Raw genomic sequence first — 144,179 nt, forward strand, 5'->3', positions numbered from 1 at the left:
GTCCCATCTTCGCCTGAGCTTTTCAGGTAATCCTTTGATCATACCCTTTAGGGTCTTGTTGAATCTCTCAACAAGCCCATTGCATTGTGGGTGATAAGGAGTGGTGAACTTGTAGTTGACACCACATTCCTTCCACATAGCTGTCAAGTATCCTGACATGAAGTTGGTACCTCTGTCAGAAACTACCTCCTTAGGAAACCCCACTCTGGAGAATACTCCCAGCAGGGCCCTGGCTACAACAGGAGCTGTAGTGGTCCTAAGGGGAATTGCCTCTGGATACCTGGTGGCATGATCCACTACCACCAGTATAAATCTGTGCCCAGATGCAGTGGGAGGATCCATGGGACCCACTATATCTATTCCCACTCTTTCAAAGGGGACCCCCACCACAGGTAGTGGTATTAGGGGGGCCTTTGTTGTGCCACCTGATTTGCCACTGGCTTGGCAGGTCACACAGGAGCGACAAAACTCCTTGGTATCTTCATTCATGTGAGGCCAGTGAAAGTGAGGGACAAGCCTGTCCCAAGTCTTGTTCTGGCCTAAGTGTCCTGCTAAAGGAATATCATGGGCCAAGGTAAGAAGGAAGCCCCTAAATTGCAGAGGTATAACCAACCTCCTGGTTGCACCAGGCTTGGGGTCTCTAGCCTCTGAATAAAGGAGCCCTTCATCCCAATACACTTTATGGGTACCTTGAGCATTCCCAGCAGCCTCAGCAAAATCCAGCTGTCTGAGGGGTTCAAGAGAGGGACAGGATAACTGAGCCTGCCTCAAGTCAGCCCTTGAAGGTCCCCCTGTCCCCAGAAACTCAACCTGATCAGGTTCAAGCTCTTCAGGGACAGTTCTTTCAGGGTCCTCTAGATCAGCTTCCTGGGAAGGTTGATCATCACTCTGAGGCAGGGGGGAAGGCACAGCCTTTACCCTCCTGTTCTTCTTCTTGGTAGGTGCTTGGTCCATTGTTCCAGGATCCAAGACCTGAGGTTCAGTAAGGCACTTTTTGGCCTGTGGCCTGGTCACAGCAAGGACATGTGGTGATATACCTAACATCTCTGCATGTGTCCTGTACTCCACTTCAGACCATAGAGAACTCTCTAGGTCATTGCCCAACAAACATTCTACTGGGAGGTCTGCACTAACCACAACCCTTTTGAGGCCAGTTACCCCTCCCCATGAGGAGTTAACAACTGCCACACTGTGTGAAGTAGTGGCATTGCTGGCATTGGTCACCAGGTAATTCTCACCTGGTATGTACTGTCCAGGGTCCACAAAGCCTGGTGTCACCATAGTGACACTGGCACATGTGTCCCTGTAGGCTCGAGCACCTTTTTCATTAATTAAAGGAGTCTGTCTGTACTTGCCCAGGTTACTGGGGCTCACAGTCAGGGACAAATCAATGTCCCCATCACAGATCAAGACTGCCTGTGTCAGGGTTCTGTCTAAGTCAGAATCTCCTTCAGTTCCCATAGTGATTCCCACTACCCCCTTTGTCTGGGGACCAACACTGCTAACAGTAGTACTGGGAGCAGGTGCCTTAGGGGCAACAGTGTTGGGGGCTCCACCCTTCTTACAATCACTAGTCCAGTGAGTTGTATTCTTGCAATGATTGCACCAGGGTTACTTTTGACCTTCTTTCCTCTTTCCCTTGGATTGTTGTTGGGACCCACCCTCCTTAGCAGTAGTTTGGGGCCCTGTTGAAGACTTCTGGTCTTTAGATTTCTGATCTCCACCCTTTTGGTCTGTTTTCTTCTGATCACCCCCTTGGCCCTGGTTCTGGTTCTTTTGCTTAACCCTGGTTCTGACCCATTTGTCTGCCTTCTTTCCCAATTCTTGGGGAGAGGTCAGATCAGAGTCAACCAAGTGTTGATGCAGTTGCTGGTTTTGACAGTTATTTAAAATCTGTTCTCTCATCATCAAATTGTACAATCCTGTATAATCAGATACCTTACTTCCCAGCAACCAACCCTCCAAAGCCTTAGTGGCACATTCAATGTATTCAGACCAGTCCTGAGTCTGTGTCTTCTGGGTGTCTCTGAACAGTAACCTGTACTGTTCAGTGGTTAAGCCTAACCCATCAACTAGGACACTCTTCAGGACTCTGTAATTTCTGACATCCTCCTCCCTAACAGTGAGGAGTCTGTCTCTGCCTCTTCCTTTAAAGGAGAGCCAGAGGATTGCTGCCCACTGGTCTTCAGGAACCTGCTGCACTTTGCAGGCTCTCTCAAGAGCAGTCATCCATTTGTGGATGTCATCCCCACTTTTGTAGGGGGGCACAACCTTAGACAGGTTCCTATTATCAAAGACCCTATCTTTGTCCCTAGGGACAATGCTGCCACTAGTGGGTATAGACCCACTCTCTTTAGGTCGCCTAGCCTTACTCAGTTTCTCTTCCATCAGGGCTACTTCTAGCTCCTGCTTCCTGATCCTCAGCTGGGCTTCCTGCATTCTGGCCACATGCTCCCTCCTCTGAGGGGTGGTCATCCTTCTCCTGGAGTGACCTTGAGAGCCTCTAGAGGCATGAGAAGCATTAGAGTCACTTGAGTGATTCCTTTGCCTCCCAAGCCCCTGGTTAAGTCCACTGGGGAGATCCAATGGGGTGTTCCCATTGTCAGTCCCCAATAGCCTTAGTTTAGCTGGGCCAAGTATAACACTTGGCACTGGGCTAGTTCTCCCTTCATCCTCACTACTTTCTGTATCCTCACCACTTTCCTCCTCTGTAGTATGATTCTCATCTAAGGGATGGCTATTGGAAAGGGGTACTTCAGTAGCATCTTCAGAAGGGGGGCCTCCTGTTCCTGTCCCTAAGGGGCCTAACTGGGAGGCTTTCCTGAGAGCTTTCTGATCTTCATCAGCCTGTAAAAGCTCTCTGAGTTCAGCAGAAGTAGGATTCTTGGGCTGTTTAAGGCCCCTGATATTTGCCAACTGCCTGAGCTCATTTTGATTAAGGGTAGCAAAGATGGATGGTGCCCTCTGGGGGTCACTCTCAACAGAGATGGGTACAGTGGACCCCTCTGCCCCAGCCATTGCTCTTAAGTGTGGGTGGATGTGTTGCAATCTACCTACACTTGGGTTTACCTACTAAACCTATCTAGTAGTTGTAGTCAGGGTGTGCTACTCCCTTTGCTCTACAACAACTAAGTTCAGTAGAACTTAAGTATATCTAATCTTGTTTTATATGTACCTACAGGTACCTATGTGATCTTTCAATTGGTAACCAAGAGATTACAATGGTAAAACACAGCAAGCTCAAATCCAACCGCTGCTCACCAATGTGAGAAGTTGGCCTGGTATATGATGTTCACTAGTTAAAGTGACCACCTTGTACCATGCCAAGCAACCCTTATGGTGTGGTTGTAAGTCAACCTTTTCGGACTAGCTGCCCTAGTGGTAGCGTAGGCTAAGCAGTCTTTGAGGCTAAACTCGTGAAGCGTGTTAAGCCAGCTGTTTTACCAAATGCAACCCCCTTTTATACCAATGAAAGGACACCACACAGATATATATTGAAAATATATATGTATTTATTTCTCAAAGTAACCCCTAGTCTCTTTATGAGCACAGGAGCACAAATCGTCAAACAAGATTACAGTAGAATACACAGAAGTTGCACTTTATATGGATAGGCCCTGGTGGCCGCTCAAACCATATACTAAAATAGTGGTATAAGTACCACGAACAGAAAAGGGAAAAGGCCTAGGGCCTCTAGGATCGCTGGGCCTACAAGGAGCTAACTTCAGTTAGTGACCAGGAGGTCCACGGGTTGCGTGTGCAGAGCAAATAGTCACACGCGTGCTCCCATAGGTTTTCAATGGGTGCGTAAAAAGTACAAAGTTACTGCAAAAGGATCTTCTGGATGGACTATGAACTCAAGATTGGAAACACAGACACTAGAGATGATACTCTACACTTGGGCACCGGAGTGCCAGCTTTACCTCACCCACAGGAAGCGGGTGCATAGGCCTCGAAGTGCGTTGGGTTTCTTCTATCTGTTCAGTGGAGCCTGTGGACAAAGATGCTGCAGGCGGTCGGTCCGGAAGAGATGCGGTGGATCCAAGGGTGGATCGGAGTTGTAGAAGATCTGTAAGCAGAGGGGACAGTGTTCACAGTCACTAGCCAGTGACCAGCGTGGCACCAGGTGGGTACCAGGCGATGTCGGGTGCAAACAGGAAGAAAGGTGCAGCTTGTCTCCGCAGCCACGTGGTCCCTGAAGGTCAACGACGTCCAGGAGTCGGTTCACGAGCTGTCCCACGCAGGCTCTCGCTGTCGGCGGTGTCGGCGACTTGATCGAAGCAAACAAGCCTTGGCAAAAGCAATTGTTGTGGAAAACAAAATAAGCTGATGGTTCTGACCAGCAAGGTCAGAGGGATTGCTCCTTTGGAGAGGAGCAAGGGCCAGTCTGGAGCAACCAGACCAGCGGTGTATTTCTTGAAGTTCTTCGCCAAGATGGCCACTAGCCAGCGGGCCAGCAACCGGTTAGGCACGTCGAGTGGCAAAATGCAGAAGGGCCCCACGCAGATCGTGGAGATGCTGGAGGGCTCACCTTTGGTGCAGATGCTGCTCGAGGGTTGGGCTTCTCAGATCCCAAAGCACAACTTGGAGGGAGCCTCGGTTGTTGCGCTTGCAGCTTGTCGTGGTCGTTTCAAGATGGCTGGCTCCACGTGTCTCGGTGCCTCCACGGGTCTCTTCTTTTCAGGGACTGTGGATCGGGCGGTGAGAGGTCTGGAGGTCCAGGTCTTGTCAGTCTCTGGGCTCGGGCTCCGGCGGGAGGCGGCGGCAAAGCAGACGTTGATTCGCTGGATGGTGCTTGCGTTAGCAAGGTGGTCACTCCCTGACCACAGGGGAGATTTCCTTCAGTCTTCTGTGCAGCAGAATGTCGAAGTTCCCGTCTTCTTCTTAGTTTCAAGTTGATTCCAGGATGTTTGAAGTCTTAGGACACAGCTCCTACCTTTAAGCGGATTCTAGGGGCCGGACTACCTGCTAGGTCCCTCCCTAAGGGTGGGACCAGGAAGGGGGGTGGTTACACCCCCAATCCTTTGTCCAGCTCGCCCCAGGCCCGGGACTGGTGTGCCCCAGGACCGGTTTGAACTGGCATATGCACCGAGGCTCCTTGTGAGCCTCAGGCATGTCTGGTTTCTTTCAAGCCCTACCTGACCAATACACAAAATCCTGTCTGGGGTGGTGCATGCACCTCCCCTGGCAGGAAACCCTTTGTCCACACCTCCCAAGCTGGAAGGACTCCCAGCAGCAGGAGGGCAGACTTGTGTCTGTGGTGGCAGCATCCATTTTGTGGAGCTGAGGCGATGTCTGATTTTACCCGGGTTTCAGGTACTGTACATGTCGTGTCCCTCTAGAAGGGTGGAATGCTAACCCCGTCGCCAGAATTGGCGAGGGGTTAGTATTCCAATTCGTATGACACCTTACTCGACATGTTTTGATAAAGCCAAACCAAAGATAGCATTTAACCGCGAGGTTCATAATGCACTTAAGAGTATATGGTATGACGATATCTGGAAACAGTAGAAGGAAGTGGTTCCGACCACTGCAGACAGGCTCAGCGCATGCCAGAGCACCATCTCACATGGAACCAAGCACTCTGCCTTCAGGTTTGTTAAGGCCTGCCATAGGAGTGACTTATAGGTTAACATGTGTCCCATTTAAGGTTAGGTATAGGTATACTACACCTAAGTAAGAGGTGGTTACACCAACTTACCCCAGCTGAGTGATCAGCCAGTTGTGTCAAATTTGTTAGGCCAAGCCTGGGGTGGCATAATACATGCTTCAGCCCCTGGCAGGCCTTGGATACACCAATGCCCTGGGTACCTAGTGTACACTGGTACAGGGGCTCACAGGGTGATCCACTTCCAATTGGTTATGCACCTAGGGTGCATAGTGTAAATTTGGTAGAGAGAACAGCAGGCTGGGGGTCTGATTGGCAGGCCCACAGCCTCAATATGTCAAAAACCAGTGAAGCAAAAAGCAAAAATTTGGGGTGACCATAGGATAGCAGACCCTACTCTCCTACAGCTGCATTGAAAAAAAGCTCATGGAATTAGATCAAGATATAAGGGGCTTTTTGTTCAAAACTAATTGCAATACTCTCGACCAGGGAAATATTGTAACCACTTCTAGATCTTATGGGCTACCTGCATATAAACCCCCTTCTACTGTTGTAGATGATACTGATGATAACAATATACCGCCACAGAGAACTCAGGACTCCTGTGAAACCCCTCTTGCCAGCTTGATCGAGCAAACACCGTTTGGCCCAGGAAAACCGAATGAGAGTGGCCAAATCTCGCCCGTTGCAGTTGCACGGGTGCTTCTGAGACCTGATTTACCGCCGGAAACTAGTCCGTACGTGGTGGTTTTAACTGGTATTCCCGTATTAAGTAAAACAGATCGGGAATCGTACAGGTCCTTAAGAAACAAGGTGACGCACTGGCTAAATTTTAATAGACCATTACCCCCATACATTACAAGTGAAATATTGATGGTACGAAGGATTCCTTGGGTGGGTCCCTCCCCAAAAACTATTGCAGGGTGGGTCCCTCCACAAAAACTATTGCAGGTGACTGCGTTTTGGTAAATTTTAGGGACCCTCGTACTGTTGAGTACATTTGCAATTGGAATCAAAATAGCACTGGGTCAACTATTGGGTCATACCCCTATCTTTCTTTTATCCTCCAGGTAACCTGAGTGAGCGAAATGGTGAGTGGACTTTAGTACCACACCGTCGCAGGCCTAGGTCAGAGAGGGGTATGCATGGTTAGTTACCCGTGCACACTTACCCAATCTTACAGAACAGGTTCAGCACCCTGGATGCGATAGATTGACTGCACTGTACCAAGACGAATGCAGGTACAAGAATTCCATCGGGCCATAAAATCAGTCGAGGTGGAGAGGTAGAGATGCGCAAGTGGGATTCCCCAGGCCTCCAGACAGACTCACATATATTAACAGGGGTACTCACACTGGAAATAGGCAATGTGAACTTGGATAGTTCAGTATTGCCCAATGAAATGTTATTTCCCCAGATGAATTCTATGGAAGGGGTTAATCGGGGAAGCCCGCTCCTTCCAAGGACAAAGAAAATGACTATATTGTCTTGGAATGTTGCGAGCTTGCTAAATAAGTTAAATTGCACAGAGTGGGGATCCTTAGTAGACCATAAGGATATTTGTCTTTTCCAGGAGACTTGGGCCAGGGAGGAACATTCCAGAGAGGGTTTTGCAACATTTTATGTCCCTGCTAGGTGGGCTGGGAGAGGGCGGCCGTCAGGTGGTCTTGCAATCTGGGTAGCTGTCCACCTGGGCTGTACAGCAGAGATTATGTTTACGCACTCTGCAGACCTTCAGTGTATACTCCTCAAATGGCCGAATGCTTATAAACTCGCCATTGTGGATGTGTATTCTCGCCCAGTCGGTTTGAATCTGGATTCGCCCACTATAACTGATTTGTCACACTTTATCGGCTCACATCCTGGCAATTGTCGCCTTCTTGTGGCGGGAGACTTCAATTGCCAGTTTGAGCCGCTATTGGGGGCGAGTGAGGGTGCTCTCTTGGGCGAGGACGACTATTGGGGGATCCCACCATGCCAATCAGCATCTTTAAAATCGTGGTCTCCTCTAGCGATTCAGATCATGTCCCTCACACTAAATAAATCCTTGAGGGCCTGTAATGGCCGTACCCAGTCTAATAGCCCTCCAGTGTTTACCTTTAACAGAAAGGGGCAGGAATCACGGATAGACTACATGTTAGTGGAGGCGAGCATGTGGTCTAAGGTTCTTGATTTTAGAGTAATTTCAAGGGCTGATAGCGACCACAATGGTCTCTGTATGGATATTGTGTTCCCGGGCCCCAAGTCAATTCTTACTCCAGGAATGGAGGATTTGGGGGAAGGAACATTAGTGCTATCAAATAACAGGCGTAGGGTAAAATGGGGCAAAATAGTAGATTCACCACAGAAAATAGCAAAAATGTACGATTTGGTCCACTCACGATTTATAGAGGTAGACCACTTGATTAACCAACCCAAGTCTATAGAATATAATGAGAAATTAGGCTTTATCCACGCAAATTTAGTTACTATGCTAGGAGATGTCTTCAATCCTTTGGCACCCACAAGAAAGAATAAGTCTCCGGTATCGGCTTGGTACAACTCTGCATGTAGAAAAGCCAAGACTGAGCTGATCCTCGCAGTTAAGTCTGATACCGAGAAGAATAAAATACATTATCTTAGACGGCGCTACAAGGATGTGATGACACATGCAAAGAGAGAATGGGACTGGGATAGGTGGCAAAATTTAACATGTGCCCTGGACTCAAGAGACACACGCAGCTTTTGGTCCTTAGTTAATACAGGGTCAGGGGAACCCAAAGCTGCGGTTGACCCAAATATTGATGCCTTAATCTGGGAGTCCCATTTTAAGGCCCTCTATTGTGAAGAATCTTGTACACAAATTTTTGTTGGTTCAATGGATTTAAATGCACAACACGACCCCCTAGAGTTCACGCTGGGTGAAGTGTACAAAGCAATAGGGAGACTTGCGAGGGGTAAGGCCCCAGGTTTAGATAGACTTCCTGGTGATCTATTTAAGCATGAACCTGAGATCTAGGCCCCCTACCTACTTATTCTTTTTGATGCAATCGCAAGGGGCATGGAGATTCCTAGTACTTGGCTGGGACCAGAGATAGTTTCAATCTTCAAAAAGGGTTCTCCTCTGCTCCCAGCCAATTACAGGCCAATAAGCCTGATCGATGTCCCTCAAAAACTTTTCGCACGCCTGGTATTGGACCATCTTTTGGACTGGATGGAGGAACATAAGGTCCTAAGTCCACTGCAAGCAGGGTTTATGAGGAACGCATCTACCATGGACCAGGTCTTTCGCCTTGTTCTCCTGTATTGGAAAACGGCAAAGATAGAGGGTGGCAGCCTCTACATGGTATTTGTGGACCTCAGGTCCGCATTTGACTTGGTACCAATGAAGAAATTGTGGTGGGTTTTACAGGAGTTGGGTGTCCCACCACAAATCTTGCACATATTGATAAGGCTCCATGACGGGAACTTTGCCCAGGTTAGATGCGGAAGGAACGGGGCATTGTCATCTAGGTTCCCAATTGGTAGGGGGGTGAGACAGGGTTGTGTCTTAGCACCGACCCTGTTTTGCCTCTATATCAATAGTGTCATTTCGCATCTTGATAGTGTCCCCAACAACGACGCACCAAGGCTGGCGGGCAGGAGGGTACCAGCAATTATGTTTGCTGATGATACCCTCCTGCTCTCCAAATCCCCTATGGGGATACAGCGGATACTGGATGGGTTTGGAGACTTTTGCAGATCCAGGGGCCTTGAGATAAATGCCGATAAAACAAAGTTTATGATATTCAATCCTACGGCTTCTACACGCTCAAACCCGACCCTGGGGTCTGTGAGGTTGGAAAGGGTTAATACGTTCCAGTATCTTGGGGTAACATTACATGAAAATCTCTCCTGGGGACCACAACAAGCAAAATCCCGTTTAAAGCTGTCCCAATTGGTGGGTGGTATACTGAAGGTCTCAAATTCTTCTACATTCAAGCCAGTAAGCCCAGCTCTGGAGATTTATAAAACTCAAGCCAGGGCTGCAGCACTATATGGTGGAGAGTTGTGGGGTCATTCTGCTTGTCCTAAAATTTCCAAATTAGAATTCAATTATGTCAGACGGCTGTTGTCACTCCCACAAAGTACCCCACTCCTCCCGCTAAGACTAGATTTGGGACTCCTACCTATAGGAGATGAATTAGCACTTAAACCACTAAGGTTCTGGCATAGGCTATGGACCACTGCGGAATTGTCATACTATAGACAGGAGCTGAAGCAGGTATTGAGCCTTTGCAATTCAGATAAAATACCTTGGCTGGCTTTTGTAAAACGAGAATTTCAACGCTTGGGTTTGTGTGATATGTGGAGCGACCCAGAGAGGGGGTGTTCAGAGCTACCCCGTAGGACCATGGTAGGGATCTTCAAAGAGAAGAGCTTGAATTCAGCACTATGCACTTCTAATGCTGGCACCCTTACTGTATCATTTTTGGCCTCCAAAAGTTCTTACAAATTTGAGGATTTTATGGATATTGTTTATCCAATTTTAGCTAGAAAACTTTTTATTCAATGGAGATATGGTACTCTCCCTCTCAAAGTGTTCACAAGCAAATGGTCAGCTCCATTAGATAAGACCTGCCCAGGTTGTAACTATAGCATGGAAGACGAAATGCATGTGCTTTTCTTTTGTCCTGCCTACAGTAAACACAGGAAGTACTGGCTGATCCCGTTATGTAGAAACTTAGGTTTTAAAAACTGCCTACAATCATTCAGAATTCTAAAGACCAGCACCCTAAATTCTGTGGTGTTTGCAGTAAGTAAGTTCTTGACAGCCATGTGGACGACTAGGCGTAAATTAACGTCCAGCTAATACAGACCTGGGAATACTGTGTGTTCAGTATCTGTTCTAAATATAAATATGGACACTACTTGTATTTGTAATTTGTAATTCAATGGATTTTACTGCTGTGATTTTATATTTACTTGTACATAATGTGAATGCTTTTTACTCCTGTATCTTTTATGGCCTAATATGGCCGAAATAAAGAATTTTTGGATTGGATTGGAATGGATGTTCAAGCTTTTTCACCCACATGCTGCTTCCCTTTCAAATTTCTACCCCATGACCCTTTCCTTGTACCCCTAACCCAAGTTAGTCAGTTGCTCCCTGCCCCCTGTCCTGCTCACCATTTTTTTTATATTTAATCCCCCTACCAAGCTTCCCCATTGCAGCCTTTCCCCTTGCTCTCTGTTTCTCTTGCCACTTGGCAGCGTTTACTGTCTCCCGCCTGCTCTTCCTCTGCTCCCCTGCCCTTCCCATTGCATCCTTATTCAAAAAAATATATTTTTAAAAGCGTTGTGGCTGCAGTGTGCTGCTGGGACAACCGTTTCTTGAAAAGTAGTTTCACTCACATTTCATTTCTTTTTTTTACTGCTCCTAGATCCTGGTTCATCATAGAAAGGTAAATTAAGTAAAACAAAATGGCACCTGCCTAATGATGTATGCACACCTATATGTCATTACACTTTACCTCTATATCGTCATAACACCTATGTGCACTTGCATGCTGATTCGTGTATGCGTACTCATCATCACGACCAGGCTTTTTGTCTTTTTTTCCCAGTACTGTTTAGCATCAGCAATAACCTTTTTGCAGTAGCAAAAGGGCCCTGGCAAAGACATTGGTTCTGCAGTGGCAAAGCCAAAAGGTGAGGCCTATTGGCTTTGCCAATGCTTGTTTTGAGTGTAATTAGAGAGAGAAATGTAGCTCCAGGAATAGAACTGTGCTCTCAGTTCCTGCTCAAATTTCTAGCCAGCCAAACAGAATTGCTTTGTCAAGAGAGTCATATGCCCCCTACAGTTCTAGGTGTTTGAGGGCTGTTTTTTTAACTTCATTCATCGAGAGGTGTCCCTCCTTTTGTCTGGTATGATGTGAGTCTAGGCCCATACTCGCCATGTGGGATATTGTTTAGTTCTGTATGCTATTGGAGGTGCATCGTCGCACCTATTACAGGATCTTTTTTAGGAAAGGGAGGTTAGATATGACCCTATAGCTAATCTAGATGTCCCAGTTTGCAGCTTTTTGTTTAAACCTGGGTTGATAATAGTGTGGGAGAGGAACCCCAATATATCACTGTACTGCCAATATTTTGATCACCCCAAAATTTACCTCTGGTGGTTTAGCTACGGCACCCTTGATCATGCAATAAGTGCCACCGCCCTCCTCGACATCAGGCCCAACAAAGTAGCAGAGTAATAAAAAATAATGACTGGGACCACTCAATAACTGAGTTCTAGATCAATGAAAAGTAAAGAGTTTTATTACAAAATCGGCAATACAGAGAATTGCAGATGCCATGAAGTCTCAAATACAGAGTACCTAGTCAGAAAATAAAATTCTTTTAAGTCCCAATAAGAAGCAGAATTCATAAAGACAATATCTCTAATAGAAAAAGGAAATTCTAAATAAATGAGCAGGGTCCTTATTAGGAAAGAGAAGTCATCACAATAATTGAACAGAGGCATGTGAGGTAAACGAAAAGTCTCTGGCTCACTCTCAAAACCAAGAGTTTTATCCACATTTTATTAATCAGTAATAAACAAAAACTACAAATTAAGCATGACATGACTAGTGATAACACATATTGAGCAAATCAGAATTGAGATTGTCACAATAAAATCATAGCACTAACCCATTTCTAAGGAATTGGAAAAACTTCCATCAGTTTTCCCAGCAAAAACACAATCCATAGATGTACAACACAGTATGAAACATTTTCAAACATAGGTTCATACACCAGCAAGCCTACTTTGGAACTTGCAGCAGAAGTGTCCTTCAGAAAGTCATATTAGGTACACTAAGAAAATTTCATTCACAGTACATGCTCTAAGGAAAATAATCAATTGCGTCACGGTGTCCTGTTCTCTGTGAAGTCTGTGAGGAGAGAAACACACTGGAGGATGTTGATTGGGAGGGGTAATGAGCAGAAGAAAGATCAGCAGAACACCAAATCAGCGTCCATTTTAATTAAAGGGTCTTCTGCAAAAATGTAAAATGAACAATTCAAGGACTGAATTCTGAACAATGTCAAACATTTTTTTTGCCCACCACGCCATTCCAGTTTGGACACAGCCATAAGCAAATCGGCTGACCTTGCTCCACATGGAAACAGTCCAGCCCCAACTGCCATGCCAGGTCCTCCCTGGACCATAAACAAGTAAGAAACGTGGCATAACTAAACTACATTAATAAACACACTTCTAAACCTCTAAATACAATCTTTTCAAGTGAAACGTTAATAATTAATCTGTTGCGACTCTGTCCATCATAAAAATCCTTAGTATTCAAAAATATTTTGTCACTCAAAATAGCACTTTTAGAAAAAGCTTTAACAATAGCATGATTTAGAGGGCTCGGTATGCAGGACACATTTATCAAAGGATGCCACTAAGCAAGGGGTTCCTATGTTAGTTGGGCACTTTTGTGTAGCATCTCATCAGTGTCTATGGGTTGGAAGGATGTAGATTCAGGTAGCAGTAAAAGCAGCTAGCTTGAAGGGGTGGTGATGTGTCTGCTGTGCTGAAGGTGAATCACATATTTTAAAGATGTTTGATTTGAATAGCTTAAGTTATGCTTGCTGTGTAGTTTTGATGTACATGGAAAGCACTCTTCAATTCAGTGCAGAAACTTTATATGACTAAAAAATAGATATTACGGTGAAACATCTCAAAATATACAGATAGCCATAAAAATACAAAACCTTTTTATAAAACATCTTTAAAATTCAATACTATTTAAAATAATAAAACAAAGCATTAACACATTATTTTCTTAAGCGTTTGGTTCCTGTAACCGGGTATCGGCCCCTATATGATTTTCTATTTTTTAGGGCACAACAAATAAACATTAGAACTGCAATTCAAGTCAGTTCTGTGGTAAGCTGTTGTAAAAAAGCATGGCAATTTATGCTATTTTATATATAATAGGACCACATTTTTTTCCCTAGAGCACTATACAATGTGCAAAAGAACATGAGATTTTTGTGCTGAAACATTATTGTTTGGACAATTCGGCAGATTTGTGAACCCTGAACTGCATGTGGGAAATGCTAAAAAAAAAGTGCAAAATGTTCAATTTTAAGGGCAACAGATTGATTCTGTACTGTGAATGCATCATAAATGTCCAGAAGGGCTCCTAGCCTGAAGTTGTCAGTATAACTACATGACTCATTGCTTCTGACTTTAGCAACTTCTATCTTAATATGGGATCTCTCATGATGGTTAAAAAACAGGCACTTCACTCTGTCTTTGGACATTGCTTCTATACTCTGGGGATTATCAAACAGCTCAGGGACAAGCGCCTGTTTAATATAGGAGAGCCAACGAATAGAACTCATATTTTCTAACACTAAACAGTCTTTAATTACTGTTCTTGAAAAGCCTATTTTCATTTTAGCAGAATGACACACTTAAAGAGTCTTTGTAAAAAAATTGTTCTCTGCATTCTGAAGAATATTTGGGTTTAAATACCCCTACATCCTGGCACCATAAAGGGCTACTGAGATGCATTTGTTTTTTTAGATTTCCAAAATACTTTTAATTGGATTATGCCCCAACTCGGAGACAAATCTAAACACAGGCTCAGCAGACTTCAAAAATTGTTGAGATCTAATGTTAAGTAGGTGTCTCCGAGTCAAGCCAAAGTCAAAGAAATGCCTAGATATGTCAAGTGTGTTATCCTTCCCAGATTGTTGTTCCCAGTTGATGAGAGCTGGTGACTGTGGTTTTGAATCACAGGTCATAATGAAGGACTTAGTTAAATTTGTGGTCAGATCTGAGGACTTCATGAAGTACATAAATTAATCTTATAGGATTTGGAGCCCATTTGCAGTCCTTGGCAAAATGACGGCATCCTCCGTGTAAAGCAGAACTGAGATGGGACATTTCCCCAATTGAGGCGTATCTTTTGCTTAATTAATAAAGTGTTTTTCCAAGTCATTGATATAGACTGTAAATGAGAAGGGTGCCATAATGCATTTCTGCTAGATCCCACGTGTGGAACAAATTTTCTCTGGGCACTCCCTGATATAGCCATAGCTGACCCTCTTTGTTGTGTGGTGTTGTTGGTGTAACACAGATATTAATAGTTTTTTGACCCCCATGGTTTTTGTGATTGTCCACAACTTGGATTGATTCATGGTGTTAAAGCCACAAGTTAAATCCATGAAAGCTTTGTGAATCATGCCCCAAGGTTGATCAATTATCCCCAGTACTGGACGAAGGCCATATTGAATTTCTGAGAAAACAGAATTTTCCTCCACCCATGTCTCCATTCTTGATAATACCCCACCCAACATTATTACAGTGAAATCAAGCAGTGATATAGCATGAGATCAACTTGATTGATTCCTGTTCCCCCTTTTTTTAAATTGGCTCTATAATAGCTCCGTACCATGATTGAGGATTGATATTATCGATGGCTTCCTTGATTACATTTGTTATAAGTGAGGCCCATTGAGGTATGGTATCCTTAACACATCTATTGCCTCTCCATCATGGCCTGGGGATTTGTCAGATGAGCTTTTCATAATTGGCATATTAACTTCATTCACCTCTAATGAATGGCTAAGCTATGTCTATAAGAAAAGCCTCAAGGGTGTGTAAATCAAGTGCTACATTAGTAGAATTGACAACTTTTTCAAAATGTTCAACCCACTTATTGGCAGGAAATAGGTTTGCCACCTTGGGAAAGTCAGGGTTATTAAAATACGGAGAATTCACCACCCTCTAAAAAGCAACACTATCTATACCTCGCCCTTTAACTTCCAAATCCTCGCAAGCTTTTTAACTAATTTCATTCTTCCTCAAAGCTAATTCTCCTTGTATGATTTCCAACACGCCTAGATATCAACTTTCAAGCATGATCATTTTCTGAGGGCTAAATAAAGCTATTTTAAGAGCAACAGAACAAGTTACAAGGCTTTACTCCCCTTGGAGATTTTTTGTGGTTAACAGGGGCTTTGCAGTGTAACAAATTGAACGGAAAGAACATAATGCACTAAATTGGACAGGATGGGGTGAATTTTAAAGATCTTTGATATGATTGGTGCCTCACTCATATGTTTAGTGATGTAGGCTTTATTTTTTAGCCTTTCTGATTGCTCTGTGGTAACCTTTCTTATGTATCTTGTAAGTTTTGTCCTCTTTGGACTTCTAGTTTCACCACTGGCTTTTAAGGTTATGGTGGGTGCGTTTCAGTTCTGCATGTTGGTAGTTGAGCTTCGTGTTGAGTACTGTGGTACCTTCATTTGGCTTGTGGGATTCGACAGGAGCAAAAATATCAAGGGCATAAGAAATGTTGAACCTGAAGATGGCCGCCGAAGGGGAGGAGCTCTCCTGAGATGCTTCAGACTTGGGTTAAAATTTGGTTTTAAATCACCACCTAGCCTAGCCATCCGCCACCATCGACTGTCATTCAAACTCACTGACGAGGCTGGCTCTCAGATTGCGTGCTGAAGGTCGGTCGGGAGACCTTTATGGCCGCGACGCGTTGCTGAGCATTCATCGGGAGCCATCAAGGTCCTGTGGTCAGTTGGGACCGGTTGGTGCAGAGGGATCATTTCAGCCAAACCAGATCACAGGTTAGACCTGCTACTTCCACACAACGTGATCTCCAGTCTCGGCCTGGCCACCCTAGCTGCTGTGCAGCTGATCCTGGACAAGCTGCCTCGCAGCTGCTAAGCTTGAGTGCTACGTGGACATTTGTAGAGTTCGTGTCTATGGTCCGGGGTAGCGGGTCCTATAGCCCGGCGGCTGCTTGTTGCTTGCTGCGGTCTGCGTGGAGTGATCAGACCTGATGTTGAAGCTACTACCGGCTTCAGGTGGGATCAGACATCGGGCAGGGCCCAACCAGGCCCCGGCCAAGACCCTGAGCTGCCTGCAGGAAGAGAGGCAGCCAGCCCCTGGTCGTGAGGACGAGCAAAGCATTGTCGTGCTTCAATTAGGACTGAATCCTGTAGGATTGGCCGCGCTGCTGCTGCTGCTGGTGACCTGCTGGGGCTCTCTGTGGAATTTATTGGTTGGCCCACGGTCACGGTCACGGGTCCTACGGTCAGGCGGCTGTTTTGTTCTGGTGTTCTAATCTGCATGGGTGAATGGTCCAGCTTTTGGGGCTGCTGCGCGCTTACAGCTGGGTAGGGCATCGGGCGTGACCCCACCATGCCTCTGCCATTTGTCACTGAGGCCGCCTGCGGGGTGAGAAGCAGCCGGCCTCTGCTTGTGTTTGAGATTGGAGCACCGCCGTGCTGCTGTGAGGCAAACTGGGTGTGGTCTGGCAGCTCCACGGCTGATCGGACCGAGGAACCGATTATTGGGGAGACACGTGCCTGTCGACTATAGAGATCAGCAGGGAGGGGGCGCGAGGGCCTTCCTGGAACTACCAAGCCCAAGGTGAGGCCCCCCCTCACCCTGCTGGATGTTAAGCACTATTGATCTGGTTCAGTCTGCTCAGTCATTTTGTGCATACAGCTCCTCAAAAACTCCCCCCCATTGCAGCCATCTTCCCATCCTCTCTGCCACCCCTCACTTCGTTTTTTCCTACACCCTAGTCAGGTGACTCTTTCTGCTGTTTAAGCCTAGAGCGCCACCTTGTAGCTACAATATGAACTGAATGCTATCTAGTTATGCTGGCTTTTTCTAAAGGTAGGAAACAGAACACCTTGTCCTAACTGAAATCAGTTAAACAGCAGAATATTTTCAAAACCTATCATGAAATTAAACACGAAAAAATGGCTTTACAAATTGCCTGTTCTTCAAAATACTTTTTGTTTATTTCACATTATTTTTTGTGTGATTAGCAAAGTTAATTAACAAAAAAACAGAACAACTGTACATTACTCATACATATATATACAACACGAATGACAATATACTAAACAGCACCCTGACGGATTTATACATTCAATCATCAAACATTCTTGGCCAATACATTCATCCCGGAAACAGACATATATTGAAACTAAACGGTCCTTTTACCACTACTCTCTTTTGGGCACAAATTGTTGTCCGAATTTTATGCGTATTATGACTTTTTGTTCATTAATATACACTTAAAGACCCACATCTACATTTAGGGCAGAGCTTTTATATGGAGTGTGTGGAGGACCGACTGGTCGACGCGTTTCGAACCTCTATCTTTGTGAGGTTCTCTTCAGGACCAGCTAAAGCCGGAGCCTGCGAATTGTAGTCCGCTTCATACAAAGGAGTCCCTGATGCGGCTGCACGGGCTCACGGCACGCCGGCAATTGAGAAGAAATCAGTCCCTGTTGGAAGCGAATGATAAGGGATACGACTAAATACAAAATCACACCAACTCCTTTGTATGAAGCGGACTACAATTCGCAGGCTCCGGCTTTAGCTGGTTGAATCGTTTGCAGACGAATGCAGGTCAAGGTTCCATTCTGACGCTTATTCATAAGAATTTATTGGTCCTGAAGAGAACCTCACAAAGATAGAGGTTCGAAACGCGTCGACCAGTCGGTCCTCCACACACTCCATATAAAAGCTCTGCCCTAAATGTAGATGTGGGTCTTTAAGTGTATATTAATGAACAAAAAGTCATAATACGCATAAAATTCGGACAACAATTTGTGCCCAAAAGAGAGTAGTGGTAAAAGGACCGTTTGGTTTCAATATATGTCTGTTTCCGGGATGAATGTATTGGCCAAGAATGTTTGATGATTGAATGTATAAATCCGTCAGGGTGCTGTTTAGTATATTGTCATTCGTGTTGTATATATATGTATGAGTAATGTACAGTTGTTCTGTTTTTTTGTTAATTAACTTTGCTAATCACACAAAAAATAATGTGAAATAAACAAAAAGTATTTTGAAGAACAGGCAATTTGTAAAGCCATTTTTTCGTGTTTAATTTCATGATAGGTTTTGAAAATATTCTGCTGTTTAACTGATTTCAGTTATGACAAGGTGTTCTGTTTCCTAGTTTATTCGGCTCAGTCCTGCTGGCTATTTGAGCCAAAGCCCAGTTTTGGTTTATAGGCTTTTTCTAAAGGAGCTTGGAGCTACACTGCCTGTTTGTTCATGGTTGTAATGTGAATACTACAGCATTTATTTCTCCTTGCTATGGAATCATACTGTCTTTGCTTCTATCCTATGTATTGGATGAACAGAGTTTTGGGTCTTAGCTGAGCACCCTAGCTTTTGAATCCTCTTTGAATTATTTTCTGTGCACCACCCCTACTGGTTAATTATTCCGGTTTCTGACTAAGGGCCTATTACTGGCCTACACTTCTCGTAGTTGAGGTTCAGTTTGGTGCCTCTCTCAAATAACCCAACTTACGCTTCAAACTGACTGCCTTGCTCACTAGTTCTATCTCCGCTCCTTCAAAATGGCCCGTACAGCAGTCTTTTACGTCCTACCCTTACCATTTCAAATTGCTCTCCACTCTTCGTTACTCCATCACCTAACCGGTTTCTAACTTTTGATGCACTCCCGTATGAAGCACTGTCAACTGTAAACCAGCCACAAATATGATGATTACAATGCTTCCCCACAAACCTCTCGATACGGCACTGGTCAAATATGGTCCTAACTCGTGGACTATTGATTATCCTATTAATGTTTCAAAGAATGCAAAAAGAATCTCAAATATAGTCTTCTGAAACAGCACCTGGAAATTCTAATTGCTGATACCTACCACAATTTGACCAATGGCACCAAGAAAACCAATTTTGTCTTCTATTCCAAATGCCCGGCATAATGGAAAAACATCAAGACACCCTATGGAAGAAATCTGACAACGTCCCTGTGAGAAGTTGGCCTGGTATATGCTGTCCACTAATTAAAGTGGGCACCTTGCACCAGTCCAAACGACCCTTACGATGTATGAGGTCAAAGATAACCTATAGAAAGCCATCCTAGTGGTAACTGTGGAGAGCAGCCTTCAGGCTTAATCTTGAAGGAATGTAAAGTAGCTTTTTTTTTTACCAGAATATCACCTTTAGTATTAACTAAATAGGAGAACTACACAGTAGTTATAAAAATATGTATGTATTTATATAACACTCTCTAGTATCCTCTACATGAGGATCCAACACAAAGCACACAATACTTTAGCAAAGAAACAGTTGTAAGTAGCACAATACACAGTGGGCTCCAGTGGGAGACCAAACCATATACTAAACTAGTAGTATAAGAACTACGACTGGAGTTGAAACAGTGGCTTGAACATGTAGAATCACTGGGACCCCAAGGAACCACCCAAGATGAGTGGAAAGGGACCCCACGGAGGACGGGTGCAGTGTGTTAACACGACCGTGGGCTCCATACAATTCTATGTGCAAGTCGCGGTTACAATTTTAAAGTTTAAGGACCCTTCTCGGTGGGCTTCGAGGAAACCCTTTGAAACTTAGGAGGTTGGAGAGCCACCCCACCCGTGGATACCATAGTACCCGAGTTACCTATCCCAGTGGAGCCGGGTGTATAGGCCTGGAGTGGTGTTGGAAACCACAGTCGTTCTCAATGGAGGGCTGCGAAGAAGAGCTGCTGCCGGGAAGGAAGAAAGTGTCCGTAGGAATCCAAGGGTGGATTCATGATGGAAGGAACCTGAAAGCAGAGGGGACAGAGTCTGGGTCTCTTCAGGGTGGCCAGGGGCTCGGTAGACGAATGCCCACCGATGTCGGGTGTTTCAGGTGCGAAGAGGGGATGCTTGACTCTGCAACCACGATGTCGAGGACAACCAGGAGCCGGATGCGAGCTGTCCCACAAAGAATGTCTAGTGCTGAGGGGGTCAGTGTCCGGCTGGAGCACCAACAAACCTTGGCAACAGCAACCCACACTGAAAGGTCAAGCAGGTTACGGTGTGGACCAGCAAGGTCCAGGGGACTCACCAAGCAATGGGGAGTCAGGGCACGTCTGTAGCATCCAGAAAAACCCAATAGATATCAAGATGACCCTCAAGAGGACCCACAGGCCGAATGACCAGGAGTCGCGAGGGGACCTCGAGCAAGATCAGAAAGTGCCAGCCCACGGAGCACTCGGTGTGAGGAGGCCGGAGTTCTTTTGTGGAAATACTGCTCGGGGTCAGGACTACACAGAGTCCAATGCACAAGCTTAGGAATTGCCAACAAGCATATGCACTTGCGGTGCACAGAGTTTCGGGTTATGCGGTCCCCACGAGGGATACTGACCTCAAACTCAGTGAGAGGGCAGATCAACCTAAAAGGAACTTCCGAACCCACTTACTGTGTTGCTTGAGCCTTTGGAGTCAGCAGGAGCTTAGGATCAGCAGATCGGTCAGTTGCGTTACGGTGCCTGCGAATGCAGGAGAGTGACTCCTTCACCCCAAGGGAGATTCTTCAGTTGTCCTTAGTGCTCAACAGGTCCTGCACAGAGCCTGTATGGTGCAAGGGCACAGACGATTCTTTAGACGAAGAGGGAGACAAAGTCGGGCCCAGTCGAAGTCCAGCAAAGTCCAGAGTGTCTAGACGGTCGAAGGTCAGTGGTTTCTTGTTGCAGAATCTTGTCCACGTAAAATCTAGAGTCTTACAGTTAGGTAAGCCCTTATGTACCCACAGGAGAGGGTTGGACAGATTCAGGGGACCCTCCTAGGGGAAGGTCAGGACAGAGAGGAGGTTACTCCCATGTCCTTTGTCCAGTTTAGTGCCAGAGCAGGAGCCAACGGCTCCCAGAACTGGTTTGAGCTGGACTATGCACAGGGGCACCAAATGTGCTCCAGGTGCAGACTTTCAGGCAATTTGGAAGTGCACCCACCAAGCCCCAATACACTAAATCCTGTCTGGGAGGTGGTTACACCTACCTGTGACAGGATGCCTATTGTGCTGCCTTCCTCTGCTCGAGCTTGGCTCAGCAGCAGGAGGGCAGAAATGTGTCTCTGGTCGACAGCATCCATTTTGTGCTGACCGGGTCGAGAAGGCTGACACAGGAAAGTCCAGTGACCCCACGAAGCTCGCTTCAGAAGTGTGGAATCATACCTCCCACATCGGTTACCGGTGTGGAGGTAGTATTCCAAGGTGTTTGATACCAAACATGACATGTTTTGTTTCAGCCGTTTTCAAGATAGCATTTACTGCGAGGTTATAATGCACCTCTACCTATATGTCTGGCTGAGTCACAGACAACCTAGGAGAATGGTCTTCGAAGGCTGCAGAGGGGCTCTGCTCATGCAGGGGCACCCTCTCACGTAAAACCCAGGACCCTGCCTTCAGGATTGTTAAGGCCTTTTATAGGGATGACTTACAAGTTTTAAGTGTAGTGACCTATAGATATAATGAACCTATATCTAAAGTAAGAGATGCAAGCACCAGCTTACACCGGCTGCAATGGCAGACCTGTAGTTCTATTTTGCATGGCCTCTCATGGGTGGCATAATACATGCTTCAGCCCAAGGGAGGCCTCTGGGGTACCTATGCCCTGGGTACATGTGTACCATATACTAGGGACTTATAAGGGTGCCCCAGTATCTAATCTGGGGTGTACCTAAGTACATATCAATACATTTTAGGGAGAAAGCAGATAGACGGGGGTCCTGATTAGCAGGATCCCAGTCAGACTAGCCAAAAACAGTGTAACATCAAGCAAAAAGTGGGGGTAACCATAAGAAGCAGATCCTACTTTCCTACAGTTTGTCTCAGCAAGATTTGATGTTTATATATACCCAAAGGTCTCCCCGGGGGTTCTACCTTGCTTTGCCACTTGTCCGACTTAGTATGACGTCGGGAATGAACTTTATACATAGTTAATGCAGGAGATGGTAGTCCTGCTAAGTTTCCAAGAATCCTCATGCATGATGTATGAGGGTTTTACCAGGGGAAATCCCGCGTTCTAGCAAAGGCCGCCACCAAAGGGGGCATCGAGGGCCGGCGCCATAACCGACGCCGACCCCCGGACAAAAAATGTTTTTTTCGCGCCAAGAAGCAGGGAAGCTCCCCCCCCCGTTGTGGCCGCCAGAGAGGCGCAGCCCCCCCGGCCAATGGGGGCACAGGCGCGATACGAACCCCCCCAATTGGGGGAGACCAGGTACAAGGTGGCCAGGCGCATGGGGGGGATATAAGCACTGCTCCCCAAGGTAAGCTCCATCCTTTGGGAGCGGGGGAGCAGCACCAGCGGAAATCTTTGTGCGGAATCATCGACGAGGCGAAGCTCTGCCGGTCAGTGGGAGGTGATCGGGTGCCGGGCTGCGGAAAGGAGTGCGGACATGGCTGAACGAGGCACGGAGGGCTGGGCGCCTACATCGACTCCTAGAAGGACTGCAGCGTCGACGGAAGGAGGCCGGGTGCCTACCCCGACTCCCCAGAGGCAGCATCTACGGTAGGAAGCCAGGCGCCCACCCCGACTCCCTCTGAGATCCATATACAGGGAGAAGCCGGGTGCCTACCCCGACTTCCCTGAGGTCTGCGGTGGCTACAGGAGGCGGCTGGGTGCCTACCCCGACTACCTTGGGGTCATCTCTTTGGTGGACTGCGGGGAAAGCGGCTCAGCGCAACAAGGCGGACGACCGGGAGCCCACCCCAGCCTCCGTGGGGTGCCCACAAAGATCAACACGCAGCCTCAAAAACTAACCTGGCAGGCGGCCTCCTCCTCCGTCCTCGAGGCAGACCGGAGTAGCGTGAGCCGGGTCTCGACCCCTTAAGACAACGGCGGGACGAGCCTTCTGACTCGGGGAAGTTGCACGCCCAGGCACATGAATCCGACTCCGGAGCGGGAGCACACGCCTTCAGAGCACGGGGGCGAGCGTGAGGCCTCGATCTTAAAGGCACAAGCGGTGGTTTTAAGACTCGGCAAAAAGGTCCTAGCTGGAATGAGGGAACAAGCGGAGGACACAGTCACAGTCCCTCCCCTCCCAGGGCACCGGAGAAAGACAAATCTTGGTGCATTTAGCAGCGGCAGCACCCCACATCAACAGCTGATTGCTAAGGATCTTTGTTCAGGGAGTACAGCGCCCTTAACATTAACTAACCGATTTAGAGCATCGATCAGCTGAGCACACTTGACCACTGGACAAGGGTTAGGTGGCGGCGGCGCCCCGGGATACCAGGGGAGACAAAAAATCTTGGTGCATTAAGCAGCGGCAGCACCCCGCATCAGCAACACAGCCCACCTGACCGCACAGCAAGGACTAAGCACCCACAAGGGCACAGCTGCTGCGGCACCAAAAGAGATGGCACAGAAGGTGAACAAGAAGGGGACGGACGATCTCAACGACCTACTGTGGCAGATTCGGATGGCGTCAGAGGTGCACGGGAGCGATTGGCTGCTCCCCCATCGGCAGGAGGACGCCGGGGAAGGACCAAGTCACCAGCATCAGAGCATACCCAGCGCACCGGCAGCCAAGCGCCAGAGAAGGGCACCAGCCAAGCTCACGGAAGCAGCAGCTCCCAAGAAGGCCCCCCGGAAGAGGGCCCAGCCTCCTGTAGCTAGCACGGCGGCGGCGGGACTGAACAGGGGGACGACGGACACAGCAGCGAGCGGTGAGCATATCAGTGCAATTGTGCAAGAATGCTTCAAGATTATGGCGCCACTTTTTATGCAGGGGTTAGGCGTACAGACTGGGGGGCCAAGCATGCAGACAGGGGGATGGCAAGGGAACATGGGTGGACTGGGGGTGATGGGTGCCGAAGCAGATGAGGAGACCTCGGCGTTACCATGGCACCTGATAGACCCAGGCCTGGCGCGCCGGCAACGTTTAGGTGATCAGATTACCCCAGGGGTTGGAGTCGAGGCAAGAGCACCCACAGTGGCATGGGGGTACGGTCCCGGCAGCCACCCCACCCACTACACCAGTGACACCCGAAACATATACACGTCCCTCACCAGGTCCTGTGTCCTTAACGACCAGGGCTACAGGGCTAGCTAGCCTCATACCACAGGCGGTCAAGGAAAGAGTTTAGCGAAAGGAGTTCATAGACATTTTTTTATTGCTGGAAATACAGTTAGAGGGGCTTGACTTGACCACATGTGATAAGAGGGATGAGGACAAAAGGGAAAGGAGAAAAGAGCGCAAAGAAAGAAATTTTGATAATTGGCTAGACATGTTCCGTATAATGGCCTGCATTATAGTAGAAAAATTCCCGTGCTGCGCAGCTGACCTATGGCTATATGAGTGCAACATCCACAATGCACAGAGACAGTTCCCAGGTGATGCATGGCTGGAATATGATAAAGGGTTCAGGTTAAAAATGCAGACACACCCAGAAATGGAGTGGAACGAGGAGGACGTATCTGGTTTAATTCACAAGATGATGGTGGCGAGGGAGGCCAGGTCATGGAGGGGTAGGAATGAGCAGTCCTTCCGAGGATCCTCGCACAAGGGGAAGGGGAGGCCATTTCAGAAGCCCAAGCAATTCAGCTCATGAAAGGCACCACACAGCAGCGGGACACCTGCTATCTGCTGGAAATTCTAAGCAAACGGATGCACATACGGGGCTGCTTGCAAATTCCATCACATCTGCTCCTCCTGCGGGGTGGTCACCCAGCAGCAGGGTGCAAATGCAAAAAAGACCACAAGGGGGACAGAAAAGAGAAAAAGAAGCAGTGAACCGGGCAAAGGGGGCACAGGGGGGACAACGAGTTTACAAAATTACAGGCTGGCACGGTCCCCCATCAACACGCACTTGTTGCGCAAGCTAGCCAATGACTACCACAACAGGACTGACGCCGTGACCTTAGTCCACGGCTTTGAAAAAGGTTACCCCATCCCATTTTCAGGACACCTCCCGCCAGGCAGTGTCAGAAACCTAAAATCAGCAATGCACCCCCCGGTAGTAGTAACAAAGAAACTTGAGAAAGAAAGAGCCCTGGGTAGGATAGAGGGCCCCCTGCCCCATCACATGAGCAAGGAACTGCTGATCTCCCCACTTGGAGTGGTCCCCAAGAAGGAGCAAGGGCAATACTGGCTAATTCATCACCTGTCATTTCCCGACGGGGCTTCCGTAAACGATGGGATCAGCGCGGAGGTATGTGCAGTGACCTACTCCACAATAGATGACGTCATCAACCTAGTTGGGGCAGCGGGCCCAGGGGCTCTCATGGCAAAAGCGGACATTGAGTCCGCCTTTTGCTTACTCCCAGTCCACCCCTATAGTTTCCATCTACTAGGTTTCCAGTGGGAGGGCAAACTCTACTTTGACAAAGCCATGCCTATGGGGTGCTCGGTATCGTGTGCCTATTTCGAATTATTTAGCACCTTTATGGAATGGGCACTACACGTAAGACACCCGGCGGGGGGGAAACTCCATTACTTGGACGATTTCCTGTTTACTGGCCCGCAGGGTCCGCCGAATGCAGCGACACCCTGTCAGCATTCGTAGCGTTGACTGGGGAGCTAGGGGTCCCACTTTCAGCAGAAAAGACCGTAGGCCCGGCTACAAAAATCACATTTCGGGGAATAGAGCTCGATTCCGTCGCCGGGACATCCAGGTTCCCCCTGGAGAAGGTGGAAGATTTCAGGGAGGAAATCAGAAACCTTCGCGGGTGGGAGAAAGCAACACTGAGGGACCTCCAGAGGCTCATAGGCAAACTGAACTTTGCGGCTAGGGTAATACCAACTGGCAGGGCATTCGCCAGGCGTTTGACCTAATTGACATTTGGGCTCACCCATAAACACCACCATGTCAGGCTAGGGGCGGAGGTCAAGAAAGACCTAGCAATGTGGGACACGTTCTTGGCAGACTATAACGGTTTACTGATTTGGAGGGAAGGCTGGCAAACTAGTAAACAGATCGCGCTATACACAGATGCGTCAGGCAGCACAGGTTTTGGGGCAATCCTGGGCAAAAAGTGGTGTGCGCGGCAGTGGCCTGACAGCTGGCACAAGGTGGGCATGACCAGCAATATTACCTTTCTGGAACTATTCCCCATCATAGTCACTCTCACTGTCTGGAAGCGCGAGTTGCAGAGCATGAAGCTTACACACTGGTTCAACAACAAGGGGGTAGTGCAAGCAATTAATAAAGGGACAGCCAGATGCCCGGATACACTTTGACTAATGCGCAGATTGGTTAAGTTACAGCTGGAGGGCAACATAGACCTGAGAGCGCGCCATGTACCAGGGGTGGACAACGAAGTTGCAGACGCTCTGTCCAGGGCACGGATTGAAAAGTTCAGGGAACTGTCGCCCGGCGCAGAGCAGGATATGACGCCTTTCCCGGGCCAGCTGTGGGACCTGGCGGGGTAGATTTATCAGAACTGGTCAGCCAAGCCCTCACCGTCGAAGCTGCCAGGAGATACAAAACATACATTAATACTGTGATGCGAGTGGTGGGCATCCATTCGCTGGGCGATATGAGAGCCACCCACAGAGCGGCAGAACAATTCATACAGTGGGCATTTAATGCCCAGAAGTCTAGGTCATGGACGTAAGCCCACCTGTCCGCCATGGCATACTACGCAAAGCTAGAAACCGGGTTGGACCCCGTGGCCACGCACTACATCAAGGCAGCAATGAGGGGGTGGAGACACACAGAAGGCGCAAGGAGGGACACCAGACGCCCAATACACTACACAAAGCTGAGGGCCACTACAGGGCACCACAAAGAACAATTTCATGCACCTATTACTCAGGGCAGCTTTCTCCACCGCTTTCTATGGGGCATTCTGCATTAGCAAGCTAGTAGCGCCAGCATGGAGAGGACCAGTAGCTTACTGCATACAAGCAGGTGGTGTCACACTAAAAACAGGTGAAATAGAACTACTGCTAAGGCGCTCAAAGACAGACCAATCCGGTAGAGGGGCGGTGGTGAAATTACGGTGCATTGAAGATAAAAACTGCTGCGTGGTGTGCTGTTTGCGCGCCTTCATGACAATTCGTCCAGCCGGCGAGAGTCCCCTATTCAAGCACAGCGACGGTACACACCTCAGCAGATTCCAGTTCACCTCGATCATGCACCTCACACTCAGCAAGGCAGGGCTGCCACCATCAGGATTCGGGTCCCATTCATTCAGAATAGGGGCAGCCACGACGGCCGCACAGCATTGGATGTCCGAGGCTGGGATACAGGCCGTGGGCAGATGGTGGTCACGAGCATACCGGACGTACGTGAGGCCACAGTTGATAAAAAAAAATTAAAAACGCAGCGCCTGCCCAGCCGTACATTAGAGTGACATGTTAGCATTCCCCCGGCAGGACGCTTGGTGTGGGTGGTGGGCCACTCCTTCATAACTCGGATGCAATCCTGGTGGCGGCAGAAGGGGTACAAGCAAGAAGGACGGCCAGTGGACACCTGCATAAGGTGGTTTGGCCAACCGGGAATGAAATGGGAGCAGCTTCCGGCAAAACTCGCGGAACTACATGCAGAGGCAGCTTGGCATCCGGACATTTTAATCATACACTTGGGGGGAACGATTTGGCCAAACGAGGGAGGCGAGACCTGCTTCAGGACATACAGAAGAATTTGACGGAAGCAGGCAGGACATTCGGGGGCACCACCATCATCTGGTCGGAACTGATCAGCAGGCACGAATAGCGTGGGGCTCAATCACAGAGCGCGGTCGAGAACTCACGGAAAAAGCTGAACCTCACCGTGAGCAAGTTCTGCAGAACCAATGGTTTTGTAACAATTAGGCACGGGCTCATCCACACAGGCCACCCAGAGTTCTATGCGAAAGATGGGGTGCACTTGTCTGAGGAAGGCATGAGGGTCATTTGGAGCAACCTGTGGGGTGCAATGGCATTAGCAGGCTGCAGATAGGAGAGCCGGCAAAAGGGGGGAAAGAGGGGGACTCAGGAAGACGGAAGCCTCCCTGGCAGCGTGGCAAGAAACTAATGGGATAATGGTTGGTACGGAGGCACATCAGAGTGCGGTGTGCCGGAATAGGACCACTCACCTTGGGATGCCTCATGGCTGGGTGAGTTGGCCTAAGGCCGATGTGTAGGACTACTCACTCTGGGATGTCTTACAGCTGGTTGAGCTGGCCTACCACAAAGGGGGTAGCTAACGGAGACGGCGCTCGCTGCCCAGCCCCCGCCGGATGGCAGGGCACAACAAGAAGCGGCAAGGTAACGAGTTGTGGCCTAACTCCGGGACGAAAGCTACACCCCCTGCGAGGGCAAAACTAACCGAACTAAGCAACGACCCAGTAGGGCCAAGAGACAATGCAAGCCTGCAAATGACCTGTACAAATGAACTGTCAGTCTAATCTGCTATTGTGCAATGCACATATAATTTACGCAAAATGCCATGTATAATGAGATGCAAACAAGGCACAACGCAAAGATGACAGCTCGCCAATAACGATTTATGGCATGATGCATAGGCAGTATATATATGCATGTATTCCTAATAAAACTGCGGCCAACAAATGACCACCACAAGACAAAAGTGTACGTTGGCTTATTTATGACAAGGAATACAGAGAGAGAGAGAGGGGAAGTTGGGAGTGGGCAAAGTGCGAGGGTTATGTGTGCAGTGTCGTATCTAGGTAAAAGGTCAGTCCCCAAGAACCGTTATGTGTGTAATGTAGGGGAGAGTATAGGTGAAAGGTTACGATGTTACATGAGCCTATATTGGGGTGCCAATATGGAATATAAAACAGGTTTGTTGCACCAAGGGATCCACTGGGAGGAGGCAATTCGATTCGTGCCTCGAACGAAAGGTGCATAATTCTCATTCCTGAACTATGTTCATTCCACTGTTGGACGGTAAGGCCAACAAATAGGGACTAGATTAACCCCAATACCAGGTTTGATTTATTAGAGGATAGGAATTGTACTAATTTAAAGCATCTGTTTTTTATGTTGGATTGAAGCTGTAATAATTTTAAATGCTTGCTTTTATTATGGAGGAGGGCTGGTTGGTTAGTTGCCAGTCATTGCAGGTGCATCTTGGAACTGGATTGCATTGGATGTTTTTGGAATCTATGTTGCACACAGCATTCTATGTTAATCCAAACTACCATTTTGCATGAACGTCAAATCATCAAAATGCCAGGGGTAGCGGAAGTGACATCACATGTCATTTAATCTTAACTTTCAATCACACACGCATGCTTACACATGCTCACACTTTGCCTACACATGCACACACATTCGGACATACACACACACACTCGCTTTCACATAAACACTCTCTCACCTGCAAGCACGCACACAACATGCATTTAAAGCATGCTTTACTCACTTTTACTGTCATTTTCCAGTTAATTGCAATCAATTCTTTATTACACTAATAGTGAATAAAACAATATTATTCCTATTAGTGTAATAAAGACTTGACAGAAAACAAGGGAAGTGGAGCCCCAACCTACTGCTACATAGGGGGGCAGGGGAACGGAGCAGTGGGTGTAGTGGCAGGAGGGTTTGGGAGGGGACTGACTGAAACAGTGAGTCAGATGCGGCCAGGCCTGTACCCCTGCATAGGCCTGGCACAGAACTCTCTTGAGGAGCTCTTACTTTATTAGGTCTGGCGTTAGCCAAGACCATTTCAATTTACTATAATATGTACAATATACGATATGGGGGCTTTCAGCCACCTCTTTTCGTCCATTGGTCTGTTGCTGTGTCATTCACATTTTGCTTCCGCCCACTACATCATATAGGATGGGGCAGTGTGTCAACTTACTTAAGCCACTGTTTAACTTCACTGTGAGTGACTGCATTCTGCTCTCTCACAAGCAGTGCATCCGGACCCAGCTAGTTCCCTTCATTGCCAGTGTTTTTTGCTTTTACTTTATAATTACCTTAGTATAGGGTTCATGTTTAAAGCCTAATGTGATAGCAGGACACTTCTGATGCACTTTCCATCTTCATAAGATTTCATCTCCTGCTAATGCTGTTGTAAATTCCTTTTGGAGGGTTTTTCATTTCTGGCTGCTGCTATTTCACAGCATACCATATCAGACTGTGTCCATTTGAAACCGTTCTGTATTAAGTTATCCTCTTTTCACTTTTTTCTTTCTCTTCTTCTTTTTTTCTTTCCTTCTTTTTCTTTCTTTCTTTCTCTTTCCTTCTTTCTTGCCTTCTTTCATTCTTGCATTATTTCTCTCTTTCCTTCTCTCTTTCTTTATTTTTCTTGCCTTTCTTTTTTCATTCATTCATTCTTTCCTTCTCATTTCCATTATTCTTTCTCTTTCCTGCCTTCTTTCTGTCTTTTTTCCTCCCTTCATTCTTTGTTTCTTTTGTCTTCTTTTATTATTGCCTTCTTTCACTCCTTCTTCCCCTACTTACCTTCCCTCTGTTCTTGAATTTCTCTTCTTTTTCCTTCTCTATTTCCTTCTTTCTATTTCCTTCTCTTTCTTTCTTATTCTCTCTTTCTTTCCTTCGGTTTCCTTCTTTCTTTTTCTTTCCTTCTTTCCTTTATTCCTTCTCTCTTTCCTTCTCCTTTTCATTCCTTTTCATTTCTTCTTCCTTTCTTTCCCTTTCCTTCCCTCTTTTTCTTTCACTCTTTCTCTCTCTCTTGTGTTCATTCTTTTTCCTTCTCTCTTTCTGCCTTTCTCTTTCCTGCTCTCTTTCTTTCTCTTTTCTCTTTATATTCTTCTCTTTCTTTCTCTCTTTTTTCCTTTCCTTTCCACTTCCTCTCATTTTCTTTTTTTCTTCCTTCCTTTCTTTTATAAAGGTAAGAGGCTTGCAGCCATACCAGACTGATTGACTATTTTGAGTCGTGTTGGCCAAGAACTTTTGGGCCACATGCATCAAACTGTGCATTTGTGATTCCTAAAGTGCAATTTTTAAGATATCGCAATTTAGGAATGGTAAATACTTATGCATGTAGGAATCACAAAAAAATTTGGGATTCATACACATTCCTTATTTGCGACTCGCAAATTGTGATTCGCAAATAAGGAATTGCTTCCCATTCATTCCTATGGGGCCCATAGGAATCAATGGGAATTGCATGCGCAATTTGAGAGTACCAAATAGGTACTTGCAAATTGTGCATGCAATTTTAAGGGTGCCAAAAGGACACCCTGATGCACCCCTGAAATTGCAATTTCAACACATGTTGCACACACACATGCCCCAAGGAAATGTATGTGTGCAACATAGAACTTTGAAAAATGCACTTTTGTGCATTTTTCAAAGTTCTCGCAAATTACCATCAATTTTGAATTGATGGTAATTTGCATTTGTCAATTGTGAAATTGCAATTTTTTGGGGGTTGTTGCATTGCATTTAGGTAATTGCAATTTGCGATTCCCTAAATGCTATCGCAATTTAAGTAATCGCAATTTTAGTGATTACTTAAATAGCGATTTTTACATTTGGGATGATGCATCCAAAATGCAAAAATTGCGATCGCAAAGTGGCAGATTCTGTTTGGGAATATGCTATGCCCTCGTCAATCTAAAACCGCAATTTACAATGATGCATGGGGCCCTTTGATTTTACTTAAATTAAGTGTATAACATAGTTACTTATAAGGATTTCAGCCAGACTTCGTCCATTAGTCTGTAATTGTTGTCATTCACACTTAAATTCCACCCTCTTCAGCATGCATTAAGGGGCCATGTATCAACCCACTTCAGTCACTGGCTCACTTCACTACAAGTTATGGCATGCAGCCCTTTCAAAAGGAAAACACCCACACACAAAGTAGTTCCTTTTTAGTGCCAGTGGGTACGATGGTAATGTGTGTTTATTTACACTAAAAAGTTTTTTTTTTGTCTGTATCACATTATTATTTTAGATTGACGAGTGCCTGGCATATTCCCAAATAATAAAGTTTAGTAAAAACTATGACAAAAATATAACAATAATTGACAGAAGGCTGGCGGCCAACACCAGACCGATTGGCTTGGTCAATGCTTGTTTTTGTTTCATCCATGTACTGAGGTCTGATTTGCCAGGCAGCACAGCAGTCAGATTTTGAACGTCTTCATCATGATCTCTTCTTGCCAACTGGGGCACTATGAGGGGTTGCTCCGGCTGTCTAACCTATGTGCTCCAAGGTACAGTGTCTCTCATAAGTAGCCTGCTTGACTGGTGTCAACATGCACGAGGACTGCACTGGCAAGCTGTGGACAGTGCACTTGGCCACAGACTCAGGTTTACCCAATCAATACTGTAGAAGTCTCCAGAGGAGCCAACCAAACCCACTGCAGTCTGGCCAACCAGTGAGAGAAGCGCCTCGATGTGTATGGTATCCAGAGGAGATGACCTCGAATAACCTGGAAATGAGGCTGAACAGAAGTATATTTAACTGTATGGACCAACAGCTCAGGAAAGTAGCCAGACCCTCAAATTGCTAGGCACTGTGCGATAGAGCAAACTGACTGCTAGCTGTGTTAGCGTGACAATGTCAAGTTTTCACGGTGGTGCAGAAACACATGTTGAATGATGAACATGGGCTAGGAATCACTGGGTGGTCAGGCTTTGCTTAGGGAGTGCTTTCACCTTAGTGTGAGAAGTACGAGGTTGGTGGCCTGAGCTGAAGTGATGGTGTTGGGTATATTTTAGGTGGTGTCATGATAGTGTTGTGGAGTAGGTTTGGGGTTTTGTTGTGGTTAATTTAAACTTTTTTGGGAGCTGCAAATGGTACTGAAAAATCTACTAAATGCTCAAAATTCCTGCTGATCTGAACCAATATGGTTTAATTAATTTAAATGTTGATAGTGAGCTTTTTGGAGTACCTCAGGAAATGCCAGTAACATGCTACCTGTACTTGTGTCATGTGTGACTCTTTCTGGCATTCTCCGATTTTTAGCCAGCAGCACTAAACAAGCTGGGTCATTAAGACCTACACTTACAACATAGAGGGAAAGGTTAAATTATAAGTACAAGAATGCACTTCTTGGTTGGCTAGAAATACTGAACTGCCTGAAAGTGCTACAAATGCTATGAAGGCACTTTTGGGCAACGGTATTCATACCTCCTTTAGAATTGTGCTACTTCCAGGAGTTGTAATACTAGTGAGAAAAGATTTTCAAACCAGGATTTCACCCTATCATGATGCTCCACACTTCTCCATAACAGTGTTGACTCAGTTCTCTCCACTGCAACTTCTGAAATACGAATTTTCATGGTCCGTGTCTCTGCCTTACGTATTTTTACATATCCTATATCAAGAAGAGGCCTTCTTTGCAGTTTCTTTTCTGAAAGTACTTAGATCGCTCTATGTTATGTCGCATACTATCAGATTTTTTAAAAACTTTATTTTCCATTTTCTTCATTACAAAAAAAGTACACATGTATGTTCGCACATCATTCCGTAGTCGTAGATTGTCTCACCATTCTAAATCAGCGTCTTATGCATTACACAAATATATTTGAACAGTCACCAGGTAGTAAGACCAATGGCATTAATAATCGCTTGTCACATTAGGGTCTTTTTGAACCAACCCCTCTCTCAATTGTAAAAAAAAGTTCAGCAAATACACTCCGTCTTCCCAAAAAGCCAACATGCATCTCGGTTTGGCGTACTTACAGTTATACATAGAAAATCATTCCAAATGGTAAGACGGAATCACCCCACTCCCTACGGGAAAATGCCACGTTCCAGCTGGGTCTCGGATACCTGTCTAAGGACCTCGACGTATGACTTGTAGGTAGCATACTAACAGATTTGATCTGTGAAAACCGTTTTATCGCACCTTTCTACTTGGTTTTACTAATCTGCTTCTATATTTGCGTCTTGCAGTCAAAGATCTTGGATATGGGAACTGGTAATTTTTGGAGGGTAAGCATTAGTGGAGAAAAAACAGTTTTTTAACTTGTGGTAACATTTTTTTCATCTCCTCAGCGTGGGTCTTCCATACCATCCTTGACCTATTACGAGGTTCACTGTTCCATGGTTGTGACAAGTTGCCAGCCCACAAAATTAAGTCTGAGGTCAATCCTCTGCAGGCAATGGAACAAATGATAAGTAAGTTCCAAGTGATTTTTAAGTCCCGCATCAAGAGGGCTCTTTCTTATTAGAAAAACGTAATCAGGTGATTAACCCTTCTAGTACATCTAGAGGACTAGGAACTAATCCTGTTACTCCTCCTAGTACCACTACCATCTCTGATGCAGGAGTGAGTAATTCTGTAATGAATAATCCTTTGATGTGACCTTATGTCGCCTCCATTTTGGTGCCACCTAAACAGTTTTCGGGAGACCCTCATAATTTCCAAGCTTTTATGGCTCAATACAATCTATACTTCTTAGCAAAAGTTCAACAGTTCATGATTGATCAAGCCAAACTAACTTTCATGTTGTCCTATCATAGTAAGGATGCATTTGCATGGATGACGTCATTAATATTAATCAAAAGCCTGTGGTTGGCAAATTATCTGAATTTTGTGCAACGATTTGCAGCTATTTTTGGTAAAAGGCAGTTGTGAACTGCTGACATGTGGCTATATTTACCCTTAATTAAGGGAAGGAAGACCTGGTGCTCTAAATTAGCTATTAAGGATTGAAAGAGGCAAGATATTGGAGAACAGACCAAATACCACTACTGCGTCTATTGATATCTCTCAAACAAATTGAAGCCCAACAAAGTCAAAGGCAGCTGAAAAACTGTTGTAATCCTGTAATGATATGGGTTCCAATCCCTGCTGACATGACCAAATAAGACGGGAGTCTTACAGATGAGCCCATGCATTTAGGGAACATTTGCTTGACGTTAACTACAGAAAAGAAACTCATCAGAGAAAAGAAGGTATGTGCAACTACTGAGGAATGACTGGGCATTTTGTCAATGAATGCCCACATCTGGCAATCCCCAGTTCCATCCCCGATCCATTCAGAGGTTTATCTCCACAAGTTTGGCAAAGAGCATTTCCACCTTCTGGGACATATCATAACTGCCTTGGCCCTCTCACCAGTTTAGCCCTCATTAACCATGGTGGTCTAGAGACTTCAAGAACAACAACCTAAGCCACCCAAAGAAAAGCCTGAAGCCATGTGTGGCGATAGATGAAAAACCATTAGTGTCAGGAGACGTCTGCTAGGAAACCCTTTACCTAGGAATGCTTTTAATATAAGACATTGTGAAACAATTCAATTTGGTCTTTGTTAGGCCTGGAATCTTTGGCATGGTTTTCCCTGTCTTTTTGTCTCTACCACCTGTATTTTTGATTGTGTGCTGGACTTTGTTTTTGCTGGTTTGTGTACTCTGGGCACTTGACCACCGCTGATCAGTGCTAAAGTGCAAGTGCTCACTGTGTAAATTGTGATTATGATTGGTTATTCATGATTGGCATATTAGATTTACTGGTATGTCCCTAGTAAAGTGCACTATGTATGCCAAGGGCCTGTATATCAAATTCTACTAGTGAACCTGCAGCACTGACTGTGACACCCACATGAGTAGTCTGTAAATTTGTCTTTGTCCTGCCAGTGCAGTGTCTGTGAGTGCAGTTTTAAACTGCCATGTCAACATGGTAAGTGCACCCACTTGCCAGGTCTCAAACTTCCCTTTCACTACAGGTAAGGCCCCCCTAAGGTAGGCCCAAGGTAGCCCCAAGGGCAGGGTGCAGTGTATTTGAAAGTTAGGACATGCGCTGGTGTGTTTTACATGTCCTGATAGTGAAATACTGCCAATTTTGTTTTTCACTATTGTAAGGGCTATATCTCTCATAGGTTATCATTGCGGCTTGCTTGTAACGTCTTGCAAGTGTAACTTTCAAAGGGGAAAAAGAAAGAGATTTGGAGTTTGGGTTCCGTGCACTCATGATTTAAAAATACATAATTTATTAAAATGGGCATTTTCTTCCTTTACCCTCCTGTGTCTCTGCCTGCCTGTGGAATCAACGTCTGATTTAGATTGACAGCTGGGTTGTTTGTGCATTTACTCTAGACAGTCACACAAAGGAAGCTGGGATGTGCCCTGCATATCCTGTTGGCCCATCACCAGTCTGTTGGGCCTTCCAGAGCTTGAGTGGTGGGAGGAGTTGTCACTGACACCTGAATAGGTCTGTGCCTGCCCTCTCACAATTATGTCCCTCCCGTAGTGTGTCTGGAGCCAAGGCAGAATCTTGTGGACAACAAAGACTTCAAAGGCCAAAAGGGGTATGAGTATTTGACCTATAACCCCAAAATTTTAGAACACTTTTGGATCAAGAGGAGACCCTGCCAAGCTGGAGTGTTGTCAGGAGGAGTACTGCTCCTTTGCTGTGTTGCTTTGCTGGGCTGGCCTTCAGTGGCTGCTTCTGTCTTAGAGAGGACAAAGACTGGACTTTGCTTTGGTATCCTGCTTAACAAGATTCTCCAAGGGGTTGTGTGTGCTTGCCTCCTATTAAGAAGTCTCAGGGACATCAAAGACTTCCCCTGAAGCATTCCTGAACTCCACTGCTGGGACTTCTGACCTGCCAAGTGGTGCTAATTCTAGTTCTGAGCTCTTGGAGGCAGTTCTACCGCTTCTGGACTTAAAAAGCCACACATCGCCCTTTCAGTGCCATTTGTCCACCCACAAGCTTGCTGTGCAGCTGAAAAGCTCAACGTAGCACCTGTTCGCAGCCTGAAGAACTGCTGCAGCCCAAGTCCAGAGCACTGAGTCTCCGACGTTGGAGACCCTGCTCCAACTTTGACCCAGGCCCTGTTGTGCGGCTAAACTAGGAATCGACCCATCATCTATCTGCGGAAGTGGAAATCAATGCAGCACTTGTTTAGCCACCGCATTGACCAGCAGTGCCTGTATTTACTTACGCATCGCACCTGTGCGCCACGTTTCCAATACATCGCCCTGCCGAAAGGAGTCACCTCTGGAAATTGACGCATTGCCTCTCCTTGCATTCCGAAAACCAACGCAGCACTTCTCCTGCGTGCAGCAGAACTGGCGCATCCATTCCCTAAGGATTCAAGAACTGATGCATTGCTGTCTTTTCTGACGCTTTCCTCCTTTGCAGCTGATTTTTGTCTTGGATTTCTACGGATCAAAGGTAATTTGGGCTAAAATCAATGCATCCACGAAGTTCTATGGACAGAATTGCTTAAACCTTTTAAAAGTGATATTTTGAGTTATGTTTGTTGGATTTTTGTTGTTTTTGTCTTGTTTGGTTTAGATTGGTTATTTTTCTAAACTGGTGTAGTGTCCATTTTTAGTGTAGTGTAGAGATAAGCCTGACTGCTTGTGCCAAGCTACCAAGGGGGGAGCTGGGGTTATCTTGAGTGTGTAACTTTCTTACCTTGATGAGAAGTAAGGGTCCCTCCTTGGACAGGGTGCATACCACTGCCAACTAGATACCCCAATTTCTAACTGTCTTATTAAAATTCAAGCTTCTGCCATTGTTCTTGGTACTCCTCTCAGGAAACAGAATGCGGTTATTGTGTAAGAGGAGCAGACAGTCACTTTTTATCTCAAAATTGCAATCTTAACCCGTTTCCAGACAAAAGATTAGATTGTATACTTCCCTGAATGTGTTGTACTACACTGCAAGAAAAGCAACAGTCAAAGACCCCTGTAGCCTGCAAGGAATTTCATGATGTGTTTAGCAAAAGAAAGGAGCTGTTCAATTGCCACCTCATCATCCTTATAATCGTCAGACAGTATGTTATTGAAATGCCGACTGGAATGCAATGCTTTGTTGAAAATAAACTCAATAAAGATGTTGAAAAAATCGTATATAAGATTCTTCAGGAATACTTAACAGAGGATTCACAGAAGGGATTCATGCGGCATTCATTACAGATGTAGGTTCATGTGTGGGGTTTGAGGTGTGACACCAACCCAAATAAATCCAATCTTGGCTTAGTAGTTGGGTCTAGGGGGCCTGAGTTGGGACTACTATGTCTGTGTTGGCTTTTCTCGTTGTCTCGATTTCGCTAAACGGTTTTATCTTGTTCATTTTTGGGATCAGGGCTTAAATATGTAGAGGGACCAGTTTACCAAAAAGTAGCAAATCTGCAACCATAACATTTCTCCTTGAATTGATGCAAATGTACTACTTTTTAAATTTCACAAACATTGGCAGCAGTAGGCATGGAAAGCTGCGCCAGTCTAAGGTTTCCAAATAGATGAGACAATGATCCCCAATAATCAGTAATACAACGTTACATGACCAAATGGTATTTTAATCAAAAAGACAATGAAAATCTATCCGAAAAGCAACAGCACAGTGGGTGGCTGTGCAGAAACGTGCTCGGTGCATTCTTAGAAGTGATATACACAAGTGATAAAGCAGGATCAACAAGTGTATCAGAACAACAAGAAACACACAGCCCATCTAAATAATACACAAAGTATTGAGAGTCTGTGTTAAAGCTGATGGCATTTCGATCCCTTCGAGAATACCAAGATCATCCTCAGGACTCAAGATTAAAGGGAGCCCAATAAAGATGTAGAACAGTAGAGAAAATAAACACTAGAGAGGAGCCAAGACCATTATGACTGGAGAAACTAGGCACATTACAATGTTGACATTGATAGCTTAGGTCTATGACTTGCAGTCAAGGGTGTGCAAGTCACACTGAAATGAGAAAATACAGAAAAGAATAGGGGTTAAAAATAATAAAGTAAAATGACCCTATGGACACAAAAGGAAATTGGGGGCAGGAAGGGGCCAAGGAGTACTGAGAGGCTCATCTTTATTGAAAAAGACATATGAGGGGTGATGGGAGGAATTCCACAAAAAATAACCACATGGGCAGGCCAGGACACTGCTTGAATAAAGGTTATAGTAAAAGACAGGTCAGTAAATTGTCACAAACAGAAATTGAGATATTGACACTGGTGCAGCAAACATCCACTAATTACCAGTTGAAAACTGTGATGGCGAAATAGCATGATGTAGTAGCAAGGACAATTGGCTGCCAATGGGTAAGGGAACCGCGAGAGATCCAAGTGGTCAGCCTCAGAATCATGTGCTCCCGGATCTAAATCAAGTGAATTTGAAGGGTCGGTGCTGCAAAAATAAAGGAAATAAAGGCAGGGTAGAGGACAAAGAGAAGGTCGGCCATGTTGGGAGAAGCACGACTGATGGAGGAGGGCCATCAAAATAAGGCACTGAGGACATGAGTCATGGCGACCATGTTGTGAGTAACAGTGCTATAGGTGAAATTATTATAAAGAAGGTGGCCAACTTGGAAATAACAATAAGGGAGGGGCCCACAAAAGGATAAAAGTAGGTAAACTAGAATACACATGAATAGAAGAAAGGAGGGCATAAAGAAAAATGGGATACCTAATAGTCACCAATTCAAAACATTAGTCAATAACATGTTCAGATACCCAGCAATATAGAGGGTAACAAAGTTTCAAGACAAAATTGCTAATACAGAAAACATAAATAGTGGACACCATTTGAAGAGTAAGGGTTATGGTACAGTTAATGCCTGGTTCAGACAAAAACAACTAGAAAACTACATCAAAACAGAGGAAGCGGTTTTCTGAGGAAACACTTGTGCTGTATATTATTCAAGTGATGTCCAATCTTCTTGACAGTTCAGTCCTGAGTTCAAAGTGCCCATCTTTATTATCCATCTAGTTCCTCTTTGTTCAATAAATGTTCCAGGTTGCCGCCTCTTTGGGGAGTTGTGATGGTTTGGGTGACCTGCCAGCTTATGTGATCTTCAGAATGACCATTTTCCAAAAAGTGTGCCACAAGTGGGGCAGTGAGGACATTGAATTTGAACCTGCTCCTCTGCTGGCAAATTCTAATTTTGACTTTTTGGGTTGTCTGGCCAACGTACAGTAAATTGCATGTGCAAAAGATGGCATTAATAACGTTGCTAGTTCTGCAGTTGGAGAATGTTTTCAGAGCTACAGGAGTATGCAAATGATTAAATTCCTTGATTTCAATAGAACATTGAAAAGCGCTACACTGACCACATTTGCAATGTCCTATCAAGGGGAAATGCCCCAGTGGTCTGTGAGGATACATAGTGGCTTCTGTATGGAGGAGAGATTTGAAAAAGATGGTCTTTTAAATTCCTGCCTCGTTTACAAGTAAACATAGGTGATTTGAATGCAAGGTCCTCGGCAATTAGTACCAGCCAATTAAAAGGTTGTCACACAACCAAGCCTTCCTGATTGAGTTTTGTTTTGTGGTGTCAACAATGTTTCAAGTGAGCAGTACTGTGTCCTTTTGGCTGAATGTCTGATCAGGTGTTGAGGGTAGCCGGGATGTAGCAGAACTTCCACCTCTCTGAAGAAATCATACTAAAACAATCCCTAATAGAACTAAAACCAACAATATCCAAACAAACTGAAAGAATGCATGAAATGTAAGGTGCAAAGTGTGACTATTTACTAACAACTAAGGCCTACTCTACCAGTAAAAAAATTAAACAAACATAACCTACACAAATATATAAATAATAATTTACAAAATTATTTTTGTGACACTGAATGGATTTGTAAAATAAATAAAAACATTATTTTGAAATGATAAAAAAAGATAATTATTATTTATAAAAATACTTGCTCCTAATAAGACAACTAACATACAATAACGTAAAGCACACCTAGATTAAAAATAGTATATAATGGCAAAATACTGAAAGATGAACGAACACATTGCAATAAAATTTCCAACTCAACTAATAAATTATATAAAAAATAGAATTACTGACGATTTTGTGGCAGGTGTCTTCTGTAGATCATATGACTTTAGATAATCTATAGAAAATGTGTACAAATTATAGCCCACCAAAAATGTGCAAAATACAAATAAAATATATTATTCATCCAAAATGACTATATAAAAATACAGGGAAGCCATCCAAAACCAGGTGCACATTAAAACGACAAACAACACTCCAGGAAAAATGCAAAAAGCATGAAAAAATGAAACAGTTGGTTAAAAAAATCCCAACTATTATCCTTGTAAAGAAATTAATAAAAAAGATTCCACCATCTAAAACTAGAAGCTTAGAGGTTCGCCTTCAATAAAAAGCACCTGTAAGATAAAACAGGCATATAAATACTAACCTTACTAACAATCTGTCTCTTCCCGCCCCCAAAGATAGTAACTATAAAAAATAGAGTAAAATTAAAATTACCTTTACGGGAGAAAAGGAATATGAAACCGCTAACCTTGCAGAGTTAAAGGTGTTCAAAATGATGAGAACGGTCTAAAAAATAATTCAGGTGGTAAGCAATGGCAGAATAATAGAAATTGATAAAAGTTGTTATTACTATGCAAACCAATGCAATAAGTAAATCACAACAATTAATACATTTTCTAATATACAATTTACAAAATGCATACAAATTTGGATATGTGTAAAATCCGCTTTAATAGTGCCCTATAAAATGCAAATGTATATTAAAATACAATAACAAAATCAAATAATTTAATTATAGTATTGTTATAGAAATACAAAAATAATATACAATGAAAAATGTAAACCAATCTACATGTAAATGTGTATGAAACACAAATGTATATTCAAATAAATATTTTTTATGACTACAAACTAAAATGTTGTCTGAAGTACGTCTAACCACTGGCAATCGCTCTGGGTAGCATTCTAATACATCGCTGAGTTGCAAACCAGACCACCTCAGTAAACCAAGACCTAGCGATTGCCAGTTGTTTTGACTTCTTGAAAATATTTCTCCCATCACCTTTTGTGTATTTGATGTAACACCCTAGGTGGCCAAGTGTATGCCTAGACGTGGGTCCCAATGTGCCACTGTTTCAATTATATCTATTTGACCACATAGTTATTTAAAACCTTTGCACTAAAAATAGAATAATAAAAAAAAATCCTTAGTTTAAAAACATTAAAGTGCTGGAGGAATCTGATTATGCAAAGTAAAGATGTCTTAAATATGCAATGCACTGTGTATAAAACAAAAAATACAAAAATATTAAAAGTTACTAATTCAGTACTAACATTTTAGAACATAATGCTCCACACCTATGGCCCCATTACGATGGCGGTGGGACTCCCACCGTAAGGCTGATAGTGGCAACCCTGCATGACTGCCCGCCACATTATGATGGCGGGCGGACGGAGGGCAGGCGGAGGGATCAGCCACCACACATCCAACGGGCTCCTTGAGTCTGTCGATGCATCTGTTGGGACTGCAATTCCTACAACAGTGCCGTAGGGATTGCAATGTGAGGCTGAAAAAGACTTGGGGGCCCATAGTGGGCCCCCCTTGCCCCATAGCCCTCCGATATGGGCCCTGGGGGGCCCCGCATGGTACCTGGCACATTGTGCAGGGATATGTGCAATATATTTATTTTGGACTGCGGCGTGTGCACTCCGAAATACAAAATATACAGTTTGCGGCTGCCTTGAAGGCAGTCGCATCCTAATGCCAATGAACGTCTCGTTCCTGACCGGATGACGGTCAGACGCTCCCCGATCACCATCATAATCAGGCCCATAGTTACTATTCGGGCCGGCTGATAGACCATAGGAAAACTGCCCCCTCGACCATACAAAGTGAATAATCTATTAAAGTAAGTAATGTGCCAGTACTCAACTGTGCTTGAGTTCACAATAAAGTGGCAGTGCAGTCAGAGTCTTGTGCAAAACGGGTGTCAGGATGCTGGATCCAACCCGGATGCGTGACAGCCTGCTGGATGGTTGATTTTTAGTTCGAGTCTTGTTCACAATAAAGTGGCAGTGCAAGCAGAAAATTGTACGGAAGGGGGTGGGTCGCGACATGAAGCCCCAAGCCCGGTTACTATTTTGGCATGCCAATAGCCTGTGGAAAAGCGGCCCACTCAAACATTCAAAAGCGATTAATCCACTTAGAGTATGCAATGAGCTAGTGCTTGGCTGTGCTAGAGTTCACAATAAAGTAGCAGGTTATTCAAAATCTTGTGCAGAGGGGTGTGGGTGCAGAATGCAGGCGAATCCACTGTGCCACTGGAGGCAAGCGACAGCCAACCGAAGAGGCCCAATCTGGTCTTCACAGGTCTCGGGTTGCTAATGATCCAGTCGGAGAGGACCTGGCTGGGAGGTTTAGGCTGGTCCATTTGGAGCAGGACCATGACTGCTTTTGATATTGGCTGGGTCTAATCTGAGGTGGTATAGTGGGCAAAAGAATTATAGCTCGGAATACTATCCCGGGCAATTGCCAGTGGTTAGGCGTATTGCAAGCATTCCTCCCATCACTTTTTGATTTTTCGATATTGCAGGCTGTGCCTCGCCCACCATACCAATAAACAAGGATCTGCTTCAATCTACACTAACTGTGACTTACCTTGAATTTGCACTATGCACTTTCCATGCGCACCTTTGTTAGTAAGGACATTCAGAAACTGATTCAGGCCTAAAGACGGATGGCTGTTGAAAGCTTGGATCCAGCGTGGGTGCCTGAGACTGCCGCTTTAAGTGCTGCCCCAGCCACCATGTCTAGGTTAAGCTTGGGTGCAATGCATAGAGTAAGCGCAGCCACAGCACAGTGCCAAGTTACGCTTACTGTGACAAGTGGCTGAAGACGCCGTCAGGTTGTTTGTCCAGGGGGCCGGGGGCTGTAAGTTCCTATTTAAACATTCACTTTTCGCTGATTTTGACGCGTGTAAAATTTATTTTTCACAATGCATATTAAATGAGCCAAACAAAGTAGTATTAGATTATAACTCTAGAACGGATTTGCAAAACCAGACATTAATGCATAAAAAACATTCGATTTCACTAGTTTTTCTAGCACAGAAACAAATGACACACAGACATCTGTTTTGCAAACTGCAGCAGTGTCTTTAATTAACCTTTTTGGGGTGGATGAGTTTACTTATCTCATCAACGCCCACTGAGCCCAATTTAGAGTCAATAATAATTCAGTTTGGAGTGTTTGAGTCACCCAAATCAAGAAGAGTGTACAACTATCAACTTTCAAAAAGCCTGCTATGTTCAGACAGTGGACCAATCTAGAGAAATAGATTTGCAACTAATTACCAGTTTGAGTCCTTCTGCAATAAATGATGCTTTCAAAAGAATGATAACTCAATTTACTATTCATGGGAACACAAACACTTCAGAAGATGATAACTCTAATTCAATATTTCCATTTTTAATTACTGCACTGACATGGCAGTCCTCTAAGATGAAAGTGCAAATATCCCTTTTGGAGTATATTACCAACTCCGTAATTAGTTTTAACGATAATAGTACTGCTGGTTCCAATTTGATTCAAAATAATGAACCCAGATTCATGACCTGATTGATCAAAGCGCACCTGATGTAATTTTTTTAACCGAAACCTGGACGGATAATTCGTCTGGTCCAGACTGGAATACTGCATTACCTAGTGGGTATGTTGTTACTTCCCAGGACAGAATAGGCAAAAGGGGGGGAGGGATAGCTATTGCATATGCAACACATCTAAAAATTCGTACGGAGACACACCTAGACCTTCCCGCGGAAGCTCTCTCTTTTACCATATATGCAGGGAACTCCTACAAATGTCAAGGAGTACTAGTCTATCATCCACCTGGGCCCAAGGCCACTTTTCCCGTAAAGCTCATGCAAAGCATAGAACCTAGGATGGATTACCATCCTTTCATGATCCTGGGTGATTTCAACTACCATCTAGAGCTTACGGATCAGTCAGAAGTGGCCATACTAATTGAAAATTTAGCAGCACTGGATTTTAATCAAGTAGTTAAGAGCTCGATTCACAGCCTGGGCCACACCTTAGATGGAATTTTCACCAACAATATGAACCTGGAAATAACTAATACTATAATTCTTCCTTGGCCCGACCACAGGGCCTTTCATTTTAATATTGTGAATGGAGCACCAGCTTGTCCTCAGGGCCCCAGACTAGGCAAGCAGAAGATTAGACCGTGGTCTCAGGTGACCACGGACAATCTCCGCTCTGCTCTGGGAAGTGTGTGTCTCACCCATAGCACAGACTCTTTGGAGGCTGCTTTGTTCTTCAACGGATGGCTGGCGGCTGCGGTGGATAGGGTAGCACCTGAGAAGCTGCTCGGCGCCGGGAGAACTGAACCATCCGCGCCATGGTACAATAAAGAGCTTAAGGCCCAGAAGGGCTTCTGTAGGAGGGCAGAGCGTCTGTGGAGAAGGGACTATAGTGCTGAGGGTAAAGAACATTACAATCGTGCTCTTTCAGCCTATAGGTTAGCAATAATCGCAGCTAAAAGCACTTTTTTTGCCATCAAGATCAGGGAAGCCGGTAATTCGGCTAAGGAGCTCTTCAAGACCATTTCTGCTCTCTCTAAGCCCCCGCAAGATAACACATATCGGCCTGACTTAGCAACATGCCAAAAATTGGCTGTGTACTTTCAGGATAAGACAATTTACAATGACCTCAGGAGCTCTTCTACCAGCTCGGAGTGCTGTGGCCAGGAGCGGGAAGCTAGTCCTAAGGACGACACTTGCCTCAGTAACTTTCCCCCCATCTCGGTGGAGGAAACGTGTAGGCTGATTACCTTATTAAAATCAGGATCACCTTTGGATCCATGTCCTCCATCAGTATTTCATCATGCGGCAGAGGTTATTGCAGGAGAGCTGTCCACGTTAATTAATCAAATAATCGAGTCTGGTAGTTATCCTTTAAGTTGGAAGAGGGCAATAATTAGACCATTGTTAAAAAAACCTACTTTGGATCCTCATATCTTAAAGAACTACCGTCCGATTGCTGCACTTCCTATGGCGGCCAAGGTCATGGAGAGGGAGTTAAACCGGGTTTTAACAGAATATCTGGTTTCCCGTGATCTGCTTGACCCCTCTCAGCACGGTTTCCGCGCTCAGCACTCCACGGAGTCAGCACTCCTGGTGGCAGCGGAGAAAATTCGTGGTATAGTGGACGGGGGTGGCAGGGCAGTTCTGGTGATGCTAGATTTGTCAGCTGCCTTCAATACTGTTAACCACACGGTGCTGAGGCGGAGGCTTCAGGAGATGGGTGTGCGGGGAACCGCTATGTCCCTCCTTTCCTCTTTTTTGGAAGGTAGAGAGCAGAGTTTGCTATGAGATGGTTTGCAGTCTAACACTTTTCATCTACCTTGCGGGGTACCGCAGGGTTCTGTCTTATCTCCAATGCTTTTTAACATATATGTAGCCCCCCTGGCCAAGCTTATCAGGAAATATGGTTTTACCATAATCTCCTATGCCGACGATTCCCAGCTCATAGTCTTGACTGCGGAACAATCGAGCAATGTGGCTTCCAATTTTCACAGCTGCCTGTCTGAGATTATGCGCCGGATGCAGGAGAATTTCCTGAAAATCAACACGGAAAAGACGGAGATTATGGAGTTTGGCCAGGGCAGCTCCGTGTGGAATGGATCCTGGTGGCCGGTGGAGGCGGGGGAGTGCCCTTGTACTGTGTATAAAGTCAGGAACCTGGGTGTGCTCTTCGAAAGTCAGCTCAATTTCTCAGCACACGTCAGCAACCTTGCCTCATCATGTTCCTTTTTAATAAGTACTCTGCGGAAGATCTTTCCTTTCATCGAACCTGACCTTCGCAAGACGGTGGTGGTGGCCCTCGTATTATCGAGACTTGACTACTGCAACGCCTTGCTGTTAGGCATAAATAAGTCCCAGATGAAGAGGCTGCAGACTTTGCAAAATGCTGCTGCAAGACTTCTGATAGCTGTCCCCAGAGACCATTCTATCTCTGGTGGAATTAAAACACTACACTGGCTCCCGATCCAGCAGTGTATAGAATTTAAGGCTATATGCTTAGTACACAAGGCTATATTTGGAGGAGGAGCCAAGGATGTTCAGAAGCTTTTTATTCCTTACTCACCCGGCCGGGTCTTAAGGTCCACTACACAAAGTCTCATCAAGATAAATCGTATACGTAAAGTCAGATGGGGTGGCAGAGCCTTTTCTTTCCGTGCCGCTGGTCTTTGGAATAAGCTTCCCTGCTCTATGAAATCAATTGGCAACCATCCAGCTTTCAGAAAACGGTTAAAAACATGGCTCTTTAATGAGACTTGCTGATGAAGATGACGCCTGTTCCCTCTCTCCCTACCAGCGCCAAGACGCTCCGGCATTCATTGCACTCTACAAATGATTATCCTATCCTATCCTAGGTTGGCTCCAGTTGCAATGAAGAAAAATGTTGAGTAAGGTAAATAACAACTCAACTGGTGAGCCTATTTCGTACTTAACTATTCAGGTATTGTATATCCAGGGCCATACAATAGAATAGTAAGAAAAGACTAGAGATGTTATTAATAAACTTGATACTCAGAATGTATCATCTAAAATGGTACAGGTGAAAGCACAAGCCCTGTCGGCATAGCAGAATTGTGGAAATTAGTGGTATCTATAAAGGAGAAAAAATGCAAGCAAATTGAAGACGGAAAAACTTCCTCATCAATTAGGAATGCAAATGGACAACCTTGTACACAAATTAAAAGTTGAAAATTAAGGACCAAATCTAAAGAAAAAACAGACAATCGGGAGGGACATTGACTAATAATGTTTTTTTAAAGCAAAATGGTTAGAATACAATCTTTTATAAATCTGCTTTTAACAGGTAACGAACACTTATTGCAGTCTAATGAGGGTGTAACTGCTCAGATCACAATGCTAGAAATAACAAGGAGACAGAAAGTAAATAAACACATAAACATCAGTAAACCCTTAGGGAAAGAAAAACTGCAAGTGATGCGATATTCAGAATATTAAATTAGAACAATTAATTTGTTCCAATGGACAGAATTAAGACTGACTATGCTAACTCCTCTCCAACATTTAATCCTTCAACACTGTCCTTTATTTTATCCAGTGTCAAATAATGTTGGTTGATACCTTTAGCACAAAATATAACTAAAACATCCAGAGCATTGTTGTTTATACCCTTATATAAACTTGAAGGGAGACACAATATGCCAAACTGGGGCAACATTTTAACAATTTTAAAGTAATTTACCAATTTCGATCATTACAGTCCAGTGACCTATTAGCAATAGGACTTGTGCATTCAATTATACAACCTAGTGACAATCTGTTTTTTGTGAATGTTAGGTCGGAGAACATTGTGAGAGTATATTGGTGTTAAGCGCCAATTTATTATCTGTGGGAATTAAGGTTGAAGAGTGCTTACCCAAACCATTTCCATCCATTCTGCATAAGGTTCCTAGAGATACCCCATTTAATTTAATTGCTTTACATGAGAAGTTCACTCGATATAACATCTCTAAAAGTAATACTTTTATCATGGGAGACAAAGATTACAAATATAAATATAGAAGGATTATTACAATTTCCAGAATAGTCACTAAGTCATTGGTTTACTAAGGTATAGTGTGGATTAGGGAGCCAAATGTCAAGTGACTAACTAACTTCCTAGAGCAAAGGAGCTTTCAACTCCAGGAAGACTCCTCTCTCTCCGCAACCTACACATTAAAATTTGGAGTACCTCAAGGATCTTTTTTAAGTCCTACACTTTTCAACCTGTAAATACACCCGCTGGCAGAAATAGTACAAATCTATGGGTTCGCTCTGGTCTCCGACACTCTCACTGTCCATGGACACCAAGAACACCTCCTATCAACTAAATGTATGCCTCAAGCATGTCACAAACTGGATGTCGGACAGCTGTCTAAAATTGAATGGAGACAAAACAGAAGTCCTGGTCGTAGGAAATAATCCACCCCTATAGAGGAAACACAACTCGCCGGTCTGTCTGGGACCACTCCCCACACCTGCCTCATCAGTCAAGAGCTTAGAGTTTTTCATAAATTACAGGCTATCCATGGAAGTCAAGACCAAGAAGCTGGGTGCATGCTGCTTCAGACTTTTTTGCACCCTAAGAAAATTACTAAACTGGCTCCCAGTTCATCTCAGTAGAGTGGTAGTACTGGGTCTAATTAATTCTTGCCTGGACTATGGTAACTCCCTCTACCTAGGCAGTCCCAAATATGTAACTAACTGCCTACAGGTAATTCAGAATGCAGCAGCATGCACACTTTTTAAAATCCCCAACTGTACTTCGGCAGCACCTGATTTGGCAGCACTTCATTGGCTGACAATCCAGAAGAGAATACAGTTTAAATCCCTCTGTTTTGTTGATCATGTCGTGCACGAAAAAGACCCCAACTATTCCAATGACTGGTAACGCCCTATACGCCAAAACAAGCTCTACGATCCGAGGGTCACAACTTACTTGTTGTCCAAAGGGTCAAGAAAGTGAGACGTGTCGGAATCTCCTTTACATTCTTCGCATCCAAACTTTGGACCACGCTCCCCATTCACATTAGACAAGAGAGATCGGAACCAGCTTTCGGAAACGACTGAAAACCCATCTATTCTAGTTTTCCGCAGCCACTCATCATCTTAGAGCAGAGGTTACTACAAGCGCTGGGAAGCCTGTTGGGTAGCCATGAGCTATATAAATTCCAAAGAATGGAATACTGAAAACAATAATTGGAAATGGCTCGCTCCCTATTCAGTAACATCAAATCAAACTAACATTATTATCTCAAGCAACATTGATTGAGTTCAAAATCCAACAACTTTAGGGATGACAGCACATAGTAGACAGTTTGGTAACATAATTGAAAATGTTGGAATATAGCTGGAATAAAAACGTTAGAAAACATCTCACTTTACAATAGGGTATTAGATACTTATTGTTAGAAACTGGGTTACTGGTTGGCTGGGGAGTGAGCCCTCGTCAAGCAGCAACCACAATACCAGTCAGGGTAAGGCACAAGCAAACTTCAAATTGACCTGTGCTCATCCCCCTGGTAGCTTGGCCCAGAGCAGTCAGGCTTAATTTAGAGGCAATGTGAAAAGTATTTGTGCAACACTTCAAACCGTAAAGCAGTGAAAACAGCACACAAACAGATCCCACGCCAGGTTAGAAAAATAGAGCAAAATGTTATAAATAAAACAAGACCAAAATGACGAAAATCCAATCAGTAGAACCGGAGATTCTTTTAAATGAATAAACTGTAAAATAGCATCTAAAAGCATAAAGCTCCAACCACGGCTATCTGGTCGTGCTAAACCGGGTCAAAGTAAAATGTTCAGGCCGACCTTGATGAAGCATGGGTTGGATACAGTCCCAGATTAGTCCGGCTGAGGTTTTACCTTCTCAAGTTTTGTGCCAAGAGTCCCGTTCATGTTGGAGAGCAAGGTGAGCGTCGCTGACAGTGAGTGGCATGGCGTGAAGATGAGGCTGGGAGTAGTGGATGGGCAGCCTGGTACTTTAGGCTGGCAGTCCTCCACAGGCGGTCGATGCTTGCTGTATGAATAGACGGGCTGGCATTGGCTTGCACAGATTTTCAGTGCAAGCGGCGTGGTTCTGGTGCGAATAGACCTGTTCACAGTCACGAAAAGCCCAAAGGTTTGATTTCAAGAGCCCATGATCCACACCAAGGATCCAGGACCTGAGAATGACCACTTGGGGGTCAGTAACTCGCTCCACCTGGGTCCAGGAGCTGGTTGGGGAGCCTTTAATGTCCTTAGGTTCAGATCAGGAGGCCAGCAGACTAGCCCTTTGAGTCACTTTGGGATACTGGGTTCAAGATGAAGTTGTCGGTCCAGTTCTTCTTTTCCAGACTAGAGGGCAGCTAGCAGCAGGTCAGTAGAGCAGGGCAACAGTTCCTTTACAGCAGCAGACCTGCAGACTGGCAGTCCTTGTAGCAGCACAGCAGTCCTTCTTCCTGGCTAGTATCCATAGGTCCAGAAATGTACTGAAGATTTGGTGTCTGACGTCCTACTTTTATACCCTAGTGCCCTGGTTCTGGATGGATCTAGACAGTATCTTTGAAGTGCATGGAATTCCCTGCTTCCCCTGCTCTGGCTCCAAGTTGGCTGAAGTGACAATGCAGGGTTGTTAGGCTCTTTGTGTGACGGCAGAGCACCCCTCAGGCACAGATAGCCCACTCAGGCACATCTATCACTCTATTGTATGACTTTCTGGGAGGAATTCACAAAGTCTGTCAGCTACACTCAGTCATGTGATTCAGGACAGGCTACAGGCACAAAAGGGCTAAGGACAGAAACATGCTAAATTTCTAATAGTGGCATTTTCAAAATTGTAATGAAAAATCTGACTTTACCATTAAAGAGGGTTTATAATTACAATTTCATAGACACCAAACATGTAATCACCACCAGCTCCAAACTGGAAATTAGAGCTTAATATATGTAATAAGGAATCCCCAATGTTATCCTATGGGAGGGGTAAGTATCACAGAAGTGAAAAACGAATTTAGGAGTTTTTCACTACCAAGACACGCAACACTTAAAAGTGCACTTCCAACCTTTTAATAAGACATCACCCTGCCCTATGGGCGTCCTAGGGCCTTCCTTAGGGGTGACTTATATGTGATAAAAGGGGAGTTTAAGGCTTGGAAAGGGGGCTTTAATGCCAAGCTGACATGGCAGTTGAAAGCTGCATTCAGGCTGCAGTAGCAGGCCTGGGACATGTTTTAGGGGCTACTTAAGTGGGCGGCACAATAAGTGCTTTAAGCCCACTAGTACCATTTAATTTACAGGCCCTGGGTATCTGGTATACCACTCTACAAGGGACTTACAAGTAAATTAAATATGTAAATTGGGTATAAATCAATGTTACACTTTTTTCAGTAGAGAGCACAAGCACTTTAGCACTGGCTAAGAGTGTGTTGCAAAGACTCCTAAGGCCAACGAAAACAAATTCAGAAAAAATAGGAGGAGGAAGGAAAAAAAGTTTGGGGGTTACCCTACAGAGAGGGCCAGGTCCAACACTTAATAAGCAATTTATTTACTGGAGACCTGCTTGACGAACTCCATCTTGTGAAATGGCTATACAGTACAAAAGAAATTAAGGTAAGTATGGATGACTGAAAAGGTGTTTTGATGATCACACTTTCAATAGACTTTGGCAATTAATACTTTATAGCTATTTTAGCAAAATGGGTTTGATAGCCATTTTTTGCGTGGAGGCAGACTGTCCCTAGCAATTTGTAATATTTATCTACTATCAATCCTTTTATACAGCAAAAATATAATTAAGACATTTGCAGGTGATGTATAGGTACTGAAAGATAAGTATGTAGACTCAATGTTTATGATAGTGGGATTTCAATGCTCAGATGCTGGATTCTGGGCCTAATGACTCAGGTGCTTTTTTCTTATAGACCGATGTCAAAACAGATTTCCGATATTTTCTCAGCATTTAAAAACTGGTAATTGAGGCCCTTTTATTTTAAATGATTTACAGTATTTATTATGTCTGAGTTTGAAAGGGCACACAATATGTGCCACCCATCCTCATTATATGCACCTGTCAAATCTTGGTCAAAATAGTACTCTCAAATACTCTTTTGTAGACTTTTTAAACCTTTCTTTGATTTTTGATTATTATATAATAGTGGATCTGGTAAGGGATCATTATGCCCAGGTGATCAGCATACAAACATTACATCGGAGAAATATCAATTTAACAGGGTTAGGAAAATTAAATGAGTTTAGGCATGGTAGAAAGATTTTTTAGCCCTTACATATAGGTCATACACTACAATCCTCTTATAATTCTATGATTAATATGTCTACTAGTGATTATTGTAACTAATCAAAGTGGGAGACTATTCTGTTGTTAGTTTGGAATCAGTTTATGATCAAACTATGGAAATTGCTGGTTATTATTGCTCTAGCTGTCTCGCAAAGTTAAAGCTCACCTCAATTATGACATGCTACTTTAACTGTTAGATGTCAAGCACATGAAAATAGGTTACATAAAATCGCAAAACTTAAATATCAACAACTTCGAAGAAAATATCATCTTTCCTTAGTATAAGCCTAGAAACAACACAGAGAGGCAATATGTGGAAAATGTTTTGCTGAAATAAATAAAAAGAAAGATTGTTATAAAAAGTCCTAGGGAATAAGTTTGTGCTTTATTACTGTAACTTGATTCCATCATTCACGAGTTCTTGTCATTTTATTATTGGGCATGAAATAATAACCATGTATTTGGAAGATGCAAACTAATCACCCCTAAGGGTCTCAAGACGCTGGGTGCCATTGGGAAGATTAAGCAAGCTATTGCCCAGAGTCACATGGTGCTAGACTGACCTGGCACCGGGGATCGAACCATGTGCCCCATGTTCTGGAACCAGCCACCCTGGCCTCTGCGCCACACCTCTTCTCCTGTAATAGCCCAGTTATTGTGTATAAGGGTATATGAATGGAAACAAAATAGCTGCAGATTGTACAAAAACAAGTTATGAATAGAAATATCATGTTTAAAAAGGCATATGGTTTAAACTCAAACAGTCATAAAGTCCAGCCTAATATATCCATACATTATGCTCCCCTACCTTTGAATTTTCTAGCAAGGAAATGTGAGAAGACTCTGAGTCTATGAAGGGCTCTAGAGCTTCCGGTTCAGTGCTTAATTTGTTAAAAGAAATAAGGGCCAGGGCTCTTGTCAGGAGTCCACTGCAGATTTCACTACACATTGTCACTGCCAGCGCTGGCAATGATAGTAACAAAACAACTACTAATGATCACACTCATACAAGTGTGACAGTTGGGACTATTTCAGGCCCCCATGACTATAAGAATAGCTTGGACGGCATAGTAATTTTTAATGTATAGTGAATTAATAATTAACTGTTCTTTGTGGTCATCCCTAAATTAGCCAGGCAGTGCCACCTTGTGGTAGACTGTCTCAAGCGCCGGTGTTGACAATTAAGTGCTGGTGCCAAGCACCGGAAACCACCGGCTCAAATTAAGCACTGTTCCAGTCAAAATTGAATAGAATGGAATTCGGATTGCATTCTTGAAGTTAAGTTCTGACTTCTATATTAATCAACTTTGGCCGACTATTAAACTGTTTTATCAAAAGTGATGTATCCCGACTCTTGCAATGTCAATAGACTTGTTCCGCAATATGAAAAAGGTATAATCCATCTAACTTCCTAATGATTGCCCTTCTGGACTGTGATGGTAAACGTTTCACTAAATTCAGTTTTATAACATTTAATAATTCGAATCAAAGAGATAAGAATGTTACTTTCAGAACTGACTACATTTTGCTTTAAATCTTCCTTTATTGACAATATCGTGGCCTTAAGTTGTCTGTCAACAGAAGGTATTCACTGTGGAAAAACCTTAAATTGTTGCATGGTGGATTAATCATGGGATTTGATAAAGTAAGTCTCAATCTCGTTTGATCCAAACTTAATAAATATGCTATTGATCCTTGCCTCTTTTCTCGTGTTCAAAGGTTTCATAGGGCCACTTGGGGTATAGTACATATGGGTTTAGGAGCCAGCACCAGATATCTTAGGACTAATAATTGTTTTACACGGGTTGCATGCTGGCTTCAAAAATGTTGAATTTATATTTGCCCTGACATTCTAATAATATAGCTACTTCCTGCAAACCTGGGGTGACTGTTCAACCTTTTTAACTTTTGTAAGCTGATAATTTTTAATTAATCAGACCATGATAAGGTAGCAAAACCTCATAAACAGCTTTAATGGTTATAAAGACACAGATTATCTCACAATCAGTTTATTGAAAAGTCACATTGTCAGGCTTGGTCGAAATATGTGTAGATTTGATTTGGCATCATTTAGGTGTAAGGATTGAACAAGGCAAGTCATACACCCGCCTGTAAATATTATTAATATCCTCCCTAAATTGGGGTAAGAATAAATGGTTACTCAGTGCAATCCACAGTTAGTTTCAGGGGTACGCCTTTTAAGTAATCAACGAGGAGGACATACATTAACTTCTTTGTTACGTGCCTTAGACGCCAAAATTAATACCATAGTGTTATATGGTATTTCAGTATATCTAGCTTCTATTTTTGTGAACCGAAATCATGTTGAGTGTAATGCCTTGAGATGTGTTTTAAATTTGCTGAGAGGCATTTTCCAACAGCTCTTGAGCTGGAAATTGGTCGAAAAGCTTTGAATTTGGTAGCAGAACAATTTGCAGTACAATACTGGTTTAGGGTTAAAAGAGCAGAACCACCGTCAGGTCCAGGTATGATTTGGTTAGAAGTCGAAAGGACTCGGGTTCCTTTTAAATGACGCAGTTTAGCTCATACTTTAATATCAGGAAGTTTATTTCAAATAGATCTTTTGAGTGATTATCAGAATTTGACAAAGGATGCACAAAGGAATGATCTTAAATTGCCTCTATCAGTTTAAGTTTTTTTTAATTGATATTCAGTTAATTTCCAATCTGAAAATATTTACCCTGGCATGCTGCTACAGGAGCTTAAGACCTCAGAGGTATAAATGTCCAAGTGTTCTAGAAGCGTTTAGGTGTGTGCTTCATTTTCAACAGTTGCCAATGTTAACATTGTCACCATGGCTCAGAGTGACCAGTTCACCTGAATACTGCAGATTATGTGAGCATGATAAAGAGACACTAGTTTGTATTCAGTTCAAATGCCCATAGCTGTGGCCATTTAACTGAAATAGCTGCAAGCACTACATGGGGCTTAACAGTCTCGAACAGGGTGTGATGGCAAAAACCATGTTCAAAATGCAATAGAGAAATCCGATGTAGTCCAGAATTTAATTCTTTGTTTTCCACTGCTGAAACACTTCCACCCACATTGATAAAGTGGAGCAGGGCAAGGCGAGGCGTATAAAAGTGTCCGGGCAGAGTTTTTGGACATGGACTGAAAGTAGAAAAAATTAGTCCTCACAAAAGAAGATTTTGTAAGACATTGGTTCATCTCCTCGGTGGCGGGGGGGGGGGAAGGGGGGGTTTATAACAATAGTCCTAGAATTGTATGTGACCGACAGTTCCATTGAAACCAGCTGGAAAATGGCACCTTTAAGACATCCATTTCTAACCATTTAGTTGAGTGGGCTAGAGAGAACATAAGGGTGCTGAGAAAAGCAAATGTTTATAGTTCTCAGCAGGCTGGAGCTGCGTAGTAAAACAGCTAGACCTGAAAATCCCTTTTTATGATTGACTGTTGGGACCAAAGCCAGCAATAAAACTAAAAAATATAATTAAAATGCAATCTATGCCGTAGACATGCGTTGATGGGCTTTGCACTGGAAAAGTGCTGAGTATCAGAATTCCTGGGTATATTTAACACTTTTGTACTCAGCCTCTGTGTTCAACATGACTCTCTGGCCATCTTGTGCAGATCCAGTTTGTGAAAATTTGAGGTATTGGGTGAGCGGGTGAGCACCCAACTCGAATAAAACCCACAATCCTTGACTGGGTGAACCCTCAAAGTCACTAAATTAACCTCAGCTCAACCCTGTGGTGGTTGTGGCACAGCAGACAGGCTTAACTTACAGGACATTTGTAAAGTATTTATGCTTATGCAGTACCAAAACATTAATAAAAATCAAAATAAAACAAAATATATATCTCAATGCACTTTAGAAAACTAGAGTACATTTTAATAACGAAAATAATACTAAGACAACAAAACATCCAGTAAGAGAAACCGGAGTTATGAATTTCAAAATTTTAAATATCAGAATAGCTCCAAAAAACATTAAGGGTCAACCACTGTCATGTAGTTGCATTTGAACGGTACCTAGGCGCAAGTTAAGGCCAACCGCGATGGAGCATGGGTTGGATACAGAGAGCAAATTTGACCCTTGAATAGAAGATTTTAGCTTCCGACATAGTCTCCGAGATTAAAGTAAAAAATCCTCAGCAGGGCAAGGTACCAGGCTGTGGCTAAAGAGGGCTTCTTGTCTTTTGATAGCTACTGGATGAGGTCTAGGTAAAGCCATTGACTTTTGGTGGAAAAGCTCTGAGTGGGAGAAATTCTAATTTCATGACCAATGAGCGTACCTCACTGGTCAGATACTTTTCAGACTTTCGCCCGGTGAAGATTTTTACCATTGGACTTAGTCACTTTTTTGGAGCTAGGATTCTTTCAGTGGGGCGAGGCTGTAGCTGAAGATTTCTGCTACAGAAAAGCTCTCAGTTGGAGCAACCTGAATTTTTGGCACATCAGCAATGTACTTTCATCAAAACCGCTTGACAGGTTGGTCAGGAATCTTTGGAGCCAAAACGTTTCTGTGTCCCAGGTTTCAGGAAACATTAGCAGTACACTATGACACCAGCCAAGGGTTTAGGACCCTTAGGGACAGCAATCAGGAGTCAAGACTCCAGCAGAGGCCAGCAGCTGTGTCCAGGGCAAGTCTAGTTGGAATTGGTTAGTTGGGTAGTTGCAGAAAATGCATCTGTAGCTTGTTTTGTCCCTGTAGCATGAACAGAAAGTCAGCCATATGGCCATTGAAGTTCGCCTATCTGTCCTTGGTACAGGAGGGAGAAAAAGTCCAGTCTTCGGTGCTTTCTCTTCTCCCACTGGTCTAGAAAATGTTCTGCGTAGGGTATTGTGGGTACCACATTTATGCCTGTTACCAGTGTGTGGTTTGGGGTGACTCCTGGTCTCTACCTAACGAATACAGTAAAAGTTCCCAGGGCAGCTCTACCCACAAATTCAGCTTGTCCTGTGTGTTCTACTGCAAATAATCTCACAGGGTCCCTCTCTGCCCCTAATCCAAGATGGTGAATCCCTTCTACCCTTGTGGAAACAAAGAAGGACCCTGGCTAGGTGTCAGCTAACACTTGCTTCTGATGGAGTGGGCCTCTTTGAAGGTAATGAAGTTCATGGGCACTGCCCGAGTGGTCATCCTGCCAGAATAATAGAACACCTCCCCACACACACTCAAAGCCTTTGTCTCAGCCCTGGGTGAAAGCTCACACCTCATTAAAGGGGCTATTCAGGTGTCAGTTGCAGTTTATGCAAATAAGCCTTTAAGAGCCAAATGTATGAAAAATCAGTTTTGCGAGTCCTTAACAGCGATTTTTAATGAATCGCTATTAAGGACTCGCAAAATGGAATGTATGTAGGAATTGCAATAGTAATTGCGATTCCTTGATATTCCTTAATTGCGAATCACAATTTGCGATTCGCAATCAAGGAATACCTTCCCATTCATTCCTATGGGTCTAGAGGCCCATGGGAATGAATGGGAAGACATTCGCAATTTGTGAGTACCCATTAGGTACTCGCAAATTGCAAATGCAATTTCAAGGGTGCAAGGGTGTCAAAAAAGGACACCCTGTTGCACCCCTGAAATATGTATGTGTACACATGTGGCGAACATACATGCCCTAAGGGCATGTATGTGTGCCACATGGCACTTTGAAAAATGCAAAAAAGTGAATTTTTCAAAGAAATCGCAAATTACCACCAACTTGAAGTTGGTGGTAATTTGCGATTTCTTAGTGCAAATTCGCACAACTTGGGGGCCTCCTGCATTGCATTTAAGGAATCGCAATTCGCGATTCCTCAAATGCATTCGCAAAATAGGGAATCACAAAGTTTGCGATTCCCTATATTGCGTGAGCCTTTTGGGATGGTACATCCCGAAAGGCTTTTTCCCATTCGTAAACCGGCGGATTCTGAGAATCGGCCCGTTTGCGAACGGGAAAACCATTGATACATCTGGTCCTAAGGCTTTAGGCAGTGAAAATGTAACTTTCTAAAAGTACCTTTTCCCAAATATTTATTACATATCCAACTTCATCAGTGAATTGGGCTTGTAATAAATATTTCACAAAATCCCAAAATGAATTTTGTAGCTGCTTGCTAGCTAGAGATATTATTACATTTAGTATTGTAGCCCTGTGCTTTCCCATTAAACAGCGAACCCTGCTGCAGTGGAAGTAGCTGTTGGAGCTGTTCACTACAAGGACATATTTAACACTGAACGTTTACATGCCCTACTTTGAAATACAATGCACCCTGGCTTGCAGTCAGTAAGGCCTACTTAGGGGTGACACGTTTAATTTGGGGTTTAAAACTGCACATCTAGGCTGCATAGGGTAGGTCTGCAGTCAGACTTACACTGTCACTGTAGTGGATTGCACAATGGGTGCTGCAGTTGACTTGCGACATTTAACTTACAGACCCTGGGTACACTTTTGTACCATACCCTAGAGACTTATAGGTAAGTTAAAAAGACCAATCCAGGGTATGCCAATTTCATCATGTTGAAGGGGGAAGTACAAGCACTTTTCCACAGGTTATCAGGGGTAAGGTGCGCATAGTTCTACAGCCAGCAAAAACAGTCAAAGCAAAACTCTGGGAGTGCACCACACCAAAGATGTTCCACAACTCATTCTCTTTGTACGTTTTCTCAATTTTGCCAGTGAGCCCTCTATTAAATAAACCACTGACACAGCATCCATGTCTTCTAGTCTTGGACTTGTTTGAAGCCAAAGTTTGAGACTAGAATTATGCTGTTTTGGCTCAGTCGTCATACGATGACTGTGAAGCATGTCTATCACATTCTTCGCTTGCTTGCCCCACAATATAATATATAGTAAGTACAGCTTAGATGAGCAACTACATTAACTGTACTATTGGTAGTTAATAATTGCACAAGGTAACTGCTTTTCCCTTCCTCAATACTTCTCTTTTCCTTGCTTCTTCTTTGTGTAAGCTAAACGTACTGCACAGAAGGCTTGATTGAGGTCAGAAAGTGGGCATGATGGGCATTTGGTAATTGAGGGCGGATCTGTCTACACTACTAAGTCTTATTTACATGGTTTTCTTTTACCCTAATGTAAGATAAACAGATCCCGTTTGTATCTAAATTCTGGAAGGCCTTACGCTCCAGGGTAGAGACCATCGGGCATTTATCATCTAGATATCATCCTCAGATCTATGGGCAAGTAGAACGGGTATACAACAAATTGAAAAGTATCTATGATGTTTCTTGTTGGGCAAGGCAAATTAGATGTACTGTGTTGTCTGAAATAGCTGGTCATGATCTAACATGATTCTACTTAGATAACCATATTCTAATGCATTCAGAGATCTTTCTTCCAGATTTACGCCTAGAGGTAGGTCCCTGGTGATTGTGCGCATAACAAGTGCCCAATAAATACATATAATCACTGCATCTACAATGAATCTAAATTAGATGTTAAAATACATAAAGAAGTCAGGCACTCAAACTAACATATAATGCAATTGCAGAAACGAGAAGTAAACAGACTCCAAAATGTATAATCTAGTACAAAGTACTGTTATCTATAAAACATTTAAACTGACCAGGGAACAGACATGATTATTCAAATATTATAGGCCTGTATGTGAAAAGTAGTATAATAACCTGAGCAGTAGTTCACCCCTGTTTACAGCCATCCTTTAGTCTTTTATGTGCCTTTCATAAAATCAGTGTATTAGAACACTTGGCTGCTTATTCTACATCCTCCATTAATTGTAGGGACATATAAAGAGTATACGGTCAGATGTAACCAAATTCATGTTTGTTGGATAGGACTGGGTATGCTTCAATGGTCAGGATATGGAAACTAGAAAACAATAAACCATACACTTATTGACAACATTTTCCAATAGCTATCCAAACATACCATTGAAAGGGGCAGGGCCATGTCAAGCCCACATGACGCATTAACACTGAGTGACTAATTACCAGGAACTGTACCTGACAGTTATGTTTCAGGACATTCAGGTGGATATCTAGGTTGTGGCTTAAAACTGACTTAGCAGAGAACCTCTATAGTAGTGTATCCCAATCTGTGGGTCGGAAACCAATTTTTGGTGAGTCGCGAAAGTCCAAGCGATAAATAAAGATGTCCTTAAACTCTGTATTCATCTTGTCACATTTGCTGGTCTTAAAAGACAGAGGGCACATGTCAGGCTATGTCTTCTTCTATCAACTTGCTGCATATGTTTTATTAACATAGGGATTGGTGTTTACAAACTTCTCTCACTTTGCAGTCAGAGAAAGAAAAGTGAAGTGAATTTTGTGACAATTTTGCTAGGGGGAGTAGAAAGGAAAGGCTATAGGAGGTCACTTTTTTGTCACACAACAAAAGACCTGTAAATGAATTGTACATATTCAGCAGCTAGGAAAGCAAATATGTAGCACATTTTATTTTGTAATCCTTAAGTGTGACGGAAACAAAGATCAGACCAAAACAAAGCAAGACACTTTACTTGGTGATGCACAAATGATAAATATTCACTGAAACCTGATTACCACACATTATCATTTGTGTGCAATATAGTTTTATCAGTAAAACTGTATGTTGTGCACATTTAGTGCCCATTTAAATAGAAAATGTGCAGGATGCTACCACAAGATGCTTTAGTTACATTCAGAAATCGCCCGCCTCATGTCCATCAAAGTAAGGTAGGACGCAAAAGTTTGCACTTCTAAGTATTTGGGTCGTGGTTCCAAAGAATTTAGGACGCACTGCTCTATACGTTTATTTGCATTCCTTATGGTTATTGTATAGACATTTACTCTTCAGACCTAAACAAATATTCCCTGTTTGATTATATGATTTCCATTTGAATTTGAACATAAGGAGTGACGTTGGTCAGTCACATGAATAGGATTCAGTCAAGCTATGCACACAAAAGATGTCCAAATATCAAGTGGCTCAGATTCTGAAGACTTACACAAAAATAATAATGCTAATTTGAAATTACAGGTTAATGAAATCACAGCCATTCTCTGTTCCATGTCTTTTATTATGCTCCTTTGCTTTAGACGATTTGTAGTCTCTAAAATAATACCAGCAGTTGTAGTCTCAGCGCTTGCAGGAGAATCAGTCAGTCAGCATGCCAGGAACATATACATACCATGGTGAGAAGAAACTTTTTAGAGAGACAAGCATTGGCAAAGCCAATAGGTCTCACATATGCAAGAGCTATTGGCTTTGCCTATGTATTTTAGTCATGTTGTACACAAGTGCGGCTGCTGTTCAGCATGGATAAAGGTTAGTGGCATTGAGGATAGCGATGTGGAGTGGAGTGTTGTAGAGTGGAGTGGCATAGAGTGGGGTGGAATTGAGTGTCTCTGAGTGGTGTAGAGTGGATTGGAGGGTTTTGGAGTGGCGTAGAGTGGAGTGAAGTATCCTGGAGTGTTTTAGAGTGGAGTGTCGTAGAGTGTAGAGGAGTGCAGTGGTGTAAATTAAGTGTTGTGGAGTAGATTGTAGAGTGGTGTGGAGTGACTTAGAGTGTTGAAGGGTGGAGTGCTGTAGAGTGGAGTGGAGGGTCATAGAGGGCAGGGTCATAGAGTGGGTTTAAGTGGCCTAAAGTGGAGTGGAGTAGAGTAGAATGGTGTAGAGTCACCTAGAGTGGAGTAGGCATGGTGTGATAGTACACTGCCATTACAGACAATCCATTTTCAATTGAAATGACTATTATATTTGCACAGACATAAAGTTTTACCTCTTTCAGCTCAAGAAGATTGATGTGAGACACTGCCTCGTGAGTGGTCCATTTACCATGGCTTTTCAGACCCTGCATGTGGGCACCCCATCATTCCAGGGAGGCATCAATCATCATCACTATATGCAGTCGCATAGGGATGAATGAGAGACCCTGTGAGATGTTGCCCGCATTCAACCACCAGAACATTGCCAACCTAATCTCTGGCATGATTGAAATTGTATGCTTGATGGTGCCATGGCATTGAAGCTATTGCTCTCCCAGCTGTTCTTGCAATGGGCATATATGAAGACAACAGTTTGGTACCAATGGGATGCAGGATGACATCCGCCCCAACATTTACTTGTACTTTCATACAGAAGTGAGCCTTTTTGCTGATAGAGATGCTGTTATTGCCTTGAGTCGATGAATCCTTTCCATTGTCGGGAAAGCCTTTGCAACCTTTGTATCTAGAACCTGCACCAGAAATACGTCTGACATTGATGGAAATAGAAAGGATTTCTCTTTGTTCAACTTGAGGCTTAGACTTTTGAATGGTTTTGGATAGGCATGAGCCAAGTTTCTGGCCGAATAAGAGATGGTTTCTTTGATGAGCCTGTCATAATACTATAAATCCTGGTGCCCTGATTTCGTCATTAAAGCCACCACCAGAGCAATGCATTTCATGAAGGCCCTGGAAGCTGATTGTAGCCCAAAAGTAAGCACTTTGAACTGATAATGGCACCCTGCCACCTCCAACCACAGGATCTTTCGATGCTTGATGTGAATGAGAATATGGAAATACGCATCCAGCAGGTTCAAAGATTTCATGAAATCTGCTGGATCCATGAGCTGCAGAATTTCCTTTACAGACAAAATCCTGAAGGACTATTTCTTGACGAATTTGTTTAAGAGCCTTAAATCCCTTACCTGCCTCCATTTGCCTGACTTCTTTTTGATGAGTAAGAAGTTGGAATAAAGTCTGTGTTTTGCTGGGCTAATGGGACTTCCACTATGGTGTTTTTTGGAAAGAAGCAAATTGATTTCCTGCTTCAGCAAAACTAGATGTGGATGCGATGTTCTGCACGGAGGAAAATTTGGAGGCTTTTGAACAAATTCTAGGGAGTGACCGTGCTGGATTATGTCTAACACCTATTTTTTGGAAGAGATGTTTTTCCAACGACTGTAAAATTTGGGGAGGGAATTGCCGATTTGTTGATGGTAGACCGAGGTGACAGGTGACTGGAACTCATCATTGTCTCCTGGAAGAATCCTGTGACTTTCCTCCTGCCGAAAGACATATCCAGGCTGGCTGCCTAGGGTAGTTGGCAGTCAAAGTAGCTTTGTATGGTGCTTGAGAAGATTATGCAGATCAGCTGTTACCTGTTCTGCTGGTAAAGTGGTTGAGATGTAAATTGACCTCTGCCACTACCTCCCTGAAAGGACTTTAAACATCTCTGCTGGAGTGTGCCCAGTGAATACGTGGTTTCCATGTCTGATTTTATGGACTGCAGTGTGTTATCTACATGCTTTCCGAAGAGGCTTTCCCAGTCAAGTGGCATGTCCAGGATCTTTGCTTGGACTTCCGGGTGGAAAAATATTGCCTTCAACCAGCCCTGACGCATAAGACCACCACTCCAGCCCTTTGACGGAAAGCAGTAGAAGAGATGTCCATTGCCATATCAATAATCGCTGAAGAGACCTTTTCTCCCTCCAGCAGTATCTCCTTTGCCTCTTTTCTTTTATTCTCTGGGAGATATTCCAGAAACACTGCCATGTTTGACCACATCTGACAATAGTAAAATTCAAAGATATCCAGTGCATTAACGGCTCTTACAGATGTAGCCACCATGGCCCACAACCTCTTCCCTTTGTTATCAAGCCTGCACTCTCTTTGTCTGGTGGGCGGAGCACGGAGAATAGGGATTGGATTTTTTGCCTGTCGTTGTGCTGCCTGCATTAACACTGAATCAGGTTGAGGCACAGCTATAAGGCATGCTGGTACATTTTCTGGGGCTCTATATTTTTTATCCAGTTTTGGAATCACTACCACTACTGAGGTCTTAGTTTTCACCAATTTTAACCCCTCTTTCAATGTGTAGTCCAGAACGGGTATATATTCACTGTGTGCTGGGCTACATCTTTGAATTGAAAGAAAAAACTCTGCTTGGCTGGGAGGGGTAGATTAAAGCGCTTGGATGAACGTTCCAAGAGTTTATGAAAGCCACCTATATTCGCTGGTGGTGAGTCTACTGGAGGTGTGGGGGATGATGCAGACTGAGGAGCCTTGTAGTCATCCCATTCTGTGCCATTCCCCACTTATTCAAAAGGAATTTCTCCTTCCTCCGGTTGTTGTCGCTATCTGCCAAGGTATCCCTGATAGGGATGGGCTGAGGTACAAGTATGTTTTTTTGTATAGTTCCGATAGGACTTTTAGGAAAGAAACTGTCTCTGGGACCTGTGGTCACATTGGAGTCTGTGGGGATGACGGATTGACATCAGGAAACCTAATCCAGATTCTGGCACCATACCGTCACAGAGGACAGTACAGCCGAACCCCACTGTTTCACGATGTCACTTCTTGCCACCATTAAAGTGGTATTGCAGAATAGTAGCAGGTATTTTGGCATTGTTTGTTGGCCCCAGACCCCCAGTATTACCATCTGAGTGTCCAGTTTAATATCTGTGTACAATAGCCTCCAGATTTTACTGTATAGTGTCCCAGAATTTGATGATACGTAGGCATGCCCACAGGGTATGAAGCTAGGTTCTTGGAAGATTGTAACCCCGCAAGCATCTGTCACTCCCGGTTCTACTAATTTTTAACAGTCTAGTATTGGTGTAGTATGTCCTGTGGATGACCTTAAATTGCACCAGATGAAATCCAGATCTAATGGCCACTTGGATATTAACATGCATCTTCCTAGTTGGTGTCATCTAGATGTCCCAAATACTACTCCCTTTCATTGTGTGTTCTGTAGCATGTAGAGAAGCATCAGGTGAGTGATCATTTTATATAAATAAATCCAGCATTTGTAAAGCGCGAACAGCTACTCGAAGGCATCCCGGCGCTGGGGGCCGTCGGGAAGATTAAGAAAGCTATTGCTCAGAGTCACATGGTGCTGGGCTGACCTGTCGCCTGTGCCAGGGATCAAACTGTGAGCCCCAGATTCCAGCGTCAGTCACCCAGGCCGCGGCGCCACACCTCTTCCCAATATATATATAGGGCAGCCCGCTCCAAGACAGAGTTTTCTCCAATGATCAGATTTATCAGATATTCATCAAGGAGTCTACCCAGGCTCTGTTGCACGAATTCAGTTACATTAGATGTGGCATGGAGACTAAGGTATTGAAACCCGATACGCATCTACTGTATAGGACACTCCCAGGAATTGAGTGGTCTACAATCTGTGAGGGGAAATCTCACAGATTTTTGCAAGTTATATGCACCCCCAAGTATATCCCAAATTTGTGTAGGATGTCTAGTATTCTAGGAATGGACCACGTGGGGTCTGCCAAATGGAGGAGAATTCATTCACTGAAGAGGTATGTAACGTAAACCCAATCTAGGCCCCATCTCAGTCCCTGTGCATTGCATCAGATCTAGAAAGCCAGCTGCTCGATTGCTAGCTGACAGGTCCACAATATTGCCTCATTTACCCTGAATCTAACAAGAAGGCCTTTGTACAATAATTGGACCAATGATGTGACTTCTGTTCCAAATCCCACCTTGCTAAGAATCGCCATTAGGTATGGCCGTTCAAGAGCATTGAAGGCCTTTTCGGCATCCAGGGAAAGCTATCACTGCATGTTCCCCTATAGCTTAGCATTTATGTAGGACACCATGAAGGTGTTACAGATTGAGCTGCGTTGACCCATGGGGGACGAATCCCGATTAATCAGAGACTATTAAGTTTATCTACCACCTCATAGCGGCAGGGAGGCAGTATCTTGGACAGAATGTTTGTCTCTTTATTAAGAAGAGAGATGGCCCAATAGGAGATGCACTCAAACACCTCTTTCCTTGCTTAATGGATTAAGACAAAATTTGCATTGCAGAGATCTTCTGGGAGGGAGCCTTCTCCATGAGCCTCATCGAACATCCACGTGAGAGGTTCACACAACTGTCGACTAAGGCATTTGAAAAATTCAGACACTAGGCCTTTAGGACCAGGAGTCCTACCTCTTTTAAGCAGTTTGATGGCTTCCGCCACCTTAAGCAGGTTTTGTGTTTTTTCTCAAGCATGACCCTGCCATCTGGCGAGATCGTAGTGATTCGCAAGTCCTCCATAAATTGTAACAGTTGCCCAGTGGTTTCCTCTCCCTTGTCATGGTATATATTTTCCCAGATATTCTGCAAAAGTCTCTGCGATATCAGTGGCAGTATGGACTGCATTTCCCTGAACTTTTTGCATGCCCTTCTTCCATCTCTTTCCTGCCTCCCTCTATGCCAGCCACACTAGGAGCTTATCCACCTTGTTACACACCTCATAAAGTTTATATTGTCAGGCCCTTAAATGTGTCCTTGCATCATCCTTTGCAAACTGCTTGTATTCCTCTCTGGCTAAGGCTATAGTATGGGAGAGTTCATTCCTTGGATAATGCAGACATTCAGCTTCCCATCTCGTGAGCCACTGTTCGATATTCTGCATGGTCTTATATTTCTTGTTCCGTCTCCCCGAAGAGGTAGCTATCATGTGCTGCTTGCAAATGCCTTATATGCTTTCCTTAACGTTACAGACAAGGTGACCAACCCTGTATTATCTGTGAAGCAGTGCTCTATGGTGGTAGTCAGTTGCTTATTGATGTCCTAGGTACGAAGTTCCCAGTCGCCCATTCTCCAATCAATCCCACTCTGCGGCATAGTTGTTACCATCCTAGTTGATGGGGGTTATGGTTCCAAGATAGCTCTTGGCAAGAACTGGGTATCCATAAAACTCGTCTTGTGCATCACCAGCACTAACAGTCTAGTCTGGAGCAAGACTGCATGCCCCCTGTGACATGAGTATAGCTGTTCCCCGGAGTGGGTCACCCACCAAAGGCCTATCAGCCCTGGTGCCCGAAACCAGACCTAGGATGCTTGTTTCCGGTCCAGAGAAGACCTGGCTTGGCAGTTCAGGCTGGACTGTTCCCATGAGGCACAGGGTCAAGACTGATTTGCATGTGGCTGGGTCTGAACTGGAGTGGCGAAGTGAGCTAAAGAACCATGATGGATTCAACCCAGATCTGTGACTGGGGGTGAGTGTCTGAAACATTTTCAGTGCTCCGTCCATTATCTCCTTTTGTTTGCCCTGGTGAAGTTAAACAGTTGTTTGCCTTCTCTACAAGAGTGGATAGCCAGTGAGAACCTCTTAGGCTCTGCCTGCATTGTGAGATTAATATCACCCTGCAGGATCACTATGGCTTCGGGGTCTTTTATAAGCTAGCGTACAATTTTCTCCAGCATCATTGATTGGAGGCTCAGAGGAAAATATATTGATGGTGCTAGAATTTTTTCCCCGTTGCTTGCCCCCAGAATGGCAGTCCCCCTGGGTCGAGCCATGTGTCCTTGACTGTAAATGGGAGAGATTTTCTGACTAGTATCGCTACCCCTCGTGAGCCAGATGTAAAACCTGAGTGGGCTAGATCCGTGCACCTACCTCTTTCCAGGAATCCACATTTATTAACCAGAAGGTGCATTTCCTGAAGTAGTAGGAGGTCTGTCTCCCATCAAGCCAGGATCTTCGCAACCACCCCCCATTTTACCTTATTTCCTAAACCATTGAAATTCCAGGTGAGGACAATAAGACCCAGGCTACTAGAGTCCACCATGGCATTGGTCTATGCGCCCTTCCTTACCCTTTCCTGCTTCGTGCTGCACACCACCCGCTGCTAAATCCCAGTCCATACTCACTGTATCTCAAGCTGCCATCCCATACACCCCTGACCAAATGCCCCATACCCTACTACCCCAAGCTGTGGGTTTAAAATCCTACCTCACCAATGCTTGAGGTGTCTTTCACAACAAGTACATCAACACATTAATTTGACAGAAGAAAACAGCACAGCAAGTTTCCTGTTCCTTCTCAAATGGGGACTTGTGGGGTGTGAGGCTACGGCAAGTGACTTCTTGCTCCTCTTGTGGTCCCCAACCTCAGCCAGCTCAGTTCACTGAAGTTAATGGCTTGCTCCTCTGGTGGCACTGACTTCACAGGTCACCAATGGCCTCACCTGGCTCCAGGACAGCTTTCGTCATAGTTGTTCACGAGGCTGGTGGAGAGACAGATCTGCGGGTTTCACAATTGGTCTTGCATGTATGTCTGTAGGTTTCTTCTATTCAACAGGCTGTCAACCCTCCAGCTACTCTCACACTTCTTCCGATGTCATAAAGAGCCACAAGCAGCCCATAGAGATAACTTTAAGTTTCACTGGGAAAAGCATCATGTATTGGGTGTTGCATTTATGCAGTTCTGCTTTGGTCTTGTCAAAGGTACTCCGCCTCGCTTGAACATCTTGAGTATATTCAGGAAACACCATGATGGTCTGCTTCTCAAAGTGTAGTGGACTGTGTTGTCAGGCAGCTCTAAGGGTCTCTGCAGTGCCTCTGGGACTCAATGCACTTGTTTCATGGCCAAGTGTCAGGCAGCTCTAATGGTCTCTGCAGTGCCTCTGGGACTCAATGCACTTGTTTCATGGCCAAGTGGAGGGACAGGTCTGCTGGTTTAATCAAGGTTCTAATGAAGTGTTCCAGAAATTGCTCGGCCTCTCAGCCCTCCACCTTTTCCGAGAGGCCTACCAGATGGATATCATTGTGCCGGCATCTGCCCTCAGCATTCTCCGCCTTAACGTGGAGATGCTGTGTAGTCATAGAGAGGAAGCAGACCTCCGTCCTAAGGGTCGCTATAGAGTTTGAGTGCTCTACTAAGGTATTCTTGGCCGCAGTTACTCTTGTTGTCATTTTATGAAATTTTATCTCAGCAAGTTAATGTTCAAGGCGACTGTCCTATTTTCATTTCCAGGGTGGAACGTTCTTCTCTAACTGCAAGTAAAAATTATTTCACAGTGGGATCTGGGTCTCGATGTTGGTCCAGTCCAGCCTTTAGGGATTGCCCCAGTCCCTCCTGAGGCACATGCCTGAATGCATATTTCTCGAGGCTTGAATACTGGACTGGTTTACGGGATTTGTCTTGACCCATGGCTACACACCAGGGAATACTCGTAGGCTGTCTGGCAACGTCCAGGTCCTGCCGGGGCCCGTCGCTCCCACTCTCCTCTTCTCAGTGAGCTGTTCTGTGCAAGATCACGGTTCTCCCTCCAGTCACCCACTGGGGTAGCACAGCGTGTTGTTCGCTCTCCGCAATAGGCGGTCCACCCCTCCGCCTCTAATTCCATCAGATACAAGGCTGCAACAGTGACTACAAAGTCAATCCACGGACCCCAGCAATATTTCACTGTGAGTTGTCAGTGTCATATCATTGGTGGTTTGCTCATTCGGCCCACTGCATGCACTCCGCAGGTGTTGTTGCTGCCCAGTAGCCCAGTCCACAGTACCCTGGTTTAGAGTCCGTGGGTCTTTTCTCCAGTGGCAGCTGATATCATTTAAAAATGAAAATGGGGGGGCAGGTAGATGTGGTCCGAAGGGGCGCGTGGGAGGGCGCAGGGGATTAATAAATAAAAACTAAAAACTTACCTCATGATGACGGCCTCCTCTCCTCTCGTTGCTTCTCTGCTCTGCTGCTCTCAGCCGTGCCCTGGGGCATCATCACGGACTCCCCATCCAATCCCTGTGCTGCTCTCAAGCATGAGAGCTGCGTGGGTATTTGGCCTAAGCAGGCTGAAAAGATGCTCGCTGAGGCATAGGGTCTGTGCTGTTTCCCAAACCCGGCTCTACAGTAGTAGTACAGTACAGCCTAAGACGGCCGGCCAGACTGACATGCACACTTACAAGTGCACATACTACGCCTCCTCACCCTTCCCATGGCCCGGCCCCACCCCTTACTGCACACACTGGCCCAGAGACAGCAGCTAAAAAACTAAAAAGGTAGTAAGATATCGTTTTTTTCAGCTACAGGCTCTGAGCCAGTGGGGCAATGCTCTGCCGTAATTTTTCTACCATGTGCCATCCTCTCTGTATCAGAGTGGAGGCCATCCACTAGTGGCCTCCAATCCCCTCCAGAACCAGGGTCTTTCATAGCAGTCGTCAAGTGTCCCGGCTCCTAATGTGCACTGCGCTCCTCTGGCGATCCACAGCCACTTCACCGGTCTTCCGCTGACTGCTGCACCTTGAAACCTTGGCTTTCCCTGCTCAAAGGTTGTGGCCATGAGATTTCTCCACGGGGTCCTCCTCCAGCCCCCTCCAGTCCGCCTCACTCTATTATGCCATGCTCGCCAGGCTGCAAGAAGTTTGCCAGGCAACCGTCTTCTTGGTCTCCTCAGCCCTGTGGCAGGACCACACCGTAATGGGCCGTGGGCTGCACCGAGTATCAACGGATCCAGCGCCAGCACCTCTGTGGGCAAGCCTGGATAGTTTGGAGGCGGGTGTATAACTGTCCCCACTTAAATCAGGATTTTTGCTGGTGTTGCCATATGCTGCTAGACAGGGCACGAGTGAGGGGTACACGCGGGTGGACGGCGTCCACCCACTTTTTTCAAGGAGCGGACACCTTCCACCCTGCCAAGAAGTCTGGCCCCACTGAAAAAGATGCTGAATTCGTCCCGGTGTAATTTCCAAACACCGGGATACTTTCAGCAGCGCCTGCACGTTGTTATCTGCTTTCGATCCGCAACAACGTGCAGGCGGGACGGGATGGGGCTCTCTCATTTCTGACTCCTGCTGGGCCCATAACAAAGGCCGCATCTGAGCGGTCATCAGGCCTCCTTTTGTTGGAGTCTCCTGGCTGGCAGCAGTCAGGAGCCTCACACCTAGAAGCAAATATAGCAGAGGGGAAACAAAGGCTCACACTTGGTTAGCACTTCACACATACTTAAGAGAGGCAGCTATTCACTTTGTTCAGGCTCTGTGTAGGAGTTATGCATGCACTGTAAGAACATCAGATGTGTTGCTCTTTCCCAGTATTTGCACAAAATAAATAGCATTTATATAGCGCTTTCTACCCCTGAAGCGGCATTGTAATAATTTAAATATCACTATTTTTTCTTTTAAAGCACTATGGGTAGAGGAAGCTTTACGCTGACAAAAGGCAACATTGGTTTATGGGAAGCTCACAAAAGTGTGAATCTTCTGCCTAAATCAGGAGGGTTTGCAAGTATACTCGAAATGTGCTCAAATGTACTCATGATAGACCTGCCAAACATATATGTGAGGGCTTAAGATCTGATGTCACTTCTTGTGATGCCACTTGCAGACTGATTAATTAGGTTAGTCCCCCCACTTCTTTTTAGATCTCGCCTGATCCAGTGCATGCGCTGGTCTGGCCGAGACATTTAGTGTACGGGTTTTCAAAGTGCTGCCACATGGCCTAGCGCTTGCGTTCCTGCAAGCATGCACGCGCGCAGACGGCAGCTTTCAGCGCCCGAGGCGCCAGCTGGAGCTTTCACTTTTTCCGCCCGCATGGCGCGGCCAATGTTTGTTTTAAAAGCTGTGGCCGCGCGCGCACACAACTCACGCTTCTCCCCCTCCCCCACCACAAATGGCGTCTCGCATGCGCGGCCAATGCTTGTTTGCTGGAGGGAACGAGGCCATGAGCTGTGGAGAGCATGACGCACTATGCGCTAATTTTAAAGGTGATAGATATATCTACAAACGCAAGAAAACTATTGCAGGGTGGGTGATTGGACTACTAGTATTATTCGATTTGGTGGTCGCAGAGTTTTCTGCATAATTTTGGATTTGATGCCCTTGCCACATAATCTATCATCAATATGCAGATTTTAATAACAAAATCTTTTTAGCCCAACATATAAAAAGCTGCTAAAAAAAGCTGCCATATTTGTTGCAATGCAACGGCAGACCTTTTGGTGCACAGAGGCAGGTCACTTGACAGTTGCGGGCGGATTGCTGTATTTCGGTGTAAAACTGATATTAATGAAGTGATACCTTTGCCCATACAGTTGTTAACGTGTAAAAATGGCAATAAAAAGTGAGGTAATGCTGCCGCAAAATGTGCCACATTACGCTGCATAAGTTGTTTTTTCTTGCCGCATAATTTAGTCAACCCTGCCACATAATTCCACTGACCCTGGTGATTGTTAGCTGGTACTACCGAGTCAAAGCTTGTTTATGTTTGTTTCGTTTTTTAGAATGGGTTTCGTGGCTGCAATCAGAATCACTTTGGTTACGAGCACTCATCATCAAGCACAGAAAACAGGTCCACGTTCACATAAATAGTAGAAGGATTTGCATACGCTTTCACAGCTTGGCACATGAGACATCCATGTCATCTTTCATGAAGCCTGCAAAAAAGACAGCCTAGTGGGAAGAACAGCCGAGAATTTTGTATTTTTTGCAGTCACACACTGCTGCAATTAATAAATTACTACACTGATGCCAAGGGAAGAAGGAGCAAACGGAACATTGTTATTATTAGATCCGGGGTGCCCGAAGAGGGCTTTCGAGCGTTTTCGGGGATTCGGGCGTGAAGGAGGGGTTCGGGCGGGGTACAGGGCGAGTTACACATGGTCTACAGTTTAGGCTCTAAAAACAAGAACACCACGTCAGCCTTGGCCCTCCTGAGAGCTGAAAAACCAGGAAACATCACAGATTTCGTAAGGACATTCCTTTTATGAGCAGAGGAGCCATCACACACCGTTCCACTCAGAGACACTCAAACTTGTCCAATTCACGAGGAACTACTCGGACTCCAATTGGGTGTTTTTGCTACAAGTTTCTTCTTTCTTCCTCTAAATTATCCACCCTGCCCTGTGCACGCCACCCAGCCTTTCCAATACTGGCCCTCGTCTGACTTTCCAATACAAGGAGCTATGACTCGAGCAAGAGGCCGGTCAATTCAAGCGCCCATCCGAAAGAAGAGACAGTCAATCACCCAGCCCATGAAAAAGACAAACATTAGTATAGTAGGTGGAAAAATAGGACACTAGCCAATGCTTGTCGAAGGAACCTATTGCTCTCTTTTCAAATATACGCAATGATTGATCAATTTCTGTTCTCCTTGAAAGTGCATCCCTTAAGCGGATTGGTCAATGAAGGCGCTCCAACACTGCAATCAACAGAGACTGCCAGGCATCCCTCATGTCTACATCCTAGCTCAAAGTTGTGACCAAAGCTACAGGCTCTGAGCCAGTGGGGCAATGCTCTGCCGTCATTTTTCTACCATGTGCCATCCTCTCTGTATCAGAGTGGAGGCCCTCCACTAGTGGCCTCCAATCCCCTCCGGAACCAGGGTCTTTCATAGCAGTCGTCAAGTGTCCCGGCTCCTAATGTGCACTGCGCCCCTCTGGCGATCCACAGCCACTTCACCGGTCTTCCGCTGACTGCTGCACCTTGAAACCTTGGCTTTCCCTGCTCAAAGGTTGTGGCCATGAGATTTCTCCACGGGGTCCTCCTCCAGCCCCCTCCAGTCCGCCTCACTCTATTATGCCATGCTCGGCAGGCTGCAAGAAGTTTGCCAGGCAACCGTCTTCTTGGTCTCCTCAGCCCTGTGGCAAGACCACACCGTAATGGGCCATGGGCTGCACCGAGTATCAACGGATCCAGCGCCAGCACCTCTGTGGGCAAGCCTAGATAGTTTGGAGGCGGGTGTATAACTGTCCCCACTTAAATCAGGATTTTTGCTGGTGTTGCCATATGCTGCTAGACAGGGCACGAGTGAGGGGTACACGCGGGTGGACGGCGTCCACCCACTTTTTTCACAGAGCGGACACCGTCCACCCTGCCAAGAAGTCTGGCCCCACTGAAAAGATGCTGAATTTGTCCCGGTGTAATTTCCAAACACCGGGATACTTTCAGCAGCGCCTGCACGTTGTTATCTGCTTTCGATCCGCAACAACGTTCAGGCGGGACGGGATGCGGCTCTCTAATTTCTGACTCCTGCTGGGCCCATAACAAGGGCCGCATCTGAGCGGTCATCAGGCCTCCTTTTGTTGGAGTCTCCTGGCTGGCAGCAGTCAGGAGCCTCACACCTAGAAGCAAATATAGCAGAGGGGAAACAAAGGCTCACACTTGGTTAGCACTTCACACATACTTAAGAGAGGCAGCTATTCACTTTGTTCAGGTTCTGTGTAGGAGTTATGCATGTACTGTAAGAACATCAGATGTGTTGATCTTTCCCAGTATTTGCACAAAATAAATAGCATTTATATAGCGCTTTCTACCCCTGAAGCGGCATTGTAATAATTTAAATATCACTATTTTTTCTTTTAAAGCACTATGGGTAGAGGAAGCTTTACGCTGACAAAAGGCAACATTGGTTTATGGGAAGCTCACAAAAGTGTGAATCTTCTGCCTAAATCAGGAGGGTTTGCAAGTATACTCGAAATGTGCTCAAATCTACTCATGATAGACCTGCCAAACATATATGTGAGGGCTTAAGATCTGATGTCACTTCTTGTGATGCCACTTGCATACTGATTAATTAAGTTAGTCCCCCCACTTCTTTTTAGGTCTCGCCTGATCCAGTGCATGCGCTGGTCTGGCCGAGACATTTAGTGTACGGGTTTTCGAATTGCTGCCACACGGCCTAGCGCTTGCATTCCCGCAAGCATGCACGCGCGCAGACGGCAGCTTTCAGCGCCCGAGGCGCCATCTGGAGCTTTCACTTTTTCCGCCCGCATGGCGCGGCCAATGCTTGTTTTCCAAGCTTTGGCCGCGCGCGCACACAACTCACGCTTCTCCCCCTCCCCCACCACAAATGGCGTCTCGCATGCGCGGCCAATGCTTGTTTGCTGGAGGGAACGAGGCCATGAGCTGTGGAGAGTATGACGCACTATGCGCTAATTTTAAAGGTGATAGATATATCTACAAACGCAAGAAAACTATTGCAGGGTGGGTGATTGGACTACTAGTATTATTCGATTTGGTGGTCGCAGAGTTTTCTGCATAATTTTGGATTTGATGCCCTTGCCACATAATCTATCATCAATATGCAGATTTTAATAACAAAATCTTTTTAGCCCAACATATAAAAAGCTGCTAAAAAAAGCTGCCATACTTGTTGCAATGCAACGGCAGACCTTTTGGTGCACAGAGGCAGGTCACTGGACAGTTGCGGGCGGATTGCTGTATTTCGGTGTAAAACTGATATTAATGAAGTGATACCTTTGCCCATACAGTTGTTAACGTGTAAAAATGGCAATAAAAGTGAGGTAATGCTGCCGCAAAATGTGCCACATTACGCTGCATAAGTTGTTTTTTCTTGCCGCATAATTTAGTCAACCCTGCCACATAATTCCACTGACCCTGGTGATTGTTAGCTGGTACTACCGAGTCAAAGCTTGTTTATGTTTGTTTCGTTTTTTAGAGTGGGTTTCGTGGCTGCAATTAGAATCACTTTGGTTACGAGCACTCATCATCAAGCACAGAAAACAGGTCCACGTTCACATAAATAGTAGAAGGATTTGCATACGCTTTCACAGCTTGGCGCATGAGACATCCATGTCATCTTTCATGAAGCCTGCAAAAATGACAGCCTAGTGGGAAGAACAGCCGAGAATTTTGTATTTTTTGCAGTCACACACTGCTGCAATTAATAAATTACTACACTGATGCCAAGGGAAGAAGGAGCAAACGGAACATTGTTATTATTACATCCGGGGTGCCCGAAGAGGGCTTTCGAGCGTTTTCGGGGATTCGGGCTTGAAGGAGGGGTTCGGGCGGGGTACAGGGCGAGTTACACATGGTCTACAGTTTAGGCTCTAAAAACAAGAACACCACGTCAGCCTTGGCCCTCCTGAGAGCTGAAAAACCAGGAAACATCACAGATTTCGTAAGGACATTCCTTTTATGAGCAGAGGAGCCATCACACACCGTTCCACTCAGAGACACTCAAACTTGTCCAATTCACGAGGAACTACTCGGACTCCAATTGGGTGTTTTTGCTACAAGTTTCTTCTTTCTTCCTCTAAATTATCCACCCTGCCCTGTGCACGCCACCCAGCCTTTCCAATACTGGCCCTCGTCTGACTTTCCAATACAAGGAGCTATGACTCGAGCAAGAGGCCGGTCAATTCAAGCGCCCATCCGAAAGAAGAGACAGTCAATCACCCAGCCCATGAAAAAGACAAACATTAGTATAGTAGGTGGAAAAATAGGACACTAGCCAATGCTTGTCGATGGAACCTATTGCTCTCTTTTCAAATATACGCAATGATTGATCAATTTCTGTTCTCCTTGAAAGTGCATCCCTTAAGCGGATTGGTCAATGAAGGCGCTCCAACACTGCAATCAACAGAGACTGCCAGGCATCCCTCATGTCTACATCCTAGCTCAAAGTTGTGACCAAAGCTACAGGCTCTGAGCCAGTGGGGCAATGCTCTGCTGTCATTTTTCTACCATGTGCTATCCTCTCTGTATCAGAGTGGAGGCCCTCCACTAGTGGCCTCCAATCCCCTCCAGAACCAGGGTCTTTCATAGCAGTCGTCAAGTGTCCCGGCTCCTAATGTGCACTGCGCCCCTCTGGCGATCCACAGCCACTTCACCGGTCTTCCGCTGACTGCTGCACCTTGAAACCTTGGCTTTCCCTGCTCAAAGGTTGTGGCCATGAGATTTCTCCACGGGTTCCTCCTCCAGCCCCCTCCAGTCCGCCTCACTCTATTATGCCATGCTCGCCAGGCTGCAAGAAGTTTGCCAGGCAACCGTCTTCTTGGTCTCCTCAGCCCTGTGGCAGGACCACACCGTAATGGGCCGTGGGCTGCACCGAGTATCAACGGATCCAGCGCCAGCACCTCTGTGGGCAAGCCTGGATAGTTTGGAGGCGGGTGTATAACTGTCCCCACTTAAATCAGGATTTTTGCTGGTGTTGCCATATGCTGCTAGACAGGGCACGAGTGAGGGGTACACGCGGGTGGACGGCGTCCACCCACTTTTTTCACAGAGCGGACACCTTCCACCCTGCCAAGAAGTCTGGCCCCACTGAAAAAGATGCTGAATTCGTCCCGGTGTAATTTCCAAACACCGGGATACTTTCAGCAGCGCCTGCACGTTGTTATCTGCTTTCGATCCGCAACAACGTGCAGGCGGGACGGGATGGGGCTCTCTCATTTCTGACTCCTGCTGGGCCCATAACAAAGGCCGCATCTGAGCGGTCATCAGGCCTCCTTTTGTTGGAGTCTCCTGGCTGGCAGCAGTCAGGAGCCTCACACCTAGAAGCAAATATAGCAGAGGGGAAACAAAGGCTCACACTTGGTTAGCACTTCACACATACTTAAGAGAGGCAGCTATTCACTTTGTTCAGGCTCTGTGTAGGAGTTATGCATGCACTGTAAGAACATCAGATGTGTTGCTCTTTCCCAGTATTTGCACAAAATAAATAGCATTTATATAGCGCTTTCTACCCCTGAAGCGGGATTGTAATAATTTAAATATCACTATTTTTTCTTTTAAAGCACTATGGGTAGAGGAAGCTTTACGCTGACAAAAGGCAACATTGGTTTATGGGAAGCTCACAAAAGTGTGAATCTTCTGCCTAAATCAGGAGGGTTTGCAAGTATACTCGAAATGTGCTCAAATGTACTCATGATAGACCTGCCAAACATATATGTGAGTGCTTAAGATCTGATGTCACTTCTTGTGATGCCACTTGCATACTGATTAATTAGGTTAGTCCCCCCACTTCTTTTTAGGTCTCGCCTGATCCAGTGTATGCGCTGATCTGGCCGAGACATTTAGTGTACGGGTTTTCAAAGTGCTGCCACACGGCCTAGCGCTTGCGTTCCCGCAAGCATGCACGCGCGCAGACGGCAGCTTTCAGCGCCCAAAGCGCCATCTGGAGCTTTCACTTTTTCCGCCCGCATGGCGCGGCCAATGCTTGTTTTCCAAGCTTTGGCCGCGCGCGCACACAACTCACGCTTCTCCCCCTCCCCCACCACAAATGGCGTCTCGCATGCGCGGCCAATGCTTGTTTGCTGGAGGGAACAAGGCCATGAGCTGTGGAGAGCATGACGCACTATGTGCTAATTTTAAAGGTGATAGATATATCTACAAACGCAAGAAAACTATTGCAGGGTGGGTGATTGGACTACTAGTATTATTCGATTTGGTGGTCGCAGAGTTTTCTGCATAATTTTGGATTTGATGCCCTTGCCACATAATCTTTCATCAATATGCAGATTTTAATAACAAAATCTTTTTAGCCCAACATATCAAAAGCTGCTAAAAAAAGCTGCCATACTTGTTGCAATGCAACGGCAGACCTTTTGGTGCACAGAGGCAGGTCACTTGACAGTTGCGGGCGGATTGCTGTATTTCGGTGTAAAACTGATATTAATGAAGTGATACCTTTGCCCATACAGTTGTTAACGTGTAAAAATGGCAATAAAAAGTGAGGTAATGCTGCCGCAAAATGTGCCATATTACGCTGCATAAGTTGTTTTTTCTTGCCGCATAATTTAGTCAACCCTGCCACATAATTCCACTGACCCTGGTGATTGTTAGCTGGTACTACCGAGTCAAAGCTTGTTTATGTTTGTTTCGTTTTTTAGAATGGGTTTCGTGGCTGCAATCAGAATCACTTTGGTTACGAGCACTCATCATCAAGCACAGAAAACAGGTCCACGTTCACATAAATAGTAGAAGGATTTGCATACGCTTTCACAGCTTGGCACATGAGACATCCATGTCATCTTTCATGAAGCCTGCAAAAAAGACAGCCTAGTGGGAAGAACAGCCGAGAATTTTGTATTTTTTGCAGTCACACACTGCTGCAATTAATAAATTACTACACTGATGCCAAGGGAAGAAGGAGCAAACGGAACATTGTTATTATTACATCCGGGGTGCCCGAAGAGGGCTTTCGAGCGTTTTCGGGGATTCGGGCGTGAAGGAGGGGTTCGGGCGGGGTACAGGGCGAGTTACACATGGTCTACAGTTTAGGCTCTAAAAACAAGAACACCACGTCAGCCTTGGCCCTCCTGAGAGCTGAAAAACCAGGAAACATCACAGATTTCGTAAGGACATTCCTTTTATGAGCAGAGGAGCCATCACACACCGTTCCACTCAGAGACACTCAAACTTGTCCAATTCACGAGGAACTACTCGGACTCCAATTGGGTGTTTTTGCTACAAGTTTCTTCTTTCTTCCTCTAAATTATCCACCCTGCCCTGTGCACGCCACCCAGCCTTTCCAATACTGGCCCTCGTCTGACTTTCCAATACAAGGAGCTATGACTCGAGCAAGAGGCCGGTCAATTCAAGCGCCCATCCGAAAGAAGAGACAGTCAATCACCCAGCCCATGAAAAAGACAAACATTAGTATAGTAGGTGGAAAAATAGGACACTAGCCAATGCTTGTCGAAGGAACCTATTGCTCTCTTTTCAAATATACGCAATGATTGATCAATTTCTGTTCTCCTTGAAAGTGCATCCCTTAAGCGGATTGGTCAATGAAGGCGCTCCAACACTGCAATCAACAGAGACTGCCAGGCATCCCTCATGTCTACATCCTAGCTCAAAGTTGTGACCAAAGCTACAGGCTCTGAGCCAGTGGGGCAATGCTCTGCCGTCATTTTTCTACCATGTGCCATCCTCTCTGTATCAGAGTGGAGGCCCTCCACTAGTGGCCTCCAATCCCCTCCGGAACCAGGGTCTTTCATAGCAGTCGTCAAGTGTCCCGGCTCCTAATGTGCACTGCGCCCCTCTGGCGATCCACAGCCACTTCACCGGTCTTCCGCTGACTGCTGCACCTTGAAACCTTGGCTTTCCCTGCTCAAAGGTTGTGGCCATGAGATTTCTCCACGGGGTCCTCCTCCAGCCCCCTCCAGTCCGCCTCACTCTATTATGCCATGCTCGGCAGGCTGCAAGAAGTTTGCCAGGCAACCGTCTTCTTGGTCTCCTCAGCCCTGTGGCAAGACCACACCGTAATGGGCCATGGGCTGCACCGAGTATCAACGGATCCAGCGCCAGCACCTCTGTGGGCAAGCCTAGATAGTTTGGAGGCGGGTGTATAACTGTCCCCACTTAAATCAGGATTTTTGCTGGTGTTGCCATATGCTGCTAGACAGGGCACGAGTGAGGGGTACACGCGGGTGGACGGCGTCCACCCACTTTTTTCACAGAGCGGACACCGTCCACCCTGCCAAGAAGTCTGGCCCCACTGAAAAGATGCTGAATTTGTCCCGGTGTAATTTCCAAACACCGGGATACTTTCAGCAGCGCCTGCACGTTGTTATCTGCTTTCGATCCGCAACAACGTTCAGGCGGGACGGGATGCGGCTCTCTAATTTCTGACTCCTGCTGGGCCCATAACAAGGGCCGCATCTGAGCGGTCATCAGGCCTCCTTTTGTTGGAGTCTCCTGGCTGGCAGCAGTCAGGAGCCTCACACCTAGAAGCAAATATAGCAGAGGGGAAACAAAGGCTCACACTTGGTTAGCACTTCACACATACTTAAGAGAGGCAGCTATTCACTTTGTTCAGGTTCTGTGTAGGAGTTATGCATGTACTGTAAGAACATCAGATGTGTTGATCTTTCCCAGTATTTGCACAAAATAAATAGCATTTATATAGCGCTTTCTACCCCTGAAGCGGCATTGTAATAATTTAAATATCACTATTTTTTCTTTTAAAGCACTATGGGTAGAGGAAGCTTTACGCTGACAAAAGGCAACATTGGTTTATGGGAAGCTCACAAAAGTGTGAATCTTCTGCCTAAATCAGGAGGGTTTGCAAGTATACTCGAAATGTGTTCAAATCTACTCATGATAGACCTGCCAAACATATATGTGAGGGCTTAAGATCTGATGTCACTTCTTGTGATGCCACTTGCATACTGATTAATTAAGTTAGTCCCCCCACTTCTTTTTAGGTCTCGCCTGATCCAGTGCATGCGCTGGTCTGGCCGAGACATTTAGTGTACGGGTTTTCGAATTGCTGCCACACGGCCTAGCGCTTGCGTTCCCGCAAGCATGCACGCGCGCAGACGGCAGCTTTCAGCGCCCGAGGCGCCATCTGGAGCTTTCACTTTTTCCGCCCGCATGGCGCGGCCAATGCTTGTTTTCCAAGCTTTGGCCGCGCGCGCACACAACTCACGCTTCTCCCCCTCCCCCACCACAAATGGCGTCTCGCATGCGCGGCCAATGCTTGTTTGCTGGAGGGAACGAGGCCATGAGCTGTGGAGAGTATGACGCACTATGCGCTAATTTTAAAGGTGATAGATATATCTACAAACGCAAGAAAACTATTGCAGGGTGGGTGATTGGACTACTAGTATTATTCGATTTGGTGGTCGCAGAGTTTTCTGCATAATTTTGGATTTGATGCCCTTGCCACATAATCTATCATCAATATGCAGATTTTAATAACAAAATCTTTTTAGCCCAACATATAAAAAGCTGCTAAAAAAAGCTGCCATACTTGTTGCAATGCAACGGCAGACCTTTTGGTGCACAGAGGCAGGTCACTGGACAGTTGCGGGCGGATTGCTGTATTTCGGTGTAAAACTGATATTAATGAAGTGATACCTTTGCCCATACAGTTGTTAACGTGTAAAAATGGCAATAAAAGTGAGGTAATGCTGCCGCAAAATGTGCCACATTACGCTGCATAAGTTGTTTTTTCTTGCCGCATAATTTAGTCAACCCTGCCACATAATTCCACTGACCCTGGTGATTGTTAGCTGGTACTACCGAGTCAAAGCTTGTTTATGTTTGTTTCGTTTTTTAGAGTGGGTTTCGTGGCTGCAATTAGAATCACTTTGGTTACGAGCACTCATCATCAAGCACAGAAAACAGGTCCACGTTCACATAAATAGTAGAAGGATTTGCATACGCTTTCACAGCTTGGCGCATGAGACATCCATGTCATCTTTCATGAAGCCTGCAAAAATGACAGCCTAGTGGGAAGAACAGCCGAGAATTTTGTATTTTTTGCAGTCACACACTGCTGCAATTAATAAATTACTACACTGATGCCAAGGGAAGAAGGAGCAAACGGAACATTGTTATTATTAGCTCCGGGGTGCCCGAAGAGGGCTTTCGAGCGTTTTCGGGGGTTCGGGCGTGAAGGAGGTGTTCGGGCGGGGTACAGGGTGAGTTACACATGGTCTACAGTTTAGGCTCTAAAAACAAGAACACCACGTCAGCCTTGGCCCTCCTGAGAGCTGAAAAACCAGGAAACATCACAGATTTCGTAAGGACATTCATTTTATGAGCAGAGGAGCCATCACACACCGTTCCACTCAGAGACACTCAAACTTGTCCAATTCACGAGGAACTACTCGGACTCCAATTGGGTGTTTTTGCTACAAGTTTCTTCTTTCTTCCTCTAAATTATCCACCCTGCCCTGTGCACGCCACCCAGCCTTTCCAATACTGGCCCTCGTCTGACTTTCCAATACAAGGAGCTATGACTCGAGCAAGAGGCCGGTCAATTCAAGCGCCCATCCGAAAGAAGAGACAGTCAATCACCCAGCCCATGAAAAAGACAAACATTAGTATAGTAGGTGGAAAAATAGGACACTAGCCAATGCTTGTCGAAGGAACCTATTGCTCTCTTTTCAAATATACGCAATGATTGATCAATTTCTGTTCTCCTTGAAAGTGCATCCCTTAAGCGGATTGGTCAATGAAGGCGCTCCAACACTGCAATCAACAGAGACTGCCAGGCATCCCTCATGTCTACATCCTAGCTCAAAGTTGTGACCAAAGCTACAGGCTCTGAGCCAGTGGGGCAATGCTCTGCCGTCATTTTTCTACCATGTGCCATCCTCTCTGTATCAGAGTGGAGGCCCTCCATTAGTGGCCTCCAATCCCCTCCAGAACCAGGGTCTTTCATAGCAGTCGTCAAGTGTCCCGGCTCCTAATGTGCACTGCGCTCCTCTGGCGATCCACAGCCACTTCATCGGTCTTCCGCTGACTGCTGCACCTTGAAACCTTGGCTTTCCCTGCTCAAAGGTTGTGGCCATGAGATTTCTCCACGGGGTCCTCCTCCAGCCCCCTCCAGTCCGCCTCACTCTGTTATGCCATGCTCGCCAGGCTGCAAGAAGTTTGCCAGGCAACCGTCTTCTTGGTCTCCTCAGTCCTGTGGCAAGACCACACCGTAATGGGCCGTGGGCTGCACCGAGTATCAACGGATCCAGCACCAGCACCTCTGTGGGCAGGCCTGGATAGTTTGGAGGCGGGTGTATAACTGTCCCCACTTAAATCAGGATTTTTGCTGGTGTTGCCATATGCTGCTAGACAGGGCACGAGTGAGGGGTACACGCGGGTGGACGGTGTCCACCCACTTTTTTCACAGAGCGGACACCGTCCACCCTGCCAAGAAGTCTGGCCCCACTGAAAAGATGCTGAATTCGTCCCGGTGTAATTTCCAAACACCGGGATACTTTCAGCAGCGCCTGCACGTTGTTATCTGCTTTCGATCCGCAACAACGTGCAGGCGGGACGGGATGGGGCTCTCTCATTTCTGACTCCTGCTGGGCCCATAACAAAGGCCGCATCTGAGCGGTCATCAGGCCTCCTTTTGTTGGAGTCTCCTGGCTGGCAGCAGTCAGGAGCCTCACACCTAGAAGCAAATATAGCAGAGGGGAAACAAAGGCTCACACTTGGTTAGCACTTCACACATACTTAAGAGAGGCAGCTATTCACTTTGTTCAGGCTCTGTGTAGGAGTTATGCATGCACTGTAAGAACATCAGATGTGTTGATCTTTCCCAGTATTTGCACAAAATAAATAGCATTTATATAGCGCTTTCTACCCCTGAAGCGGCATTGTAATAATTTAAATATCACTATTTTTTCTTTTAAAGCACTATGGGTAGAGGAAGCTTTACGCTGACAAAAGGCAACATTGGTTTATGGGAAGCTCACAAAAGTGTGAATCTTCTGCATAAATCAGGAGGGTTTGCAAGTATACTCGAAATGTGCTCAAATGTACTCATGATAGACCTGCCAAACATATATGTGAGGGCTTAAGATCTGATGTCACTTCTTGTGATGCCACTTGCATACTGATTAATTAGGTTAGTCCCCCCACTTCTTTTTAGGTCTCGCCTGATCCAGTGCATGCGCTGGTCTGGCCGAGACATTTAGTGTACGGGTTTTCAAAGTGCTGCCACACGGCCTAGCGCTTGCGTTCCCGCAAGCATGCACGCGCGCAGACGGCAGCTTTCAGCGCCCGAGGCGCCATCTGGTGCTTTCACTTTTTCCGCCCGCATGGCTCGGCCAATGCTTGTTTTCCAAGCTTTGGCCGCGCGCGCACACAACTCACGCTTCTCCCCCTCCCCCACCACAAATGGCGTCTCGCATGCGCGGCCAATGCTTGTTTGCTGGAGGGAACGAGGCCATGAGCTGTGGAGAGCATGACGCACTATGCGCTAATTTTAAAGGTGATAGATATATCTACAAACGCAAGAAAACTATTGCAGGGTGGGTGATTGGACTACTAGTATTATTCGTTTTGGTGGTCGCTGAGTTTTTTGCTTTATTTTGGATTTGATGCCCTTGCCACATAATCTATCATCAATATGCAGATTTTAATAACAAGATCTTTTTAGCCCAACATATCAAAAGCTGCTAAAAAAAGCTGCCATACTTGTTGCAATGCAACGGCAGACCTTTTGGTGCACAGAGGCAGGTCACTTGACAGTTGCGGGCGGATTGCTGTATTTCGGTGTAAAACTGATATTAATGAAGTGATACCTTTGTCCATACAGTTGTTAACGTGTAAAAATGGCAATAAAAAGTGAGGTAATGCTGCCGCAAAATGTGCCACATTACGCTGCATAAGTTGTTTTTTCTTGCCGCATAATTTAGTCAACCCTGCCACATAATTCCACTGACCCTGGTAATTGTTAGCTGGTACTACCGACTCAAAGCTTGTTTATGTTTGTTTCGTTTTTTAGAATGGGTTTCGTGGCTGCAATTAGAATCACTTTGGTTACGAGCACTCATCATCAAGCACAGAAAACAGGTCCACGTTCACATAAATAGTAGAAGGATTTGCATACGCTTTCACAGCTTGGCACATGAGACATCCATGTCATCTTTCATGAAGCCTGCAAAAATGACAGCCTAGTGGGAAGAACAGCCGAGAATTTTGTATTTTTTGCAGTCACACACTGCTGCAATTAATAAATTACTACACTGATGCCAAGGGAAGAAGGAGAAAACGGAACATTGTTATTATTAGCTCCGGGGTGCCCGAAGAGGGCTTTCGAGCGTTTTCGGGGGTTCGGGCGTGAAGGAGGTGTTCGGGCGGGGTACAGGGCGAGTTACACATGGTCTACAGTTTAGGCTCTAAAAACAAGAACACCACATCAGCCTTGGCCCTCCTGAGAGCTGAAAAACCAGGAAACATCACAGATTTCGTAAGGACATTCCTTTTATGAGCAGAGGAGCCATCACACACCGTTCCACTCAGAGACACTCAAACTTGTCCAATTCACGAGGAACTACTCGGACTCCAATTGGGTGTTTTTGCTACAAGTTTCTTCTTTCTTCCTCTAAATTATCCACCCTGCCCTGTGCACGCCACCCAGCCTTTCCAATACTGGCCCTCGTCTGACTTTCCAATACAAGGAGCTATGACTCGAGCAAGAGGCCGGTCAATTCAAGCGCCCATCCGAAAGAAGAGACAGTCAATCACCCAGCCCATGAAAAAGACAAACATTAGTATAGTAGGTGGAAAAATAGGACACTAGCCAATGCTTGTCGAAGGAACCTATTGCTCTCTTTTCAAATATACGCAATGATTGATCAATTTCTGTTCTCCTTGAAAGTGCATCCCTTAAGCGGATTGGTCAATGAAGGCGCTCCAACACTGCAATCAACAGAGACTGCCAGGCATCCCTCATGTCTACATCCTAGCTCAAAGTTGTGACCAAAGCTACAGGCTCTGAGCCAGTGGGGCAATGCTCTGCCGTCATTTTTCTACCATGTGCCATCCTCTCTGTATCAGAGTGGAGGCCCTCCACTAGTGGCCTCCAATCCCCTCCAGAACCAGGGTCTTTCATAGCAGTCGTCAAGTGTCCCGGCTCCTAATGTGCACTGCGCTCCTCTGGCGATCCACAGCCACTTCATCGGTCTTCCGCTGACTGCTGCACCTTGAAACCTTGGCTTTCCCTGCTCAAAGGTTGTGGCCATGAGATTTCTCCACGGGGTCCTCCTCCAGCCCCCTCCAGTCCGCCTCACTCTGTTATGCCATGCTCGCCAGGCTGCAAGAAGTTTGCCAGGCAACCGTCTTCTTGGTCTCCTCAGCCCTGTGGCAAGACCACACCGTAATGGGCTGTGGGCTGCACCGAGTATCAACGGATCCAGCACCAGCACCTCTGTGGGCAAGCCTGGATAGTTTGGAGGCGGGTGTATAACTGTCCCCACTTAAATCAGGATTTTTGCTGGTGTTGCCATATGCTGCTAGACAGGGCACGAGTGAGGGGTACACGCGGGTGGACGGTGTCCACCCACTTTTTTCACAGAGCGGACACCGTCCACCCTGCCAAGAAGTCTGGCCCCACTGAAAAGATGCTGAATTCGTCCCGGTGTAATTTCCAAACACCGGGATACTTTCAGCAGCGCCTGCACGTTGTTATCTGCTTTCGATCCGCAACAACGTGCAGGCGGGACGGGATGGGGCTCTCTCATTTCTGACTCCTGCTGGGCCCATAACAAAGGCCGCATCTGAGCGGTCATCAGGCCTCCTTTTGTTGGAGTCTCCTGGCTGGCAGCAGTCAGAAGCCTCACACCTAGAAGCAAATATAGCAGAGGGGAAACAAAGGCTCACACTTGGTTAGCACTTCACACATACTTAAGAGAGGCAGCTATTCACTTTGTTCAGGCTCTGTGTAGGAGTTATGCATGCACTGTAAGAACATCAGATGTGTTGATCTTTCCCAGTATTTGCACAAAATAAATAGCATTTATATAGCGCTTTCTACCCCTGAAGCGGCATTGTAATAATTTAAATATCACTATTTTTTCTTTTAAAGCACTATGGGTAGAGGAAGCTTTACGCTGACAAAAGGCAACATTGGTTTATGGGAAGCTCACAAAAGTGTGAATCTTCTGCCTAAATCAGGAGGGTTTGCAAGTATACTCGAAATGTGCTCAAATGTACTCATGATAGACCTGCCAAACATATATGTGAGGGCTTAAGATCTGATGTCACTTCTTGTGATGCCACTTGCATACTGATTAATTAGGTTAGTCCCCCCACTTCTTTTTAGGTCTCGCTTGATCCAGTGCATGCGCTGGTCTGGCCGAGACATTTAGTGTACGGGTTTTCAAAGTGCTGCCACACGGCCTAGCGCTTGCGTTCCCGCAAGCATGCACGCGCGCAGACGGCAGCTTTCAGCGCCCGAGGCGCCATCTGGTGCTTTCACTTTTTCCGCCCGCATGGCTCGGCCAATGCTTGTTTTCCAAGCTTTGGCCGCGCGCGCACACAACTCACGCTTCTCCCCCTCCCCCACCACAAATGGCGTCTCGCATGCGCGGCCAATGCTTGTTTGCTGGAGGGAACGAGGCCATTAGCTGTGGAGAGCATGACGCACTATGCGCTAATTTTAAAGGTGATAGATATATCTACAAACGCAAGAAAACTATTGCAGGGTGGGTGATTGGACTACTAGTATTATTCGATTTGGTGGTCGCAGAGTTTTTTGCTTAATTTTGGATTTGATGCCCTTGCCACATAATCTATCATCAATATGCAGATTTTAATAACAAGATCTTTTTAGCCCAACATATCAAAAGCTGCTAAAAAAAGCTGCCATACTTGTTGCAATGCAACGGCAGACCTTTTGGTGCACAGAGGCAGGTCACTTGACAGTTGCGGGCGGATTGCTGTATTTCGGTGTAAAACTGATATTAATGAAGTGATACCTTTGCCCATACAGTTGTTAACGTGTAAAAATGGCAATAAAAAGTGAGGTAATGCTGCCACAAAATGTGCCACATTACGCTGCATAAGTTGTTTTTTCTTGCCGCATAATTTAGTCAACCCTGCCACATAATTCCACTGACCCTGGTAATTGTTAGCTGGTACTACCGACTCAAAGCTTGTTTATGTTTGTTTCGTTTTTTAGAATGGGTTTCGTGGCTGCAATTAGAATCACTTTGGTTACGAGCACTCATCATCAAGCACAGAAAACAGGTCCACGTTCACATAAATAGTAGAAGGGTTTGCATACGCTTTCACAGCTTGGCACATAAGACATCCATGTCATCTTTCATGAAGCCTGCAAAAAAGACAGCCTAGTGGGAAGAACAGCCAAGAATTTTGTATTTTTTGCAGTCACACACTGCTGCAATTAATAAATTACTACACTGATGCCAAGGGAAGAAGGAGCAAACGGAACATTGTTATTATTAGATCCGGGGTGCCCGAAGAGGGCTTTCGAGCGGTTTCGGGGGTTTGGGTGTGAAGGAGGGGTTCGGGCGGGGTACAGGGCGAGTTACACATGGTCTACAGTTTAGGCTCTAAAAACAAGAACACCACGTCAGCCTTGGCCCTCCTGAGAGCTGAAAAACCAGGAAACATCACAGATTTCGTAAGGACATTCCTTTTATGAGCAGAGGAGCCATCACACACCGTTCCACTCAGAGACACTCAAACTTGTCCAATTCACGAGGAACTACTCGGACTCCAATTGGGTGTTTTTGCTACAAGTTTCTTCTTTCTTCCTCTAAATTATCCACCCTGCCCTGTGCACGCCACCCAGCCTTTCCAATACTGGCCCTCGTCTGACTTTCCAATACAAGGAGCTATGACTCGAGCAAGAGGCCGGTCAATTCAAGCACCCATCCGAAAGAAGAGACAGTCAATCACCCAGCCCATGAAAAAGACAAACATTAGTATAGTAGGTGGAAAAAAGGACACTAGCCAATGCTTGTCGAAGGAACCTATTGCTCTCTTTTCAAATATACGCAATGATTGATCAATTTCTGTTCTCCTTTAAAGTGCATCCCTTAAGCGGATTGGTCAATGAAGGCGCTCCAACACTGCAATCAACAGAGACTGCCAGGCATCCCTCATGTCTACATCCTAGCTCAAAGTTGTGACCAAAGAAAAGGGCGACATTCCAACCCCAGGTCCAAGCAGCAGGTGGGGACCGCCTCTCATTCAAGGAAAAACTAATCCCGCGCAGGGACTCATCACCACAGCTACTGGCCAAGGCATTCCAAGGCAAATTTATCAAATGCTAATGTTTGGAAGCTACTTAAGCTGATCAGAAAGGCTGAACAAGCATTGGCAGAGCCAATAGGTCTCGCCTTTGGGACCTTATAAGTGCTTAGCCATGTGAGCGGCAGTTGATGTTGTTACAACAAGGATATTGTGCTGCATAACTAAATACTTATAAGGTCCCAAAAGCGAGACCTATTGGCTATGCCAATGCTTGTTTTAGGACTTGTGCCCTGCTGCTAGAGCTGGCTTTCTGTGCCATCATACCTCCAGCGCTAGGCCACGACCCCCTTGTCTTTTTTCGATTAGGTCCATTTAGTCACTGGTTTTCAATGGTATTCCGGGGACGTGCCATGCAGTTCGATAATCTGCCTTCCTCAGATTTGGTCACATTGCTTGGAGAGCTCTGTCATGGCACGTGAGGTTGCCTACATTTGTGAAAGAATCAACACAGTTTCAACGCTACTTCTAAGATGTAGCATCGAAACTAGACAAGAAGGCATGAGTGCCCACGCTGCATTTGAAAGATAACTAGTCACATAGGACTTGAGTGTGGTAGTTTCTTTTATTCAGCCAGTGACGCCACACCTCTCAGCACGGGCGCATGCAGGTGAGATTATTTTGGGAGCCGAGGAAACTCTCTTAAAGGAACAGCGCTGATCCAAATCAGTACATGATATGAACAGCCTTTTTAGCCATATTGTCTTTTGAAAAGTACGTGAAATCGAATATCCGTTCTGTGATAAACTATATGTGTTCTCCTTATTGCACATTCATGTCCAAACCTCATTCCTCCTTGCAATGTTGCCATCACGAGCTACTTTCTTAAATCATGAAACCTCTCTTTTTTTTATTCAATTCATAGATGCAATAATTGTATAATGCGCTTAGTAGGGGGCAGCTGGTGAAAAAGAGGAAGGTTGCTGATTGATTTCCTGTTCCTCGGGAGGTAAAATGCAGGCTTTCCGTTGACTGAAAACCACAGCGTTGCTTTGAAACTTGAATAAAGGAGGAAGGAAGCTGTCGTTTGGCAGGTGTGCTTTTTAGTTTCTGCTCTAGGCTTTCTGCAGGAGTAGAAAACGAATAACAACAGTTAAACTGGCGTTGAAACGCAGGAGTAATGATTTTGTGTGCCAGCTGCACTTTGAGACGAAACAGGGGTCTTTAGACATAAAAATAGTTATTCGGAACTTCTGAAGTATTGTTTTCCTTCGAGCAGTCAGTCAGCAGTCACACGAGATATTTTAAACGACCTCTTAGTAAAAGTTCCCATTGATGAGTTACAAATGGTGCCATCTAGAACCAATGATGATATCTAGAACATCTTAAGGACTTCTAGGGCCCTGGGCCAAACATATTTCTGGAGCCCCTGTTCAGAAAAGCTTTGAATTTATGATCCAATTTCAGCTTTTGTCATGCCCTCTTTGGCCAGGTCACTGATACTGCACTGGCAGACTAGGCCAAATTCTAAATGTGTTTCCATCTAATATTCAGGGATAGCGATGTGCGTTTTCAATATTGTAATATAATGCTGTATAAACAACAGTATCTAATTTCTTTATAATCGTCGACTGATGCACCCAGTTGGTTTAAAGCAACTAAAATAGAGCGTTGCTTTTCTTTTTTCTGCTCTATTTTATAGCTTACAATGAAAGCAGAGAGAACATGTTTCTTTTTTGCTCTCTTAAGATAGTTAGAGAAAAGCTAGAATCTTTCTGCATTCTTCTACACATTCCGAGCTGGTGCAGCGTTTTAAAACAAAAATGTTTTAAATTGACTTCGATTGAACAGGTTTTTGATGGGTTTCATTTAGTACTAGATTTTTTATTGTTATTCTTCATGTTTGCAAACATGATTGGTGTTTTATGTGACACATCTCTGCACCAAGGTTTTAAGAGGTTTATGGGATAGGTGATGGTCCAACCATGTATTATATGGGATAAAGGACCCCCTGGCGTACATGATAAGTATATTGCAGGTTACCTCAGAGTTCCATAACCTTATAAAGGTCTATATGGATATGGAACTCCTCAGTGACTTACAATATCCTTAAAATGTATGGCAGGGGGTACTTTATTCCTTATATAGCAGCATCTTACTAATATTATTGTAGATAATCTCGGCGAGCCACTGACATTTCTCATAATCAAGGTCCAGTTTTTTTTATCTAAAAGGATCTTTTTTTCAGAATGGTGCATTGTGTTGAAAAACATAAACACAACATTTCCCTGCAAAATGTCTGTAACAAACTTCCACACATTACCTATATCAAAAATACATTAAAGAAATGGTATTTAAAACAATTCATTTTTGAAAATCAGTCGAGGTCATCAGGGCAGGACTGTGTGGAAAACAGAGCGGATCTATCAGGGTGCCCCTTGAAAGGCTGGGGCCCTGGGCCAGAGCCCACTTTGCCCATGCCTTAAAATGTATCTGATTACTGGCCCTTTTGTTTTTAGACATGCAACTATTTGCTACCCATGGAGAACACTGGAGATTACTCAATGTACGCTTTGGAACAGGTCAGTGATATCTAACTGCGTTTCTGCTGGAAATATGCATAGTCCACAGTTAAAAAATCCCATCTGTTGTAACTTGAAATCACAAATGCGTACCAACCGTTTAAAATGTTTGAGCACCAATAGCGTCGTCTGCAGTGCAGATGTGGTTATGGAGCCTTTTGCATAATGGGATCCTGGGAGGAGGGAGGTTGCTACGTCCACCACTACGATGGTGCAAACGGCAGACGTGTGGTCCATGACAGCACTATCAGCAATTTGCTATTTTTCTTCTGGTGCAGAGTATTGCCTCTGGAGTTGTACTTAGGACTGTTTGGATCATTCCAGGGGCATAACAATAGCCCCCGCAGACCCAGCGGTGCAGGGAAGGGCCGAGCGCCAGGGGGCCCCTCTCCAGCATTGTTCACGGACACGCCTGAGAGCTCCTGACTGAGTCTGGAGCTTGGGGGGGCCCACTTCATGCACTTTGTAGGGGGTCCCCTCAAGTTTTGTTACACAACTGGATTACTCTTAGGAAAAGTATAATTGGAGGGGAGAGGGGTTGGCTGATCACTCGCTTTGAGGACAGGCTAGTTTTGGAGGATTTGATATACAATGTACTAGTAGATGCAGAGGGGACTACAAGGAGAAGCGAGCTAGAGTTCAGAAGATCAGAGATGTTCTGAACGTGGGAAATGACAGTAGGAATTCAAAAGCACATGTAACTGGTAGGGTCAAGAAGGGGGCTAAAGAACATGGAGAGCTTTTGGACTGGCAGGGTAAGCTCATGTATGAGATGACAGAAGAGACAATTGCTGGGTGTCAGAACTAAACTGGGCTGGTAACCCTAGTGGATGGGTCACTTAGAGAAATTGGGATAGGAAAGAGTTAAAAAAAATTATATTATTATATCTGTTAATTTAGAATATAAATTAATGGGACCTGGCACAGTATATATTTGTCAGCACATGCCAATCCCATTGAAGCAGCCTTTTCTTAATTAGGTGGTGTCTGTCATTGATTGCGCTATTCTGCTGAGTGCAACAAGGCAGTGTTTTTTCTGTGCTTATTAGTTCATAGTTCAGAAGACACAAGCTTTTACATAAAAAATATGGTCAATAATATATCATAGGTTGCCTGTCTCTATTGCCATAAAATGTAGCCATCTTCAAGAACATAATTTTATTTGGAACTTTCAAGATAAAGGGGGGTATGGTGAGCACCTGGGCAAGATGGTTATCTAGAGCTATCTCTCCTCGAGACCGCACTCTCTATGTGTATTATCTTGCCTTCAACTGCTTACTCGAGATACAGAGATACATTAACCGCTAGTAATCTTTTTGGGACCCAATGCTCAATGTGTCACTGGACCCAAGCTGTACCCAGCTGATAAGTCCATAACTAGGGCGAAACAGGTTCTGGGTTGCTTATGTTCTGGTTCAGGGAGGACCTGGCCTGGCAGTTTGGTTGGTCTGTTCCCATAAGGAGCAGGGTCAAGACTTATTTGCATATGGCTGGGTCCAAACTGGGGTGGCATGGTGAACAAAACACTGAGGGGTTAGGATGCTACCCCAGCGATTGCCAGTGGTTAGACAAATTGTAAACATTCCTCCCATCACCTTTTGTGTGTTTCATATAACGCCTTAAGTGCAATGGATAAGCCCACATGTGGGTCCCATGCGTACTATGTCATTGCAACCAAGCTCTACCTGACTGATAAGCCCATATCTAGGGCGAAACCGGTCCTGGATTGGTTGTGTTCCGGTTCAGGGAGGACCTGGCCTGGCAGTTCGGGCTGGACTGATCCCATGAGGAGCAGGGTCAAGACTGATTTTTATATGACTGTGTCCAAACTACGATGGCATGGTCAGCATAAGAACGAAAGGTTGGGATGCTATCACAAGTGATTGCCAGTGGTTAGACAAATTGCAAGCATTCCTTCCACCACCTTTTGTGTGTTTCATGCACCACCCTAAGTGGCATGGGTGGTATTCGGTCAAAATATTGAGTTAAAAATTTTGAGTTGCAGAAATATCGTGACACAGAAATATCGTGTACAAAAATACTATTGACATAAATATAATTTTTTTAAAGTAGGAAATATTTTAATTGTATATGTTTTATATTGTTTGTGTAATTTTTAATGTTTATACCAATAATTTGTCATTTTAAGTTATTTATAATTTTAATTTAATTGTAAAATAATAATATGTAGCGTCGTAGTGGGTCGTGAGGTTTGTAGGGGTACTGGGTGAGAAGTTAATTAAGTATAATAAATGTATATTTAAAAAAAAATATTAATTCTTTATTTGATTATTAAGTATGTAAATTGTGTAAATAATATTTTTGTAAGTTATATTTTAGGTGCAGGTTGCTGGGTTTGTAGAGGTACAAGGTGGGAAGTTAATTAAGTAATTATTATTACTATTGATAAATTATTAATCAATTATTTTGTTAGTTAATTATGTAAATTGTGTCATTATTATAATTCTTTTTGGGTGTGGGTTGTTGGGTTTGCAGGGGTATAGGGTGTGAAATTATTTAAATAATGAATTCATTATTATTATTATTGATTAATAAACTAATTAAATGTTAATTAATTATGTAAAATGTGTAATTATTATAACTTTTGAATTTATATTTTAGGTGCGGGTTGATGAATCTGTAGGGGTGTAGGGTGGGAAATTAATTAAATAATTGGTTAATTATTAAATATTGAAAAAGTATGAATTAATTAATTGTTAATTAATTATGTAAAGTGTGTAATGAATATAATTTTTTTAATTTACATTTTAGGTACATGTTGTTGGGTTTGTAGGGGCATCGGGTGGGAAGTTAATTAAGTAATAATTGATTAAATATAATTATTTATTTATTAATTAATTGTTAATTAATTAGGTACATTGTGTACATTTTTTATTTAGATATATGTTAAATGTGCCTTGCTAGGTATCTGGAACTATAGTGTGGGACACTATTTATTAAATGGCATTTATTTCTTATATAAATTATTTTGAAAATGTATAATTATTTTAATTGTTGTTTGTTTAGTGTATATATTTAATTTCAAGTCAGTACTTTAATAATCTTATGAAATTAATACTTCTATTAAATTAAGGTATTTGTTTGAAGTGAAGTACTTTCCCTACTATTGCACAGACTGGAGGGGGAATAGTAAATTATACCCATTCTGAGTCTAATGCTTTTCCTATGGTTCCACAGACTTGACTGGGAATAGTACATTTTACCCCTCTTTAGTCCATTGCAGTCTCTACTGTTGAACCGACTGGAGTGAGAATAGTAAATGTTACCCCTCCTGAGTCGAACGCTTTCCCCACTATTTCACCGACTGGAGTGGAAATACTCATTTTTACCCCACCTGAGTCCAAAGATTTCACTACTGTTGTACAGACTGGAGTGGGAATAGTATATGTAGTATTCATTGAATTTTAAAGTTTAGTTTATATTGTTTAAAATTATATTATTATTATGTTTCTGTGTAATAAAAATTATTTTTTTACTTAGTAAAAGTGTGTTCTTTTATATTGCTTACTCTTTTATGTGTAATTAAATTGGTATGTTTTAAAAATAATTCCAGTTTATTTGTTACGGTTTTTAATTTATTGTGTATGTGTATATGTATATACACATACACAAAAAATACACCCCTATGGGGCTCCAGAGGATTTTGGACGGGTTTTTAAGCTTTTGCAAGGATCGCGGTTTAGAGATCAATGTACAAAAGACTAAATATATGGTCTTTAATCCGCGAAAATACACCAATCCTGGTCCTCACCTGAAAGGAGTTCCTTTAGAAAGAGTTCAGGAATTTGAGTATCTGGGGGTGACCTTAAATGAAAAAATGCTCTGGGCCACCCAATTAACCAAGGCCAATCTCAAATTAATCCAAACTTCAGGGGGTCTAGCAAAATTTTTTAAGAACACACATTACAAACCACTAAGTTCCGTGATAGAAATTTATAAAACCCAGATAAGAAGTGCTACTCTATATGGTGCCGAGATTTGGGGACATTCTACAACTAACTCTATTACAATTACCGAGAACAAGTTTCTCAGGCGGTTAGTTGGGCTACCACAGAGCACTCCCTTGACTCCCTTGCGCCTAGATCTTGGCGTAAGACCTATCACTAAAGAGGCTGGTTGTAGGCCTCTCCTTTACTGGAGAAGGATTTGGACAACCCCGGAACTAGTGTCATTTAAAAATGAGCTGATTGAGATCATTAGTACCCCTGGGAGTGGGAGATATCCGTGGCTTGCATACATTAAAAAATATCTAATTCTCATGGGCCTTGGCGATTTATGGGATAATCCAAGTGTCACTTGTTTCAATGTCACACGTAAAAAACTGATTGAAAGGTACTGGGAGGTACATATGAATGATATGAATACAGGTACCGGATCTGGGCCCACGTCTTTTACATTTTTAGAGTTTAAATGTATATATGCCCTGGAACCAGTCCTTGATGTGATCCAACCCCCTCTCGCCAGGAAACTTTTTCTGCAGTTCCGTCATGGATGTCTCCCGCTCCATGCTGTGATGAATAAATGGTCCAACGGTACAGATAAGGGTTGCCCTGCATGTTTAGCTAATGAAGAAACTGATTTACATGTTCTGTTTTTTTGTGAAGGCTATTGTAAAATTCGACGGAGTGAGCTCATAAATTTATGTAGGAATTTGGGCTCTTCACGTTGTATGGAAGTTTATAGACTGCTAAAAACAAATATATATATATATATATATATATATATATATATATATATATATATATATATATATATATACATATATATATTCACTGAAAAAACCAAGTGATGTCATTTGAGATGTCATCAGTGATGTCATGAGTGATGTCACTGACCATGTCATGAGTGATGTAATATGTGACGTCATCAGCAGTGGATTGTGGGCGCGCGAGTTATAGTTAGCTGAACTAACTATAACGGGGGAATTTCATTGGTTTTTTACGAGTGAAATGTCCAGCTAACTATAACATGTGTGAAACCTATGGTTTTTTCAGTGAATTTGCAAGGTTTTTTAAATGCTAATTCCTAACTATAACGTGTGTGAAACCTATGGTTTTTTCAGTGAATTTGCAAGGTTTTTTAAATGCTAATTTATGAATGTATTATTATATTTTTTTAATATTTATTTTACAATACGCTACCTATATATATAGTTATGGATTAACTTTATCCTTTAATATGGAATGGCTCAGTTTTTTAGTTTTTATTTGGATAGACTTGAACAGCATAGTTAATATCTTCTATAAACTTATAAACACTTTTAATTTATATATTTTTTAAGTGTTTTTGACCGTGCGTACGTGCTCCGTGTGCGCATGCGTACGTGCTCATGCGTACGTCATGCGTGCTCCGTACGCGTGTGCTCCGTACGTGCTCCGTACGCGCGTGCTCCGTACGCGCATGCATGCATGCGTGCTCCGTGCGCGCACCCTGCGTGCTTCGTGCGCGGACCGTGCGCGCACGGCAACTCATGTGATTTAGAAACAACACTTTTCATTGGTTTATAGTAGTTTCAGGTCATGTGATTAAGAAACAACACTTTTCATTGGTTTATAGTAGTTTCAGTTCCAGAAACTTCCAACACCACACCCACTCCCCTCATCATTACTTCTGATTCCCTGGGAGAAGGAGCAGAGCAGCTTTTCCAGTACTCCAGTACTTGAGAATGACAGAGCAGCAGACATCTTCTGGGAGTGAGCAGGAGACCCTTGTGTCACAGAGACAGAGGAAACAAAAAAACTCTTTTATATGGCAATTTTTCACTTTTCCAGAGGGGCAGAAGAAGGTGAATGCTCCAAAAGTCACCTGCACTATTTGTGGTAGTGTCTTATCAAGAGAAGATCCTGAAAAGAAATACTCTTTTAGTATCTTCACTATGATCAGGCACGTTAGAGATGTACATCCTGAGGCTTATGCTCGAGCTGCTAGAGAAAACCCTCCAGCAGCTCAGCCGAGCACATCCGCAGCAGCTCAGCCGAGCACATCATCGGCAGCTCAGCCTAGCATTTCATCTGCGGCGGCAGCTTCACCTGCTTCTGTTCCTCTGGATATACACTCTTTGTTTAAGAGGGTGCATATACGGTGCAATGCGTGCAATGCTCTTCTCTCTTATGGGGACACCAGCATTCCCCTAATAGAGAGCAAGATACAGCAAGATACAGCAGCACACATGCGGCACCCTATAAATTTTGCAATTTTTTTGTTCCTCTGTTCCTCAATGAACACAACGGCTCTTTTTAGAGCCACCTAACATCTAAACACTTAAATTTGATTTTTAATTCTATTTTTTAATAATTTTTTTTCCGCCGTGCGCGCACCGTGCGCGCACCTCGCGACGGTTATTCAAAATCGAATTTTCAGATTTCCTATGGAAACACGGTCCTAACTATAACTATCTACTGGCGGTCGCCAGTAGATAATATATATATATATATATATATATATATATATATATATATATATATATATATATATATACACACGTTCTTGATTTCCAGCATAAACTACAGCTACCGGCTCTAACTGGCCTCATGAACATACAGTCTCCCTCTGTATTTCTGTCAATAATCGAGAGTCATTCTATCCGCTTTACTGTGCATGTACTGTTTAACTGGATTGTTTACCTCATTGCACTTTCATTCAACGGCAGTATCAGACATTCCAAGATGGCACTCGCCTTCTGCTGTTGCAGTCCTCTGTTTATGTCGCTCACCCATTGTTGAGTCCTACGTTTGTGTCTAAATTGTGTGATCAAAACCGCTTGACGATCGAAATGCGTCACGTTACAGATTTATGATGGAATAAATCTTTTTGTGTATCAAAACTTCCCTGGTTGCAGTTCCTGAGAGCGTGTTTACTTTATGGTTCGCAATATTGGATTACCGGCTGCTCCGCCGGCTATCGCGCCACCTCCCACAGGTCTCTGGCTCCTGGAAGGAGCGTTTGTCTCGGGATTTTGATGGAGGGAACCTCATTGGAGACCGGCCGCCTGAACAAGGGAATTACCGCTGCGGAAGACAGTGTGGAGGTGTCTCAGTGGGGTCTACCGGTGTCGGGGGATGCAGGTGGCCATACTCGGCTGGCCTTTAATGTGACACGGACGGCTCTGACCTGCGTACGCACTTGTTTCCATTTGGACCCGCTGGGAAAATGTGAGAATTGTCTGACCAGTTATTTCTCAGCACCGTCAGCGGCACCACTATCTGTGTGGTATATCCTCTATTGTAAGCAGGCGACAGGAGGAACTTTATATTGCTATAAAGGGGAACACCAGGGATCTTGATACTGGACTGGGGTGTATGCGAGGGACAGCCTTTAACACAAACGATGGAGGATGACAGACGTGCCATTGCTCAAACTCTATTTGCGAGAGCCCCGGGGAGAGGGCAAGCAACCAACATGCTAATAATTTGTGAAACGACCACCATTGACCTCTTAAAGAAATTAGAGAAACTGAGCAAAATGAAATATCAAAATGGTAGGAGGCAATCTCTCTTCAAGACTTTATAGATAAAGAAATGGTTCAGAGGGGACTCAGATTTATATCACCCCGTCATATGAGTCTCCTAATCCTAAAATGCTTGAAGAATGGGCTGCCAACTCCGCTAAAAGCTTCATAATGATGAAAATACTGGTCAGATATGCCTGGCAGGATAGGGAGGCTACTATTAAGGATGTCAAAGGCAAAAAAGACGAACTCAACAAGAGCAACTAACAGGATCCCATTGCTATATTCCTGGATGAAATGAAGCAAAGGCTTATTAACCATGAAGGTGACATTAAAGAGACGAAACAAAGAAAATTGCACCGCTACTGCATTGACTATGAGACAGGAAGAATTCTCACCTACAGTCGTAAATACGATAGCCTGTATGAAACGTACCAACCTAGCAATACCAACAATAGTCACTTGTAGATAACAACAGATGACACCAAATCAACCTCAAGTGATGCTGATGCAGACACTGATACACCAGTTACATCTATCACATCTGGGAGCTCTGCATCAGGAAGCGGCACAGACATCAGTCCCACGACTTTTTAGACGAGTACCGGCTCCTTCGTCGGGGCCAGCAAACAATGAGAATTACTCCAAAACTGAAGAACATGAATCCGAATCAATGGAGAAGGGGCAGAGGAAGAGACCGGGGTGCCAGCAAAAAAGGAGGAAGAGACTCAAGCAGAGGCGGAGGAAGAGGGAACAACAAGGAGCGCATGGGAAATTCATCAACTTGCTCCAAACAAGCTGCATAATGGATGACGAAAAGGTAAACCGTACAATCATCAACCTGACTGACAAATCGCTGAGTGACCTTGAGAAAAGCACTCTCTGCCTATGCTTATCTTTTTGCCCAACAGAATCCCTTAACTATGTCAACGCCCGCATTGACCGTTTCAAGGTCTGCCATAAATTAAAACTTAAGAAATGGCGCAAACTGAAACCCCACAACTACAAGGAACATAAGCAAAACTGGAGAGCCAATACCTGTGATGTACTTAATATTAGTGACATTGACACTTTAGTAGCACTGCACGACCTGGAGGGTGGAGGGATCCATGACAACACAAATGTACATCAGATACTTGATGATTTAGAGGTTGCCTATGACAAAGCTGTCTCCACCAAATTTAGACCTCAGTCGACGTTTCTCCCCATAATGTTGCACAGCAATATTGACACTTTTCAAGACATTGTGTCCAATTAGCTCCTAAGATTTAGGCAGAAAACATGGTTTAGAAAACTTACCGCAGTAGCACACAATCTTACTGTTGCCCAAAAGAATGCCATTAAAAGCTCCAATGACAATGTTATTGTCATAAGTCCTGCTGATAAGGGAGGCAATGTGATCATCCTGAGCAGGAACATGTACATGGCAGAGGCCACACGACAGCTCACTGATCCTCTGTTCTACTTCATCACCAATAAAGACAAATACACCAGTAGTGTCACTGGTATTTGAAGCCTTTTAATTGATTGGAGGGACAAGGGCCTCCTTGAATGGGAAGAATACTGTTTCCTTAAGAAAGATTTTCCCAAGCTCCCTGTCATGTACCTGCTTCCCAAAATCCACAAGGATGTATCGAATCCACCTGGGAGACCTATAGTGTCTTCCACAGGTAGTGCACTTGAAAATGTTTCAAGCTACATTGACAATTTCCTTCGGGACCACGTCATCACCTTACCATCACACGTCAAGGACACCAAAGATTTCTTGACTAAAATCCAGGGTATTCAGTGGCAAAATGAGTTCCTGCTGATCACCATGGACGTTAATTCTCTGTACACCATCATAGAACATGAGTTCGGTATCGCTGCCTGTGCAAAATATCTAGCCAGGCGACCAATACGTTATTTGGAACATACCAACATGATCATTGAAATCATACGATACTGCCGCAACAACAAATATTTTCTATTTGATGGCAAAATCCTCAAACAAATCCTGGGTACTGCCATGGGGACTTACTTTACTCCCAGTTTTGCAAACCTGTTCCTGGGGGCATGGGCGGAGGAAATCAGGAAAGATACCAACTATGGTGAGTATTTCAAACAGGTCATCCTATGGCTCAGATACATAGATGACCTGTTTGTCATCTGGAATGGGACCAAAGAAGAAGCCACTGACTTCATCAGGAGATTGAATCTCAATGACATCAATCTCAAACTTACCAGCAACATGAGTGACACATCAGTAGAATTCCTTATTGTTAAAGTTGAAATTGCTAACAACGAACTGCACACCAGACTATTCATTAAAGCCACTGCAGGTAATAGCTTACTGCATGCCATGAGCAGCCACCCCGACACCCTCAAATGGAGCATTTCCTATGGGGAACTCATGAGAGCTAAGGGGAACTGCAGCTCCGAAGAGGCTTTCCTCTTAGAGCAAGACACCATGCTTACCAGATTCATTGAAAGAGGTTATCCTGGTTGGGTTCTCCGTAAAGCAGTAGAGAAGGCCAAAACGATCAGTAGGATTGAAATCCTGGAGGATAAGGATTCCACTGACTCCGCTGACGACAACAGTGATGTTACCAGGATGATACTTACCTATAACGGCAACTCTAAAGACATTCAGAAAATTCTTGTCAAAAACTGGGAAATACTTACCAAAGATCTCATTATTGGCAAGTAGTCTCATGATAAAAGAGGTACTCAATACCAATAACAATCTTACCATACGCATCCAACAATTCCTGACTTGCAGCTCCTCCTTTGTCATATACGAACTCGAATGTCCCTGCAACCTCCGGTATGTAGGCAGCACCACACATATGGCAAGAAAGAGAATTTTAGAGCACATGAGGGCCATAACCAATAAGGATCAGCAGCACTACCGCATAGCAAGACATTTTGAGACACACCTCTATTCCTACTGTTCTAAGCTGAGATACTTTGCAATTGAGCAGGTCATCATAGGTATCCATGGTGGCAACAGGGTTCTCCAACCGAGGAAACGTGAATCAAGGTATATCATAGATTTGGAAGCCCGTAACCCAGGGGGCCATAACATCGATGAAGAAATAGCCATACTTTTGCATGAAGAATAATGCTCTTCATCTGTGTTTTTAACGCTGTCTTGACTTTATGCTTTGAATTCCATCTGTGTGCCTTCTCTCTACTTGTATATATTACAGACTTTGTACAACTGGGTTGACTTCTGACAATCCCACTTACCATTTCCTTTTCTTTATTCTTGCAGGAGGAAAGGAAGGGACCCACGCTATCGGAACAATGACCTACTATGGGCTTCCTACCATTTTCTTAGATGGAAACATCCTTATGCTATTCGCTTCGCCTCAGATAAGAATGTTCATTCTCTGTATTTTATTATTTGTTCTTTATTTATTCTTTTTCACTTCTCACTGTCAGAGCTTCTTACAACGTGTTATATTTATGCCACATTACCCACTATGGGGAGCTATATGTATTGTACATGGAGTGAGGTTTGTATTTGCATCCAGAGGTCATGTTATCCCCTATGTCACATAACCCACTATGGGGATTTGTACTTACTGTATTTATGGAGAAGCTTCAATCTATGCAGAGCTGAGTTAACTGCGCTAAAAATATATTTTAACAGCTGATGGTATTTTGACACTATGTTGACACCACTTCTTATAAGTGTACGCTCTTGATTCCTGGCATAAATTACAGCTACCGGCTCTACCTGGCCTCACGAACATACGGTCTACTTCTGTATTTTGGGCACTAATCAAGGGTCAATCTATCCGCTTTACTGTGTATGTACTGTTTAACTGGATCGTTTACCTCACGGCACTTTTGTTCGACTGCACTATCAGACATTCAAAGATGGCACTTGCCTTCTGCTTTTGCAGTCTTCTGTTTATGTCGCTCACCCATTTTTGAGTCGTACATTTATGTCTAAATTACTGCTTGTATTGAAGCTCTGTGCTTGTGTGCACTTTGTGTGATCAAGTGATGGTCGAAACGCGTCACGTTACAGATTTATGATGGGCTAAATCTTTTTATGTATCAAAACTTCCCTGGTTGCATTTCCTGAGACCGTGTTTACTTTTTGGTTCGATATATATATATATATATATATATATATATATATATATATATATATATATATATATTATCTACTGGCGATCGCCAGTAGATAGTTATAGTTAGGACCGTGTTTCCATAGGAAATCTCAAAATTCTATTTTGAATAACTTTGGCACCGGTTGACGAATCCTCGCGAAATTTTCAAAACTAATGGGGCGCTCCGTTCAGCTCCTACCCTGAAAGTCTCGGGGTGATTCGTCAAGTGGGGGCCGAGAAAAAAGGGGGGTCCCAAAACACATTTTCCCCATGCATTTTTCCATAGGACCTTTAGACGCAGCTACAGCCCGAACGGCTGAACAGAATTTCTTGAAATTTGGCAGAGAGGTAGCCATAAGGTTAAGGAAGTGCCTTTTGCAGGTCTGGTGTAAATCTGTTCAGTATTTCCTGAGAAAATAGCATTTAAAAGCATATCAATATCTATACGCACGCAGGGTGCGCGCACCGTGCGAGCACCCTAACGTGCGCGAGCGTAATTCTGATTGGTGGTTACATGTTAGTCAACGTTCGAATCGGTCGAAATCAGGAAGTGTCGGCCGCCATTTTGTTTGTTTTCAGTGCGAGAGTGAAAAAGGAAGGTGGCGAACGTGAAAAGGGGGCAGGGTAGAGAGTTCCTGACCCCCTAGCCTTTGTCAGGGGGTCCCTGAAGGACCCCGAAGGCAGAACATTTTTTTTTTGTTTGTTTTTTAAAGAATTTTCATACGTAGTTTATTGTAAAATAAATATATAAAAAAAATAATAATACATAAATAAATTAGCATTTAAAAAAACGTACAAATTCACTGAAAAACCCATAGGTTTCACACACGTTATAGTTAGGAATCAGCATTTAAAAAACCTTGCAAATTCACTTAAAAAACCATAGGTTTCACACATGTTATAGTTAGGTGGATATTTCACTCGTAAAAAAACAATGAAATTCCCCCGTTATAGTTAGTTCAGATAACTATAACTCGCGCGACCGCCACTCTATCACAAGGATGATGTCATCAGTGATGTCATGAGTGATGCCACTGACCATGTCATGAGTGATGTAATATGTGACGTCATGAGCAGTGGACTGCGGGCGCGCGAGTTATAGTTATCTGAACTAACTATAACGGGGGAATTTCATTGGTTTTTTACGAGTGAAATATCCACCTAACTATACTATGTGTGAAACCTATGGTTTTTTAAGTGAATTTGCAAGGTTTTTTAAATGCTAATTCCTAACTATAACGTGTGTGAAACCTATGGTTTTTTCAGTGATTATATATATATAATTTCTGCAAATAATAAAGAAGACACTGATAAATTACGGAAAGAAATGGAAGACCGCTTAGAGAGGTATGAGGATGAAATTGAACAACGAAAAAAGAGAAAGTTTGCTCGCGACGAAGCTGACTATAAACATGGCAGAATACTCACATTTGCCAAAAGGTTTGATGTATTGAAAATGAACCAAGCCACACAACTAGCAAAACCCTCAAGTGATATTGAAACAGAATCAGATGTTAGTGGCAGTGAGAATGAAACAATTTCCAGCACCAACAAACCCACCAATACTACTTTTTTAGAGGAAATGCGCCTCGTCAACCTGGACCAGAACATATCTCGGATCCGGGGACGAGGCAGAGGCAGACGACGAGGCAGAGGGTATGGAAGAGGCAATACAAAGTTTTCAGAAGCCTCAGGAAAACCCGGAGATCCAAACGAAAAAAGAACATATGGACTCAGGAACCGCACGAAGAAGAATTAGGTATGGAGAATCTAATAACCAACCTATCGGATTATGTGCTGACGGACACTGAACACAGAATCCTCAACAAAGGCCTATCTTTCTGCCCACAAAAACATCTCGACTATACTACTACCAAAATTGACATATACAAATATGTGCGGAAACTGAAACTCACCAAAATACATGCATCAAAGAAACTAAATACCCAGAACACAGAAGAACATGAAGGTACCAAGCAAACTGAGAAATACTCACTTACAATAGAGGAAATCCCACACCTAAAAAATCTATATGATTTGGCCAATGATTCGGATAGTGATCAAACCACTGATCTGGAAATTCTCAAACATCTTGAAATTGACACTAAACAACATGAACCCAGTGGCCTAAAACAAAAATCCAAATACAGTCCTCAGTTGTCACCAGGCAATAAAATTGATTCCTTTTCGGAAATAATCATGAATGAAATCGACAAAATAGACAAAACAAGGAACATCAAAACCAGGGAAAATATCTCCAAAAAAGAAAGTCAAGCAATTCGTAATTTGGCAAACAATCCCAATATCATCATAAAGCCCGCAGATAAGGGCGGCAATATCGTGATTCTCAACACCAGGGATTATGTAGAAGAAGCATATCGCCAATTAAGTGATACTCAGAAATACGCCAAACTTACAAACAATCCAATGCACAAAATGCTTCAGGAGATAAAGAAACATCTTAATGAATGGCATGAACACAATTTACTCAACATTGAGGAGAAAAAATTTCTACTGAAAGAAAATCCAACAATTCCCACGATATATTTTTTGCCAAAAATTCACAAAACACTTATCAAACCACCAGGGAGACCAATTGTATCATCCTGTGATTCAATATATGAAAATATCTCTTCATACATAGACCGGTACCTTGCACCGTTGGTAAAAAATCTTTCTTTGTACATTCAAGACACAAGTGACTTCTTACGGATCCTTGCTAACACATCATGGAACCCCAATTATCTTATGGCAACCATAGATGTAGTGTCATTGTACACATCCATAGAACATACCATTGGCCTAAATGCCTGTGCGTATTTTCTGCGACAAAAAAGTATACATGAATTGGAACACTCAGCCATGTTGCTTACTATGATTGAAATATGTTTAAACAACACTCCGCGGCTCAGGCTTGCCGCCCAAAATCCACCAAGCCGCGGAGTGAGTCCCGGTGCTCGTGAGCACTCCTGTAACGACGGCATCGGCGCCGCTGCGTGTGGGGCAGGAGCCGGTTATTGAAGGAAGATCGTGTCAGCAGGGACCCGGGCCATTCCCCTCCGCCCACTGAGGTGTTTTATTTGAACTTTATTTGGGGGCTCAAGCATGGCATCTCACTTGAGCAATACTGGGCACTACGTCTACCATCAGGCCACGGGAAGAGGCCACGCCCACTGGGGCGGAGACTCTCAATTAAGTGGTGCTTCAAAAACTGCTGTACTGCCGCCTCGTCAGTTTCCTGTGCCTTTGAAGAAGTGATGCAGATCACGAAACGCGTCAGGCTGGACTATCCTTTTGGTGGGGCATGGGTGTTGTTTCCTCGCTGCAACCCCCTCAATAAAGAAGTTTGGGCTATTGAACATCCTGTTGTGAGGCTCCTCCATTGCAGGAAAACTTTGTTGTTTGGTGGATTTTGGGCGGCATGCCTGAGCCGCGGAGTGAGTCCCGGTGCTCGTGAGCACTCCTGTAACGACGCCATCGGCGCCGCTGCGTGTGGGGCAGGAGCCGGTTATTGAAGGAAGATCGTGTCAGCGGGGACCCAGGCCATTCCCCTCCGCCCACTGTGGTGTTTTATTTGAACTTTATTTGGGGGCTCAAGCATGGCATCTCACTTGAGCAATACTGGGCACTACGTCTACCATCAGGCCACGGTAAGAGGCCACGCCCACTGGGGCGGAGACTCTCAATTAAGTGCTGCTTCAAAAACTGCTGTGCTGCCGCCTCGTCAGTTTCCTGTGCCTTTGAAGAAGTGATGCAGATCACGAAACGCGTCAGGCTGGACTATCCTTTTGGTGGGGCATGGGTGTTGTTTCCTCGCTGCAACCCCTTCAATAAAGAAGTTTGGGCTATTGAACATCCTGTTGTGAGGCTCCTCCATTGCAGGCAAACTTTGTTGTTTGGTGGATATATATATATATATATATATATATATATATATATATATATATATCATCCCACAGCGTTCTCCTCCCGAACCAGCACCATACAGTGGCACACAGATTTCTTGGCAGCCAGGTATCATGAAGTTAAATTTTATTGGGTGATAGCCATTTTCTTCTTAGCACAAAAGCACTTAAAAATAATGAAACAGGGGGAGGAGCCTAGCGCGCAACCAAGATGGCCGCGTAGGTGCGAAGCTCCCGAGGACCTCCGCGACCTCCTGAATTAATCCTGATTATATCCTGTCTTTGATGAGGGGACTGTGTCTGTGTACCCGAGCTGAGGCGGCACCCGTTTTCCGTTTTCGAATCGGACCCCGGACACCGGTGGGAGCACCGATCGAAGATTGCGGCCTTCTCCGCGCCGGCCCCCCGGATTGGAGTTGTGGGGCGATCCGGGGACAAAGCGAACAACAGCGGCGGGCATGGCTGTGCGACTCGCGTACCCCGCGCTTTCACTTTCGCTTTTGCGCCCTCCTTGCCCTCAAGCGAGGTAGGGTTGCGGAGCGGGGTGCGGTGGTGTGGCCTTGTCCCGGTGCCCGGCTGACCCGCCGGCTGTGAGTTGTCCTGCGGTCCAGTGGTCACCCCCCCCGGTACCCGTGAACTGGTTTATCGGCCCTTTCGAGGAGATTGGCACGACTTTGGGAGTGCGACATGTCCACAAAGCAAGATGGCGACCGGGCAAAGGTGAAATCGACCCGCCGTGGCCCGGCACTTCAGTCTAACAGCATGGACCGCTACACTCTCCAGAAGGGTTCTCCAGAGGCACCGCGTACATCCCCCGCGGGCCCGACTGAGGCGTCTGCTCAGCCCGCGGATCTGACCCTCCGGGACGTCATGGGCGCCATTGCCGAGATGAAGGCCTCGGTGGACCAGCGCTTTGATACTCTGGCGCAGAAGATAGACTCGGCCCTGGTGGATGTGGGCCTGGTGAGAGCCGACTTGTCTAAAACAAATGACCGGGTCGATTCCCTGGCCCACACTACCTCGAGTCTCACTACAGACGTGGCGGCCCTTCAAAAGGAGGTGCACCGGCTTGGCCAGGCGAGCGCCCTGATGGACCGTCGATTGGAGGACTCCGAGGGTCGGGCCCGGAGGAACAACGTTCGTATTGTCGGGGTGCCGGAGGGACGGGAGGAGGAGGCGGCAGATTTGTTTGTGGAAGACCTGATCCTCACCCGTCTCCAGCCCCGGGGGCTGAGTAAACTTTTTGCGGTGGAACGTGCTCACAGGGTCCCCGGAGGAAGACCTAAGGCCGGAGCCCCGCCGCGCCCTCTCATTGCCCGGATTTTTAACTTTCGGGACAGAGACGCTATCCTGCAGACTTCCAGGCTACAGGGACCGGTCAAGCTCGATAATATGGACGTGAATTTCTACCCTGACTTTACTCCGACGGTCCAAAAGCAGAGACTGAGTTTTCTCGGAGTTAAACGTCGCCTACGGGACCTGAACCTTAAGTACTCAATGCTTTTTCCAGCTAAGCTGAGGGTGGAGGTGGATGGTCGCACGCACTTTTTTGACCGTCCCGAGGCGGTTGGGGACTGGTTGGATACTCTGCCTGGGGATCGGGGCCGGGGGGGTGGGGGGGGTGCGGTTGGCGGGGAGGGCTCGCCGGATCAGAACTGAGGGGTGAATAGTAGGCCTTGCTCTGGACAACATTCCGGTTACCATTCACTGATCGTGTATGTTCCCCTCCTATGGAGGTCGTACGGGGTCCATTGGGGGCTTTCCCTCCTCCTCTGGGGGACTAGTTAGTTTTTCGTCTATGGGGCGACAGGCACACTGCACTTTGGGGGGGCTGTCTGGGCTCATGCAGGGGTGCAGGGAGGGGGGAGTTCTGTTGGGATGGGTGGGCGGGGGTGGAGTGTTGTTTGTTTGCACCGCAAGGCGAACCCTTTACTGTATTGTTGTTTTCGAGATGCTCTTTGGGGGACGACTGATGGCTTCCATGTATGATGGGGGGTAGGGATTTGACTGTGTTATCATGGAACGTTAACGGACTGGGGGATAGGATTAAGCGTGGTGTGGTCCTGCAGTATCTGAAACGAATTTCACCAGATGTGGTCTTCCTGCAGGAGACACACCTTATAGGTAATTCCTTTCATGCCATGAATCGGCGAGGCTATCGCTTGGTGGCCCATTCGGGCTTCACTTCGGGCTCGCGGGGGGTGGGCATCATGATTAAGAACTCGCTCCCATTGGAGATTGATGAGGTGCGCCATGATGAGAGGGGACGTTACACTGTCTTGGTGGGTAGAATGGAGGGCAGAGTGGTCGTTTTTGTATCAGTGTACGTTCCGCCGGGGTTGCAATCTACCACGTTTGCGGACCTGGGGCGCCTCCTCCTTGACCTCCCGGGTGGGCTTCTGGTAGTTGGGGGGGACTTCAATGCGGTGGCTTCTGGGTCTATGGATCGTCATCCCCCCAGGGACCTCCCCCGGGCACAGGCGTGGCTGTCCGGCCTTTTAGATACACTAGGATTGGTGGATTGCTGGCGACTAAAGCATCCCGCGCAGCTGCAATACACCTTCCACTTGGGTGCCCATGGTAGCCTCTCGCGGCTTGATTATGTCCTTGTCCCTGCGGCCTATGCTGGGAGAGTGGGAGAGGTGCGCCATTTGGCGCGGGGTATTTCAGATCACTCCCCACTATTGTTGCACTTTGATGTCTTCCCGAGGGGGGAGGGCAGGGTAGCCCCAATCAATGCCTGGTACCTGCGCGACCCCACTATTCGAGCCGAATTGATCAAATCCTTGCTGCGGTACTTTGAGGAGAATGTGGGGTCCGTCCCTTCGGCTATCTCCCTGTGGGAGGCTTTTAAGGTAGTTCTCAGAGGGGAGGCCCTCTCCTTTATCTCCCATGCCCGGAGGCGCGAGCGGGAGGAGGTAACCCGGGTGGAGGCCGAAATTACTGAACTAGAGGGTGACCTGGGGAGCGGGGAGACGGATGCCACATTGCATGTTCTACACCTCAAGCAGGCGGCCTATAGGGCCCTCGTCACGGAGGCGGCCAGGGGCCTTAGTAGAGAGCAACAGGGGCGACTGTATGATGTGGGTGATAAGGCTGGTAAATTGATTGCGTGGTTGGACAAAAAGGAGAGAGCTAGTCGTGTGGTTCCGTTGATCGAGAGGATGGATGGTGTGTCTGTCACCGAGCCGAACGCCATCGTCTCCTGCTTCGCGGATTATTTCCACGAGGTGTATTCCCCGGTTTCTCCCTGCTCGGAGGAGGATTCCCATGCCCTGCTTCGGGACATCGCGCTGCCCTCCCTTTCGGTGGAGGACAGGGATTCGCTGGACGCTCCTCCCACCTCGGACGAAATTGCCCTTGCTATCCGCTCGGTCGCATCTGGCAAGGCCATGGGCCCCAATGGCATCCCTATCGAGCTGTATAAGCTGCGACCGGATGTACTGGCGCCCCACCTGCGCGCGATGTTCCTGGCGGCCCGCTCGCGGGGTTCCCTTCCGCCGGACCAGCGTCTGGCCACGATCGTGGTGATCCACAAGGAGGGGAGACCTCGTGAGCGGGTCACATCCTATAGGCCTATCTCGCTCTTGAACGCGGAGCCCAAAATCCTCGCCAAGGTGCTGGCCAACCGGCTGGTCGGCGTGGTGGGCGATTTGGTCCACCAAGACCAGTCCGGCTTCATACCCCATCGCAACACGGCCCTTAATCTGCGACGCTTGCACGGGGTGCTAGCGCGTGTCCCGTTCGTGCGGGAACCGGCCATCTTGGCGTCCTTGGACGCCACCATGGCGTTTGATACGCTCGAGTGGCCATACATTTGGGCGATGCTGGCGAAGTTTGGCTTCGGACCGGGCTTCATCAGCTGGGTCAAGTTGTTGTATTCCGGCCCATTGGCGCAGGTGGTGGTGAATGGACGAGTTTCGGCCCCATTCGCACTGGGACGGGGCACGCGACAGGGTTGCCCCCTGTCGCCTCTCCTGTTTGCACTGGCCCTGGAGCCCCTGGCGGAGTGGCTGCGGTGGCACCCTTCCATCCGTGGTCTCCGCTGGACCCCCGAGCATGAGGACCGTGTGTCCCTCTACGCTGATGATATCCTTCTATATCTCGCCTCCCCGCGTAAATCACTGATCGTCCTAGTTGATGTTTTGCGCTCATTCGGTCGCAACTCAGGCCTCGTCATCAACTGGGCGAAATCCTGTGTATATGTGCTTGCCGGGGAGGCTCCGGTCCTACCACGGGACTGTCCGATCCAGATTGCCTCCCAGGGGTTTCGGTACCTGGGTATATATATTACTCTGGACCCGGAGGCCCGCTACGAGCGGAATTTGCTGCCCCCCCTCCAGCGCTTGAAGGAGGACGTGGTGCGTTGGCGGCGTCTGCCGCTTTCGCCGCTCGGCCGAGCGGCCTTGTTTAAGATGATGTCGTTGCCGCGCTTTCTGTACGCTCTCCAGAACACTATGGACTTGGTCCCGGCGCGCTACTTCCGTGAGGTGGAGAGTTTGCAGCGTCGCCTGTTCTGGGACGGGAGGCCACGTATTGCCTTGGCTAAATTGACGCTCCCGTGGTACGATGGGGGGGTTGCCCTCCCGGATATTAAACGGTATTACTGGGCCTCCCAGCTAGCTGCGATTAATCATGGCCTTTACGGGCCTGCCCTGAACCCGGCATTTGAAATGGACAAGATGCTCCTGCCCGGTGGCGACTACAATCGAGTGCTCTACTCTGGCGCGCCGGACCCTCGCCTGACGGGACCGACGCGTGTCATGGTGCGTGTATGGCACGCGGCTAACGCAGCTATGGGGTGGAAGGACCGTTTGACCCGGGCGTCACCGCTATATGCGTCTGCGAGGTTGGGCTCCCTGTGGACCTCGAAGGGCTTCGAGAAGTGGGACACGATCGGCATCAGCACAGTGGGAGATCTCTGGACGAGGGGGGGATTCAAAACTTTCGAGATGCTGCAGACGGAGTTTCAGTTGCAAGGCAGTGAGTACTTTCGGTACTTACAAGTCCGCCACGCGCTGGGCTCCGTCTTCCCTGATGTCGCGTCCATTCCGGAGTCTTCCCCCCTGGAGGACAGAGTGCTGGATGGCCATGTCCCAGACAGCACGATCTCCCTTATATATAAAAAACTGATCAACGACCGATCGGGCCTGCTGACTGGCCTCCGCGAGGCCTGGGTTGCCGATGGGCTGGAGTTGGACGACGAGGACTGGATTTCCGCGGTGGCCTCTCCGAAGGAGGTGGCCATCCCGGCTCGCCTTCGCTTCGTCCAGCTTAAGATCCTCCACCGGGTTTACGTGACGGGGCCAAGGCTTCTACGTATGGGCTTTGCTGAGGATGGACTGTGTAAGCGTGGCTGTGGTGCTTTGGCAACTTTCTTGCATATTCTGTGGGAATGCCCAAAGGTGGAGCGATTCTGGCGTGGTGTGCACGAGGTCCTGCGAGTGGTTCCGCGTGTCGCGCTGTTGCCTGAAGCGAGGAGATGCTTGCTGAATGTGTGGGAGCCAACTGACTACTCGGTACCGCAGACGTGGTGGGTGACTCTGGGATACATGATAGCTAAGCGTGACATTGTTCAATTGTGGGGATCCCAGAGGCCCCCGGCGGTGTCGGCCTGGAAAGAACACATGGATTGGTGTATGTTTCGTGAAAAGGTGGTGTATGTGGCGAGGGGTAAGCCTGGGGCGTGGGTGAAAATCTGGGGCCCCTGGAACGCCTATCGCGGGGGTATTTGCGAGCCGCCACTGCTGCCGGCTGCCTCACCAGCTCCGTCCCCCTAGCCGACCCCCTCCCCCAGCCACGGGCACGTGGTTCCCCAGTCCCTGATCTGTTCTCATTCCCCTCTTCAGAGTTTGGCGATTGGTTGGGGTCCCCCACTTAAGGAGCGCGTGCTGTCACTTGGGATTGCGGGTTGCCTTGCGGGTGTGGTTTTTGTGTTGTTGTGTTTTGACAAAAGGAAACCGTATTGTGGGTTTGGAGTTATGTGGCCTGCACTATTGATATCTCCTGATTTACCTTTTTGCACCGCCAAGAGATTTTTCTGTATATATGTCATATGCTTCTGCCACTCTAGCGGCCGGCCAGACGGTTGTAGGCCCATACCTGTAACTATTTGAGATTGCAATAAACGGTTTCAAAAAAAATAAATAAAAAAAAAATAAAAAAAATAATGAAACAATGAAACAACCAACACGTTTAAGCTGACATATTCAACTGGGTCTTGCAGATTCCGTGGTGTATCATCATTTAATCATAATCCTTCTTTCACCTCAATGACCCTCAGTAGCTAGAACAGCACTTTGATTAATCTTACTCGGGAGCTTACGTCCATGTTTTTGTTTTACATATGCAACAAGGTTGTTATGCAGCGCATGCTGTCTGGTTCAAATAAGTGCAATGTATATTATTACTAACGTGTGCAGTGCAATTTGTGAACAACCTTGACAATTCCTAAGTTGTACCATAAATGCATTTTTTTGTTTTTATAAACATTTCCGTGGTATCCATATTTCATGGCACCTATGTCTCTAAAAAAACTATTATAATATTTTAATATACACTGAAACACCTTATAATGCATATTGTATAATTGAATTACCTAAAGTGCATAATGTTCATAAGGTGCATTATGTAACTGTGTGCAAATTTCATAATTCTAAATCCTCCAATAGATTTAATCTTCCTTAGGACATTTGTTATAAATCCATATGACATTCCAAGCCACTATAAAGTGCATACTGTATAACTAGGTTATCTAAAATGTGTAATATACATAAAGTGCATCGTGCAATAATGATCAACCCTCACAATTTCCAGTTTCTATGGAGGATCATGCAACTTTGTTCTCTTTGTTTACATGTAAAGCAGCAATATTCATAAAGTGCAATATGCTTAATTGCACATTTGCCCATAAATGTACTAAGTGCATAATAAGGCACCAATCCTCAAACAGGTCACAGATTTTCAAATTCTTCAGGGTATTAATGAACATGATGCTAAAATGCACAACCCAACTGTATATAAAGTGCATAAAGGAGCATAGATCTCCCCATTACATGGACTTACATGTCCATTCGCCCGTGTTTTCAGTTTACAACTGAGACACCGGGGAAGGACGACCTTCACCCTTCCCGCCTGTCCGTTCTATCGATATACCCGTGTCCTTACCAGATTGGAATTATCACCGGTACTGCGCCCTGAAGAGTCATAATTGTACCACGTTGCGACGAAACACGTGTCGGCTGGTTTTTCTTCCTACATTGATCTGGATTGATATAAAAAAATCTTCATTAAGATACTCCTGATGTCGACCTTCTTTATTTCTGCAAGAAAAGTTCTTTAATAGTGGTTTTCACACTATAATCATCAACCTAAACTGTGTGCACTGGACTTGGTTCTATATCTACAGTATGGGTTCTGACCTACACACTTGCAGGGGTTGTTTTGTTTGGGTTTGTTTCCCCTGACCTGTCAGCACCGTACTCATTTTTCACATCTTTAATTTCTTTGCATACTCGTTTGAGCGCCATTACTTCCTGTCCTTAATCCAAACCCTCCACTGAACCAGTGCATATCCGTTCCTAACTACATTATAAATCGGGATTCCTGCTTCTGAAGTTATTTTTCTCGGTCTCCCCCTCTAGTGTGTGACTTAACATGTTTGATTCCACAGTAGCTGAATGTGTCCAAGGATCAACTGTGGCGTTGTTCAAAATGAGAGGCCATCGGATAATTCTTGTCACCATTCTTTATCACTCTTATATGTTGTAAAATCCTCAGTTTTAACTTGTTAATGGTGCTACAAATGTATAACGTATTGCAACCACATCTCAGGACATAAACAACATGATCCGTGTTGCAAGTGATTCTGTCATTAATTGTTACCATATGGCCTTCAAAGGTGTGATAACTCTTACAATTCAATCGATACTTGTATGCTTTGCACAAGCTACATTTTATGAAACCTCCCATGTTTGCCAAGAGCCAATTCTTTTCCTCCCTCTTGGGGTCATAATGACTGGAAGTTAAAATATCTCCTAAAGATCTCACTTTCTTTTAAGTTATCCGCGGAACAATTCGCACAACATTATTAAGATGTTCGTCCTTTTTCAGACTGTGACAGTATTTTGTAAGATTCATTTAATACTTGATTGTGCCATGTTAAAGTCCAAGAATGATCGTTTCCCCTCATGATCCTTTTTTATTTGGGCATTGTCTTGTCGAGGCTGGCACGTTTATTAAGTTCTGCAACAGACTGGGCAACTTCCGGGACGGCAGTCAGAAGGCCAAACTTTTCGAATGAAATATCGACCAGCACATCTAGCCAAAAATATCGGCACCACTTGGCCCACTCCCTACAGCTACTCGGAGTCACGGAATATTGGGGAACAAACCCATCGCAACAGGCATTGAAGACCATAATCAAGCAAAGTGTCCGGCTCTGGTCTTTTCACTCCGACAGGGCAAAACTATCCAGAAGGAAACACGCCTGGGCTGTTGTCTCCGATTTCAAACCGGGGGTTGAGTCATCCTACCTATCAAGCACATACTCACTCTTTTGGAAGGTTAAGTTCATGGCCCTAAGGCTGGGCCAGTGGCCTTTTTTAAAGCATCTGCCACAATGGCGGCGCCCCAGTCTCAATATCGAATGCAAGGAATGCGGCTACCACTCCGAAAGAATGGAGCATATAGCCTGCACATGCCCAGCTCTGCTCAACGACAGAAGGACTTTATTGCGAGAGCAGTGGAACAAACTAGGTGCCCGCACATGTCGTCAGGCCATAATAGCAGCGATGAACCCAGAAAATATAAAGGTGAACATTCGGTTCTCCAAATTTGTCATCAGAGCTGCTAAAACGCCGGGGAAAGAGAAGGCAGCAAATCTTCCGCTGGTCGGCCTCGCCACCTCTTTGTAATAAAATTTTAGTGCCCGCCGGCCCCTTCAGCGTGGCCTACCTTAACATTGTCTTCAGTTTTTTAATACTAACTGTCACATCTATTTGTCTGTTTTTTAGACTTTCTTAAAACTACCCAGTGACTGTTATGTTATCCAAAGACTTTGAACTACATAGGTAAACAAATATTTGGACAACTTTTAATTTTAACCCATTTGTATCGCAAGGTTACTGCACTGTTTTTGCACTAACCGGGGTCCTCTTTTTCTTTCTTTTTAAACTTTTGTATGTGTACATATGAGCTACATGGTTTTAACATTTTGTTATGGTTTTTAATAATCAAACAATACATTTGAAATTCACTGAGTCATCGTCTTGTACGTACAATAGCTGATCCTGTGTTTTCTCACTGGCTCTCTTTTTAGCATCATCTAATACATTACTGGGCTATCCCCTTCTGTTAAAGGACTCAACCATATCAAATATCAAAGTTCTTCTGTAGAGCATATTCTTTTAGCCCTTAACATCTGGCTATATGAAATGCTCCATTTAAGGGCACCTGGATGACCAAAATGTGCATGCAGAAAGGAATTGGTAGCAGTTGGTTTTCTATGGATCCTAGTTGTTACCGAATCTCCAACTACCTCCATTTCCACAGCTGAGAATTCATAGTGTGACTGTGAACGACTATGCGTGTTTGTGAATTGCAAATTGAGATCATTGCAATTAAGTTTTTCCAAAGAGATGTTCCAATTCATATTCAGTTCCTTCCCACAAAATAAATAAGGCATCTATGAAACGAGTTCTTAGAGCGATCTTCTGGGTAAAATTTTCAATTTTCTTCAGTCCATTCCACCTCCTTCTCCCACCACTCCATGAATACATTTGCATAGGTGGCGGTGAAGGCGGTCCCAATTGCCGTACCTTGCTGCTGCAGGTAATATTTACCATCAAATATAAAAACATTATGGGTAGGGCAATATCTTAACATTGCCAGCATCATTCTAGTGTGTTCAAACCTTTCTACTGGACGATCCCTTAGAAATTTTTCACAAGCTCACATTCCTTTATTTTGATCAATGGATGTATATAATGAAACTAATGTCACTATTATGTAGTCTTGTTTCCATGGTAGTTGTTTTAACTTTCTTAAGAAGTCTGTGCTGTCCTTTAAGTATGACGGAAGATTAACTACTGCAAAAACAAATCCAGATATCTGGAACTATTTTCTAGTAATGATCCAACTGAACTCACTATGGGTCTCCCCGGTGGATTCTGTACGTTTTCATGAATCTTCAGGAGAAGATAAATGGTGGCAATCTTTGCATTCTCCACTTTAAGATATTGGTATTCCTCCCATTCCAAAAGATTTCAGATGTACAATGACTTCAACTTCAAGTGATTCTCCTTCTCTAGATCTTTCATGGGGTTCCCATCCAAGGGAACATTAAGGGGTCGATTCCGATCCGGGTCGGACAGCCCTCCGAGAGCTGTCCGTAGCCTTACCTTGCGACCGAATTGTACCGGGAGCGGTCCGTCCAGACGATGAAGTACGGTGTGCAAAAGTCCCACAATTCCGTCCGACACGTAGGCTGCAATTCCAGCAGCATTTCCCGTGCAAGCCGTACCTCCAAACGCCTATTCGAGTCGCCCCGAAGCAGTTTCCAAAGCAGTTTCTGGCCGGAAAAGTACGATGCGCAAATCCTACGCGCCGGACCGGTCGCCACTAGCAGCACGTCACAGCATCTGGTAGAGCTGCATATCAGGTCTGATTCGTGCCACAACACGATCCACGTCTACGTGACGGACCAACTCTCAACGTGTACGAGACGGAGCAACAATCAGCAAGTACGAGACGAACCAATGATGAATCACATCGCGCAGGTCATTCCAGTACTGTATATCTATGACTGGATCATGAACAAACACGTACATCGCAGACCGTAAGTCAGACACCCCCACAAACAAACGTCACGAACACGCGAACTGCTACACACACATGGGGGGACATCCCTTGCAACAGCAAAACCACAGGGGTAGCATGGTCCTCGCTACCAGCAGTCCCCACACCTAGGGGAGTGTGCCCATCACCACTACCAACCACAATCATAGGGGGCTGGATGCCCAGCAATACCAGTACCCCCAACTCATAGGCGGCTGGATGCCCAGCACTACTACCATCCCCACTTATAGGGGGCTAATTTGCCCAGCAATACCAGTACCCCCAACTCATAGGGGGCTGGATGCAAAGCACTACTACCATCCCCACTCATAGGGGGCTGCATGCCCAGCAATACCAGTACCCCCAACTCATAGGGGGCTGGATGCACAGCACTACTACCATCCCTACTCATAGGGGGCTGGATGCCATGCACCCCTACCATTCCCACTCATAGGGGGCTGGATGCCCAAAAATACCAGTACCCCCAACTCATAGGGGCTGGATGCCCAGCACTACTACCATCCCCACTCATAGGGGGCTGGATGTCCAGCAATACCAGTACCCCCAACTCATAGAGGGCTGGATGACCAGCTATACCAGTACCCCCAACTCATAGGGGGCTGGATACACAGCACTACTATCATCCCCACTCATAGGGGGCTGGAGGCCCAGCAATACAAGTACCCCCAACTCATAGGGGGCTGGATGCACAGCACCACCAGCATTCACACACTTAGGGTGACCAAGCAAACCACCCCCCCCCCCTACCATCTTGGCAAGATTGTATGTTTATGTGTGCAAAATGCCCACAACACAGATTCTGACAGTGACCACACAATGTGACTCCCATTACATGTGTGCCCAAAAAGTGATTGTGGGGTTCAAAACACCAGCATTTTAGTATCATTGTGGTAATGGGGTATACACCCTCCATCACTACAGTGACCAAAAAGGTGAGTGTGGGGTTCAAAACACCAGCATTTTAGGATCATTGTGGTAATGGGGTATAAACCCCCATCACTACAGTGACCAAAAGGTGAGTGTGGGGTTCCAAACACCAGCATTTTAGGATCATTGTGGTAATAGGGTATAAACCCCCCATCACTCCAGTGACCAAAAGGTGAGTGTGGGGTCCAAAACGCCAGCATTTTAGGATCATTGTGGTAATGGGGTATAAACGCCCCATCACTACAGTGACCAAAAGGTGAGTGTGGACATAATAATAGCAGCATCACCAAACCAGCATTTGTGATTACTGGTCCCAACACCACAAGCAATGTAGTGGCAATGTGGTGGTTGTGTCACATACAAACATAGATTTGAGAGGCAAAGATTGCTGTGGATCACAAGAACCCCCTCTGCCATGTGCAGACAAGCATTGGCCCTGACCCCTGACAATGCCTACAGTGTACAATTAGACTATGTGAAAAGTGAGCATCATGATGCATACACACATATCTCTACGAACAGACACACAAACTGAGGAATCCTGTGGAGACAGTCGATGTTAGGTGACAAAGTCACATACCATGGCAGCAATGGGACATATCAAACATGATCAATATGCAGGATGATGAGCTACCTACATCTTGGAAATAGAATTAGACAACAGAAATGGGTCCGTCATGATGCTCAGTTGTGGTATGAGAGGCAAGATGGCGTCCGCAAGGGTGGACGCGTAAGCCGACCGCTCCTGATGCCGGAGCTCGCAAAGCGCTACAGCGAGTGAAAGAAGTTCCTATTGCAGGCTCATGGATTATTTGGCAGACCGGTGATGATTGAGGATATATTCACTTGGATTCCCTAAAGACGTTGGAGAAGTATACAGTGTGGCTCTCTCCTGCAGCGGTGAATGCTGATTGTCTCTGCTGCACTAGCGGCTGGGGTGGGCAGGCTCCGCCAAAGCCGCTGGACGTGTGCTGTACGCGGATTCGGCTATTGGCTGTGTGAACTCACCTGGAGACGGTCTGCAGAAACTCAGGAGGAACGCAGGCGGCTGATTGCGATGCCGCCGAAGGGAGCCCGCGGGAGACCGCGGGTACAGGAGGAGCCACAGGAGCAAGAGAATATCGACGCGGGAAACAAGTCTCCAGGTAATCCTGGTAAAAGTACTAAAACTGCTAAAAAGGACATAAACGCTGTGGGGGCTAAGGCGGATACTGGAGCGATAAAAGTAAAAACTATTCCGGAAATTTTTTCAACCACTAAAGATCGAAGAATGGGGAAAAATATTGGCCCCACGCAGTTGGTGGGATTCGATATCATGGATGGAGTAGGGGAACAGAATATGGAATCTATCCACTCTGCTACTTTCTCATTAACTCCCTCCTCTACTGAGTTATTAGAAAAACAGATAGATAAGGAGCAGCACACTGAACGAGAAGAAGGGAGCCTGTGTGTCTCTACCTGCACACCCAGCGCAATGCAGATGCTGGATGTGTCTCAAAGCTCAGCCATTGTGGCAGCCACGGCGAATTCTGGAAGGGTTATGGAGAATGGAGAAATGAGTGATTTGGGGACTGGGAGTATAGAGGGAGATACACAAATACAGTCACAGGAGGTGGAATCTGGAGACTTTTTCTCTCTATCTGAACAGTCTACTTCGTCTTGTGAGGATTTGCCGGCAAATTCCTTTTTACAAGTGAATGGGGTCGGTGCCAGTGATCAAAGTTGTTTTTGTCTCGAGGATTCTCCTGAGTCTTTGGAAGGTAGCCTCCACACTGTTCGTAAGAGACTAGATCATGGAGGCTGATAAGGAACAGGTGGCTGTTATACAACCGCAATTAATTCACCCTCCTGAAGATATTTCTCTTTCGCTAATCTATCAATCCGGGAGGAAACAAAAGTTGAAAGTCAGAGAGTCCATAACTTGTGTTGGAAGTTACAAAATTCGGTACGACGTGTTGCTAAATCTTGTGCGGACTTTACTATAAGATTTAATGAAGCTGAAACACGCATTTCTAATCTAGAAGATGAAGTGGTGGCTCAGAAAGCTCTAACTGAATCTTTATGTACTATTAATGAAGATATGCAATGGAAATTGGCTGATATGGAAAACCGGGCACGGAGGACAAATGTTAGAGTTTTACAGATTCCGGAAGAACGGAAAGGACAGGATCCACGTAATTTCATAGTTGATTTGTTTACGAATGCCTTTCCTGAGCTTACTAGATGGGACTGGGACAGAGAGATTGAACGAGCGCATCAATTCCCATTCAATATTTGTGCGAAAGCTGGCCAAACGGCTGATAAACCAAGAGCTATTTTAATCTCGTTTAACAGTTTTCTGGCTAGGGAGGATGTTTTCCACCTAGCCCGACCAGACAAGAAAAGAGCGGGGAAGGATTTTGAGTTTTTTGTAAGGCCGGACTTTTGCCATTATACTGTAGAAAATCGATGGCAATTACGGCAGCTTATTCCATTGTTTCAGGCCAAAGGTGCTCAAGCCTTTTTGATGAATCCGGCAAAACTTAAAGTGATTTTCCAGGAGCGTATACGCTTCTTTACTAACGAAGGTTCCGCTAAAGATTATTTAAATTCTATCTAGGAGTTTGATTGCTGGATTGGGGCATGGCTGGTTGGAAGGGATAATGCTCAACAAATAGTACCTGTATAAAGAAAGAAGAGGGGAGGGGGAAAAAAGAGGAGGAAAAAAAACGTGGGTTTCTAGCCAGTTCTATGCCAGCTAGCTTGGTCAGGCTGTGTTTTGTTTTTTGTTGTTGTTTTTTTTGTCTTGTCTTTAATTATTAGATCTCCACCTAGCCTGGGGAGGGAGGATTTCCTCTCCGTATGAATGAGGGGTTTGTGAGCGACGGCATCGGGGGCACGAAAGCTTGTAATCTACAGGACCATGAGTCCTAAAGCCTCGTTAATGGGGGGGGGTGGGGTCTTGGGGAAGGGTTGGGGTGGTGGGGGTGGGGGATAGGCGCGGGAGATGAGCAGGAAGGGTTAGGTGTACTGGGTGAGGGTGAAAGCAAAAAAATCCATGGTATCAAAAAGGGAAACAAAATAATGATACAGTTTTACGGATATATTTTGTCTATAAGTTTAGCAATACTTGGATCTGGTTTTTCTTTTTTTCCTTTCTGTAATGGTATGCAGGGGGGTTAAAATCTGTACCTTAAATGTATGTGGCCTCAATAATTATAATAAAAGAAAAAGGGTTGCTGTAGAATTTCGTATAATCCAACCAGATTTGCTGTGTATCCAAGAGACACACATTCCTTGGGGGAAAAGTAATGTGCCGACAGATTTAGGCTTTTCACTATTAGTCGCTTCACAACAAACACCAGTCACGCGGGGGATTGCAATATTAGCTAAATCGACTATACAGACAACTGGTCGATTTTTAGCGGATAAATTGGGGCGCTGGGCTATTGTGGAATGCACTCTGGGGAACACTAAATTTACTCTTTGTACTATCTATGGGTCTAACTTGGATGAATTGATAGTCTTGAAAGAGTTAGATGTAGAACTTGCATCTTGGCCGGTCCCCCTTGTGGTATGTGGCGATCTTAATATTAATTTGACAAAGAAGGAACTTCAAAGTGCGATACAAGGATATAGGGGACGGAAACCAAGAGTTTTTAAAGCTTTATATTATTTGTTAAAAGATCATGGAATGGTGGACGTATGGGATAATCTTCACCCAACTGACCCTGGTTATACGTTTTACTCTTTTCCTCATCAGAAATTGGTAGGTCTTGATTATTTTTTTATGTCCACTACACTATTAACAGGGGCATCGGCCTATATATTTCCTAGGATCACCTCTGATCATGCACCCATTTTGTTAGAAATACCGGCTTTTATTGTTAATCATATACCGAGAATCTTCTCATTTGATCGGAAACTCTGTTTAGATGATAGCTTTAAAGAACATATGTGTAGTTGGATTAAGGAGTTTTTTTTATCACAATAGACACTCAGCCCATGTAGCGGTTACATGGGACACATTCTAGGCTTGTTTTAGAGGTGAAATATTGAGTTTTGGTCTACACTATCAAAAGAAGGCCAAATTACAGTTACAAGACTTGTATTCCAAGTTGAGAGAAGCGGAGGGAAAACTGACTCAAGGGATTACACAGGGAAAAAATGTAGGAGACTTTGAGACTAATGCAGCAATGTCGTGCCAATATTAACACTCTTTGGAATAGGGAAAATGCCAGGAAATATTTAATCTATAGGAAACAGTGCCATGAGTACGGCGAGTCAGTTGGTCGGTGTCTAGCGCTCCAGTTACGGATGAAAGAAGCGTCCCAGCGAATTGCGGGGCTTAGAGATTGTTCGGGTGTAATACGACAAGACCCTCAGGGGATACTGGCAATTATTCACCAGTTTTATACAGAGTTATATACACAACAGGAAACAGTGGCTATGGTAAATGATACTTTTATGGTGGGGAAAATAATACAAGTAGACCCGGAAGAAGCAGAGTTATTAGATAGTCCCATTACAATGGAGGAATTAGAGGCTGCTGTTAATAATTTAGCAATGGGGAAAGTCGCCGGACCTGACAGACTCCCCGGGGAAATTTATACTTTTTTTTTCATGAAATCAAGAATTAAATGCTTACTACCATCAGGGCGGCATAGTATGGGCAAGCTCCTAAATCCTGGGATGAGGCCACAATAGTAGTTTTAAAAAAAAAAGGGGAAACCGTCTGAAATACCTGGATCTTACCGGCCGATTTCTTTGGTAAATTGTGATGGGAAAATTTATGCAAAAATATTGGCCAATCGTTTGGCAAAAGTTATTCTCCCACTAGTGTCACTGAATCAGCAGGGAACGGTTGCTCATATTAATAAGGTGGTAACATTGTTTGATATAGCTCAGATCGAAGGGCGGGAATTAGGGTTAATATTGTTAGATGCTGATAAAGCATTCGATCGTGTGGAGTGGGGTTATCTATGGAATTTTATGGATCAGGCAGGATTTGAGAATGGGTTTATGCAGGCTCTGCAGGTATTATATAAAGCTCCGGTTGCTAGAATTGCTTCAATGGCTTGGTCTCAGAGCCAGTGAGAATAACCAGAGGAACTCGGCAGAGGAACTCGGCAAGGATGTCCATGCCCCCCCCCTGCTGTTTGCTCTGTATATTAATCCTTTTGTAGACTTGCAGGGAAAGAGCCCTTTGATTAAACCGTTTATAGTCCGGGAGGTTTCACATTCTGTTTTTGCTTATGCGGACGATATAGCCATTACCACAGTAGATCCAATTACCGCTCTTATAGAGGTGGAGCGCTAAGCAAAAGAATTTGGCCAGGTTTCTGGTTATAAGCTTAATATCTCCAAAACACAAATATTATGTTCAGATAATGTTGTGTCAAGTGATGTGAGATGTTTGAAAGAAGTATGTTATCAAAAGAGGGACTGGCGGGCTTTTATTTAAGAAGGTCCAGCATACATGCCCAATTAGTCATATTGAAAAGAAAGAGTATGCAGTTCCTAAGCGAGACGGGGGAGTGTGGGTGCAGAGAAGAGACCGTAAGAAAGAGGAATTCCTCTATTCGGAACTAGGGTCCTCACACACCCAGCAAGCTAGGTGTCATGCTTCATCATATGGACCTGCACCTCGTCGGGCCGGCGCTGCAATGCCCGACGGGCATCCTAAAAAGGGGCTCTTTGGCGGTGATCTTTAGTTCCTGGCCGTATGATGCAGTGTGTGTGAGAGGAACCTAGTGGTGTAGATGTGAGTGCAGGTGTGTGGGTTAAAACAAGTTGGAGAGTCCAGAAATATAATTTTATTAAGGGTGGCTCTCCACCTGATTAAAAATGAAAACAGAGTGGCAGCTGGCTGATATTATGATTCAGCTTGGCTAAGCTCTTCTGTGGTGGTCGACATGTTTCTTGCCCGGTGGTCCTATTGATCCGTGGCAATTCCTCAGGACCTATTGAACTGTCAATAATCTACACAACGTGGTAAGTACAACTGTTACCTGCCACCTGTTATATGGAAAACGATCTCGCCATATGCCTAAGGGAACCTATTGTGGTGTGATACCCTGCTCCTATCCGTGGTAGTGGCGCCACCGGGACACCAAGATTCTGGTGTCTTGAAGGTTGTTGCCGGAATGGGTTATCAACCTACCCTCGCGCCACTCGACCCGGGAATATCGGGTCGAGTGGCGCGAGGGTAGGTTGATAACCCATTCCGGCAACAACCTTCAAGACACCAGAATCTTGGTGTCCCGGTGGCGCCACTACCACGGATAGGAGCAGGGTATCACACCACAATAGGTTCCCTTAGGCATATGGCGAGATCGTTTTCCATATAACAGGTGGCAGGTAACAGTTGTACTTACCACGTTGTGTAGATTATTGACAGTTCAATAGGTCCTGAGGAATTGCCACGGATCAATAGGACCACCGGGCAAGAAACATGTCGACCACCACAGAAGAGCTTAGCCAAGCTGAATCATAATATCAGCCAGCTGCCACTCTGTTTTCATTTTTAATCAGGTGGAGAGCCACCCTTAATAAAATTATATTTCTGGACTCTCCAACTTGTTTTAACCCACACACCTGCACTCACATCTACACCACTAGGTTCCTCTCACACACACTGCATCATACGGCCAGGAACTAAAGATCTCCGCCAAAGAGCCCCTTTTTAGGGTGCCCGTCGGGCATTGCAGCGCCGGCCCGACGAGGAGCAGGTCCATATGATGAAGCATGACACCTAGCTTGCTGGGTGTGTGAGGACCCTAGTTCCGAATAGAGGAATTCCTCTTTCTTACGGTCTCTTCTCTGCACCCACACTCCCCCGTCTCGCATAGGAACTGCATACTCTTTCTTTTCAATATGTTTGAAAGAAGTAACATATCTGGGGATTAAAATTCGAGCATCAATGAAAGAATTGGTTGAAGTTAATTGGGTGGATATTATGAGTAAAACTAAGGCATCCTTAGAAAGATGGGGGCGGCTACATCTCACATTTGGTGGGTAGAGGTAATATTATAAAAATGAATATTCTGCCTAGGGTGTTGTACCTATTTAGATCTATTCCCCTAGAAGTGACGCGGGATCAACTCCAACAGTTGCAATCTCTATGTGATAAATTTCTTTGGGCCCCTGGCAAGCCTAGACTGGCTATTAGGTTTATGACTCTACCAAGAGAGAGGGGTGGTTGGTCGATACCTGATTTTCCATTTTATTATTATGCTTGTTTTTTGTTAAGATGCAACTATTGCTGACTGGGGAAGAGGTTGGTAACCCGGCGGAGGCCCCCTCTATTTTTCAATTATTGCTTGGGGCAGAGGCAAAGAACTGTTTGTTTAAAGAAGTTGATGGTAGTTATTTGAAAAAGGACACGGTTTAAAGTAATAAATGCTGCTTTTAAGGTGTGGAAAAGCATACAGAAGATTCTCTCGTTAGAAGGGTTAACATATTATACACCCACAAATGCCTTGAAGATGCTCCCACCCATTTTTTGGGATCAGGTGGCATTAAGTTGGAGAAATAAAGGTATCGTGCAGATTGGAGACTTTTATGAGGCTCGGGGGCTTTTCCCTAGTTATTTGGATTTGGCTAGACAGTATAACTTGCCCAGAATGCAGTTTTTAAATTCCTTCAAATCCGGGACTTTCTTGGTAGGAAGAATTTAGTATTGGTACCAAACCCACTGATTGAAACCATAAGACGCCAGGAGAAAATCGGGGTATTGTACAAGATTCTTTTATCTACTAGGACAGATGATTTAGAGAAACATAATACTCAATGGGCTATGGTACTGGGAGAACAGGATGTATCTATAGAAAAAGCTATTAAAATGTCTAGGGAAACCCTGTTGTCAGCGAATTTAAAGGTTCAAGTCTTTAAAACTATCTTCAATTTATATTATACCCCGGCAAAGATGTTAAAATGGGGTGGGAGGCAGGATGGCAAATGTTTTCGATGTGGGTGGGATAATGCGGATAGCTTACATGTGTTCTATACTTGTAGTAAATTGTCTAGAAATGTTGCGGATATCGAGAAGTTTTTATCAGAGATTACGGGAATATCTGTTAAAATTACTGCACCCATAATGTTGTTAGGAATTGGTCAGGATTTAGAAGCTGGGAAACCTATGTTTAAACATCGTTATTTAATTTTTATGGCTATGGTTGTGGCTCGATTATGTATTGCTGCTGAGTGGCTTCAACCGGAGGCCCCTCCCTTTGAACGATGGCAAGCTAGAATGTATAATTTATTTAATTTAGAATTTAGTTTGTATTCGGTGAAAAGTTCAAGGAAACGAAAGACTGGTATGTCCATTTGGGGGGCATTTTATGAACATATGAATGTATGAGATAATACAATGTATTATATTGTTTTGATACCGTGGAGTAAAAAATAAATAACAAAAACAAAAAAAAGGATGATGAGCTACAAGACTCATGGACACTAGGGACAAACCTCCAAACAACATCCACCCAATGGAACGCAAAAGCCATACCAATGCAGAGGTGCAGATGCACAAACACAGACAGGCAGCCCCACACTGCATATCATACATAACACGTGTGTGTGTCTCAGTGTCCCCAGGCTAGTACATAACACATGACAGTGGGCTGAACTCCAATCACACAGATGTGTACACAGTGCCATACAAAAGTAACTCATGAACTGGGCACCCCTTTGTGGGAAAGCAGGCATTGTCAAATGAGTGGGATCCCACCGATTCATGTGACACAAGCTGGGTGGAACTGCAACCAACACAACAAGAGACAGACCCACTACAGCACTACCCTCTAGTACCCTAATGTGTGGTGACAGTAGCCTGTACGCCAATCCCACTGTGATGACAAGGGTAGGTTTTCCCCATATTGTGGAGCACAGTCAGCTGTGCGTACTGGGTCATGTGTCCTAAACAACAAACTCACATCACACCTCCATAAACACAAATCACTGTCCATGGCCTGCAAACAATGGGCAAAATGTAGGTAGGGGCCTAGACATGAAACAACTCCCATTTGGCCACCCTCAACACCACACACCTTGATCTGCAACAAAGTGCATCAGCTAGGCACACAGAAAACTGGTGACATTGCTCATGCACCAATGACAATCCCAGGGGTGGTGGGGGGATATAAGGTACCCACAAATCCTCACACTTGGCCTGTCAACAACCCCTGTGAATGTCTGCCACACTGCACAGCATGCGGAACATGGGCATAATGTGAAAACTACCCAATTCATTCTGAACCCTGCCACACACCTACACCAATGAGGAGCCAAAGGAGAGCCACAAAGAACACATGTCAACACCTTCCAACATAGCAGAAATGACCCTGATGATTGGGAGTAGTCACACACACATACAAGTGAGCCTCTTACTGACAGATACCACATAGGGAAAACAACATGATAGTGGTAACACATAAGTGCCAATGGGAATCCAGAATGTGTCCGACGTGCATACACATAAGTGCCAATGGGAATCCAGAATGTGTCCCACATGCATTTTACAACATCCCTGGAACTTACAACTGAAACAGCCAGTGATGACACCCTAATGACCAGTAGTTTGTCATGCACCTACATCCCAGAAAACCCAGGGCAACGATGTTTGATGAACACAGGACAACTCAGCAAGCGCACCAAACAGGTACATCTGTATGGAACACAGGCTGTGTCCAAAAAAGGGAAGGGAACACACACAGACATGCTCACACAACACACACCATGTGCCCAGGGAATGTGAAGGACTGACACAATGCCATGAGGGGACTCCACTCCTGGGGAAGGTCAGCTGTGCCAAACGTTGTCTGCGCAGGGTTCTGTCATGCCAACACAACAGTTGCCCAGTGAGCCAACAATTACAACACAACGAAAGCTCTGGTCACAGCAGCCTGTGTACGGGAGTTTCCCGTCAGTCATCTCCACATACGCAATACACATGTAGAGCAAGTTGGACCTATGACACAGATTACTTGTGTACCATGGATGCACAAACCTGCCTGTCCAGTGGAGATGGTCCTAGTCAGGGAATATTATTATATGCCCAAATGTAAGCACAACATATGTGCAACAGTGTATGCCAAAGATGTGAAGTAGCAAACCGAAAGAGAAAATCCTTGTCACAACATTTTGCCATCAGTACACCCTGAAATTGCAGCTAAGGATATCATGGATACATAGCAGAAAAGTACACATATCCCATGGACCACATGGAGTACATCACATCAACAAATCATTCTGTTATATATTTAAAACACCTGTACAACAACAAGTCCATGACACTCATCATCAACATCACGTACATTTGATGCAACACCACTGGATAACAACAATTGGCTTTATTCAGCACATAACTCCTTGATACTGTTAAGACCACAATGTCAAAAGGCCAATGGCCAGTCCATTTCAGGAGTCCTACCAGGGTGACATGTGACAAGTTGTCACCCATTGCTTGCCTGCTCTGCTACAGGCAGGGGACATCTCCCTTTGGAGGGGCATACACTGGGGCAGGCCAGGCATTGCAGGAACAGGATCAGGGGACAGCAGAATGGGGCAGGGGAGGGGTGGTGGGTGCAGGAGTGTCACTGGCAACTGCAGTGGAGGTGTCTGACACAGTGGGAACCATCACCATGGCAGGGCCAAAGTCAGATGTTGTGGGTGCTGTCACCAATGCAGAGCTCAAGTCAGATGGGGTTGTTGCCGGCACAACTACAGTGGGCAGGACAGATGGTTGGGACGGGGTCTCCACTGCAGTGCCAAACTCCAAAGGAGTGTCATGGGGTTCAGGTGAGGTCGGCAGGACAGAGGGGGGGGGACACGGTCTCCTCACCAGTGGCAGGAACAGGCTGAGCATGTGAGGTGGGGGATGGAAGTGCCTGTGGTGGGGGAGGGCCTAAGCATTTTGGGGATGCGGTATCGGTGTGTGAGAAATCCAGGGGCAGGGTGTGGCAGGGGGACCTGTGGAGTGATGGCCTTGGGGCTGCAGGACGGAGACTGTGCATGGTGACTTCCTCTTCCCCTTGTGAGTCGGCTCAGATGGATCGTGGGGAAGAGGCCAAGGTCACAGAGGAAGAGCTGCTGGGAAGGGGGGGTTGCAGGTGAGGCAGGGGAAGGGGGTTTGGAGGGAGAGGCATCTGAGGACTGAGGAGTGCTTATGGATGCCTGTTTGTGCATCTGTGACCCATCCCCTGTGTGTATGCCATCAGTCCCCAGAGTGAGTGTGCCTGTGCCTTTGGATTTTGTCTTGCGTGGCTGTGTGCTGCTTGTGTCTGTTGTGGTGCGTGCCGGTGCCAGTGTGTGTGTGTGCGTTGGACAGGTAGGGTAGTGGGGACTGTGGATGTGGCAGAGGTAGGAGGGGTGAGGGACTCTTGGAGGAGGGACACTGCTACCGTTTGTGTGGAGGCCATGGCCTGAATGGTACGATGTAGGGAAGACATGTTGGATAAGATGCCCTCCATGAAGGTCACCAGTTGTGTCAACGGACTGGTGTGGGAATGGAGGACACTCAGCATCGCTGTCTGCCCTACATGGAGCTGCTTGAGTAAGTCCACAGACTCCACACTCAGGGCAGCAGGAGAGACAGGGGCAGAGGGTGCGGTGCCTGGACCAAAGGAGACATGCTCCCTTACACGGGGGCCTCCACGGACATCTGGGATAGGAGCAGATGAGAGGGTGGAGATGGTGGTGGTGGCAGAGACAGACTCGCTAGGTGTTATCTGGGGTCTGCTGACACCCGCCTCCACAAGGGAGTCCTCACTGGAGATGCTTGATACAGCCGGTCGTTGTTAATGGTGTGGCTTATAAAACCTTAGCTTATGCTGATGACGTCGCCATCTTTACAAAGGATATCTGGCTGGCTCTTCCAGCTGTCTATGACTTAGCTAAACAATTTGGGGCAGTTTTGGGCTATCCCCTCAATGTTGACAAAACTCAAATTATACACTCAGAGGTTGTTAAATCTGTAGGTCTCCCAACAACTGTAGCTGAACTACATAGGTAAACAAATATTTGGACTTTTAATTTTAACCCATTTTTATCGCAAGGTTACTGCACTGGTTTTGCACTAACCTGGGTCCTCTTTGTCTTTCTTTTTAAACTTTTGTATGTGTACACTTGAGCTACATGGTTTTAACATTTTGTTATGGTTTTTAGTAATCAAACAATACATTTGAAATTCACTGAATCATCGTCTTGGAGGTACAATAGCTGATCCTGTGTTTTTTCACTGTCTCTCTTTTTAGCATCATCTAATACATTTCTGGGCTATCCCCTTCTGTAAAAGGACTCAACCATATCAAATATCAAAGTTCTTCTGTAGAGCATATTTTTTTAGCCCTTAACATCTGGCTATATGAAATGCTCCATTTAAGGGCACCTGGATGACCAAAATGTGCATGCAGAAAGGAATTGGTAGTAGTTGGTTTTCTATGGATCCTAGTTGTTACCGAATCTCCAATTACCTCCATTTCCACAGCTGAGAATTCATAGTGTGACTGTGAACGACTATGCATGTTTGTGAATTGCAAATTGAGATCATTGCAATTAAGTTTTTCCAAAAAGATGTTTCAATTCATATTCAGTTCCTTCCCACAAAATAAATAAGGCATCTATGAAACGAGTTCTTAGAGCAATCTTCTGGGTAAAATTTTCAATTTTCTTCAGTCCATACCACCACTCCATGAATACATTTGCATAGGTGGGGGCGAAGGAGGTCCCCATTGCCGTACCTTGCTGCTGCAGGTAATATTTACCATCAAATATAAAAACATTATGGGTAGGGCAATATCTTAACATTGCCAGCATCATTCTAGTGTGTTCAAACCTTTCTACTGGACAATCCCTTAGAAATTTTGCACAAGCTCACAATCCTTTATTGTGATCAGTGGATGTATATAATGAAACTAATGTCACTATTATGTAGTCTTGTTTCCATTGTAGTTGGTTCAACTTTCTTAAGAAGTCTGTGCTGTCCTTTAAGTATGACGGAAGATTAACCACTGCAAAAACAAATCCAGGTATCTGGAACTATTTTCTAGTAATGATCCAACTGAACTCACTATGGGTCTCCCCGGTGGATTCTGTACATTTTCTTGAATCTTCAGGAGAAGATAAATGGTGGCAATCTTTGCATTCTCCACTTTAAGATATTGGTATTCCTCCCATTCCAAAAGATTTCAGTTGTACCATGACTTCAACTTCAAGTGATTCTCCTTCTCTAGATCTTTCATGGGGTTCCCATTCAAGGGAACATTAAGGGGTCGATTTCGATCCGGGTCAGACAGCCCTCCGAGAGCTGTCCGTAGCCTTACCTTGCGACCGACTTGTACCGGGAGCTGGTCCGTCCGGACGATTAAGTATGATGTGCAAAAGTGCTGCAATTACAGCAGCATTTCCCGAGCAAGCTGTACCTCCAAACGCCTATTCGAGTTGCCCGGAAGCAGTTTCCACAGCAGTTTGTGGCCGGACAAGTACGATGCGCAAATCCTACGCGCCGGACAGGTCGCCACTAGCAGCACGTCACAGCATCCGGTAGAGCTGTATATCAGGTCTGATTTGTGCCACAACACGATCCATGTCTACGAGACGGACCAACTCTCAACGTGTACGAGACGGAGCAACAGCCAGCAAGTACGAGATGAACCAATGATGAATTACATCGCGCAGGTCATCCCAGTACTGTATATCTATGACCGGATCATGAACAAACACGTACATCGCAGACGGTAAGTCAGACACCCCCACAAACAAACGTCACGAACACACAAAATGCTACACACACATAGGGGGAGGGACATCCCTTCCACCATCAACAGCAAAACCACAGGGGTAGCATGGTCCTCACTACCAGCAGTCCCCACACCTAGGGGAGGGTGCCCATCACCACTACCAACCACAATCATAGGGGGCTGGACGCCCAGCACTACTACCATCCCTACTCATAGGGGGCTGGATGCCCAGCAATACCAGTACCCCCAACTCATAGGGGGCTGGATGCCCAGCACTACTACCATCCCCACTCATAGGAGGCTGGATGCCCAGCAATTCCAGTACCCCCAACTCATAGGGGGCTGGATGCACAGCACTCCTACCATCCCCACTCATAGGGGGCTGGATGCCCAGCAATACCAGTACCCCCAACTCATAGGGGGCTGGATGCACACCACTACTACCATCCCTACTCATAGAGGACTGGATGCCCTGCACCACTACCATTCCCACTCATAGGGGGCTGGATGCCCAGAAATACCAGTACCCCCAACTCATAGGGGGCTGGATGCCCAGCACTACTACCATCCCCACTCATAGGGGGCTGGATGCCCAGCAATACCAGTACCCCAACTCATAGAGGGCTGGATGCCCAGCTATACCAGTACCCCCAACTCATAGGGGCTGGATGCACAGCACTACTACCATCCCCACTCATAGGGGGCTGGATGCCCAGCAATACAAGTACCCCCAACTCATAGGGGGCAGGATGCACAGCACTACTACCATCCCTACTCATAGGGGGCTGGATGCACAGCACCACCAGCATTCACACACATAGGGTGACCAAGCAAAGCACCCCCCCTACCATCTTGGCAAGATTGTATGTTTGTGTGTGCAAAATGCCCACAATACATATTCTGACAGTGAACATACAATGTGAATCCCATCACACGTGTGCCCAAAAGGGGATTGTGGGGTTCAAAACACCAGCATTTTAGGATCATTGTGGTAATGGGGTATAAACCCCCATCACTACAGTGACCAAAAGGTGAGTGTGGGGTTCCAAACACCAGCATTTTAGAATCATTATGGTAATAGGGTATAAACCCCCAATCACTCCAGTGACCAAAAGGTGAGTGTGGGGTCCAAAACACCAGCATTTTAGGATCATTGTGGTAATGGGGTATAAACCCCCCATCACTACAGTGACCAAAAGGTGAGTGTGGACATAATAATAGCAGCATCACCAGACCAGCATTTGTGATTACTGGTCCCAACACCACAAGCAATGTAGTGGCAATGTGGTGGTTGTGTCACATACAAACATAGATTTGAGAGGCAAAGATTGCTGTGTATCACAAGAACCCCCTCTGTCATGTGCAGACAAGCATAGGCCCTGACCCCTGAAAATGCCTACAGTGTACAATTAGACTATGTGAAAAGTGAGCATCATGATGCATACACACATATCTCTATGAACAGACACACAAACTGAGGAATCCTGTGGAGACAGTAGATGTTAGGTGACAAAGACACATACCATGGCAGCAATGGGACATACCAAACATGATCAATGTGCAGGATGATGGGCTACAAGACGCATGGACACTAGGGACAAACCTCCAAACAACATCCACCCAATGGAACGCAAAAGCCATACCAATGCAGAGGTGCAGATGCACAAACACAGACAGGCAGCCCCACACTGCATATCATATATAACACGTGTGTGTGTCTCAGTGTCCCTAGGCTAGTACATAACACATGACAGTGGGCTGAACTCCAATTACACAGATGTGTACACAGCGCCATACAAAAGTAACTCATGAACTGGGCACCCCTTTGTGGGAAAGCAGGCATTGTCAGATGAGTGGGATCCCAATGGATTCATGTGACACAAGCTGGGTGGAACTGCAACCAACACAACAAGAGACAGACCCACTACAGCACTACCCTCTAGTACCCTAATTTGTGGTGACAGTAGCCTGTACGCCAATCCCACTGTGATGACAAGGGTAGGTTTTCCCCATACTGTGGAGCACAGTCAGCTGTGCGTACTGGGTCATGTGTCCTGAACAACAAACTCACATCACACCTCCATAAACACAAATCACTGTCCATGGCCTGCAAACAATGGGCAAAATGTAGGTAGGGGCCTAGACATGAAACAACTCCCATTTGGCCACCCTCAACACCACACACCTTGATCTGCAGCAATGTGCATCAGCTAGGCACACAGGAACTGGTGACATTTCCCATGCACCCATGACTATCCCAGGGGTGGTGGGGGGATATAAGGTACCCACAAATCCTCACACATGGCCTGTAAACAACCCCTGTGAATATCTGCCACACTGCACTGCATGCAGAACATGGGCATAATGTGAAAACTACCCAACTCATTCCGAACCCTGCCACACACCTACACCAATGAGGAACCAAAGGACAGCCACAAAGAACATATGTCGACACCTTCCAACATAGCCGCAATAACCCTGATGATTGGGAGTAGTCACACACACATACAAGTGAGCCTCTCACTGACAGATATCACATAGGGAAAACAACATGATAGTGGTAACACATAAGTGCCAATGGGAATCCAGAATGTGTCCCACGTGCATTTTACAACATCCCTGGAACTTAAAACTGAAACAGCCAGTGATGACACCCTAATGACCAGTAGTTTGGCATGCACCTACATCCCAGAAAACCCAGGGCAACGATGTTTGATGAACACAGGACAACTCAGCAAGTGCACCAAACAGGTACAACTGTATGGAACACAGGCGGTGTCCAAAAAAGGGTAGGGAACACACACAGACATGCTCACACAACACACACCATGTGCCCAGGGAATGTCAAGGACTGACACAATGCCATGAGGGGACTCCACTCCTGGGGAAGGTCAGCTGTGCCAAACGTTGTCTGTGCAGGGTTCTGTCATGCCAGCACAACACTTGCCCAGTGAGCCAACAATTACAACACAATGAAAGCTCTGGTCACAGCAGCCTGTGTACGGGAGTTTCCCTTCAGTCATCTGCACATACGCAATACACATGTAGAGCAAGTTGGACCTATGACACAGATGACTTGTGTACCATGGATGCACAAACCTGCCTGTCCAGTGGAGAGGGTCCTAGTCAGGGAAAATTACTATATGCCCAAATGTAAGCACAACATATGTGCAACAGTGTATGCCAAAGATGTGAAGTAGCAAACCCAAAGAGAAAATCCTTGTCACAACATTTTACCATCAGTACACCCTGAAATTGCAGCTAAGGATATCATGGATACATAGCAGAAAAGTACACATATCCCCTGGACCACATGGAGTACATCACATCAACAAATCATTCTGTTATGCCTTTAAAACACCTGTACAACAGCAAGTCCATGACACTCATCATCAACATCATGTACATTTGATGCAACACCACTGGATAACAACAATTGACTTTATTCAGCACATACCTCTTTGAAACTGTTAAGTCCACAATGTCAAAAGGCCAATGGCCAGTCCATTTCAGGAGTCCTACCAGGGTGACATGTGACAAGTTGTCACCCATTGCTTGCCTGCACTGCTACAGGCAGGGGACATCTCCGCTTGGAGGGGCATACACAGGGGCAGGCCAGGCATCGCAGGGACAGGATCAGGGGACAGCAGAATGGGGCAGGGGAGGGGTGGTGGGTGCAGGAGTGTCACTGGCAACTGCAGTGGAGGTGTCTGACACAGTGGGCGCTGTCACCACGGCAGGGCCAAAGTCAGATGTGGTGGGTGCTGTCATCAATGCAAGGCTCGAGTCAGACGGGGTTGTTGCCAGCACAACTGCAGTGGGCAGGTCATTTGGTTGGGACGGGGTCTCCACTGCAGTGCCAAACTCCAAAGGAGTGTCATGGGGTTCAGGTGAGGTGGGCAGGACAGAGGGGGGGACACGGTCTCCACACGAGTGGCAGGAACAGGCTGAGCATGTGAGGTGGGGATGGAAGTGCATGTGGTGGGGGAGGGCCTAAGCATTTTGGGGATGCGGTATCGGTGTGTGGGAAATCCAGTGGCAGGGGAACCTGTGGAGTGGTGGCCTTGGGGCTGCAGGACGGAGACTGTGCGTGGTGACTTCCTCTTCCCCTTGTGAGTCGGAGAAGATGGATCGGTGGGGAAGAGGTCAAGGTCACAGAGGAAGAGCTGCTGGGAAGGGGGGGTTGCAGGTGAGGCAGGGGAAGGGGTTTTGGAGGGAGAGGCACCTGAGGACTGAGGAGTGCTTATGGATGCCTGTTTGTGCGTCTGTGACCCATCCACTGTGTGTGTGCCATCAGTCCCCAGAGTGTGTGTGCCTGTGCCTTTGGATTTTGTCTTGCATGGCTGTGTGGTGCTTGTGTCTGTTGTGGTGCGTGCCGGTGCCAGTGTGTGTGTGTGCGTTGGACAGGTAGGGTAGTGGGGACTTTGGATGTGGCAGAGGTAGGAGGGGTGAGGGACTGTTGGAGGAGGGACCCTGCTGCCGTCTGTGTGGAGGCCTTGACCTGAATGGTCCGATGTAGGGAAGACATGTTGGATAAGATGCCCTCAATGAAGGACACCAGTTGTGTGAACAGACTGGTGTGGGAATGGAGGACACTCAGCATCGCTGTCTGCCCTACATGGAGCTGCTTGAGTAAGTCCACAGACTCCACACTCAGGGCATCAGGAGGGACAGGGCAGAGGGTGCGGTGCCTGGACCAAAGGAGACATGCTCCCTTACACGGGGGCATCCACGGACATCTGGGATGGGAGCAGATGGGAGGGTGGAGATGGTGGTGGTGGCGGAGACAGACTCGCTAGGTGTTGTCTGGGGTCTGCTGACACCCGCCTCTACAAGGGAGTCCTCACTGGAGATGCTGTGTTCCCCAGTCAAGGTGGTTGTAGCTGAGGTCTCCTCAGTGTGGCTCCCCTCACCCTCTGTGCCACTGGGTCCCTCCTACTCCTCTGAAGCAGAACCAGTCTGGCTCTGCGGATCCTCTTGGTCCGTGGAGCTGTCTCCTCCAGTAGCCGTAGATGTATCTGCAAACAATCAGGATAAACAGATCCACATCAGTCACCTGTTTCACCTGACACATCACAGCCAGTACAGAATATTACAGATCACGCCTTTGCATCATTTGCCAAATATTGCAAAACATGCTGACACATATTGGAAAAGACACCTGTCAGTCTGCCAGTCAACCATGCCCCTTATATCCTGCCCCTCCATGGACCCATCTGTCTGGTGCATGTAGTATGCCACTAGTTATATGTGCACACATGCACCACATAGACATATCTCAGAACTGCTAAAATTGTGATTGAAATGTGCCAGTACACACATATTTAATCTCCTGCCACTGACTCAGTACATGTGTCAGGATAAGGGATGACCAAACTCATTGTCAGTAAAATTAATATGCTTCCTTCACAAGACACCATGAGGTGCCCATGTATTGGTGGTCAATGCCGCAATAGAGTGTATGCTGTACAACTGACATTACTGCAGGATAAACATTAGCAAGTTGGATACCATGCTATGGCCCAGTATGGCTAACCGGTCATCACTAGCTTCAGTCACAGGGGCAGTGCATCCAAAAAAAAACAGTCTGCACTGTGTCACAATCATTATCATTTTGGGGAATGTAAGCCCTGAAGCAGTCAAGTGCACATGTTCCCCCACTGCTACCCACATCTTAAGGCATCTGATGATCACACGTAATACAAATGCGACAGTTGAGTGACTGCAAGCACCAATCTGTAAATATGATAACATCACAGCCTGATGAGAACAAATTGAGGCTGCCTGCACTTTAATGTATGATACAACATTATGGACCATCAAGTGATTACACACCTATGTTTTACCCCATTGTGATGATCCATTAGCTACACCTCAGCTAGCTGCCCAAACCACAATGCCCAAGAGGCTGGGCCAGTCCACAATGACACAGAGGCAGACACCATATTGCACATTTCACAACGCACTAAATGTAGGCTGACACACAGGAGTAGAAGAACAGAGTGTACTTCATGTCCGGAGTAGGCATACCTGTCCAGGTCCATGTGCAACATGGGATTACCCTGAACACTAAGCATGTTTTCATGCATGTGTGACACACATGATGTACATTCTTCTGAGGCCCCAACATTGTCGTACCTACTGCATGGCTGTGTGGTAAATACCCCAGGCACATATGGTGAGCCAAAGCATCAATTGGAACACATATCAATTGCCCACACAGAGTACATGTCTGATTTATGGCAATGTGCAGACACATGGCAATCAATTGCCTCACTCATGAAGACAAAACAATGCACAGCAGATGCTGTTTACAACCTTAAGTTTGGACAACAGCAGGGACACACAACCCAAGTGACACAAGTCACAGACTGAAAGGGTCACACCTGTGTATCAGATGAGTATGGTCCATGACCTAATTTGGGCACATGACTCCTGTTCAAGCAGACAGGAGATCTGTGGGAGTGTAACCAGGATGAAGGAGTGCAAAGCGCATGTGAGACATAGTACACAGAAAATGCATGCACTTACCCCCTCCTTGCTGCTGTCTGGCCTTTAACTGCCCTTCCAGGTCAGGGAAGACCACCGCCAGAATCCGGTGCATGTGGGGGGTCAGTGTCCGTCGTCCGCCCCTTCTGCGAGGAGGCGACAACTTCAGCTGGACTCTTGTGATCCTCCGGGTCCAGCCAAGAAGGCCCTGCCACCTCTTCTGGCAGTTGCGGATGCGGCATCTGTAGACCACCACAGATCGAACAGCCCAGGCAATGGTCAGCCAGATCTCCTGCTTCTGATGGGCATCAACCTGTGAGGATGACAAGGATAAAAGTCCATTACCACACATGCCACATGTTTGTGCATCACACAGTTGGATATACATGTCTTTATCGCAAGGGCATATGATGTACACAGGTAGTGTAACTATGGTGATTGACAGTTGTCCTGCATTTACAACATGGAAACATTGCCTGAGTATTATAACCATCTTAAAATGCACTTTTCATGCACAGTACCTGTCCACTACAGGTACCTACGCACTTTGTGGGTAACAACTACTCAGTGAGTATGCTAGCCACTGGTGTACACAATGCCATTAGTGCCAGTCAGACAACATGCACAATGAAAAAGGGATGTGAACTGCACACTCACCTGCTCCCCTGGTTTCCCATACAGCTTGCTGTACTGTGGAAGGAGGCAGTCCAGCAGGGCCTTGTTCTCCTCCTCTGTGAAGGCGGGGCCCTCTCCAAAGTACATGCCATTCTTTGAACCAGAGGATGCAGAGACAGCAGCAGTAGTAGCAGAGATGTCAATTTGGAGCATGTTGTGCAGGTAAGTGAGCTCTCAGGGGAACAGACAGCCTTATATCTGTGCTGCAGAGGCAGATTCTGTCCCATGCATCCAAAGTGATAGGTCCAACACGTTTGCGTCCTATGAAGCAGGCCAATTCATCGCATTGCACGCCTTGTACACGCCTTCCGCATCGTTTGAAAAATTCTAATCCATTACACCAACGAGTTTGATACATTGTTGTAGGGAGCCAACGGATTTTTAAGAACACGAATCGTACAAGGGTCAAATCCGCGTCAGTCCCCATTGCTCCAATCCTTCTGAAATGCATCCACCTCTTCTACTAACACATGTGGCCTCCAACTGTAATAACGGTCCAACTGGAATGTCAGCCTTGATGCAAACAAATTCACCTCCAGCAGACCCCAAACTTGAAATAGCCTCTGAAAGTATTGAACATTCAGCTTCCAATCGCTGAAATCTCTCAGATACCTCCAATTCCAGTCTGCCACAACATTCTCTTGACCTGGAAAATATTCCACTTGCAACCTTATCTTCTGCTCTAGGCAAAAAACTCCAAATTCTCTTTGCTAATTGAGTTTATGTAACGAACTGCTGAAACATTGTGCATTTTCAAAAAAAAAATTGAAATTCCTTAACTTCTTCCCAAAACTCTGCAAAGCATAAAGACCTGCTCTTATCTCCAAACCATTTATGTGTTCCGACCTCTCTTCCAAGGACCATTTTCCACCTGTGTCCTGATCCTCCAAACATGTCCCCATCCAAAGAGGTTCGCGTCTGTCTCCAATGCAAAATCTGGACATATTCCAAATATTGCCCTGCCATTCCAGGCGTCCAGGTTCTCCAAACACCAAATCAGCTGCTCCCGAGCTTCTACTGAAAGTAAAACGCTATCTCCATTCCAGAAACGTTTTCTCAATGCTTCTGCCTTTAATCCCTTCAAAGCCCTGTAATTAAGCGGCCTGGGAAAAAACGCCTGAATAGAAGAAGAAAACAAGCTAATCACCCTAGCCAAACCCCTCAGAGTGACCAGCTCTTTCTTTAACACCCCTTTCACTTCTGACCCTATCTTTACCACTTTCTTCTCTGATAAACTCAGTGTCTTCTCTACTGTGTTCACCACAAAACCCAAGAACTCTAAACATTGACTGGGCTTCAAAACCGACTTCTCCCTGTTGATCAAGAAACCCAATACTTCGAAAAGATCCATTCTCAAAAGCAGCTGCTTCTCCAACTCCTCTTGATTCCGAGACATTATCAAAAAATCATCAAAGTACAGTATTATACGTATTCTCTCCCAGAGAAACTTTGCCACCGGCCTCAACATCTTTGTAAAGCACCATGGTGCCGACGCCAGTCCAAACGGGAGGTATGAAAACTGATACAGCTCTCCCAACCACCTGAACTGAAGAAATCTGCAACTCTCTTCCGCTATAGGAATAGTGAAATAAGCGATCTTCAGATCCAATTTCACTAACCAATTGTTCTCCTGCAGAATATACCTCAAAAGATGGATACCCTCCATCTTGAAATGTCTGTAAACAACATACTAATTCAACCCTCTCAAATTTATCACGGGTCTCCAACCCTTGTCCTTGTTCTTCCCCAAACATATAGTACTCACAAATCCCTGATCTTTCTCAGTTACTTTCTCTATTGCTCCCTTTTGCATTTCCATCACTTTTCCTACCACCACCTGCAGTTCTTGTTGAAAAACCAACTGAATTTGTTCCTTCAACTGCTTTAGCTCTACTTCGCACTCCACTCCAAAACATAACCTTTTACTGTGAGAATAACCCATCTGTCCTTGGTTAAGTTCTCTCAATTCTTTACAAACCATTTCAACCTTCCCCCTACCACGCGTGGGGTAGAACCAAAATCAGCCTTCATACTCACCTTGTGATCCTTGAGCGAACTGAGCTCACCCCCTTGCCTGGCGCGCCCTGCCTGATATTCCTCTCTGTTGCACGTCCCTGGGACTGAAATTGAGCCCTCGTATATGACCGGCCAGGGAAAGGGCCCTCGCCCCGGCCTGGTCAAAATCACTCCTTCCAAAGACCCTTCATAAGGATGACTGGGCCTTGTCCAGACGGGTGAAAGTTGAAACATACTTTCCAACCCCCTTCACAGAACAAGTTCCCTTTAGGGTCTTCTGAAGGCTCCTTTTTCGCAACATCTCCTAACTTAGGACTTATCCTCATTAGAATTGCTTTGCGTATTTCTAACGACAAAGCTGCGTTTGCATTCCCAAGGAAACAAGTCGCCCTCTGTGACCAACCTCTCATAGCTCATTGTCTATCTGGACACTTTTCATTCTGGCCTCTTCCACCATGTCCAGAATTCTGGCCAATGGCCCCAACACATCTTGCAAACGGTATTGGCACTGCTTAAGTGCCATCTCCAAACCCTTCCTGGTGTCATGCCTCATTTAAAATAGAAAAATGATCAAATCTGGATCCAGATCTGGCGTCATGCAAGATTTACCATCCACCACAGGAAAAAAGCACTCTGCTCTCATGACAGCTCTGGCCTCGTTTTCTAAAGGGCTCTTATCCATAGCTTCAAAAAGTCATCCACATGAGGCAACGGCCACCTGTCAGCGCTTCTGGGGTGCCTAATCATTTCAGTACTGAACATGACCTCTCCTTGAGGATCCTTAAACATCCCTTCCTCCTTCCTTTCCTTCTCTACTTTGTCTTTATCCATATCCCATCCATCATCAAAATAAGCATCCAAAATAAACTCATCTTCCTCACCCTCAAATTCCTGCTCCAAGACTCCCTCTTGTGATTTTTCACCAACTTTTGTGTTGCTGTGGGCACCCTCTTTTGTGCCACGTTGGACACCTTCATCATTCAACTGAAACTTCAATATTCTTTGTCTTCCTAAATCTCTTACCATAGCATTTCACATCACTTCCCTCTTCTTCTTCCATAGACCAATACTCATCCTCTGAACACTCCACTGCTCTTCTTTTCCTTCTTAAAACGCTCTGCAAAACTTCCTTCACAGAGCTCTTCACCTCGTTCTGTACTATTTTCCTCAGATTGGCATCCCCCAAACCTGAGGACTGTGCTCCCTCATTTAGTTCCATATTAACCCTATTTCTCAACAACCACAACTTAAAATCACCTCAATCTATTTTTTTATATATATATCTTACCTTATTCTATCAAATTAATCTTACTTTTTCCTACTTTTATTCTTTTTATTTATTTATTTATTTATTTAGATATATTTTTTATTCAACCTCTATCTCTCCTACCTATTAGAAAATAACTCCTACCTCAGATCTTCCCAAAAACGACAGCCTCCACTTTAACTGTCACCGCAAAAACACTACAGAGTCGGGCGCGCCGCCTCCCTCGCTGCCGGCTGACCGAATCAGCTGGATGGCAGTTGGGATGCTAACACTCATCTTTACCTTACACTGATGGGCGAGCACAAGCTTTAGGCCACCAGTTATGCACAACTTCACTTTCTCAAAATGGTCCGTCTGCGTCATCACGCACGTGAGCGTGACGCCGGCTCTCAGCCTACGGGTGCCCTCAAGGTACAAACAGTTCCCGAGGTGCGCGGCTCAACGGTATTTTACTTTCACCTGCTTAAACTGTTTT

The sequence above is a fragment of the Triturus cristatus genome, chromosome 8 (assembly GCF_964204655.1).
Source record: "Triturus cristatus chromosome 8, aTriCri1.1, whole genome shotgun sequence".
Taxonomy (NCBI): Eukaryota; Metazoa; Chordata; class Amphibia; order Caudata; family Salamandridae; genus Triturus; species Triturus cristatus.